This window comes from Lepisma saccharinum, chromosome 4 (assembly GCF_977018435.1).
Source record: "Lepisma saccharinum chromosome 4, izLepSacc3.1, whole genome shotgun sequence".
NCBI lineage: Eukaryota > Metazoa > Arthropoda > Insecta > Zygentoma > Lepismatidae > Lepisma > Lepisma saccharinum.
The window spans coordinates 9,365,329-9,509,507 of record NC_139232.1 but is presented as its reverse complement, the minus strand read 5'-3'; the positions used below and the strand labels follow the sequence as shown (position 1 = coordinate 9,509,507).

Genomic DNA, 144,179 nt, shown 5'->3' with positions numbered 1-144,179 from the left:
AAGCTCTTAGAGAAGACATACAAGTGCCTGTTTTTCCAGTCTAACCAGTTGGGTGCCAATAAAAAATTATCAATTATTAGTGTAGTTTTACCACAAGCTGATGGCCCAACAATAAGACATCTAATATTATCAGGCAGCAACTTGCCATTTCTCTTAATCTGCTGTTCAGGTTCTGGCAGCCTCTTTATAACATCCCAGGTGTTCATATTATCACTTTGTTTGCCTCGATCCAGCTGTGTTCTGGGAGTCCTAGCCATTTGACAAGTAACTTGTTGCCTTTTCTGCGGATGATTTTTTCTATGAGATATGTGTCAGGCTGTTTAGTTTTGCTGAGTTCTTCTTCATAGAACCTGCCTTTGAGAATTTCTCCTCGGTGGTCTTTTATTATATATGTGTTAAGGGTCCCAGGTTTAACTTGAACCACTGTAAATAATTCAGTACTCCAGTTTCTTGTAAAGCCTCTTTTGAATAAGTGCTTATATTTGCTGATTCTTACTTGATCACCCACCTTGTATTTGGCTTTTCTTGTTGTTGGCTGGTATCTAGGATAATAAACAGTGCTGATCAATTTTTGCTCATCAGATGAAGTTACTTCAGAGGGTTTCATGTTGATTGTGGAATGGACCGAGTTGTTATATTTATGTAGAAGTTCTGGAAGAATATTAATCCATTTATAATTACCTTGAAGTGTAAATTGTTTATACATATGATTTTTTAGGGTTTTGTTGAATCTCTCTACAATTGAGGCCTTGAGATCACTGTAACTCGAGTAATGTTGTATTGACTGGCTTTTAATAAATTGTTGGAACACAGAATTATAAAATTCTTTGCCATTATCTGTTTGCAAATGGCGAGGTGATCTTCCACTCTGATTGATGATTGTCCTGAAGGCTTCTGTAACACATTTTCCAGTCTTGGTTTTGAGTGGCACAGCCCAGGCAAATTTTGAAAATGTGTCTATTACAGTGAGTAGATACTTGTAGCCCTTGTTGATTTTGTCTAAGTTTTTCAGCTGTCCACTTGCCATCTCAATCAAGTCGCTCTGCCATAAATCATCTATGCCTTTTGTGACTACTGGAAGTCTCTTAAAATTATGTCTGGCTTGTCTGTGTAATTCATCAACAATAATTTGTCTAGACATAATATGTAAACAAGAATATTGCAACTATAGGGTGTTCAGCAGCTGATACTACAGGATTTTCTAAATACAGTTTGTCTCCTATTTGTATATTAAATTCCAGAGATCCATCATCTTCAGCATAAGCTGTTTCTAATGTATTGGGGTCTGTAAAATCCTCTAACTCTACACTGGTGATTTTTGCTTTGTTGTCAGCATTTGTTATTGATAAGGTAGGGTAGTGGTGTGCCTGTGGTTGTAGCCAATATTTGATCTTGATTGGTCTAAGTGTGCCCCCAACAAAAAAAACTGGTAATAAAATTGTGCAGGGGACAGCATATATATTTTGCCACCTGGTGTAAATGGTGAATCATATTCTTTGTTGGGGATACTGTACAATTCAAGAATTACTGTATGTTTAGGATTCTCGATTATGCCGGTTATTTCTTTTTCTGCTGTAAGCAATCTACTTGTTACAGATTCAAGGTGCTCATTGATAGTCCTAACAACATCATCATGGCCTGGCTTGATCTTTATGTCCACAACAAGTTTCTTCTATTGTTGCACAATCTCTTGTAGCTGGGTGGCAAAAACAGACAAAGCATTTGCTTGATTGGATTCCATGGTCCCTAGCTGTTGCTTGATATTAGCTACAATTTGCTGTAAATTTTCAACAACTGCTCAAAATTCAAAATTACAGACCCCAATACATTAGAAACAGCTTATGCTGAAGATGATGGATCTCTGGAATTTAATATACAAATAGGAGACAAACTGTATTTAGAAAATCCTGTAGTATCAGCTGCTGAACACCCTATAGTTGCAATATTCTTGTTTACATATTATGTCTAGACAAATTATTGTTGATGAATTACACAGACAAGCCAGACATAATTTTAAGAGACTTCCAGTAGTCACAAAAGGCATAGATGATTTATGGCAGAGCGACTTGATTGAGATGGCAAGTGGACAGCTGAAAAACTTAGACAAAATCAACAAGGGCTACAAGTATCTACTCACTGTAATAGACACATTTTCAAAATTTGCCTGGGCTGTGCCACTCAAAACCAAGACTGGAAAATGTGTTACAGAAGCCTTCAGGACAATCATCAATCAGAGTGGAAGATCACCTCGCCATTTGCAAACAGATAATGGCAAAGAATTTTATAATTCTGTGTTCCAACAATTTATTAAAAGCCAGTCAATACAACATTACTCGAGTTACAGTGATCTCAAGGCCTCAATTGTAGAGAGATTCAACAAAACCCTAAAAAATCATATGTATAAACAATTTACACTTCAAGGTAATTATAAATGGATTAATATTCTTCCAGAACTTCTACATAAATATAACAACTCGGTCCATTCCACAATCAACATGAAACCCTCTGAAGTAACTTCATCTGATGAGCAAAAATTGATCAGCACTGTTTATTATCCTAGATACCAGCCAACAACAAGAAAAGCCAAATACAAGGTGGGTGATCAAGTAAGAATCAGCAAATATAAGCACTTATTCAAAAGAGGCTTTACAAGAAACTGGAGTACTGAATTATTTACAGTGGTTCAAGTTAAACCTGGGACCCTTAACACATATATAATAAAAGACCACCGAGGAGAAATTCTCAAAGGCAGGTTCTATGAAGAAGAACTCAGCAAAACTAAACAGCCTGACACATATCTCATAGAAAAAATCATCCGCAGAAAAGGCAACAAGTTACTTGTCAAATGGCTAGGACTCCCAGAACACAGCTGGATCGAGGCAAACAAAGTGATAATATGAACACCTGGGATGTTATAAAGAGGCTGCCAGAACCTGAACAGCAGATTAAGAGAAATGGCAAGTTGCTGCCTGATAATATTAGATGTCTTATTGTTGGGCCATCAGCTTGTGGTAAAACTACACTAATAATTGATAATTTTTTATTGGCACCCAACTGGTTAGACTGGAAAAACAGGCACTTGTATGTCTTCTCTAAGAGCTTGGAACAATTAAAATATCAGCAGCTGATGAAGCTATATGATGGATTGGATATAGCCACTTTTGAATCAGATGTTAAGCCACTCCATGAATGTCTCGATAATTCTGTTGTTGTGTTTGATGACATTATACTGGATAATCAAAACAAGGTTAGAAATTTCTTTACACAGGGGCGACACAAAAACATTGATTGCTTCTACCTGGCACAGACTTTTTCTAAAATACCGAAGCAGCTGATCCGAGACAACAGCAATTTTATATGTGTGTTTCATCAAGATCATACCAACCTCAAACACATACATGATGAATATGTAGGTGGGGACTTGAGCTACAATGATTTTTCCAATTTTTGCAGTAGGTGCTGGAACCAGGACAGTTATGGCTTTGTTACAATTGATATGACAAGAACACCTAATACTGGTAAATATAGAAATAAAATCAACAATTTTCTAGACATTGAAACATATATAAATAACCATGAAAAGGCCAATCATTGATGATCTTAAATTAAGAGATTATCTTGTAAAAAGATTTAAGGGATGGAAATCAGAGAACCGAGGAATCTATGAAAAACACAAGCAAACAGAACAGCCTATTATTGATGCTATTAGTGAATTAGGTAAAAATATCAAAACTGTTACAGAGCAAAATCAAAATTTGATCACAGAGCTTGTACCTGTAGCTGCTAGGAACATATTAGATTATCCAATCACCCCACTTTCTAGTATTCATACACCTAGTCCTGTTGCTCCTCGAAGAATTGAAGCTACTCAGGATCCTATTGAATTGGGTCTTCTTGCTCAAAAATATTTAAGCACACCTAAAGACAACAAAGATGAGGTTTTTGGCTTATATGCTGACACAGAGCGTGATGGTAGCATCATACATAGAATTGGCAATTTCAGAGTAACATTTATGGGAGATGATCTGATTGTATATTCAGAATCTCATCTTGGAGAAAAAGGTGGTTTTGTTAAGTATCTCGGAACACCTGGATTGTGGGAACTGATGACTAGGAAAAGACCTGGCAGCTATACAGATCAAGATTATGAGCATTACAAAGAAATATTAATAAAATCAGATGCTCTATACCAGAACAATGATCCCACACAAAAAAGAGTCAAGTCTAGCAGTGGAGCAAAATACAATAATTTAATCAAGCCCATATGGTCACAGATCAAGACTGGCAGTGGAATCAAACAATACAACACCCTGCCCAAAGAATTTGTGTGGGTTGATGATGTCAGGAAACTTGTAGATAGGTTATTGGTGATAGCTGGGGAGGAAAATGCTGGCAACCACAATTTTTACAATGAAAAGGTTGGAATTATGGACATGATAAGCACCAAATTGTCTAATTTTATAGTGAAAGACACTAAGGGGATTGGATATCTTATAAAAATTATTAATACTCTACCACCTAAATTTTGGAATATCTCTGAGGGTCGGGGGCTGGTTAATGACATTATAAACAAGCTGCCATTTGAATTACATATTCCAGGTTACCAGTATTGTGGTCCCGGTACAAAATTGGACCATAGATTAAACAGAGGTGATCCTGGTGTTAATCCCCTAGATGCTGCTTGTAGAGACCATGACATAGCATACAACACACATTCTGATCTTGACAAGAGACATGTTGCAGACAAGAAATTAGAAGAGGCTGCATTTGGTAGATTTGTAAGCAAAGATGCTTCTTTAAGTGAAAAAATAGCAGCATTGGGGACCACCATAGCTATGAACACCAAACAAAAACTGGGGTGGGGTTGTGAATATATATATAATAAACCTACAATGAAGGCCAAGGGTGTTATGTATCAGATACCTTATGCAGGTCTTAAATCTCTTAAAACTATTGATAGTCTTTTAACCAAAAAGCAGCGCAAGAAAAAAAGCTCTTGTCTTGCCAAGGGCCATGGTATGAAATTGTTACTTAGTACCCCCCAATTAAAAAAATTACAGCAATCAAGAAAAAAATCACATGTGGGGGGATTTATATTTACTATCCCGGCCATCTTAGCTGCTCTCGGGGCTGTTGGGAGCTTGGCCGGGGGATCAGGCGCCATAGCAAAAACAGTAATAGATGCCAAAAAGAATAAGGCAGAATTAGATGAGCAGAGGCGCCATAACCTGGCCATGGAGAAACAAGACAAAGGTGTTAAGAGAGCCATGAATAAGTTTTAAAAAAACAAGAGCCGGTTACAAACCAAGATATTGAAGCTTTAATCAAGCCACTGGACATCAAAAATTTTAGAGGTGTGTACATGTCTGATTCTTTACCAGAACAACCACTCAACAAAGAGTGTGGCATAGTTAATTTGGATAAGTACAAAAATCAGGGCACTCACTGGATCTGTTATCTTAAATATTTAAAAGATGAGGCATTTGTGTTTGATTCATTTGGAGGTGTTCCACCTGAAAATTTAGTAAAATATCTGAAATCAACTAATCTTTATTACAATAATGCCCGTGTTCAAAATTTCAAAGATGTTAATTGTGGATATCTGTGTTTATCTGTTCTTAGATATATGTCTCAAATAAATAAACCATCAATTGAAAATTTTCAAAAGGCCCTGTGGTATCTGAAACATCATGGGGGTATTCCATCTCACCAGCCAAAATTCAATATTGAAACTTAGATTACATGATGATATAGTGTATCCCAAAACAATAGCTCTCAGAGCATTTTATGGCATGTACTTGATCCCTAATATCACACACCACAACAACACAATTGCAGTATGGGATCAAAAAATTGTCATCACTCCAGGGCAATATAATCTATCTACTCTAAATGCTCAGTTACCCAGAGGTATAGTTTTAACTCAAAATTCTGTCACTCACAGAGTAGAGATTGTATCTGCTACAGAAACAGTAGATCTGGGTACTATAGGAGAGCTGTTAGGCTTTGAGAACAACACAAAACTTGAACCAGCCATCAAACACACTGCTATTAATATACCTAAATTCTTAGCCATAGAGACTCTAAATATTCACTGTAATGTGGCCGAGGGTATGATCACTAAATCAAATAGCATAGGCACTCACAAACAAACTGGCATCATTGCAACATTCAAACCTAATTCTGAATTTATGGAGCCCATCATCTATACTCCATCACCAATATTATATTTTCCTGTGTGTCATAACAGAATAGATTACATTGAGTTGATGGTCACTAATGAAAAAGAAGAATTAGTTGATTTTGCTGGAGCCACAACAACTGCAATCATAGAGATTAATATTTAAATAAAAATACATACAAAAAAAATGGAAAATATTGAGAGTTATGAGCTACAATCATTCCCTCCAAACAGGAGGACCTTTGCAAATTTCAATCAACCCAACACAGAGATTGAGGTTGATCTTGATGTAGGGGATGGCTTTATACACCCCCACAGAGCAGATCTATACATCAAATTTGATGTTGTAAAGCTCGATGGTACAGATTATCCGGCAAATTCAAATATAAGATTGGTAGACAATTTTGTGCCACATCTGTTCTCTGAAATTGAGATCAGAAAACATGGTGTTGTTATAAACAGAGTGGATTACCCTGGGATTACCTCCACAGCTTTGGCCACATTAAAATTATCCAAAACCGAGGCTTCTTACTACAAAATAGGTGGATTTGAGGCTGGTGATAAGATATTATCCAAGAGTCACACAGTGCTGTTCCCCATGCGCCTGTTGCCAGGATTCTTCTCAGATTACAAAGATATTATGTGGAAGGGTGGTTTAAGAATCACATTCAGAAGAGCTGCCAATGATAATAATGCTTTGATGAGGTACAGTACATTAAACTCCACTGGGGAAGCTCTGCCTAATACCCTACCTGATGAAGGCAAGTGCCTTATTCAGACTATGGAGCTAAGAATTCCAGTTGTTGAATATGAAGCCAGTTATTCTCTTAAATACAAAGCAGATATAATAAAAAATCCACAGGTACCTTTACAATTTTATACATATCAATGTGTACAGAAGCCTGCCACTGGTACCTATTATGAGTTTGATGCTACAAATTCATTCTCCAGTATACAATATGACATGCCAGATTTTGTGGTGGTACTGTTTCAAACTGGAAGACACAATAATCAGGAAAAAAATTCAAGTAAATTTGATAACTGCAACATCAAGAACATATATCTTAAAAATGGCAGAAATGAGGTATTTCCTAGAGAAAATTATAATTTAGACATGTCCAAGGATGATTTTCTGAAATTATATGAGGCATTTACAGCATACAAAAGGGTTACTGGCAATACGGACATGTATTGCACACCAGATGAATTCAAAGCACAGAGACCCATGTTTGTCATCAACACCTCAAAAAGAAAACAAGTTGTGGTTAATGACAGGACAAACATTAAAATTATCTGTGAATTCCACGAAACACTCCCTGATGACACCATATGTAGTGTTATTCTCATAGGTGAAAAATCATATGTTTATGATGTAAGAAATGAGAGAGTCACAGAGCAATTCTAGAAAATCTCTGCATATTACATTGTTTTAGTACTAGATATATGAGTTGAGGCTGGTGTCCAATTAAAATATTGAGCATATTCCAGGTAATAAGTATTTAAGCATATATTACATTATATTATTGTATAAGCAAAAGCTCTTATGAGCATTTTTGCCCTAGTTTTAAGTATAGTCAAAACAATATCAAGAAGGGCCTATTTTTGACAAGTTTATGGACAACAAACTGAGAGATGTAGCTTTTACACACATGGGCAAATCTGTCTAAGAGGAGTTCTTCATTTCTACACTAGGATTCAAAATTCTTTAGATTTAAATATGTACACACATAGCCGATTGGGCTATATGCCCTTTTTGACATAGTTTTAAGTGTAGGCAAATCTGTCTATTGAGGGTTCTTCTTTTCTACACTAGAATTCAGAATTCTTGGAATTAAGAGCATATCACACTTGAAGAAATAGGGAATAAGAGCATCTTGGCATAGTTTTAAGTGTAGACAAATCGGGCTGTTTAATCATATGAGCTCTTCTTTTGTACAATTTTTGTGCTTATATTATATACTTTTACACTACTGTCCTATGTCCTCCTACAATCCTCTGTAAGGTTCATATTGTCCTGTGATTAATCAATAAACATGCTAAGTGGGCCCCTTTACAACCTAAGCTTTAAGCTTCAATCAGTGGAATTTAGTCCTCAGTGATATATAGTAATGTAGTAAAAATAAACCTCGCATGATATACCAGATACAAATAACCCCTGGTATTAAATCAAACACTCAAAAATTACAGTAGTTCTTGAAAAGTACCCTGAATAAAGGTCTATAAGGGTAAATATTTCTTCTAGCATGGTAAGAAAAGTTTGTCAACTAAACCTAAGGCTCATATAGTAGTCATGTGAAATTCGTCTTGTCCTGTGATTTGTCATTATATTGTTAAATTGTTATATTTAAGGGAAGTAAGGGAAGAAAGAAACAATATTAATAAGGTTCTAGTTAAAGGATTTCAGTCATCATAGACACATAATAATTTTAGTTACAGTAAAAGTTTGGCCTCTTATAAGTGCAAAAGTACAAACATTAAACATTTCGTACAGTATATCTAGTAGGTAAGCAATGGCTAAAAATACAATAACAGCGTAACATCCTTAAAAATTAAGCAAGCAGTGATATTCTAGTGGCACATCATGAGTCTGAAATATACTCGAAAATACTTTGACATAAGGTTGTGGGTTATCTGAGATCGAAATTTTCAAGCTTTCTCTCATGCATAAAGTGGCTCTAGGAATCACTAAGCCTCAATAAAATGGAAACATAGAGTAAAGACACTTGGAGAGTTGTGCTGATCACATCATATGAAAAACATGCAAGAACAAGAATATATGGAACCCTACTCATATATTTAGAAAACTTTACCAACCCTAACAGTAAGAATATACCGATGAAACTCTCAAATAAACAAACTTTCGTACGTAGCATGTGTAACGTGACTTAAATAAATATAGAAATACAAAAGAAAAAATAGTATAGAAGAAGTCAATAAACCCTAACAACAACACATTCAACAACTACATCAAAAAAAAGTTTGTGGCTAAAGCTTTAGTTAAAAGTACTTCTTCCTTAGTGATTAGAGAAATTATTTAAATAAAAAACAAAACTCAAAGTTAAAAATTAGTAAATATAAGATACAAAACACAAGAAATAAATAAAATAATACAAGAAGTAGAAAAAACCTTTTTGCGAGTCTAAACTGCAATAAGAAAATGTAGCCTGAATAGATGAAATTGTGTTATTAGAGTAAAAAAATAAGCCTAAACTTGTAAATAATAAGTTAAAAGTTGAAGAAATCTCTTTGAAAGTGCAAAATGTAATAAAAACTCCTGCCTGAATAGCTTAAATTGTGTTGTTTGAGTAAAAAAAAATGGAAATAAACATATAAAATAATAAGTTAAAAGTTGAAAAAATGTCTTTGTGAGTCCAAAATTTAATAAAAAATGTTGCCTGAGTAGTATAAATAGTGTTATTTTGGTAAAAATAAGCCTGAACTTCAGCTAAAGTTGAAGACACACACTTTGTGTGTCTAAATTGCAATACAAACTCTTGTTTGAATCGTTCAAATAGCGTTTTCTGAGTAAAAATACGCGAAAAATGTGAAATATTTGCCCTAAGAGTCAAAATCTGGTCAATCTTACGTAACAAATACGCCTTAACAACCATCCTGTAGTTTATAAAGCAATAATCAAAGGGCCCGTGTTTCGAAACCTATAAATAATGGCAAATGGTGGATCGAATCACTTTAACCTGTAGTTACTGGGCTTGATTGTTCCTAGTTCAGCCAAACTCCTTACGCTTTAGGTCAAATAGCCTATAACTACATTATGAAGGAGGAAGAAAACCCACCTAAGTTACTTCCACAAAAGAACATTGGAACCTCAAAAAAATCAATACAAACGTGTTAAAATATTGGCGGCGCGCGACATCCATTACGAATTATTATCCTAACAGTTCCGGAAGAAGACCGATGGGGAACCTAACAGTGGACTCTTTTCTCCTTTCGGCCGTCAATGATCCCTCGCGGTACGGGGTGGCGGTGGGGGAAATATTATTCTTTGCTGGTGCGTATTTCGTCCACAACCTTGTAGTCCACAACATTGTCTTGCAGTCAACGTATTCTTGCTCTACTTAAGAGCAATTATTATTAATAACATATCTTCTGTCCGCATACTTCGTTTGCATATAGGCTACGTACATCGTTCAATTTCTTCGCCTTTAAAGCACACATAGGCTAACGCCATATATTGTATTATAATATCTTCTACCCCAGATCCCTTCGGGACCAGTTGAATCCGGATAAATCCAGATCCTTAATTATACCTAATATGATCCAGCACCGATGCCAAAATGGCCGCTCATGACGTCATCGATGCCTGCAAACCTCACCTGACGCCATCAATTGGCTTAGAATAGGCCGGAACCGTCTCCTCGTTAGGGAATAAAACGCATTAACTTCAAGTTCCCCGACTGTATGAATCGTCCATGACTGATATCCAGGCGTAACACGTATAAGAAAGGCATAAACTGCGTTAGAATAAACTGGGTTCCTTAGTTTAGAATAGGCCGGAACCGGGTTCTAGTATCTATTGTGCACTAATGGAAAACCATTGCTCCCACGCCAGCCTGAATCGTCCATGACTCATATCCGGCTGTAACGCGTATATAAAGTACAAGAATTGGGTTAGAATAGGCCGAAAAGGTACTCCATAATAGTATCTTTTGTGCACTAATGGAAAACCATTAATTCCAAGTTCACACGTGCGCATGAGTCATCCATGACTCATCTACCTCCCCCTCCCCTTTCCGCTTGATTAATTAACAATAGGGTCACCCCTCGATAATGAATTAAAAACCCATTAATGTCAATTAAAAGGGGATTTAATAGTTCTTATCTCCTGTCTCTCCTACTAAGGTTGATAAGCGTAAACACAATTTTTGGCTTCTCATGACTTAGCGGTTCGAGAACAGAGAAACATTATCCAGAGGAGGAACAACAGATAATTCAGGAAACTTCAAAGATTTGGTGAAATTTCTTTCGAAATATGACCAATTGCCACAAGAACATTTTAGACGTGTACAAGAAAATGAGATTAACAATTATTATCCACGTTCTGAAATTCAAAATGAACTGATACAGATAATGAGCAACAAAGTCAAAATGGCTATATTAAAAAAAAAGTAAAATTAGCTAAGTCCAAAAATTTACCAAGTTTACATTCGGTTTCAATATTTTACTTTCTATAAGTTCTAAACTACATCCTAGATTATTTCGTAAGAGAACACGCAACAGCACAACAATGTTTAATATTCAACAGTAATTGTTCATTGTTGAATCTCGTTACAGTAGCTACGACATTCAAAAACTGACCGCCTGACACGTATGAGAATTCTATTCTACTTTTAAGCTTCATTCAAAAGTGAAGAGATGCTGGCAGCTGCAGGATAGTATGTAAGTTTTTGAATTTTATTATTTTCAGTCGCTTTTCTGTAATTTCTGGCTAATGGCGACGATGCGGATGAGTGATTAAATTAATGAAAGGCCACTTACAATGACATCCATGTCCAGATCGAGATTTGAACCAGAGAACTTTGGTGGCAAGATCGAAAGCCGGTCACATAAAATGGTCGGCCGCCGACCATTTGTTGATTTGGATTATTTTACGTCGCTTTTCTGCAACTTTTGGCTACTTGCGAAGATAGAGATGATGGGACAGTCACAAAGAACACTCATACCCAGACCCTTATTAATGCTATAAATGTTCAAAGGTAAAATAGATAAACCCTGTAGCGAACACGGCTTAGAGTGTCAAGGCCTGCCAACCAGATTTCAGTTAGATGACGCCTAGTCAACTCATAGCACCCATCGCCACTGCTGTCTAGTTGCTAGATTAGATTTCAGGATGAATGCTAGTTAACATCTTTATATACTATTTTCGTTGTTGACAGTAGCTTACTGTATAGTGTACAAAAGATAACACACAGGATTTGCCTGAAGTAACTTGGATTCTTGCGATAACACGATTAAGCCTTGTTTCCGTATTAAATATAGGGTTACTACAGTTGCTGACCAAGACAGTTTCATTAAGAATTAAAAGCACTTTACACGTTACGTTTCCACCCTATCTCATGGATTCTTTTATTCGGATAGCAAGTAAAACTGTAGGACCCCTCCCGATAATGTTTTCCCTACCTCTTTCGTCGTGGAAGTTTCACCTAGGATAATGATTGAGCCTCTGCGTTGGCTCTGTATACTAGGTGTGATCAGGCACATATCCAGAGGGAGGGCTTAGGGGGCTCGAGCCCCCCCCCGAAAGTTTTAGGTTTACACTAGATAAAATGAGGTTTTTGATTTTTTGTGGTGTGAAATAAAATAATGTGACAATAATTTAAGGAGAGAAATAATTATCGAGGCAAGACGGAGAATGTTCCGTAATCCTGTTATTGATAATAGCACGTATCCAACATGGGACACAGGGGGCACGACCCTCTCCCCAGGAAATGTTTCAGTTTACGTTAGATAAAATTAGGTTTTTGGCTTCTTAAATAATGTGAAAATAATGTAAGGAGAGAAATAATTATCGAGGCAAGACGAAGCATGTTTTATACCCCTGTTATTGTTAATGGCTCGAGCCCCCCCCCCCCTCAGGAAAGTTTTCAATTTACACTAGATAAAATTAGATTTTTGGCGTCTTGAATAATGTGAAGATAATAAATTTATAAAGCTGGGGGAAATAATTATCGAGACAAAACGGAGAGTGTTCTATAACCCTATTATTGTCAATAGCACATATCCAAGGTGGGAATCAGGAGGCTCGAGCCCCCCTTCAGAAATTTTTTCTGCTTACACTAGATAAAATTAGGATTTTGGCTTCTTGAATAATGTGATGATAATTTGGGAGAAATAATTATCGAGGCAAGACGGAGAATGTTCTATAACCCTGTTGTTGATAATATTGCACGTACACTTTTCTTGCGCTTTCGGTGTTGTCGCAGCGCACTTGAGCACTATGTAGAAACTTGTCAGCATTTGAAAGCTGCACAAGAAAGGTAGCGCCACACGTAGGGCGATTCGTTGTAATTTCTAATCTCTGGAAGGCGGGAGAGGGTACGTTCTTGAATGAGAGAAGGAATCAACTACTGGCGATATTAACGAATCGTTTTATCTGCGGAACGTTCTAGAATATAATGAGGATATAAATACGCGGATTCAATTTTTCGGTTGATCTGTACAAAGAATCGGTTAATGAGATTTCAGAGGTAAGTGTGACAATTCATACAGTCCATTGGTGATCAGATCAGTCAGCGTCCTCTGATTGCTTTATAAGATATAGTGATTCGAAAATGACGACAGCAGAACTTCCGGGGCCTCAGTGTAGTGCTAGTTCGGTTCGAGGGCCGAAGAGATCACACCCAAAAAAGCAAAGGTCTCTCTCTAAAGTGAATATTTCAGCAGTACCGGATATTGGAGTGGTTTATTAAAACAGAAATAAACTGCATAGATCAACTGAATAGCAAAGTTTTCAGTGATGATTTAGTTTTGCCAGAACTAAATTTCGTATATGCAGTCCGAGAATTTCATGGTATAAAAAAATACTTTTGTTAAAGCCTACTGGGTTCGAAACACATTCAAACACTTAACTACCATAAAGAGAGAGCCAAAAATTTTATGAATGTCGAGAAGAGAAAGCAAGAAGATGTTGCATATGTAGACATTTTAGGCGAGAATTGCAGGCTCTACCAGGATCCAAATCAGGGCTCTACCAACTGAGCCACCCAGCCATCCTTGACTTCAACTGATTTTTCGTTAAAATGTCTACATAGTACATGTCCTGTGTGTATCAAATCGTAAGGTGTTGCCTGTATATTGAACAAGCACAGAAAATCTAGGAGAGAGAAGAAAACTGAGGAGCATTATCACCGGTTGAGAATATTTTTTTCTGTGGTCAACAAGAGCTACTACTTCGAGGTGACAATGACAGTGGCCTAATAAGGGAGATTTCACACCGTGTCGCCTGAAGATTAGGTTTGTGCGGCCTTTTGTGTCGCTACGGTGTGAAACGTTGCTGTTAATTGGCCCATTCCAATCGACATGTATCGCGTGTACCTTCGGTCTGAAACCTTCCTAAGTCTTGAAAATCCAAGTCACAAGGATGGAAATTTAGGGCCTTGGTAAGGTTAGGTGTGAAGGCAGGCAGACGACAGCACCCTAAAGGTTCATATCCAAACCTGCAGGAAGAATGCATCTTACTTCAATCTCCAATACGATGATAATAACTTCTGGTGAGTTGATTTTAAAAAATGTGTCCGAGATAAAGAGAGGCTTGCCCAGGATTTTCGGAAGGGAGAGGGGTTACGCATGCTATTGTTGGTGGTCAGTCCTGATTTTGCCATTCTTTTCCTGTCTTTGACGTTCCTCCTTTTTTTTTTAAAAAAAAAAAAAAAGGAATACTGAGTCAAATGGGGTGATGACCTCACCAAACCTCCCTTGGGCACGTCACTGGAGATAAATGAGTAAGCATTTCATCATACTGGGAGACGAAACATTAGATGTGTTTGGAACGGATGGGTTGTGAGCACTTGTGAGTGCTAAGGCCTGAATCTGAACAATTTGGTGGGTTTCGGCTTTTATAAGAGCTGAAAAAATGGGAGGACAAGACACGTTAGTGGTGTTCAGGCTCGAATCAGAGAGAAATATTCGAGAGCTGTCTGCGTCCAGTTTGCAGCCCAAAATTTGAATCTCGCGTTGTCAAGTGGATTGTCCATCCCGTGTATGTGTAACGGCTTCGTAAAAACACTCAAAGACACCATAGATGTTTTTATGCCTGATGAGAAGAAATGGACAAACCCACATACTGAGATAGACTGTCCCTCCAATAATGAAGCATGACAAAAGGGAAATATCCGAAATGCGGAAAGACACTTAGGAAACCGGACTGCGATAAATGGATCTTTTGATTTATCTGGGGAAGAAAATACAAATTGTGAGGATGAAATGGATGAATATGAAACTAAAGTAATGCAAGTTTATACAAGAGATGCAGTAAATATTAACCACAATAACAATGGAAATGGAGACGTTGTTTGTTCGATATTTGACCAGCTCATTCAGAATGAAAATGAAGTTTCGAAAAGCGAGGTGCTAAGAATGCCTATTATTTCAGTTGGTATAGGTGGAAGCCATTATCAAGCATTGGCCGACTCAGGGGCTATGGTCACTTGTTTATCAGAAGAAGTGTGGTTAGAAATAGTAAAATGGAAGCCTGATATCCCTCAGTTAAGCGTAGGGAGCATCAAAGTAATATCAGCCTTCGGCAACAAAGCATCAAAGGTGGTGACGCAAGCATACGTTCCGCTGTCATTTGGGGAAGTGACCACTGATGTCGTGTGTCTTGTAATTCGAAATCTAGTGAAACCAATTCTATTAGGATCAGATTTCTTGAAGGCGTGTCGAGCTGTCATTGATTATGATCGAAACATTGTGGCGATGACAATAGAGCAACAAGGTGTTGAAATTAAATTCTTGTCGCAGGAAGAGGTGCAAATAGCCGACGGGGTGCCGACCCTTTTTCTATCTTATGAATGCAAGGAGCCTATATGTTGTTGTGACGAGGCAGAGATCAAATCGTTAAGGAGTTATGTAAATTATAGTTTAACAAAAAACATGAACTCTAAGGAAGCGAAACCTCAAGTGACTGAGGCTGCCGTGTACGTGGGCACAATGGAAGACAATATCACGAAAGCTACAAGACGACAGATTGAGGATCACGTTATGGCTACAGAAGGTCTAACCGGAGATCAACAAGCAGCGCTTCAAGATCTATTAATAGAATTTAGGGATATTTTCGATGAGAAGCCGGGGTTGGTCAAGAATTATGAACACGAGCTTGAAATTACTGATGATAGACCTTGGGGACAGGAGCTTTATCCTATCCCCATGCAACATAGAGAGAAAGCTGACAAGCAAATTCAAGAAATGCTTCTTTGGGGAATAATAGAGCAGAGACCAACTTGCTACCTGAACCCTCTAGTATGCGTGAAGAAACCCGGAACGAATGATGTTAGAATTTGTCTTGACGCAAGGAGAGCGAATGAAGTGCTGAAAGCACAGCATGACGCCCCGCCCACTCCAATGGAGATTTTACAGAAGTTTGAAGGTAAACGCTACATTACTTGCATTGACTTGACCTCGTTTTTCCTTCAAATACCTGTCAAGGAAGATCATCAGAAGTATCTTGGATTCATATATAATAACGTTACATATTGTTACAAGAGGATGTGTTTTGGCCTGAAAACTAGCATGGCGAGTGCAGTTCGATGCTTGAAAGCTGTACTGGGTGAAGATGTTAGAGAATACTGCGACGCATATTGTGACGATATTACTGTTGCTGATGATGACTATGAAGAGCACTTGCGTCATTTGCGGATTGTTTTCAATAAGTTAAGGGATAGTGGACTGACGTTGAAGCTAAGAAAATGTAATTTCGCTCAAGAGGAAATATCGTTGTTGGGAATGAAAGTATCTTCCCAGGGCATAAGAAAAGACCCAGAAAAAATGCAAACGTTGCAAGATTTCCGAAGGCCAAGAAATGTGCGGGAGCTAAAAAGTCTCCTTGGCTTTCTGAACTTCTACAGAGCATTCCAGCACGATCATGCAGAGCTGACTGTACCTTTGGTAGAACTACTGAAGAAAAATAAGAGATTTATTTGGGGATCTCGTCAGGAAGAGGCATTCGTGAGAATAAAGGAGGCATTTTTACGTGATGTGATATTGCACCAGCCGTGGCAAGATAGAGAGTACTATCTAGAATGCGATGCATGTGACAGGTCTATTTCAGCGATTTTATACCAAAGAGACGATAATGGTGAACCTCGTATAATAAGTTGCTGTAGCAGGGTTCTAAATGATTGTGAGGACAATTACACAGAAAGAGTTACTGAGCATTGTTTATGGCATACAAAAGAATGCATTGTACTTAACAGATACGCATTTCATAATAAGAACTGATGACAAAGCTCTGAAATTCTTGTTAAGCTGCAAACTCGCAAATGCAAAGATAACGCGCTGGATTCTTCTCTTGCAAGCTTTGGATTTCGAAATACAGTATATCAAAGGGTCGGAAAATATGGCTGATTACTTGTCAAGGTACCCCAGTGCTGTAAGAAAGGGTCCCTGTAGTGATCTGAAGGCCCCTGGAATAGTCGTGGCGGCCGTGCATTTCAACCCCCCGACAGAGCTTGTGCAATCCATGCATAGGTTGCCTAAGCTGCAGGCGGATGATCCAGTATTAGGTCATATTATAAACGAATATGGTGATAAAGGGTGTCAAGATGTAGTGAAGCAGGGGTTTCGATACACCATCAAGGATGGCATATTGTGTAGAAAGGAAGGATGCTTGCTAAAAATGTGTGTGCCCGGAAGTATTACGCGAGAAGTGATAGACTTTTACCACAAAAGAGGTCATTTTGGGGAGTGGAAAACATTCATGGCCATTGCAGAGCACTTCACATGGCGGAAAATGAGAAAACAAATCAGGCAATTTGTTTCGGAGTGTGATTTGTGCCAACGAACAAAACATCCTAATAAAGAGCTGAAAGGACCCATGCAAGCAGTGTTGGCAGAGGAGCCAGGAGTTCTAATTGCTGCCGACGTCTACGGGGCCCTGCCTAAGGCAAAATACGGCTTGCAATATTGCTTGGTTCTTTGTGATGTTTTCAGTAAATATGTTGCAATCTACGCAATGCGGAAAGTTACCACCAGTGCCATACTTAACAAAGTGTTGAATGAGTTTTTACTGCTGTGCCCAAATGTACAAACAATCATAAGAGACCAGGGAACTCAATTCACGGCGCATAAATGGAAGAGGTCGCTAGCCAAGAGAGGTATAGAAGCTCAGTTTGTTAGCGTCAGAAACCAGAAAGCAAACCCGGTGGAAAGGGTAATGAAGGAGTTAGGGCACCTCTTTAGAGCTTACACGAGCAGCAATCACAAGCAATGGCCTTCGCACGTTCCAGATATTGCCAGATGCATCAACATGGCTACACATTCGAGCACAAAAGCATCTCCGTATGAAATATTTTTCAACCGGAAACCTGATCAGGAACTCATGAAGATGTTTCACTTGCCTCAGCTGAACGCTTCCCCTCCATATGAGTATAAACTTCTGAAAGTAAAAGAGAACATACAACTAGAAGCAGAGAGAAGAAAGAGAATATATGACAAACATCATACAATATCCTACAAACCTGGTGATCTAGTTCTCCGCAAGACCAACGTGTCCTCGGAGGTTGCAAAAGGGGTCTTTGAGAAGTTCGCCCAGCTGTACGAAGGGCCATTTTCGGTCAGAAATGTTGTAAGAGTTAATTCCTATCAGCTGTGGGACGTAAGAAACAACAAAGACGCCGGGGTTTATAACAGCAGCCATTTAAAGCCCTACGTCACGGCCCAGGTAACAGCTGGAGAAAGCCAAGGAGGGTCGAAGTGAGAAGAGCTGGTCATACAAGGGACCGTATTGTGCCGCTGGCATTGAAAAAAAAAAGAAAAAAAATAGGAAACAAAGTAAAGTCACAATTTTAAACAATATTAGTGTTATAATCTTGTTCATGTGTGTAATATAATGTTGTAATATCAATTTGCATATATATTTCTAATTCTTTATTATGGCGTAGTCTTATAGGTAGCAGGGGATAGGTCCCCCTAAAAAAAAATAATAACTTAATCATTTATTAAATTACAAGGAGTACGAAATCATACTGTAGAGGGCTTGCCCTACTGTATGATTACGTAGGGGGGATGTGAGGCAACCACCAGTTTAGTATTTCTTTTTCAATAATAATATACATATCATTTTTTTTGTATGTGTTTCGTGTGTAGTTTACGCTCTTCTCTGGAGTATAAGTGATCCAGTCAAGGAGGACTCTGACGAGAAGGTGCGGGTAGAAATTTCGTATTTTAATTATATATATATATATATATATATTTTTCTTGGGTTTATATTAAATATTAATCTATTCCTATTCTCCTGGGATATTTGGGTTATAGTTAGGGATTAGTTGAGGTCCAGTACTACCAGTGTACCCTCATATACGGTCCATAACAGATTACGGGCAGCTAGATGTGGAATTTTAACATGTAGTGTAACAAAATACGCAAGAGGGCAGCACCTCGTGTGACTGACCAAAAAGGACTCTTGTTGGACACCCCCTCTGCCGGTCAGTCCAAGAACCACCCCAGGAGAGAGAAGGGGGAAGTTTTTTTTTACGTTTTTTTTCCTCTCTTCGAGGAGAGAGGCTACAAAAGGAACAACAAAGATATAATATGGCGGAGTAGAAGGACATAGTAAAACAGCCTGTAGAGAGTGTGCGAGTGTGCATTGTGCAAATAGTGCGGATAAGGACTTTTTTTTTGACATGTGTAATATCGAAGCAAGGATCTTAGGAAAGGATTGGACATAGTGAAAGAAAGAAGCCGCCGAAGGAAAGTGCGTAAAAGAAGAGGATTGGACTAGCTTAGAAGGAATATGCAGGTGAGAGTGCAGTGAATAAGGGCCCCAACGAAAGGCGCCGGGACTTAGTTAGTGTGTGTGCATGGAATAAGTAAAACAAATAGTAGAGGCCTCTAATAACTAAGACGGAACTGTAAATACAACAAGAAGCAAAAGTATATACTTATAATGTTCACAATCATTTAATCATATTTTGTTTAACAACGCAGATATAATAAATTCAATATTTGTATAAATATTATTGTACTAATTGTTTTTTTTATGAACAAATTATAGTGCCCACGGCGGCGAGGTGGGGAAAGGGTTAACACCTACGTAAACTTTCATAAAGAGTCTCATGCCATCCCTTTCGCCTCTCCCCGTTGTGCGTCACACACACCCTCGTTGAATCTCTTTCAGTCAGACCATGAGTCGCTTTGTGCTATTTTCGAAATTCCAGTGAAAGCGCAAAGCTCCCATTCTGCGCCCCCAGGCATAAGACTCCTTTGTGGAAGAAAACGCCATGGGATACCGTCTGTCGAGCCATTGACTTTTTCAATTGGAACCTGCTTTCCGAAGGGACCGTGGCCGAGGCTGTTGAACTGTTTACGGACGTGATTCATGCCCTAATTCAGGACTATGTGCCACATAAAACAATGAAAAGTAAAAAGTTCCCCCCTTGGTTTGATAAACAGTTGCAGCATCTGTTACATAATAAAAAGAGAACATGGCAACTGTGGAAACGTTTCCCCAATCCCCACACACACAACACTTTCAAACCACTTCGAAAGCATAGTAAAAACCTTATGAAACAGAAATACACCGAATATGTCAACACAGTCACAAACAAACTCCTTACTAATTCAAAGAGATTCTGGACATTAATAAATTCACGGAGACAAGCCAAGCGCTTCCCTTTTGAAGTAACACACAATGACATTTCAGCTGTTGGTAATGATAGAGCTGAACTATTCAATCTAACATTTCAAAATAATTTTGTTTCGAATGATGTTTTAGATCATCCGCCTATCAAATCTATCTGCTGTCACTCTCTTTCTACCATCTTTACAGAACCAGGTGAAATCTTGCACTTCCTTACATTCTTTTCGTCTCACCGAGCATCTGGACCACACAATATTCCTACTATTTTCCTTCAAAAAACTGCTCACTCACTAGCTACTTCTCTTGCAATGTTATACAACAGGTGCTTCTCTGAAGGCTGCTTTCCCACTCAATGGAAGAAAGCAAATATCATTTCTATTTTTAAATCTGGAAATGCTAACGATACTACATGTTAGAGGCCCATTTCTCTCCTTTCCACACTTGCTATTGTCTGTGAAAAAATTCTGAAATTCACATCCCCTTACATTAACCCAGCACAACATGGCTTTCTTCCAAATTCTTCATGCCTTACCAATCTGTCTTCTATGCAATCCTGTGCCATAAACGCAATTACTAATCGTAATCAGTTAGATGTTGTTTACTTTGATCTGTCCAAAGCTTTTGATTCAGTGGATCATCATTATTTACTGCATAAATTGTCTAACAGATTTAACATCACTGGAAACACGTTAAAATTAGTGAAAGACTATCTAAGAAATAGACAACAACGTGTTATACTTCCTGGAACTCATTCTAACTGGCTTCCTGTTATACTCTATGTGATCAAAAGTATCCGGACACACCGCGAAACGTGTGTTTATCATAGAGGGCGACACAGTACTGACATCTACCGCGTGGAACACATAGTGAACGAACTCAGTAGTCTGCAGACAGTGTGAGACAGCAGTATGGGATTGTCTGAGGAACTCACAGAATTTCAACGTGGTCAGTTGGTTGGGTGCCACTTGTGTAGGAAGTCTGTGTGTAAGATTTCCACCCTCCTAAACATCTCTCTGTCCACTGTTTCCAATGTTATAGTGAAGGGATGTGTACAACCCAAAAGCTTGCAGGCCAACCTCACATGTGGACCTCCAGAGACCATCGAGTGTTGAAGAGGGTCGTACAGCATTATCGACAATCATCAAATCGCCACCATCACACAGGAATTCCGAACTGCATCAGGATCTACTCCAAGCACCATTACTGTTTGGCGCAAGGTGCGGCAACTTGGTTTCCGTGGCCGAGCAGCTGCCCATAAGTCAAATATCACACAGAGAAATACCAAACGCCGCCTCGTGTGGTGCAAGGAGCGTCGAAACTGGACCATAGAACAGTGGAAAACCGTTGTGTGGAGTGATGAGTCACAGTACACAATGTGGCGATCCGATGGTAGGGTGTGGATGTGGCGAATGCCTGGTGAACGACATCTACCAGCCTGTATAGTGCTGACAGTGAAATTCGGAGGTGCCGGGATTACAATGTGGTCATGTTTCTCCTGGAGGGGGCTTGGCCCCCTTGTTGCTTTACATGGCAATGTCACGGCACAAGCTTACGTTGACATTTTAACAGCTTTAATGTTGCCTACCGTAGAAGACCAGTTCGTGGATGACCGTTGTGTCTTTCAACATGACCATACTGCAGGGCTTGTGGGGGAGTGGTTTGACGACAACAACGTCCCACTAATGGACTGGCCTGCGCAGAGTCTTGATTTGAAACCCATAGAACATCTCTGGGATGTTTTGGAATGCAGACTTCGTGTTAGACCACACCGATCCACATTAATACCTCTTCTCATTTTGGCGCTCTGCGAGGAATGGGCTGCCATTCCTCAGGAAACCTTCCGGCACCTGATTGAAAGTATGCCTGTGAGAGTGAACGCTGTCATAAAGGCTAAGGGTGGGCCAACACTATATTGACTGCCAGTGTTCCCGATGGAGGGTTGCCCAAACTTGTACTTTATTTTCAGGTGGGTGTCCGGATACTTCTGATCACATAGAGTATCTGGTGTGCCGCAAGGAAGCATTCTTGGCCCTCTGTTATTTGTATTATATCTGGATGATCTCACAGACCTCTTTAATTCCCCCATCTCAAGCACAATTCTAATGTTTGCCGATGATTGCAAGATTATGAGAGAAATAAAACAGCCATCAGACATGCAAATTCTCCAAAATGACATTAACAGATTCTCTGAATGGTGTAAGCGATGGAAACTGTCCACAAACCCTTCTAAATGCTCTTACATAACAATTTCATTGAAACAAAACATTCTTGAAGGTAATTATACACTCACCGACCTCCCTCTAGCAAAAGAAGCACAACACCGAGATCTAGGTATCCTCAGATTCAAAACTAAATTTCGATAATCACATATTAACCATCTGAAAAAAGACAATGCGTATGCTAGGCCTACTTTACAGATTCACCGAAATCAATAACCCGAAAGCACTTTCCATTTACTTCAAGACATTTGTGTCCCCCATTCTAGAAAATTGTTCACCAATTTGGAACGTGGCTGCCTATTCTCATGCCTCCAAAATCGACAGTGTTCTCAGCTTTTTCCTCTCCATCGTTCGATATAGAGTGCCTGCCCTGAGACACCTGCATAACAGAGATCGGCATATTAATACTCCAGAAACTCGTAGACACATTGCAGATATGAAATTGCTATATAAGATCATAAATGGAAACTTAAGATGCAGCTTCCCACATCACGAACTCTCACTCAAAGTGCCTAGACATAAAACATGGAGCAAGGAAACTTTCCACACTACAACTCCCAGGTTCTCACTTATACAACGTTCACTATTTCACTATTCCATAGGCTACCGAATCAGTTCAATCTAATCTCAAACCAAATAGATTCACTTCATATTCATTTTTATCAGCAACATAGAAAAAATTGTACATAAGTAATTGTAATATAATTAAGCCTTGTTTCCATATTAAAACCAATAAGTTGCTGACCATGGCAGTTTATTAAGATAAAAACACTTAACACTTAACGTTTCGACCCTGTATCAGGGTCTTCCTCAGACGAAGAACTAAACTAAAATGATGAAATATACTACACACAGAAAGATTACATACACATAGCAGGGTCACTAGCCATACAACAACAAATCAAGTTGACAGTCCTTATCTAGGGAGATTTCTCCAAAGGAATTAAACATATCACCTCCTGACAGTTGTTGACTAATGGGTCTACTACACTGACAGGTGATTGACAGGTCAAGATTAGCAAGAGTCTAGAACCACCTGCTTACCACTCCCCCACCCCTCCTGCCTTTTTGGTTATGGATGAATACCTCCTCCTCTGGTCTTCTTCTTTCTTCCTTGTTCATACTTCTTTTTTCTTCATTCCTTTTCTTCATCCTTTCAACTTTCTCTAACACACTCTTCCATTCCTTGTTTATCTTGAGTCCTCCATTCCAATTCATGATGTCTTCTCCTTCCTTTTCTATTTATTTGGCCTCCTTCCATTTTCTCACTAGTTCTCTCTTCTCTTTTCCTATTCGCCTAGCCGAATCCCATTCAACTTCATGTCCTGTTTCTCTAGTGTGTTTGAATATGCCATTCCTGTCTCTCTTCAATCTCACATCATCCATGTGTTGCTTTAACCTGTCTTTAAGTCTCTTCTTCGTTTCCCCTATATATACACTTTCACATCGTCTGCACTTCAACTCGTAGATAACCCCTTCCTCTTCATCCTCTCTCTTTTCTTCCTTCTTCTTGCTGGCTATACTTAAAATAGTGCGTCCTCCCTTCCTGTAAGTTCTTATACCCACTTTCCTCAGCACTTTGCATATCTTCTCTGTGGCATCGCCCATACTTCTTATACCAAACCATCTCTCTTTTTCTTTTTCTTCCTTCTCTTCCAGTCCTCTCTCTTTTATCTCTTTCCTTCTTCTCTTTCCTTCCTTCAGGAGGTGATATGTTTAATTCCTTTGGAGAAATCTTCCTAGATAAGGACTGTCAACTTGATTTGTTGTTGTATGGCTAGTGACCCTGCTATGTGTATGTAATCTTTCTGTGTGTAGTATATTTCATCATTTTAGTTTAGTTCTTCGTCTGAGGAAGACCCTGATACAGGGTCGAAACGTTAAGTGTTAAGTGTTTTTATCTTAATAAACTGCCATGGTCAGCAACTTATTGGTTTTAATATGGAAACAAGGCTTAATTATATTACAATTACTTATGTACAATTTTTTCTATGTTGCTGATAAAAAATGAATATGAAGTGAATCTATTTGGTTTGAGATTAGATTGAACTGATTCGGTAGCCTATGGAATAGTGAAATAGTGAACGTTGTATAAGTGAGAACCTGGGAGTTGTAGTGTGGAAAGTTTCCTTGCTCCATGTTTTATGTCTAGGCACTTTGAGTGAGAGTTCGTGATGTGGGAAGCTGCATCTTAAGTTTCCATTTATGATCTTATATAGCAATTTCATATCTGCAATGTGTCTACGAGTTTCTGGAGTATTAATATGCCGATCTCTGTTATGCAGGTGTCTCAGGGCAGGCACTCTATATCGAACGATGGAGAGGAAAAAGCTGAGAACACTGTCGATTTTGGAGGCATGAGAATAGGCAGCCACGTTCCAAATTGGTGAACAATTTTCTAGAATGGGGGACACAAATGTCTTGAAGTAAATGGAAAGTGCTTTCGGGTTATTGATTTCGGTGAATCTGTAAAGTAGACCTAGCATACGCATTGTCTTTTTTCAGATGGTTAATATGTGATTATCGAAATTTAGTTTTGAATCTGAGGATACCTAGATCTCGGTGTTGTGCTTCTTTTGCTAGAGGGAGGTCGGTGAGTGTATAATTACCTTCAAGAATGTTTTGTTTCAATGAAATTGTTATGTAAGAGCATTTAGAAGGGTTTGTGGACAGTTTCCATCGCTTACACCATTCAGAGAATCTGTTAATGTCATTTTGGAGAATTTGCATGTCTGATGGCTGTTTTATTTCTCTCATAATCTTGCAATCATCGGCAAACATTAGAATTGTGCTTGAGATGGGGGAATTAAAGAGGTCTGTGAGATCATCCAGATATAATACAAATAACAGAGGGCCAAGAATGCTTCCTTGCGGCACACCAGATACTCTATGTGATCAGAAGTATCCGGACACCCACCTGAAAATAAAGTACAAGTTTGGGCAACCCTCCATCGGGAACACTGGCAGTCAATATAGTGTTGGCCCACCCTTAGCCTTTATGACAGCGTTCACTCTCACAGGCATACTTTCAATCAGGTGCCGGAAGGTTTCCTGAGGAATGGCAGCCCATTCCTCGCAGAGCGCCAAAATGAGAAGAGGTATTAATGTGGATCGGTGTGGTCTAACACGAAGTCGGCATTCCAAAACATCCCAGAGATGTTCTATGGGTTTCAAATCAAGACTCTGCGCAGGCCAGTCCATTAGTGGGACGTTGTTGTCGTCAAACCACTCCCCCACAAGCCCTGCAGTATGGTCATGTTGAAAGACACAACGGTCATCCACGAACTGGTCTTCTACGGTAGGCAACATTAAAGCTGTTAAAATGTCAACGTAAGCTTGTGCCGTGACATTGCCATGTAAAGCAACAAGGGGGCCAAGCCCCCTCCAGGAGAAACATGACCACATTGTAATCCCGGCACCTCCGAATTTCACTGTCAGCACTATACAGGCTGGTAGATGTCGTTCACCAGGCATTCGCCACATCCACACCCTACCATCGGATCGCCACATTGTGTACTGTGACTCATCACTCCACACAACGGTTTTCCACTGTTCTATGGTCCAGTTTCGACGCTCCTTGCACCACACGAGGCGGCGTTTGGTATTTCTCTGTGTGATATTTGACTTATGGGCAGCTGCTCGGCCACGGAAACCAAGTTGCCACACCTTGCGCCAAACAGTAATGGTGCTTGGAGTAGATCCTGATGCAGTTCGGAATTCCTGTGTGATGGTGGCGATTTGATGATTGTCGATAATGCTGTACGACCCTCTTCAACACTCGATGGTCTCTGGAGGTCCACATGTGAGGTTGGCCTGCAAGCTTTTGGGTTGTACACATCCCTTCACTATAACATTGGAAACAGTGGACAGAGAGATGTTTAGGAGGGTGGAAATCTTACACACAGACTTCCTACACAAGTGGCACCCAACCAACTGACCACGTTGAAATTCTGTGAGTTCCTCAGACAATCCCATACTGCTGTCTCACACTGTCTGCAGACTACTGAGTTCGTTCACTATGTGTTCCACGCGGTAGATGTCAGTACTGTGTCGCCCTCTATGATAAACACACGTTTCGCGGTGTGTCCGGATACTTTTGATCACATAGAGTATAACAGGAAGCCAGTTAGAATGAGTTCCAGGAAGTATAACACGTTGTTGTCTATTTCTTAGATAGTCTTTCACTAATTTTAACGTGTTTCCAGTGATGTTAAATCTGTTAGACAATTTATGCAGTAAATAATGATGATCCACTGAATCAAAAGCTTTGGACAGATCAAAGTAAACAACATCTAACTGATTACGATTAGTAATTGCGTTTATGGCACAGGATTGCATAGAAGACAGATTGGTAAGGCATGAAGAATTTGGAAGAAAGCCGTGTTGTGCTGGGTTAATGTAAGGGGATGTGAATTTCAGAATTTTTTCACAGACAATAGCAAGTGTGGAAAGGAGAGAAATGGGCCTCTAACATGTAGTATCGTTAGCATTTCCAGATTTAAAAATAGAAATGATATTTGCTTTCTTCCATTGAGTGGGAAAGCAGCCTTCAGAGAAGCACCTGTTGTATAACATTGCAAGAGAAGTAGCTAGTGAGTGAGCAGTTTTTTGAAGGAAAATAGTAGGAATATTGTGTGGTCCAGATGCTCGGTGAGACGAAAAGAATGTAAGGAAGTGCAAGATTTCACCTGGTTCTGTAAAGATGGTAGAAAGAGAGTGACAGCAGATAGATTTGATAGGCGGATGATCTAAAACATCATTCGAAACAAAATTATTTTGAAATGTTAGATTGAATAGTTCAGCTCTATCATTACCAACAGCTGAAATGTCATTGTGTGTTACTTCAAAAGGGAAGCGCTTGGCTTGTCTCCGTGAATTTATTAATGTCCAGAATCTCTTTGAATTAGTAAGGAGTTTGTTTGTGACTGTGTTGACATATTCGATGTATTTCTGTTTCATAAGGTTTTTACTATGCTTTCGAAGTGGTTTGAAAGTGTTGTGTGTGTGGGGATTGGGGAAACGTTTCCACAGTTGCCATGTTCTCTTTTTATTATGTAACAGATGCTGCAACTGTTTATCAAACCAAGGGGGGAACTTTTTACTTTTCATTGTTTTATGTGGCACATAGTCCTGAATTAGGGCATGAATCACGTCCGTAAACAGTTCAACAGCCTCGGCCACGGTCCCTTCGGAAAGCAGGTTCCAATTGAAAAAGTCAATGGCTCGACAGACGGTATCCCATGGCGTTTTCTTCCACAAAGGAGTCTTATGCCTGGGGGCGCAGAATGGGAGCTTTGCGCTTTCACTGGAATTTCGAAAATAGCACAAAGCGACTCATGGTCTGACTGAAAGAGATTCAACGAGGGTGTGTGTGACGCACAACGGGGAGAGGCGAAAGGGATGGCATGAGACTCTTTATGAAAGTTTACGTAGGTGTTAACCCTTTCCCCACCTCGCCGCCGTGGGCACTATAATTTGTTCATAAAAAAAACAATTAGTACAATAATATTTATACAAATATTGAATTTATTATATCTGCGTTGTTAAACAAAATATGATTAAATGATTGTGAACATTATAAGTATATACTTTTGCTTCTTGTTGTATTTACAGTTCCGTCTTAGTTATTAGAGGCCTCTACTATTTGTTTTACTTATTCCATGCACACACACTAACTAAGTCCCGGCGCCTTTCGTTGGGGCCCTTATTCACTGCACTCTCACCTGCATATTCCTTCTAAGCTAGTCCAATCCTCTTCTTTTACGCACTTTCCTTCGGCGGCTTCTTTCTTTCACTATGTCCAATCCTTTCCTAAGATCCTTGCTTCGATATTACACATGTCAAAAAAAAAGTCCTTATCCGCACTATTTGCACAATGCACACTCGCACACTCTCTACAGGCTGTTTTACTATGTCCTTCTACTCCGCCATATTATATCTTTGTTGTTCCTTTTGTAGCCTCTCTCCTCGAAGAGAGGAAAAAAAACGTAAAAAAAAACTTCCCCCTTCTCTCTCCTGGGGTGGTTCTTGGACTGACCGGCAGAGGGGGTGTCCAACAAGAGTCCTTTTTGGTCAGTCACACGAGGTGCTGCCCTCTTGCGTATTTTGTTACACTACATGTTAAAATTCCACATCTAGCTGCCCGTAATCTGTTATGGACCGTATATGAGGGTACACTGGTAGTACTGGACCTCAACTAATCCCTAACTATAACCCAAATATCCCAGGAGAATAGGAATAGATTAATATTTAATATAAACCCAAGAAAAATATATATATATATATATATATAATTAAAATACGAAATTTCTACCCGCACCTTCTCGTCAGAGTCCTCCTTGACTGGATCACTTATACTCCAGAGAAGAGCGTAAACTACACACGAAACACATACAAAAAAAATGATATGTATATTATTATTGAAAAAGAAATACTAAACTGGTGGTTGCCTCACATCCCCCCTACGTAATCATACAGTAGGGCAAGCCCTCTACAGTATGATTTCGTACTCCTTGTAATTTAATAAATGATTAAGTTATTATTTTTTTTTAGGGGGACCTATCCCCTGCTACCTATAAGACTACGCCATAATAAAGAATTAGAAATATATATGCAAATTGATATTACAACATTATATTACACACATGAACAAGATTATAACACTAATATTGTTTAAAATTGTGACTTTACTTTGTTTCCTATTTTTTTTCTTTTTTTTTTCAATGCCAGCGGCACAATACGGTCCCTTGTATGACCAGCTCTTCTCACTTCGACCCTCCTTGGCTTTCTCCAGCTGTTACCTGGGCCGTGACGTAGGGCTTTAAATGGCTGCTGTTATAAACCCCGGCGTCTTTGTTGTTTCTTACGTCCCACAGCTGATAGGAATTAACTCTTACAACATTTCTGACCGAAAATGGCCCTTCGTACAGCTGGGCGAACTTCTCAAAGACCCCTTTTGCAACCTCCGAGGACACGTTGGTCTTGCGGAGAACTAGATCACCAGGTTTGTAGGATATTGTATGATGTTTGTCATATATTCTCTTTCTTCTCTCTGCTTCTAGTTGTATGTTCTCTTTTACTTTCAGAAGTTTATACTCATATGGAGGGGAAGCGTTCAGCTGAGGCAAGTGAAACATCTTCATGAGTTCCTGATCAGGTTTCCGGTTGAAAAATATTTCATACGGAGATGCTTTTGTGCTCGAATGTGTAGCCATGTTGATGCATCTGGCAATATCTGGAACGTGCGAAGGCCATTGCTTGTGATTGCTGCTCGTGTAAGCTCTAAAGAGGTGCCCTAACTCCTTCATTACCCTTTCCACCGGGTTTGCTTTCTGGTTTCTGACGCTAACAAACTGAGCTTCTATACCTCTCTTGGCTAGCGACCTCTTCCATTTATGCGCCGTGAATTGAGTTCCCTGGTCTCTTATGATTGTTTGTACATTTGGGCACAGCAGTAAAAACTCATTCAACACTTTGTTAAGTATGGCACTGGTGGTAACTTTCCGCATTGCGTAGATTGCAACATATTTACTGAAAACATCACAAAGAACCAAGCAATATTGCAAGCCGTATTTTGCCTTAGGCAGGGCCCCGTAGACGTCGGCAGCAATTAGAACTCCTGGCTCCTCTGCCAACACTGCTTGCATGGGTCCTTTCAGCTCTTTATTAGGATGTTTTGTTCGTTGGCACAAATCACACTCCGAAACAAATTGCCTGATTTGTTTTCTCATTTTCCGCCATGTGAAGTGCTCTGCAATGGCCATGAATGTTTTCCACTCCCCAAAATGACCTCTTTTGTGGTAAAAGTCTATCACTTCTCGCGTAATACTTCCGGGCACACACATTTTTAGCAAGCATCCTTCCTTTCTACACAATATGCCATCCTTGATGGTGTATCGAAACCCCTGCTTCACTACATCTTGACACCCTTTATCACCATATTCGTTTATAATATGACCTAATACTGGATCATCCGCCTGCAGCTTAGGCAACCTATGCATGGATTGCACAAGCTCTGTCGGGGGGTTGAAATGCACGGCCGCCACGACTATTCCAGGGGCCTTCAGATCACTACAGGGACCCTTTCTTACAGCACTGGGGTACCTTGACAAGTAATCAGCCATATTTTCCGACCCTTTGATATACTGTATTTCGAAATCCAAAGCTTGCAAGAGAAGAATCCAGCGCGTTATCTTTGCATTTGCGAGTTTGCAGCTTAACAAGAATTTCAGAGCTTTGTCATCAGTTCTTATTATGAAATGCGTATCTGTTAAGTACAATGCATTCTTTTGTATGCCATAAACAATGCTCAGTAACTCTTTCTGTGTAATTGTCCTCACAATCATTTAGAACCCTGCTACAGCAACTTATTATACGAGGTTCACCATTATCGTCTCTTTGGTATAAAATCGCTGAAATAGACCTGTCACATGCATCGCATTCTAGATAGTACTCTCTATCTTGCCACGGCTGGTGCAATATCACATCACGTAAAAATGCCTCCTTTATTCTCACGAATGCCTCTTCCTGACGAGATCCCCAAATAAATCTCTTATTTTTCTTCAGTAGTTCTACCAAAGGTACAGTCAGCTCTGCATGATCGTGCTGGAATGCTCTGTAGAAGTTCAGAAAGCCAAGGAGACTTTTTAGCTCCCGCACATTTCTTGGCCTTCGGAAATCTTGCAACGTTTGCATTTTTTCTGGGTCTTTTCTTATGCCCTGGGAAGATACTTTCATTCCCAACAACGATATTTCCTCTTGAGCGAAATTACATTTTCTTAGCTTCAACGTCAGTCCACTATCCCTTAACTTATTGAAAACAATCCGCAAATGACGCAAGTGCTCTTCATAGTCATCATCAGCAACAGTAATATCGTCACAATATGCGTCGCAGTATTCTCTAACATCTTCACCCAGTACAGCTTTCAAGCATCGAACTGCACTCGCCATGCTAGTTTTCAGGCCAAAACACATCCTCTTGTAACAATATGTAACGTTATTATATATGAATCCAAGATACTTCTGATGATCTTCCTTGACAGGTATTTGAAGGAAAAACGAGGTCAAGTCAATGCAAGTAATGTAGCGTTTACCTTCAAACTTCTGTAAAATCTCCATTGGAGTGGGCGGGGCGTCATGCTGTGCTTTCAGCACTTCATTCGCTCTCCTTGCGTCAAGACAAATTCTAACATCATTCGTTCCGGGTTTCTTCACGCATACTAGAGGGTTCAGGTAGCAAGTTGGTCTCTGCTCTATTATTCCCCAAAGAAGCATTTCTTGAATTTGCTTGTCAGCTTTCTCTCTATGTTGCATGGGGATAGGATAAAGCTTCTGTCCCCAAGGTCTATCATCAGTAATTTCAAGCTCGTGTTCATAATTCTTGACCAACCCCGGCTTCTCATTGAAAATATCCCTAAATTCTATTAATAGATCTTGAAGCGCTGCTTGTTGATCTCCGGTTAGACCTTCTGTAGCCATAACGTGATCCTCAATCTGTCGTCTTGTAGCTTTCGTGATATTGTCTTCCATTGTGCCCACGTACACGGCAGCCTCAGTCACTTGAGGTTTCGCTTCCTTAGAGTTCATGTTTTTTGTTAAACTATAATTTACATAACTCCTTAACGATTTGATCTCTGCCTCGTCACAACAACATATAGGCTCCTTGCATTCATAAGATAGAAAAAGGGTCGGCACCCCGTCGGCTATTTGCACCTCTTCCTGCGACAAGAATTTAATTTCAACACCTTGTTGCTCTATTGTCATCGCCACAATGTTTCGATCATAATCAATGACAGCTCGACACGCCTTCAAGAAATCTGATCCTAATAGAATTGGTTTCACTAGATTTCGAATTACAAGACACACGACATCAGTGGTCACTTCCCCAAATGACAGCGGAACGTATGCTTGCGTCACCACCTTTGATGCTTTGTTGCCGAAGGCTGATATTACTTTGATGCTCCCTACGCTTAACTGAGGGATATCAGGCTTCCATTTTACTATTTCTAACCACACTTCTTCTGATAAACAAGTGACCATAGCCCCTGAGTCGGCCAATGCTTGATAATGGCTTCCACCTATACCAACTGAAATAATAGGCATTCTTAGCACCTCGCTTTTCGAAACTTCATTTTCATTCTGAATGAGCTGGTCAAATATCGAACAAACAACGTCTCCATTTCCATTGTTATTGTGGTTAATATTTACTGCATCTCTTGTATAAACTTGCATTACTTTAGTTTCATATTCATCCATTTCATCCTCACAATTTGTATTTTCTTCCCCAGATAAATCAAAAGATCCATTTATCGCAGTCCGGTTTCCTAAGTGTCTTTCCGCATTTCGGATATTTCCCTTTTGTCATGCTTCATTATTGGAGGGACAGTCTTCCTCATTTTGCCTTGCCACTGATACACTGTTGGCAGAAAAGAACCGCGAGCTCTGTTGTCCGCGACGCGCCTCTTCCTCCCCCCTAGACCCGTGGTTGCCACCATTACGTCTGCCGTAGCTCCCCCCTCCTTGGCCTTGCTGCGTGAAGGGTCCGGGGCCCTGAGGCGGTTGTCTCTCGAACCAGTTGACATTCCTCTCATTGTCGCGAGAATAACTCTCACTTGGGCTGACGTAATTATTCCGTCTGTCTCTATCAGTTTCTCCGCCACGCACAGAATTTACCTGTCTCATCCTCGCTCTATTGTTTGGTTGAAAAGTTGCAGCATGCGACGTTTCTTGTATTTCCTTAAGAAGGTTAATTAGCTGCTTAGAGGTGTCGACCATTGACCCAATGAGGCACCTCTGAGCGTACGCAGGCAATTGCTTGATAGCCATTTTAGCTAACATCCTGTCATCGAGCGGCGAAGGTAATATTGCGTTCTTCTGGACAAGGGTCATAACATATTCACATAAAGATTTCCCGTCGGCTGGATTGTATCGAGAAGTAAAGAGCTCAGCACGCAGTCTCAGGAGTCTCTCTTCACTCAGGTACTCTTGAGAAAAACAACTTTCAAACCCCTTGTAATCCGTAATATTGCCTTTGTGGATAGTAAACCAATTAGCAGCCGCGTTTCTCAACGACAGCCCAGCGACCTGGGCTTGTTGCTCATATGGTACCTGAGACAACGCTAAATATGTCCTCATTTCTTGCATGTAATTGTGCGTTTTTAATTCATCCTCTGTTCCGTGATAGGTGGGCAATTTCAAATCTCTATGTAGGTATGCATTATTGCCATTGTTAGAGGGCGTAACTGAGTTTGGCCGTGAACTTTGCCTCTCACCTTTATCTGTGAAAGTATCTAACCGCCGAGTGACCGCGGAGATAGCCGATTCTGTATCCTTTGTTACAGATACAATGTCCCTTTTAAGGCCCGACACTTCCTCTCTCAACAAAGCAACCTCTTGATGGAATGCGTCATACTGTTGCTTCAGTGCGTTGTTGAATTCTGCCATCGCTGCTTGCATTACATTTTCTGCAGTTTTCTCGCAGTCACCTCCTGTGTGGATGCGTATATCCTCCGTTCTATTATTGTGGAGAGTGGTGACCCTTTCCTCTAATTTATTTGCCCTATCGCTTACGCAATCTATTCTGGAGCCAGTGATCTGATTAATCTCAATGAATTCGCTCTCAAGCTGACCCATCCTTTCCTCAATACCCCTATTGGATTGGGACAAATCTTTAAAATTTTTCTTCACTTCCCCTTTTAGTTCTTGGTGACCTTTTTCCAAGCGTTTTACATCATCTTTTAAATTGTTATGATTTTTCTGGAGCTCTTCCTGATTTTTTTCTAACCTCTTCCGTGTTTCCTGCTGATCTTTTTTCATTTCTTCCAGGGTACCTTGGACATTTTGGAGTAAGGCAAAAATTTCTTCATTAGTTATCTGGCCTCCCCCCAAGGAATTACCACCGACAGATTTATGAACCGCCCCTGTGCATTTCGCACTACTCTCTGGACCAAGCGTTCCCTCCACAGTGGTGTCTTTAGGAGGACCCTTTGGAGAAGGAATAAAACTAGACGTGACATTATCACGCGTACGCCTCCCCATAATGCTAGTAATGAATCTATTCCTTTTCTCACTTTAAATAAAACACTAACAACAACACAATTTTGAAAGAGCCCACAAAAATATAAAATTGCTTAAGTCCTGAAATAAAGATTTAAAATTATCTATAAAATTTGCTTTCTATTCTACACTACAGCATGCATCCTCACATACGATCCATGGCAAATACAACGGAACTGGCATTTTGATTTTCATCCTTTCAGATTTAAAACTGTGTTACTAATCTATTGTTTCCTTCTTTTGACTTTTTCTACAGTTTACGTGGATTCGCGCCACGCTATTGGGCGCCATGTGACGCACAACGGGGAGAGGCGAAAGGGATGGCATGAGACTCTTTATGAAAGTTTACGTAGGTGTTAACCCTTTCCCCACCTCGCCGCCGTGGGCACTATAATTTGTTCATAAAAAAAACAATTAGTACAATAATATTTATACAAATATTGAATTTATTATTTCTGCGTTGTTAAACAAAATATGATTAAATGATTGTGAACATTATAAGTATATACTTTTGCTTCTTGTTATATTTACAGTTCCGTCTTAGTTATTAGAGGCCTCTACTATTTGTTTTACTTATTCCATGCACACACACTAACTAAGTCCCGGCGCCTTTCGTTGGGGCCCTTATTCACTGCACTCTCACCTGCATATTCCTTCTAAGCTAGTCCAATCTTCTTCTTTTACGCACTTTCCTTCGGCGGCTTCTTTCTTTCACTATGTCCAATCCTTTCCTAAGATCCTTGCTTCGATATTACACATGTCAAAAAAAAGTCCTTATCCGCACTATTTGCACAATGCACACTCGCACACTCTCTACAGGCTGTTTTACTATGTCCTTCTACTCCGCCATATTATATCTTTGTTGTTCCTTTTGTAGCCTCTCTCCTCGAAGAGAGGAAAAAAAACGTAAAAAAAAAACTTCCCCCTTCTCTCTCCTGGGGTGGTTCTTGGACTGACCGGCAGAGGGGGTGTCCAACAAGAGTCCTTTTTGGTCAGTCACACGAGGTGCTGCCCTCTTGCGTATTTTGTTACACTACATGTTAAAATTCCACATCTAGCTGCCCGTAATCTGTTATGGACCGTATATGAGGGTACACTGGTAGTACTGGACCTCAACTAATCCCTAACTATAACCCAAATATCCCAGGAGAATAGGAATAGATTAATATTTAATATAAACCCAAGAAATATATATATATATATATATATATAATTAAAATACGAAATTTCTACCCGCACCTTCTCGTCAGAGTCCTCCTTGACTGGATCACTTATACTCCAGAGAAGAGCGTAAACTACACACGAAACACATACAAAAAAAATGATATGTATATTATTATTGAAAAAGAAATACTAAACTGGTGGTTGCCTCACAGTGTGACCTCACAGTTTTCAAAAGAGAAGAGAATGTAATCAAGGTTTTTGTCCTTCCTGGTGTTGTGCATATTGTGCTGAAGAAGACCCAGTCCATGAATAAAATTGTCTATGAACCAGTCTTCGTCTCCAGTGGTTGGTATGCTATTTAGAGGATTATTCCTCCTTATATGAATATTAAAATCCCCACACAAAATAACTTTGTGGCTGGATAGAGCTGCCAGAGTAGATTCATAGCAACACTTGAAGAGTTCTTTGGGACTCCGTCTATGAGGCCGATAGAAACATCAAGCATTTTTCTATGGTGGTTTGTACTTACTTCTACCCAGAGTAATTCGCAGTCTCGTAAATCCAGTCGTATCTTCCTGGGCCACTTCTTGTTCACACACACCATAACACCACCACCCCCAGGCATTTCACGATCTTTGCAATAAACATTGAACTGCTCATATAGCAGAATTTCAGCACACGAGATATCAGAATTGAGCCATGACTCACTAAAGCACACACAGTCATATTCGGAGAACTCAGCCGTCATTAGTTCACAGTCCAAAAACTTATTTTTTAGGCACTGCACGTTTTGATAGTAAAGGTGAAATGCATAACATGATGTTGTTATCCCTGTAGACGTCCCTGGTCCAGGTTGAAATGCGACGTCTCCATGGAGCAACAGCAGGAGAAAGAGGTGCTGGAGCATGTACTTCCTGGCGGAGGTCCTGGGCGAGGCTTTCCTCGAAGCACCCTTGCATGCGCTCGCCCCTCGAACAGCACAAAGCGTTGGGAAAGCACTCAGAGTTTTCAAATAACTGTCATAGAATTGACCTGCACATATGTTCTCATCGTTAACTGCAATTTCACAAGGCGGAAAACACTTTTTCATTACGCAGATTCATACTAGCACAAGCGCAAAACAGATAAAGAGCGGAGCTACAAATTTCGCATGGCCTGCACTCGGCGCCATCTTGGCCGTAGAATTACAGTAATTGCAGTAATCCATGAGATTTTCCCATGTTACTTCAAGCAAATGTAGGTATGGAATGAAGTAAGTCTTGATAGCCAGTATGCAGACAGTAGGTATGAGGTATGTAATGTATGACCACTAACGGCTCTTCCTTTTGGGTCTGTGAAGTAATTCCTTAAGCTTGTAGATTAGGTTGAGTGATAGGTATTTCCAGTGCTTTATGCAATTTTTATTACCTTAGATTTACATATGTCAGTATTTGCAGAGTCAAAAGGAAGAATTATTTCATGTTATAAGAGATCGACTTTTATATCGAGTGCATTTGTAATCGATTTATCAAGTCGATTGCAGTTGGTTCTCCGGTGCAAGGCTGTAAGGTACAAATGGCCTTGCATCCTTCTTCCAAATTAAAAAAAAAAAAAAGGCTCTCACAGATGGTAGAGACGTTGATGGCGTTGTAGGCTTTAAACAGACATCTACCTGTACCAAGCTGCATCTTTTCAGGACCTTAAGAGACCAGGAACCATCGACAGAATTATGGAGAGCTATTGCACCAAAAGGAAAGCAAATCAGATGTCTTAACTCCACGGCCTCAAAATCAACAACACAAGGATGTTCACCGAGATCCATTCTAGTCCCGAATTGTGGAATCTAAGGAAGTAAACCTGTACAAAATTCATGACATGTTACAGAATATCATAGCAATGGAGGGACTAATCTTCAGTAGCAACGTTCCCCACCATTTGAGGTGTCTAATTCTATTTGATCTAATGATGTAAAAATTCTGTTTTAGTATTTTTATTTTCTCGCAAGGTCTGTTCAAATAAGAGATTGCTTCAGCATCATAAGTGGTAAAAAGATTAATGTCTAGACATGTACAGTCACCCACAATAAATATGGGACACCTAGATCCCGAAATACTCTTTTTTCTGCATGTATTGTGTGTTGCCTAACTCTACGGTGACGAGAGAACTTCAACAGCAAGTCGTCAATAGAAATTTTGGCTATGATTGTAGAGTTATAAAAAAACACAATTCAATTTAGATCAGAATTTTTGAACTCATCTGTTCATCAGTTGTGAAAGTAAAATGATCGCCGACTGACTCTTAACAAAGACTTGAAAAGCTCCTTTTCACCTCTACCAATACTAGAGGAGCTTACTTGAAGTAAACTATGTCAACAGCTTGCCAATCCCTTGGTAGTTCTCCACTACCAAAGATTTTTCAGTGGCTAGAAGAGCTGGCAAAGGCAACAGCTCGTCTCAACATTTGACCTTTTTAAAAGTTCGTTCAACCTTCCTTGCGACAGATTAGAAGATCAGCACAGGAAGTTCCATAGATTTTCCTAGAAACATTGGATAAAACTCCAGCCTCCTGGGAAGTAGATGGCAAGATCAAATGCATGGGTAAGTGAAAGCTGAACCCAAACGTGACTATGAAGGCATGTAACTGCTTAGTTAACGCTATGGGGAATAAACCATTCATTGCCAATTCTTCCATGAAGATCGTGGTGGCAATAAAGGTGGATGTTTTAAACCCCTTGCCGCACTAATGCAGAGTCAGGTAGTTGTGGAGTTCTTGGAAAAGAGGGATGAAGGTCACTGTGAAATTAGCTTTGTTTTATCTACGTTCAAGTGTGAAGGGGAATCAGCAATTTATACTTATCCTCTTCACTTCTGTCCTTCGTGCGACTGCCGGTATCGGCCAATGATGGCTCTCTATTTCCGCCGAAAGCCAGCCCCCGTAGCGGAGTGGTTAGCACATCGCGCTACGACGCCAGAGTTCGAATCCCGGTCTGGGCATGGATGTTTGGAAGTGTCCATTCATAAATTTCATCACACCATCACTCATCCCCATCTTCGCAAATTAGCCAAAAAGTTGCACAAAAAGCTAAGTAAAATAAAGCAAATCAATCGATCAATCAATCTATAATTTCCGCCGAGATTAGATTGGGAACATACAGCTTTGAATGACAGTACTAAGAAAGATAAGCTAATCGGGACTGGACCTACATTTTAAAGTGGGACCGAATCACTGTGTGCCTCCACTGAGTATCGATCCATTGATTACAAGGCGACACCATCGGAGAGGCCCCTCTAAAGATTTATGTACAGTGGTGTACATAAAATATTTATCAGGAACTTTACTTTTCATAAAATGAACTTACCATCACTGTTTTTGTTATTCAACAAATATTAAATTTTAAATTTGACAATATCCATGCCATGACTGTTGTTTTTACACAAATTTTAGCGGTCTTAACTACACGTAAGCTAGATGATGAATACTTGCTGTTTTATCTCTGATTTTATAGTGTCTTTTACTATTTATGTAATAACAATATTTTTTAGTCAAGATAGAAAGAACAAAATAAGTATTAACGTTGTCTTTCTTCCGCTTCTTAGTCTGTGGTTATATACAATACTCCATACACATCGGAGAAATTAAGTACTAATTAATTAATTGTCATATTATTACAAATAATTATATTAACGTATTAAATAGAAACAATTTTATTATTATATATCTGAGACACTTGGCTCGGACTGGCTCCCCAAATTATATATTTCTAAATATGTGCCTAGTGATGTGACGAGTTAGTATGACACTGTAACTACCCTTTGTTATTTTGTACTGGAATTATACAGGTATTGGTATCTGTGGGTATGGGCAAATGGTGGTATCGGGTCAGCTCTAGTCTCTCTGTTCCAGAAGGAAGGGTATACCAGATTTCCTAAAACTAAGATGGTTGTTCTGAAACTTTCATACTGGCAAGAAACAAGTGGGTTCCTTTTTAAGAGTAAAGAAAAGCAGTAAAAAAAAAATGACATTTCCCTCATGAAAACATTAAAAAAAGATCAAAATAATGTTTACAAAGGCACTAAAATGCCATGAAATATCCTGCAACATCCCTATCAAAGATGCTTTGCTTGGCCCTTTTTGTCATGAAGCCCATGAATATCTAATTGAGTAATTTATTGTGCTTCCCAAAAACTGATGTCAATACATCAAAATCATAGCCCTATTAATCAGGGTAAGGAGTAAAATACAGGGTGATCCATAAGTACAGAAACATCTGTTTAAAGCAAATACTGGTGGGGAAACATGAATCCTATAAATGATACAGGGAAGAGTGAATATTTTTAGGATATTACCAACGTATAAGCCATCAATTTCATCATCTTAGAGTTAACTTCTTAAACAGAAAGGAGATTATGTGACATCAAAATAGGTTAGAATTTAATGAGAAGCACATAGATACACAAAATTTCAAAATGGTGTCAACCTTTATGCCACTGGAATCGTGTCAAAACACCTATTTAAAACAAACATGTTTGTTCTCCTTTCCTATATGATGTAGGAAAGGACAAAAAAAAACTTTCTAGGATATGTTACCAACATGGCACCTATTTGGGGCAAACTTCATGATGTTCTTAAATAGAGCATGGCAGTGAGTCAGCATGGTAACATCTAGATCTAAGGTATATGAAGATCAGGGTTGCTATGATTTTTTTATTATGAAATTCCCCGACATTTCCAGTTCAAAAATGAAACTTTTCCGCACTTTGTTTATCATCATGATATTTGCTTTTGAACCTTGTGTTTTTCAAATAAATATAATTATTATGAATATTCACTTTCACAACTTTTTTTTTTTTTTTTTTTTAGCAAATTTCATTCTACACACACAAGAACACGTGAAAATTTGAAGAGTAAAATGTAAAATTACAATCAGCATCAAAAATAAGAATTGTAGCTTTCCTGGCGATGTCATTCGAGCAAGTGTTCTCGGGTTACCAGCCAGATTAAGTTGGTGTTGGCTTCCAACGTTTCGAGCACATACATTGCTGTCACCATCAGGGAATATAGAAATGAAGACCAGTTTAGTGTTAAATATATAACTATGATGGGGCAGAGTTTGGACTCTTGTCTTCCTATTGGCTCGTTCTGAATCCTGGTGTTCTTATTGGCTGGAGCTTTGTTTTTACGGAGGAGTGGGGTCCAGGTGTGACCGAGCTGGAGTCTCACGCCCCTGTTGAGATTGGTGAACTGGCTACAGCTTCCTTTACTTTGTATGGCTAGTCAAACTCAAAACAAGTTGAAATTTCGTGTCTTGGTTGTTAATGAAAAATATGTGAGAAATAGAATGTCAATACAGGAGCCAGGAGGATAAAAAAAAAGCTCTAATTTAGGAGAGTTGGTCACCCTAAGAACGTAGTACATGGAAGAGATAGTTTAACTCTCCTTTCATGCACATATACTGTAGTCTAATCAAGACTGGACTTACAGTTCAAAGTGGGATCTGAACCACCATGTGTCCCCACAACAGAAAAATTGCACTCATGTTCATTTGCACAAAATATAAAATACAATTTAAATTGTAAAGGAAATGTATTATGCTTGTTATTTATCATACAGTTAATATTATATTACATTTACAATAAAAATAATTTCTTATACATGAAATAATATGTTGTACTTCAACTCAAAATTGTGACATTCACGATATACACTATAATTCTGTGTTTCATACCAATAATGGCCTAATCTGTACTACTTTAGGTCATATACAGAAAGAAAACATAAAAACTGCATTGAAAAGTTGGCAAAACCAACACAATTTTTTATTATACCGATTTTTTTTTTTTGTAAAATAACCAACTGTAGAAAGAAATAGCTTCATGTTATTTGAGGTACGTAGAGTTTCCATTGGAATGTGGAATACGAAATATAAGAAAAGTGAAAACAAGAAATTTGTCAGATAATAAGAGCACACAATTTCTATATACACAATTTATACAACTGATAATGGACAGGTGAAAAATAAAACAGATGATTAAATGAGAACTAAATATATTTTCCTTGCTTTCCTTTCTCTGTTATTGTGAGCAGGTGATTAGTTTACATCAACTTGGTTATAATTTTTTGTTATATACAGAGAGAAACTAATTGCTATATTTCCAATATAAATTTAATAGGGATGGGACTGATTAATCGGTACTCTATTGGTATCGGCCGATAAGGCATATTGCTAAAATTACTGATTATTTTACCGATCAGATATATCTATATATATCTTATAATTTAGTGCAAAATTCTGCCATTTTGTTATAATTTTTGTGGATAATCTCCATTCCCTTGTTCCTTACTTTTGAAGAAACTAAATGTCTAAATATGCAACTTCCTTTGCATTGCAGTCACCTGGAAAAACACAATTATTAAGGAAGTCAATGAACAATTCAAATTCTTGAAGGACCATTTTATATCTGATCAGTAAATTTTATGTTGGTACTTTATCGGTATCGGCCAAAATTTCATATTGGGCCATCCCTAAAATTTAATAAAGAAAATCGAAATCTTGAGACCTCTTCCATAGTAAAGTGTCATAGTTAAACTCACATTACATGCTATGCTATAGTGTTTCAAGGAAAACTAATGTAACTGCAATTTATTTTCTAATATGGCTCTATCAGACTGCAAATTTCAGGTGAAAAAATTCAAATTGCAAATCCTGAACAAATAAATGTGATTACAATTCCTTCTGTGGCATTAAGTGAAATCTTTGTAAGAATTACATTCACTTGTAAGCAAATGTCTGCATATTTGCAATAAAAAATATTCCATGTGCCATGAAACTATTACAATTTTTTAAAAAAAATATCAAATTCAAACCAGTTTCTCCCACTTGCCATAATTACTCCATTAAAAATAATTCATTATGTAGTCTATGAAGTATGAGAACCTATTGAAAAATATTGTTCAGAAGTCCTAGAAGGAAAATTACTAAGCTAAAAGTACACTAGTTCTACTTAAAAGTTTTTTAATGTATAAAATCTCAATTAGAAGTCACATTCATGATGCATTCAGTAAACGCAGTTTGAGGATTACTTACAAGAAATTTAATGGTATTATAAAATTAATCGGAAATAACCATTAAATTATGCAACGTGGAAATACGAAATTTTACGTAAGTAATAGAAGTCACATGATGGGTACAATGAACTGCTATTTACTTTTGGGAGGCAGATGAAATGCTGGCAGAAAATTTTTATTTTCTTGTTTGAGGATGACTTCAACATTTCAGCAAACTATTTAAAGCAACACAAATGCTTTTGCTAGAGTACAGTATGATTGGAATGTCTGACGACTGTCAGATAGCTAAAACTTCATGCTGTGCTTACCTGTTGCTAGTCAATAACTTAATCTATCCTTGTTATTTCGCTTAGTATTTATTACAGCAATATTCTCATTTCCATTATATTCCATTTCAGTAAAATTTATTTTCTAGTTTGTTTTATATTAAACACAGCAAAATAGTCAAGTTTTTAGGTTTCTTCAGATTTACAGTTAATTTAGAAAACCTTGACACAGTACATAGGATTGTTATAAATTAAAGAAATAACTCTCACCTAATGGTATTCATGATTTCTATAAGTTTTTTTAGTCTCTCAGGACAAGGAGGTAACTTGATGAAAATGGTGATTAAGATACGTATACTATCAACATAAAGAATGCTCATTATAACAGAATATAGTAGAGGAAAAACTGACCAGCTCTTATAGAAAAATCAGATGACCATTTTTACAGCAAAAGTTCGAAAATAACACTATCAATATAGAGCACTGATGTCTCCTTTCTGGGGGTAGAGGGAGAATTTTTGTCAATTCAGTAAAAAATTACACACACACATACATAATATACACAACAGGAGAAATCTGCTATTTTTTTTAACGAACAAAGAATATTTTTATTTGTAAGCTCTCTAAGTTTGCACCCAAAACTAGAATTCACTGATAGATAAAATACTGACTGGACAAGTGGATCATCAAATTTTAAAAAAAGTTTTCTTTATGTACAAAGACTACTCGTGAGGAAAAAACCTAATCTATGGTGTGTGAAAAATCTAGTTTCTTTTAAAGAAGTTCCTTCTCCTATTTTGAACTATCTAGTAATGAAGTCTAAGGGAGAGTTCACACAGAAGCGACACACAACACGTGTCACTTGAGAATTTCACCAATCGAACGCAGGCATGAGCAGCGTTCGTTGCTGCTACGGTGTGAAGCCTTGCTGTTGATTGGCTCATTCCCAAGGAATGGTAACCTGACGGAATTACGAAAACCCATTTGCCAATTAGCCTATTCCTGTTATATAGATTTATCAGTAAGCTCTATACAAAATTATTTTAATAAATGAAAAACAAAGTTTATTCAAATTAAATGTAAATTTTGAAAATACAGGAAAACAATACATGTAATTTGAAAAATTGTACTTCCAATCTTGCAACTTAGTTGTCTGCCACTAAGTACAAATATTAACTGCTAAATTATGCTTATTAATGATTGCTTCACACCCAATAAAATGGAGGGTTGAAGTGAGTAATTTTTCTGCACACACTGATTTGTTCCTGCCCATAACTGTATTATGCACACACAGTAATTTATTTCCCTACACCTTTTGCCAACAATAGTTTCATTATGCAAAGAATGCTGTTCTAATTACATAATGGCAAACAAATATCAATACACTCTCGTATAATTTGTATATAACCCTAGTAACAAAAACGAACAATACATATTTGTGTGTGCAGGCATACATTAACTATTAATATGACCCTTATGTGAACAATGTGACATGTCCAGATTAAATAAATTTATAGAAGCATTAAAAAAGTAAAGTAACGAACAACTTCACATATGGGAAATAGACACATGGAACACCAAACAAAATACATGGACATTGAGTAAAAATATTAAGACTTATATGAAAGTAATATTAAAAATATATGTACTTGAAAATTATGCACTCTTACAAGAAACCAAGATTTGAACCAAACAAATTTACTTGAGAAGAGGTAAACTTGGTGCCGTATGAACAATATCACGTAATACCGAAAGCTGGCATGATAGAAAAAAAGAATTTAAATAGCAGCTAAGTTTTCTCATCTCAGAGAAAAGTTTACATCTATGGAACTGCAACTAGACAGCAAAAATTATGCTATTTTATAAATCTTTAGGAAAAGAAAAGTTTCTCTTCAAACCAGCCTCATTACTTGATTCATTATGCATTAGATGCAGATTTATACTATGCAAACACAATAAAACAGAAACACACAAAGCAAGTTACAAATTTAAATGGCTGAATATAAAAAAAAAATAGCAAATATTTGTCAAATATACCAAAATATTAAAAAAAAACATTGTTATAAACTGGTTATTATGCCAAAAGAGAAAAGATGAAATGCAACTTTCAAAATCTCAAGCAAGCTTAGAACCTTAAAATTCTTTTAATTCATACTCTCATTCATTAAACTCTCACAACTCACATATTACATCTACATTTCTCGCACACACGTGATTTAACAACTGTGGTTATGTAATTTAGAATTCTCACCACAGTTCACAAGCACACAAGTAACATTACCAACAGAATTTCAATTTTTTTACTCTAGTAAACAATTATTATTCATATCAAATATCAAAATATTATGCTGTCTCCAGCATCACTTCAATAAAACACTGCACCTTTAAACAGAAATCAATTTGCAAAAATCCAATAGTATTGTACAGATGCTTATCAATTATTTTGGTATGGGAGGAGTACCGAAGAATTTCTGACCCTTTGATCTGAAGCTTCTGTAAGAATAAAGAATAAATTATACCTTATTAGTACATAGATGTAAATATAGGTAATTCAAAAATAATTTTATAATATAAATTAATAATATTCATATCCTTGAATTATCCGATATTCATTTTCACACAAATTATATATACACATATTTTTGAAAGTAAGTGAAATAAGAAAATTCTATAGAGCTATAAATAGAATGAGAATAGGATTTGAGCCAAGAATAGAAGTATGTAAGGATAAGAATGGGAAAGTAATTGTAGAAGAGAACCAGATACTCAACAGATGGGCAGAGCACTTTAAAGAGATTTTGAATAAAGCGGAAGACCAAGAAGAGCAGTATAATAGGAATATACAAAATAGGGATGGTCATGAGGTACAAGTACCTAGTATTGAAGAAGTTGAATTTGTAATGAAGAAAATGAGTAATAATAGAGTTCCAGGCGAGGATGAAGTGATAATTGAACTTATCAAACTTGGTGGTAACGCATTGTTGGCAGCAATACATAGATTGATTGTAATGATATGGGAAAATGAAACAATGCCCCATAAATGGAAATCTGGAATAATATGCCCAATTTATAAGAAAGATGATAAATTAATATGCGGAAATTACAGAGGCTTCACACTTCTTAGTGTGGTCTATAAGATCCTGTCAGGATTGATCAGTGAGAGAATAAAATGTTACACAGAAGATATACTGGGAGAGTACCAATGTGGATTTCGCCCTGGCAGAAGCACTACTGATCAGATTTTTATTAATTAGACAGATGATGGAAAAGTTTTATGAACATGATGTAGATTTGCATTTTTTATTTGTTGACTTCAGGCAGGCTTTTGACAGTGTTAATCGAAATGAACTGTTTAAGGTACTTGAAGAGTATAATATTCTCCTCAAAATAATAAGACTAATAAGAATGACTATGAGTGGTACTAAGGCACGAGTAAAAGTTTGTAGTAAACTGAGCGAAGAGTTTAAATTCAGGAGTGAAACAAGGAGATGGCCTTTAGGCAGTATTATTTAATCTACCATTGCACAAAGTAATGAATGTAGTTGACCAAAAGGGAACCATATTTGGAAAGTCCAGTCAAATGTGCGCATATGCAGATGATGTTACAATAATTTCTAGAACAATAAGAACACTTAAACAAATCTATGAGTAAATGGAAAGAGAAGCAATAAAAATAGGGCTTGCTGTAAATGAAAAAAAAAGAGAAAAAATATATATGAGAATGTCTAACTCTGAGATCAGAAGAGCACCTCAAGATCTGACAATTGGAGATAATAAGTTTGAGGGAGTTCCTTGTTTTAAATATCTGGGGACAATGGTATATAGTGATAATGATATGAGTAAAGTAATAAAGGAAAGAATACAGGCAGGCAATCGTGCATATTTTGCAAATATGCAGTTGTTTAGAAATAGACTGATCACAATAAATACAAAGCTTAAAATTTATAAGACACTGGTACGACCAGTTGTCACTTATGGATCAGATAATTGGACTTTGAAACTGTCAGATGAAAATGCCCTCAGAATATTTGAGAGAAGAATATTAAGAAAGATATATGGACCTGTGAAGGAAGATGACGACTGGAGAATAAGATATAATGCAGAGCTAGATGATTTAATAAAATGCCAAGATATAGTGAGATTTGTCAAAGCCCAGAGAATAAAGTGGTTGGGGGCATGTGGAGAGAATGATGGAAGACCGGATGCCAAGAAGAATGTTGAAAGAAAAGCTTCACCATGCAAGAAGAAAGGGCAGGCCCCGACTTCGATGGATAGACGACATCGCTGCAAACTTGCAGACAATGAAAATTAAAGGATGGAGGAGAAGAATTGATGATACGAGGCGCATCCAGAAAGTAAGTTTCCCTATTTTTTCACTGTGAAAGTAAACATAATGAGCCATGTAAATTGCGCATGCGCAGCAGAGCTAAAACGTATCAATCATATGCCAGGCAGACAGATCCCGCCAGGCGCCAGTAGTGAGGCAGCAGTGGTCCGAAGTGGAAGCTCGTATTCCTTCTCCCGCCGCATGCCAGTAGCGAGGCAGCAGTGGTCAGAAATGGAAGCTCGTATTCCTTCTCCCGCCGCATGCGAGGTTCGGTCGGTGATAAAGTTCCTGAATGCACAAAGCATTGCACCAATTAACATTCATCGTCAGCTCTGTGAGGTCTATGGGCCGAACATTATGAGTAAGCAGATGGTGTGTCGCTGGTGTCGGCAGTTTTCGGAAGGTCGTCAAAGTGTCCATGATGAAGAGCGTCCCTCATCACTGATGATCTGGTTGAGCTGGTGCGGAGCGCATCGTAGAGAACCGTCACTTCACAATTACGGAGTTGAGTAGCCTTTTTCCGCAGCTATCGCGATCCGTGTTGCATGAGATTGTCACGCAGCGCCTGCTGTTCAAAAAATTGTGTGCCAGGTGGGTGCCGAAAAACCTGACACCCGAACACAAAATGAAACGTTCAGGAGCAGCACTGACATTCCTGCAACGGTACCATGATGACGGCGATGATTTCCTCGACAGGATCGTCACGGGCGATGAGACGTGGATTTTGCAACTCACCCCGGAAACCAAGCAGCAGTCAATGCATTGGCAGCATAGTGGATCTCCGGTCAAGAAGAAATTCAAACAGACGCTGTCGGTACAGAAAATGATGTGCACCGTGTTTTGGGACAGGAAGGGCATTTTGCTCATTGACTTCCTCCCCAGAGGTGAAACGGTGAACGCTGACCATTACTGTGAGAAACTAATAAAATTGCGACGTGCCATTCAAAACAAGAGGCGTGGCATGCTTACTGCAGGTGTTGTGCTCCTCCATGACAATGCTCGTCCACATACGGCTCGGCGCACAGCAGCTGTTTTGACGGAATTTGGCTGGGAGTTGTCTGATCATCCACCTTACAGTCCTGATCCGACTCCCAGCGATTTTCACGTTTTCTTGCACCTCAAGAAATTCCTGTCCTCTGGTGAGCGTTTTGGCAACGATGAAGAGCTGAAGACGTCTGTCACATGCTGGTTCCATTCACAGGCGGCAGAGTTCTACGACAGTGGGATCCAAAAGTTGATACCACGATACGACAAGTGTCTCAATTCTGGTGGTTGCTATGTTGAAAAATAGCTGAACCTTTGCTGTACCTGTTGCCAATAAATGGTTTCCTGAAACTGTGTTGTTTGTTTTTTTAAAAAAAATAGGGAAACTTACTTTCTGGATGCACCTCGTAGATTGGAATGGAAGCTGATTGTGGAGGAGGCCAAGGCCCACCAAGGGCTGTAGAGCCAGAAAGAGATATTTTTGAAAGTTAAACTGCAACTGATTAAATAATTAGAAATGATCTTCCCTTTCAACAAGGCTGCCCTTAGGTTTATACTCAGGGAGGGAGTGGTTAAAGTGTGGACATTTTCTAATCTGCTGTCTTTCACAGCACCCCTTGTCCATGTTTTCATGCTACAATTTCAAAATTTGAATTATATGAAGTTTTGGATATCGGCAGAGGGGGGGGGGGGAGCAAGTGCCCCCTGCAGGTGCCCTTGCCTTCCTTTCAATCTGATTTTGCTTTTGATTCAGTCCCCACATTATGCCCAATTTTACAGAGACCATACAATATTGGATGATATTTTAAAATTGGTAAAGAGACTATGTTAAATTTTATTTGTATTTCAATTTCGATGAGCTTCAAGATGGTGATGGTACAGAAGGAGCAGGCTCGATACTCCGTGATTTATCGTGTTACTGTGGTTTGTAACTCATGTGCAACTAAATCCAGGCCCAATTCATGGTCATGGAAATAAATGTGAATGTCTAAATATGTACTATCAAAACACAAGAAGCACAAACAACAGGTTCCTTCACGATTTTAATTTGACCTTTCTGGCGACGTGATGTATGACATAATTTGTGTAACTGAGTTGTGGTTAGAAGCATCAGTACGTGACATTAAAATTCTTAGTAAATTGTACTGTGTGTTTAGAAGGATTGAATTGGATTCATTTGGTGTTTTAAGTCCACTTTATGCACAGTAAGGCTAATCGGGACTGGACCTACAGTTGAAAGTGGGATCCGAACCACTATGTGCCTCCACCGGGAATCAAACCCGGGACCCCTTGATTACAAGGTGACGACGGTGTGTTTAGAAGGGATCGACAGGATGTGTACAGTCACTGACACTTCAGGGTTGTAATGATCCCATTTACTTTCAATGGAATCGTTACAATCCAGATGTGTCCGTGACTGTTCCAATTACTGTGGCGGTGAGATGACTGCTGTATCAGCAAGACTGGAAGCAAGATGATTAACCTCGGTCGAAAGAGACAGGGAAATCACGTGGATGAAAATGTAACTTTAGGCAAGTAAGAAACTATTTTTAGGGAATGTGTGTATTCCACCCCCTCCTTCCTTTCAGGATTTGGAGAAGATCCATCGTTCATTGTTTCTTGTGCAATTGTTTGCATGATTTAGACATTTTTTTTCAATTCATATTATGTCATTACTAGAGCCTGGATTTTTATGTAATATCAAAAGTACAAAATATGTAACAATAATTGATAAAATATGTACCTAAATGTGTATTATCAAAATGATATGTAGCTAAATAAGAGGAATATTTTTATAGTAAGTTCCATTTTGCAATTAGGCCGCTGTAGCGTTGCACTTGCTCTTTTGCACATGCATACTGAGGACCTGCATCTATGGGCTTGTCACAGATGGCAGTATGGAACCGTTTGCCCGAGTAGACAGTTGTTCAGGTGTGGTTACAATGCCTCAGACGATTGAAAATCCCGCAGAGTGTGAACTACGTGCTGTCATTCGTTTTCTAAGTGCAAGAGACTTGAAAGCGGCCGAAATCCATCGGCAGATTGCAGAAGTGTATGGACAAACGCTATGAGCGATATCATGGTAAGAAGATGGGTGAACGTTCGTCATGACCTGGTGCAGCAAGTTGATGAAAAAGTGCACGAAACCAGATGCTTTACGATTTCATATTTATCTATCAATTCTTCCAGTGAATATCACTTGTTCCTGCACTTAAAGAAGCGCCTTGCCAGTCAGCGATTTAACGCATATGACTACGTGAAAATTATGTTGAAAAGTATATGTAGGCTCAGGCTTTCATGTAAAAATTAAATTATTACAACATGTGTCCTTGTGTTTATGTAATATCAAAACGGAACTTACTTTAAAAATATGCCTCGTATGCAGTTATCATAGAATATGTAATATTAATAATAATCGAGTATCCAAGAAATTTCAAGAATTCTGCTAGATATTAATTTGATTTGAACATGTTCAACGTAACTTTAAAGACGTAAGTTGTTCAAATTAAAATTTGTATCAAATTTATAAACTCAAAAAAGCACAGCAACGTGCACATATTTAAGAAACCAATTTTATCAACTATAAATTACTTTCACATAGCAAATTATTGTAGAATATGTAAATATGTATGAGAGCTCCTTGTAACTTTCGAAACAAATTGTAAAATCGAAAGAAAATATATAGCTACTTTTGCACTTTTTTGTACAAGGGAACATATTGTGTAACTTTGTACGTACAGGAAAGTAGCTTTCTTATCCATCAATGTCAAGTTTCTAGGTGCTTTGCCTAAACCTAAAAGCGAAACGAAAATATGTAACCAGAAAGGGGAGGGGAGAGAAACTCCAGCATCTTTCGATAAGTAACAGTTCGTTTTTTGTTCTTTTTCAGCCTGTCTTTCGACTTGGCAGTCAATTTTAGGTGACCATAAGCACTATGCATCTGATTGATTAGAAAATATGACATCACATGAGATACAAATTTTCTTCATCATGTTTCAAAGATCAAAAATATAGGAAAAAGGATCAAGATAGGAAAAAAATGCAGAAATATTTGATTTATGTAAAGTAAATTAGCAAATATGTAATATCCTAGCTAAACATGTAAAAATATGTAACATAAAACTTATGCAAAATGATGTCAGTTACGTAAGTCATTGATATTTTCGTGTTCAAGGTATGTATCTAGAAAGGAATAAAATATGTAATTACATACAAATTATAGCTATAGTCATTATATGCAAAATTCTGTAGAACTTTATTTTATTGGGTTTGACTAACATAATTTTGTGTAAATTAGTAACACTATTTTTGTGAATAGTATGTTTAACAAATGGGAGTTCGGTCCTGTGATGCTCAAATAAACAAAATTAAATGAAATGGACATCTTATTGTACCTTGTTAGGTCATTCACAGTGAGGATGAAAGAACATATCAAGGCATTACTCAGAACCACGATGGGAGTCAAAGCTAAAACTCATCCCATCATGAGTCAAGCGCACTATGACTTGGCAATGAGATATCTGAAGTCAATATCACGGCATATAAGTAATGATGATGATGTAAAAGATATGTACTAGTATCAGAGGTACTGATGCTGGATGATACATGTTTGGACCGAGCTACCCATCCCTACTGATAGCTTTCTGGAGTCTGGGTATCATATAAAGTATGTAAGCCATTGTAGACCAGAATTTAGTTGTAAAAAGATGTTCTGTAACACATCGTTGATGGGTTTTTTGCAAACTACTATTTTATGTGAGACTCTTAAGTGATTAGAATTGATTCATACAGATGTTGAAAACATGAATGTGTAATGTAAATTTTTCCAGTTTTTAAAATTTTTGCATCATTTAGTGCGTAATATTTTGCACCGATTCTTACAAGATTCTTGCACTGTAATTCTCAGTTTGTTCCTTCATACTCTTGCAATCTCGGCACATTATTTGGCTCCAGGAATGCAATGCCATGATGTGGTTGTTGAAACCACTTGCCCCCACGGTTTCAATTTCACAGCCACAGAAAAATTTATTTAGATATCGCATTTTACTGTGTCTTTAACCAAATTCCTGTGCTAGCCTCTGTCCACTTAAATTCTACCCTTTCTATTAAATAAAGGGGGGAAGGCTAAATCCTTTATTGCTGACTACATGTGGCAACGTAGGGTGAGCACTTGGTTTCTCTGAGGGACTGCTGGGAACTATTTCCAGCACTTTCCCTGTCCAGCAACGTATAGGGAGGTGTTGAGCCATTGCTTTCTGCACTTACGTCCAAGAGAGGAATTATTTCTTTCTACTGAAGAATGGCATGATAGTGTTGCCAATTATGTTTTGCTTATCCATGGCAGTGGTTCCAACTCATATAGAAATTACCATTTGATGTTCAAAATACAAATATTTGAATGTATTAAAATATATTTAAATGTATTTTCTGGTTGCCAGATATATGTAACTGCACATATATAAACATTTTTTAAACAGTGTTAGTGCATTTGCAAAAAAAAAAAAAAATCAAGGTCCCTGTCAATAACAATCTGTTAAAAGTGAAGAAAACTGGAATCTCACATATTAATCTATCATGCTCTTCATTATATTTTCCTTTCAACTTGTGATTCACACCTATGTATTTCTCATTCACATGCTTCATTCCTTTCCTTGCAAGCATGATGTCTGTACATTACTTTAATCAAGAATCAAGCACGGTTAGGTAGCCACATGCAGTTGATTGATTCTCAGTTGAAACGAATTGTGTTTACATTTGCATTTTTTTCTCAGAGTCATTTAATGTGATCACACAAAAACATGCACAATTCAAGCAGAATCCAGTTTCTACATTAATCCATTTTCAGGGTGGCTACTGTAGGACCATGATAAAATTCAAGGATAATTCCAGGATTTCAAGGTGAACTTTCTACAAATTTAAGGGCACAAGCAGATGTTTTCTCTATTTCAACCTTTTGTATTACTGCCTCTCACCACTCACACACAAACTATATAAAGGTCTGTGTGATTCCACTGTATCAAAAAGTTCTAATCCAATTCAATCAAAAGGTATATGTATTTTTAAATATTTAATTTAAGGTTTGGAGTTTACATTTCGCATTTCACATACTCAAACTCGAAACACATCGACAAACAGAAGTCACAAATGTTACGGGGTATACTAATCTATAAAAAAGTGTTAATTGTATAAGAATTTCCAACTTAAATTTAACTAATGAACTTCAAGATATCTTGCAATAATCTTCAGTCTGTCAAATAGATTGTTCTGCAAAGGACTCTAACAAAGCAAGTAAACAGATTGAGAGAATTCTGTTACATTTTCAACACAGGTTTCTTTTCCTTCCTCGATAGAAATAAAAGCTAAACAGTGAAAAAGTTGCCTCAGGGCACTTATAAATATGTATAAATTCAATAGTTGCATTTTTCACGTCTATGGAGAAAAATTCAAGCAGAATTCACACACAATTCCTGGGGCCAATAATTGATGCAGAATCTAAGGAATTCCCAGTGAGTAGCCACTCTGATTTTCTGGTTGCATAATGTTGTGAATTTCAAGCATCAAATTCACAAGATAAAAGTATTGAACAAAGAAAAGGAATGTCAACTTTATTTTCACCCTTCACATTCCTCTTTTCAAAAGAAAGGCAAGAATGTACAAACCTTCAGTCAAGTTATTTGAATCCCCTGCCTGAAAGTAAAATTATAATATTACCCATTTACCCATTATTATTTTTAACTGGCACTATTTAGATATACTGTCGTAAATTAAATGTCTAAATATCTAAATACACAGTTTCTTTTTTAAAGCAAAAACATTACACAGGTTACATACAATAATTAAGGCAGTTTATGTATCACTCATGTTCAAAGAAAATTTGCAACTTTACATGTGATAGCTAGAAATTTCATAGCAGTCCATCCCTACTTTTATCTCCCCAATATCCTTATGCAACAATTACACTGTTTCATCACGATACAGGACTTGGCTAACCTTTTGTAGACCCATCTTATCATCTTCACTTGATAGCAATTAACATGCCATTTCTTCAAAACTAAACATGATTAATTCCGTTCCATTAATTTTGTTCATTTGTATACATATGAAGGTATGACATAGTCAAATCGCAAAACAATATATCCATTCATGTTCGGGGAATAAAAGATGTGGTTGATAATAATAACATGTAAGCAAGTTAATAATATTTATCAACAAAAACTCACTTATCGAGGCTCTATTAATTTTGGTGGCCTCTCAGTTCTTCAGCAGATGTGAAGAATTAATACAATCTCTATATGAGTTTTCACAGATAAATATTAGTAACTTGCTTACGTCCTATTAATATATCCATTGTTATGATTAGTATTAACAAACGAAGTTTGACAATTTCAATTTTTCCCCCTCTGAGTATTACGGGATATGATTTATAAATGAGATATTACTCTTTGCGGCATTGACTTACCCCCTCAATAGTATCAAAAAAAAAATTCTGTGCAATTTTTCGATTGGATGCATTCTGCATGCGATATTCCATACTATCATTATAAATGGACCACCCGGTATATGTTACTCCTATAAGTAATAAGGAAAACAAAAGAACATGTTCACAACATGTGACACTTAGGTATCCTGTGAGAAATGTCCATTTTTCAAAATTATCTGAAAAATACGATTTTCTAAAATTTTGCATAATTTCAATTTTTTTTAAAACTGGGCATGGGCATAACATGTTCTCAAAGAGTGGGCTTTTGTCATGCTTCCCTCCAAATTTGGTCCATCCAGCATCCATAGGTCTGATATGAGAAGCAAAATTCTGGAAATTATTTCTATAAGCTGGCAACACTGCCACTCTTATACATTGTTGATATTTTTTCTCCAAGAAGTATTGGCCTATTTTCAAGGCAACTTTGCATGGCTGTAAGAATCAACCACTGCTACATACTACATTTTCTTATTCACTTTGTGTTTGTGATTGTCGTAGCTGCTTTACCATAATGATTCTGTATGAATGCAGTAATGCTGGATGCTGTAGTTTTGGTGAAATCCTTACATTTTATGAATAACTATAATATAAATGATTAAAATATACACTAACTAATATAAAATGCATTGTTTTGCACAACGCACACCCGCATCTTACTTGATTGTTTCTCTACACCCAAAGGCGAATGTTTTTAGGCAGTGTTGCCAATTCTACATGCTGCAAGCCCAACAAAAAACATACTGTTAAATGATTGAAACCTGAACACTTTGGTTTAGTTTGTTGGCCTCAACGGTGTGCTGAATAACATTATTTTTTGTAAAATTTCGAATTTCTTCTTCTTCTTCCATTAACTTTCATTATTGGGACGTACAATGTACAAATTTCACCTCTCCTTGCATTCCAAAATAAATAAATGACAAAAAAATTGATTTCATCTCTACGATAATGGACAGGTTAAGCAGTGATGTCACTAGCAGTCAATATCCCAGATGTGTGTTTCTAACAAAATTTTGAACCCATCTGCTCCTGTCCTTTCGCATAGAAAGTACAGGGTAAGTCAAAATGATGGACCCGATTGCAGAAATTTATTCTGTGAAATCTTCAAAGTTTAGTTTCCACGCAGTGTTTCCACTTCTACCGCTAGGAGTCAGCAGCGAGCAGGAAAAATGGCGTTGACTGGAGAACAGAGATCTTTCTGTGTGCTTGATTATCATGTGAACAAGTCTGTGATTAGTGTGCAACGACATTTCCGTACCAAATATTGGAGAGAACCACCTACGGGGAAGGTCGTTCGTAAGTGGTATGAACATTTCAGAGATTCGGGCTGCATCTGTAAACAAAAATCGACTGGCCGTCCGTCGACTGGGAAAGAGACAGCGGAACGAGTGCGCACATGTTTCGTGCAGAGTCCACAGAAGTCCACCTACCGAGCAGCGAGAGAACTTTAACTTCCACAGAAAACTGTCTGGCGGGTTCTGCGGAAACGTTTACAAATGAAACCCTACCGCTTGCAACTAGTTTAAGCCTTAAAAGACACTGATTATGCTTTGTGCGCATCCTTCTGTGCTGATTTCCTCGCCTTAATGGAAACATATAGGTTCTCCGAGAGGTTAATTTACAGTGATGAAGCAACTTTTCACCTTTCAGGGAAAGTGAATAGACACAATGTAAGGATTTGAGGAACTGCTAACCCCCATGAATTTGTAGAACACAGACGCGATTCTCCCAAAGTGAATGCCTTTTGTGCCATTTCCCATGAAAAGATTTATGGACCCTTTTTCTTCCATGAACGTACTGTGGCAGGACTTGTTTTCCTTGATATGCTGCAACTATGGATCTTTCCACAGCTTGCAGAGGATAGCGTAGATTTCATTCTCCAATTGGATGGTGCCCCTGCGCATTACCATGGCGGAACCATCTCAATGGGGCATTGGAACAACGTTGGATAAGCCGTGCATCTCCAGAGGATCGACCTCTCCTTCATTGGCCACCTCGTTCCCCCGACTTGACCCCATGTGATTTCTTCATGTGGGGTTTTGTCAAGGATCATGTTTACGTACCACCACTTCCAACAACATTGGATGACCTGCGTGCCCGCATCACAGCAGCCATTGCTGATATTGACCTCAACATGCTACACAAGGTTTGGCAGGAGGTAGACTATCGGCTTGATGTGTGCCGTGTTACGCGAGGTGCTCACATAGAACACTTGTGATTTGTTTGAAAAAAAACTTTGACAGTTTACCTTTCTTAGCAAATGTCTCACAATAACATTTGTTTATTATATTTCACTGAATAAAGGTCTGAAATCGGGTCCATCATTTTGACTTACCCTGTATAGAGAAAAGGGATAACTTTTTGTTACAGTGACCGCAGTTAGCAAGCGAAATAGTCAGATATATCGCACATCAGTGTAAAGATTAGATTCTGGGGAATATTGATGATATGTTCCCCTGGTTTTACATTTTCCTGCATTATGCATTCAATGTTCATGGTCCCAATAGAGTAAAATTTTATAGAATTTTCCTTGGTTTAAGTTTTTTTCAGCTTGGTCTCCTGAAAAATGCAAAATCGAGGATCCATTGTATATAAATATTGCACTAATTACAGATAAGGGTCTTAAGAAATAGAATAAGGAAATCGGGTATTTTTTTAGGAAACTCATGAAACCTTTGGAACATTGGTGGTTTTAGCCCATATTAAAAAAAATAATATATGAAGATATTTTACGTGGTGAAAACTGATCATAAAAGGTTATCGTTTGTTACTGTGACATCAGTTAGCAAACAAAACACTGATGTCTATCGTGTATTGATGTAAAGATTTAGTAAATTGTTGACATGTTTCTTGAAAAACTACCAGATTTTCTTACATTATTTCTTCACTAACCCCTTATTCATGAGGAATGAGTAAAATATCCAGGTATTCTCCAGAAACCATACTCTATCCTGAGAAGCTGTGGAACAAGGCCGTGCATAAATGCAGAGTAGGGGAGAAAGCGAGTGGGTGGAGCGAAGCAATACACGCTGCTGGAAAGGCTGGTAACCGAAGTCGCTCTTCCTCCTCCATGCAATCCCCTTCCTTTGTAGGCATTCATTAGTCGAGCCCTCTGGAGTCAATACTTGCGCAGGGACTTGCTTTCGATCGCTCACTCAAGATAATCCAGGGACAGTGTATAGTCTTTACACTGATACACATCATCTTTGTTTCCTAACAGTTTGCAATGTCGAAGCATAGGGGCTTTGCCACGTGAAAAAGTTTTTTTCGAAACATACACTGGCTCTGGTGACATCAAGCTTAGCCAGTCCATTAGTTTTCAAGCTTTTCTTTTTTTTGGCATCACAGCAAGTTCGGAAAGCACACACTTGAAAAGTGCTGTCTGGAGAGGTTATACACGTGCACGAGGCTGTGTCCACTAAAGGCTAAAGGATAAGAACCTCAAATAGCACAGCTCATGCATTCTCAACAGTTAAGTGACAGGCATTACAAGATAAGGTTTTGCAATAGTTTAACATAATTTGCATAAAAAATGCTGATGTACTTACCTTGTTCCACCACTGAAGAATTTTCGTGGAGTTTCCGCTGAACAGGCTGCAATAACCTCTGAAGTGGGTGGCATGAGAGAAGCTTCAACATTCAGGAACGTCGACCAGAAGTCACTCGGGATTTTTAACAGCTGCTGCATTACCTATTAAGCACCAAAGATAATAGCATTAGCATAACAATTTCCATGCATAGTGTACTAATCATTAGTAGGGGCATGCATATTTCGTTTTTGACGAAAAAACGAAATGTGAAAAAACACATTGTAGTGTTAATTTTTCATGTTTTTGAAAGGTGCGAGATGCATTTTGTGACCATGTTTTGTCACGAAATAATGCGAAATGAACTGCAAAAAGTGAAATTAACTCTTAAACACGAAATTTACTGTTTATATACCGACACGACACTTTCTGAAGTCTGAAGTATCCTGTGAGTTATGCAATTCGCGGAAAATTGATTAATTCTGCTGTAAATATTTGAGAAGCAAAAATAAACCCCTTTACACAGGAATAAATACTCTGGTAACTACATAAATGTGCTATTAGAAGGGATAAGTTTATTTTGTGTAATAAGTGGAGTTTTTAAATCAAATTTAGGATTATATTCACAATTTTAAAACCAAAATGTCATTTTATATAGCACTTTTCATGTGATTATTCACCGCTATAACACCGAAATTTCATTTTATTTACCGCTTTTGAACCCGAAATCGACTCTGTTTTTGTACCGAAATTTTGCTTTTTTAATTACCAAAAATATGTGCCTCTAATCATTACGTATCAGCAGAGACATATTTTTGGTAAACAAAAAAGCTAAATTTCGGAACAAAACAGTCAATTTTGGGTTTAAAAGTGGTAAATAAAATAAAATTTTGGTTCATAATTGGGAAATGAGAGATGAGGTAGTAGATAAATACACTTTATCTGCGAACCTGTTTTCGCTTCTTTGTTCTATCAATTTTGGTGGCCACTGCCACCATCCTCATTGGAACGTGTTGTACTGTTGCTTGGCATGCTTTTAATAGCAACAGTACAAGATCCAATGAGGATAAAACAAAGAAGAAAAAACAGGTTCGCTGATAAAGTGCATTCCAGTTTCTCTGTATTTAAAATTTCGGTGTTAAAGCTGTGAAATATTGGGTCAAAAGTGGTATATAAAATTATATTTTGGCTTTAAAATTGTGAATATAATCCTAAATTTGATTTGAAAACTGCACTATTTACACAAAATAAACATATTCCTTCTAATAGCACATTTATGTAATTATTAGAGTATAAACTTTATTCTTGTATAAAGGGGTCCATTTTTGCTTCTCAAATATTTACAGCATAATTAATCGATTTTCTGTGATTTGCATAACTCACAGGATAATTCAAACTTTAGAAAGTGTCACGTCGGTAAATAAACTCTAAATTTCGTGTTTAAGAGTCTATTTCGCATTTTGCTGTTCATTTTGCATCATTTTGTGACAAAACAGGGTTGGAAAATGCACCTCACACCTTTCAGAAACATGAAAAATGAACATTATAATGTGTTATTTCACATTTCGTGTTTTCATCAAAAACTAAATATGCATGGTATCAATATATAATTCACTAAATACATTTGTGGTGTTACCATTGTATTTCCTATCTCAAAACCTTGAAGGAAGTTAATCCTACAACATCCAAAGACACTGTATAGGTCTGCACAGAATATAATGCATTTCTGAACAAGTGTGTACACATTTCAATGAATGATTAGCTAAAGGACATATTTAGAGTGGGTGGGGGTATAGAGAGTCCAGATCCCCTCCCCTCCAAAAGACTTACAAAGTACTAAAATTAAATAAATTAAATAATCAAAATATACTTGTTTAGCATTTCTTCTACAATCAAGGGTTATTTATTTCTGGAAAATTTACACAACGGCAAGAATTAGACTGAGATCATACAGCTTTGAATTGACATTATCTATGACGATTTATACATAATATGACTTATAATAATATGCAAAACAAATTGATTGGGAACTTTACTTTTTACCAACTGGACTTATGGTTCCAACAGTACAAAATGTTATGAAATTTTCCTGGATTTTAATTGTATTTGCATTTTTGTTATTTAGTTACTTTTATGCCACTTGTGGCTAATCGTGATGGTGAGGATGAGTGATGGACACTCACAAAGAACACATATGCCCATACTGGAACTTTGATGGAACGATCAAAAGTCTACAGTCTAATTTAAGATGGTTGGCCACAAAGCCAGTTCCTGGATTTTTATTTTACATTTTTTCACCTTGGCTCCCTGAAGAGCATAAAATTGAAGTTCCACAGTATTATGGGGAAAGTCTAAAACTCAGAAACATCATGTGCACCATGAAATTTATACTTACTTGCACCTGATTTACAGTATCAGCCATGAGGACATCTCGTGATGGTTCGCTGCAGGAATATCCCACAATAGTTGGGCCAAAAACTTTAGCTAAATTGGAAGCTGGCATTTTGCAATCAGTGCATGTTGCGACTCTGGAAATAGAAGATAAGTGCAAGGGACTTCTTCGTATAAGTAAATAAAAGTGAAACACAGAAAAAGTGATTACAAATAATCAAGCTGATTTGCAAGAAAATTGTACATCTAACTCAGATGGGAAAGATAAAAGATTCAACTGTGTCCAAAATAGTGTGTGTACTGTTCTTGGCAAATAGACCAGCATCATTTCATTACTTTCAAAATACTGGATTTCATGTGGATTTTACGAGATTTCCACTATCAAATTATGGTTATTTATTTTGTATGGTTATTCACTCTTATTGTAATGAGTATTAGTCAGTAATGGCATATTGGCAAAACTACCAATAATTTCACCAGTTCAATATTTGAAACCAATTAGTGTCATATGGTGACATACATAAATTAAGGAGCTACATGAGCCATGAAATGTTTGCTATTTTGTACCCTTAATGGCAAAAATTTCACATGTAAACATTTTTTTGGAAAGCTGGCAATAAAAAAAATTGTAAAAGAGCTGTAGATACCATACTTTGGTGTGCATATGAGACAGTTTTATTCAGAATAGAAATATTTTGTTGTAATTTCGTTCAATTGCTTGTTCCCTTTTTTTTAAAAAAAAAAGTACACTCTACACTATCAGGGAGGTCATAATTTCATTCACAAATGCCAATTTTAATTGGTTTTCGGAATAAATTTAAAGGGCCACTACCCTCATGAGCAAAGGTTATCTTTTGACTTCGAAGGATAGCAAACACTATGCTAAGCAGCACAACACAGCAGATGGCCAAACCTGTCAACCACAATCATCCAGCACAGACGATAGAAATCAGAACTGTCAATTGAGAGTACAACAGATCAAACATCCATCAGCGCTGCCAGATGGGGAAAATTGGAACTACCAGCATCTGGGAACAAACAAAGCAGTGATGCACTACCATGTCCATCCTAGATGCCATAATCATTGTTAATGAATGCAGTGATCCTTCGAAATAATAAAAAAACAACTAAAATTGACATGTGGGAATGTGGAACTTTACAAAGGGGTTGAAGTTGAGTTGGCTGGTAACTACAGTAGTTAGTGACAAGTACAAAGGATTGTTAGTTGTAATTTTTATGAGATATGTAGCGTTAATAAAAGAGAAGTTGTTTTAAAAACAAATATGATTTTTAGTAATCTTGAATATAAACAGCATCCCATTTTCCTGTCTAATTTGGAGTAAAAGGAAGTGTGATCTACACAAATGCAGTATATGTTGTTACAAACAAAGCAATCAATCAAATGATGAAACTTACTTTTGCAGATGAAGTATGATGAATGCCAGTGTATCTTTGTTAGCCTGAGGCAACTCCGATACTGCTTGGTACAGAGCTGCGGTTCCGTCTTCGCCTGGTAATTCTGCAGCACGCACAAAATCATCACGGCTCTTGGTAATGATCAAAGGTTCACTTAGAGATCGCAGAAAGTCTTTCAGGACACCACAAATGACATGTACTTCGTAATTCCTAAGGTTTGGAGCACCCTTTCCTCTCAGGAACTTCTCCTGCAAAGAAAAGTCAAATAAAAATAGCACAGGGGAACCATTTAAGTACAGCTAAAACAATATTTTCACAGAGAAATCTGAAAATTCTATAGTCTTGTCAATACTGACATGGTGTGCAACAAAAAACTCACTGGGAAATCCTGATGTTACCGTAATAAAATGATCAATTCCTTACAAAAAGTCTGATTTTAGTATACATTTGTGCACCAATATATCGATAAACTAAACACATTCTTCCCTTCATCTCTTTCTTGATAAAAGCAATGATCATGCTGCTTTACAGTTCAATCGTTGATATTAATCTATCTAGGAAAATCATTTCAAAATTTGACAAGCTGTTGGTTAAAATACAGAGAAACTTAAGTACTCATTTTTCAGATATTTTTCCCACTTAATTTAGTTTCAACAAGAATGGTGGCAGTGGCCACCAAAATTAATTGAACAACGAAAAAAAACAGCTTCGTGGAAAAGTGAGTACTAAGTTTCTATGTGTTTACCGTATCTCTCAAGAACTTGGGGTTACTTTTAATAACAAATTTGTTTTACAAAATGCTTTTATAGGACTTGAGAATAAATTTGGGCAAATCTTGTATGCCCGTCAAAATATAATTTTTGTTCATACATCTAATTAGCTGGGTAACTTTATCAGAAGCATTCTGATCGGTGCCAAAATTGTTTCTCACATTAACTCATCCCAGAGCCTCAAGGAAACAAAGTCTAGTCTGCTCATGTCAGCTTGGGAAGATGCTTCCAACCATACTTTTCCACACTGTATATTACTGTGCATGAAACATTCAACTTCACTTTGTCTTGCAAAATGTGGATATGTTATCTGCAGGGAGCAGATTTTTTATGTTCTAAAAACAGCAGAAATATGTGGCTAAAAGTAAAAAAATATTTTCATTAAAATGATCGAGTGACCAACATTTTTCATGTTCCCCCATAGATCTAATTTTTGCACAGTTTCTTCGTAGCACTGTTGAAGGTAGTGGTTACGTTATGTGAATTCATTGAATGGCAGAAATTGTATGTACTGACAGGAAGGTTTTCAGGACAAAATTGTTTATTCTCAAAAAAGGACCTTTCCTGCCGATGTATCTGTATCGACCGATACCAGTAGTATCAGTATTGGTTGAAATTCATCTCCTGACACCAGCCAATACTTTTCCGGCATTTTTGTCTTTCACAGGGTCCGCAAAAATGCCGCGCAACACTTTCGCGGAGTTTAATTATCCTGGCAATTATTCAAAATTTAAACTTCTTTTTTATTTTGCAACAATTTTGCATGAAAAGCTATATTTTGTGATTACATAATATCTATTTTAGTATTCTGATGCAATTCTTGAATATTCTAAAGCAAATTTCTTGGTACATTGATGCACACAATTGGAGAAGAATATTTATACACCAATATTGATCAATATTTTGAACAAATTTTAAATATTGCAATTTTCAAGTATCGGTATCAGTATCGGTGGGAATCGATAAGAGTATCGGCACCAGTATCGGTATCGCTCAGCCATAATAATGACAATATTTATGGTATAATATGATTAGCACTTTCTTTCTTAGAGCCTAGTAAACACCATTAAATGATTACGAAATTAATGTACTTTCACCAATAGTGATTCTCATATCTACAAAATCCTATGTACAATATTCTATAAATTATTTCTTTAAAGTGATTTAAACCAATCTACCTTGCAGACATGTAAAGCTGCACTGCAATGTTTGTTTCCTAACAAATGCTGGGTGACTTGACAATGCTGCTTTTCATGAATTGCTTTGTCACATGGTTGAGAAAGCAACACCTTCCAATCAGTTGTAAACACACACTGAAACTCCCTGGCATATGCCTGAGTACGTGATTTGAACTTCTTTTCATTTTCTGCATCTTACATGAGGAACACACAATCCACTAACCGAACAAAGCTTGCACACTTCAGTAAAGGGCAGTAGTATCAGTATTGGTTGAAATTCATCTCCCGATACCAGCCGATAGGATAGTAATTTACCGCATATTTTGTGCATTAACTCCAAAATATGCATTTACACAAAGAATTTGGAAACTTTATATTCTCTGGAATGTCTAAAATACTGGATGCACATTTTATGCTTCCCCTACAAATGTGTGTTTTATGTGCTAAAGATAAAATTGTGCATTTTTATGTGAAATAAGACTTCGAAGATTACACTGCAACCATGTCATCAGCACTCCTACTGAGTATGACCAATTTCTGAAGCACAAAAAAAATATACGTATATATATATTTACTTAAAAATCCGCTCCCCAGTTATCTGACTAGAAGGAATGTCAACTAGGAAGGCAGTTAGCAGAAAGGATCTGACAAAGTGCACAAAAATCCTTTGAATTAGGATGGCTACAGACAAGCAGAAATGAAATTCTCCGACTTTTCTACCTTTTCCAGGACAAATTTGTGATTTTTTTCTAACAATTATTAACTAAATCCACGTTTTTGCAACTGGACAGATCCAGGTATGGATTGTGTTAAGTACCAATATTATCTTCATAAAAACTGACTTCATTTCTACATGATTTGAATTAAAACTGCAAAATAGTGAATTTGGAAAATTATTACCATTCACAAGTTAGGGAAGAGTAATTACGGGATTTTTTTTCATATGCAGCCAGTTTTCAATAAAATATTTGATTATTTTTAAAGTTGCGACTAAATGAGATTAGTGAAGTGCCATTGATGAAAAAATAAATTTTGTAATTTATCAATCTCCTTAACCTTTCTCTTTATTATATGTTTATATATCCACTGAGGTTTGGAACCTTCTGCTTGCAAGAACTATGACTGCAGACTTATTTTTCGATGCCTTAACACTTGTACATGTATCATACTTCTCTTTCTCTGCAAAGCAAACATATGAGAGAGATTTTAGAGGGGGCAAATTCAGCTTATTCGATGCGCACATGGCAACACATAGTGTCTGCTCAACACCAAAACCCCTAAAATACATTAAATCTGATTCTCAGGAGTAAATGTTCTGAAAGTGGAATTGTACAAAGTGTCATATTTCCTTACATTATCAATGGGTCTTCTTCAGTACAAACATTCACACTATTCACATATTCAAAATTTAAGGCAAGAAATTTATAGAGAGGAATCTACTGCATTGTACAGGTGACTGATTTAGCTACTCAAATATTAAAACAAGAACAAGCTGTTCATAACAGCTTCTGAAAGTTTATATATGAGGGGCATCGAAAAAATAAGTTCTGATGGTGTCCGTTCAAGGTGCTAGTGGTCAGAGCACAATACGCATATGCAGGCAGAAAGAGATGCATGTTGCTGTAATCTGGTGCAGTCTCTGCACAGTCATTTTAGGTCAGTGCTAGGAGAAAGATGGCAGCTCTCATACAGCTCTCCCGCATACTGTGACGTACGTACGGTAATCAGATTTTTGCATGTTCAGAAGCAGACGTCCGCATAGAGCCACCAGCAATCGTGTGAGGTATACAGACCGGATGTCATGAGCGATAGTATGGTCATACGGTGGTGTAGACAATTCATGTAAGGCTGCGACCCCATACAGCTGAGTGCATGTGGGATCTTTGCATCATCCTGAAGAAGTTGCTGGTAGGTCAACATTTTGACAGTTACGCTGCGGTACAGATGGTTCCAGTCGTTGGTGTCAAGACACGCATGCCATGGGCCAAAAATTTAGTGTCATGAATGCTATGACAAATGCCAGAACAACCATGGTAAATATGTCAAAAATTAAGTTAGTAGTCACTGTAACTAATACATAAATGTCAATTACTACTGATGTTTTCGTTTTATTAATGGCTAATTGGTAGCCTTGAATTTTAGTTTTTTTTATTTTCCAAATCGGTGTTATTCTTTTACAATTCAGTGTTGTATTTCTCAAACTTAGCATTTTAGTTTTAGCACATGTTCTGGCAAATATACCTAAAATTATACCTTCATGGTGTTTTGAAATTAGCATTTTAAATTGTAGGTCACATGGCCTACACCTGTTCATGAAATCTTCATGTGTTGGAATCAATAATTGAGAAAAGGTAGCTAATTTCCATTATTTCTCGCTCGACAAATACTGATGTTACGGCTCCTGTCAGAAGCTCACCACTTTGCTCATAAGAAATTGAAAAATTATGCGTAACATGCATTATACGCGTAGTTTTCTCTTGGATAAAATTTTTGAAAATGTGAGCATTCTAAGTGCACAAATATGGCAAATTTTGTTTTTTAAACCTAAAAACACAAGAATGCTTGATTTGACAGTATTTTTAGTTGTTTAAAAAATTTTTGCAAAAAAATAATAAAAAACTCAACAATTCACATTTTATGCGAAATTCACGATATCTTGCTATTTTGGATGGGTGAAAAAGGTGCCCAGATATTACTGTACATTGAAAAACACGTTTGCAGCAATTAACATTTTTCAGTGATAAATCAAGGTTACTACAAAGCGGAACTTACTTTCAATAGAAGAAAAGTGAAAATGTAGTAGGGCTGGCAGAGAAATGTTGGTTGCTGAAGAAAGTGATAAGCTTTTAGGATTGAATGATTTAAGTAATAATTACTACATTAAAATATTTACCTCTTTATTATTACTATTTTATTTCATAACATTAGACGTTAACTTCACTCAGTGGCAGATTAACAATCATCTCTCACGAGTTTAAATGGACAGGGCAGAGGGAAGGGGGTGAATTGCAATGCGAGTGTAGCAGAAAACTGAGGTTGGAAGCATGCACTTGTCAAATTTTTGTAACGTTTATGAATGCAGATACCTGTTCCATTTTGTCGTGCTATTATTAAAGAGATATATCTCGATATGTTGGTTTGTTCTTGATATCGAGTAACAGTTCAATGTCATTGTAAACATACATTAACCTGTGTAAAACCAGTATTATGCCGGGGGGATGAAAGAAAATCTTCGCATGCTTTGCTACATTAAATATGGTTAAGTGAGCCAGAAGAGTAATAAAATTCTGACTTTTTTTGACCTCTCAAATTCCCTGACTTTTCACAGTTTTCCAGGTTTGTCGCCACCCTATTGAATAGTAGTTGAGCCCTGTTGTTAGTTCTTGATCCAAAGTTCTTAGGGTCAGTTTGCTGTCTGCAGTCTGATATAATAATTAGGCTTGGTAAGCAAAATACACAGAATGTAGCAGACTGCAGTATCGGCACATCCCATGATGGTTGGTTTGGCAATAACATGCTCGTTCTCCAATTCCACCTACTGAATTCTTTTTACATTCAGATACGAACAAGTTAGCCAGCAAAAGTATACACAATCATCTGGGCTGAAGTCGGACCCATGGTCAATCACAACTGGAGTGATTTCACACCTTTGTGCATGCCAAAATCATTTCCGTACCTAGACTTATCACACAATTCACAAAGTCCATATAAGGGTTGGGTAGGGAAAGTGAAAGCTTACCTTCAGATCCTTTACTTCCCTATCTGAGCCTGGAATGCGGTATATACCAACTTCTGACAGACCTCTTGCTTCAACTTCATTCACACAATGCACAATAATTGCAGGCACCATAGGTGCAACTGAAGGTACATAATCTGCAATCGAACCCTGAAAGATAATTTTAATATAGTAATTTTAAAGGGCATTTATTTAGCTAATAAACAAAAATCACAAATATAATTTTCATTTACAACTAAGTATATTTTTCATTCAAGAACTGTTATTAAGTTTACCTTCATAAAATGGAACATCTCTCCAGTGGCATGCCCAAGTGGAGGGAGGTCATAAGCCACCTCCTTTGACCCAGTATTCCTGGAAAAAGAATGTCGAAGACAGGAAAACATGGCAAAATGAGGGCTGACCACTAAAAAAAAAGTATATGCAACAACCACTTTTAAAAATCCTGGGCACGCCACTGCATCTCTCACAACCTGAAATGTACTAAACAAGCCCCAAGAAAAACTCTACCATATGTATGGTACCTTATTAAATATTCTCTAATATAATGGCAGCATTGTTGAGTACAAATGGGTAGAATACAAAAATTAGACTAGTTGAAAACGCACACAATTATTAAGGTAAATTGAAGGTAGATGAAGGGCAGCTTAACCAGGATAATGTTCAACTTTCAATTCATTTAAGAATGTCCTCAACTTTAATTTTCTTCATTTCCTGAATAATTCTGAATTGACAGTTACATCCCTCTCAACTCTTGCAAGTAAAGGAACTATTTAGGTGGCCAGGACAAAATTCCAAAGACCAAAAGTATGCAAAACAGGGATTTGAAACAATTACAACAGGGAGACAAATTTCAATTTCAAAATACAATGGTCTGTGCTGTTAGGCAGAATTTGAGAATAACGTAACACGAGTAACAGGTTACTTTTCAGTACTTGCATCAGTAATGTGTTTCATTGTTTTTAACTTGTGCATGTAAAGTTACACTGGGAAACATGCACTGCACAGATATGTTACTTATGTAAATAGTTACATGTCTTTATTGAATGACAAAGTAATGGCAATGTGTTTCTTTTGGAAGCAAAGTAATGGTAACATTTTAATTTGTTGCAGTAAATTACCACAAATTGTTAATTGATTTACTGATTTGCTTTATTTTACTTTGCCTTTTGCGCCACTTTTGGCTAATTTGTGAAGATGGGGATGAGTGATGATATGACGAAATTGATGAATGAACACTCACAAACATCCATGCCCAGGCCAGGATTCAAACCCGGAACCCCTGGCATTGTAGTGTGATGTGCTAATCATGCTGCCACAGTTACCACACTCTGCTAACTGATATGTAAAGTGATGTAGGTCTGTAACTGAAATGAAACAAGCTTTTCATGACACGTAGTCAGGCATTTAGTTCGATTGCTGATATCATCTGGTATCCTAGACTTGTGTCCACTATGGCGGAACCTCAATTTTATGTTTATTTTCAGGAGACTGTAATGGAATAACTTAAAATGCAAGAAAATGTAAAATCCAAGAAAGTTTTATGACATGTTGTTTTATTTCAACCATGGAGTTTGAATGTATAAACACATGTAAATGTTAAATCGAAAAACATAAAATCAGCGTTCCATTGTACTTCTTTCTAAGCAGCTTCCCTGTATCATGTTTGCAGGATAGAAAGATAAGCTATGTTTCTGGCTGTGGGTCAGAGGACATACTGCTCCAGGCAATGGCAGTGTGCATCTTTGATTGCCTAGGTGGCAGCACGTTACACAACACCCTAAGTGTACCCTGAAATTTTGAAACTCTCAGAGGAGGATAGAATCCAAATCTGCTCACAGTAAAGGTGGGAGAGTTAACCATTCAGCTACATGGGAGCTCTTTCATCTCTATAGTAGAATGTAGTAAACTTGTCACGTTACACAGTAGTTAAAAGGAAAAATATACCTACCACAACACCCCTTTTGGTAGGCGTGTTTCCAAATCCAACACAAGGCAATGGGACCTGGTCTTTACATTGCTGATGACTTGTAGCTCGACAATCTCTGCACTTGATTGCTATTTTCCCAAATCCAATTCTGCAAGAAAATAGACAGCAAGAAATTAACTTGTCATTAATATTATATATTTTTATTTCAACACATTTCATATTTCTACCAAATATTGAAATTCTCATAAGATATCCAGTGTCACCTTCTTTAGCTTAAAATTTCCAGCATTTTTTTTTTTTTTTTTTTTTGGTAACAGCCAGTTCAACTTTTTTTTTTCCCCCAACTATGTGTTTGGTGCAATTATAAGTAACATGTCCTAGAGTACCGCAAAATTACTTCTGTAATTGTCCATGTAAAAATCATTCCACAAGGCCACCTCTCATTAGACTCCTTGTGCTTTACGAATGAAACTAACTCTTTCTTTCAATGCATTCTTATGTGTCTCCAAAAAGAAGTTCAAAATTATTAGTCAACATTTGATCTAAAATAGCAGTGGCTACATGGAAAATCTACGAAGATTTACACATAGATTCAGACAAGGGACGGCCAAAAATATACAGAATCCATTCTCTGGGAAAATTAAAATCCAGATTCACAATTTTACTATCCGGATTTCAGGAAAAATCTGAAATCTGGATTTTCCAGTTTACTATCCAGGTTCCGGATAGTAAAAAATTCAGATTTGGCCATCTCTAATTCAGACAGCTATCTGGAAAACCTGTTCAATTTTATTTTTTAAATGAAATAGACAATTTTTCAAGTGCATTCCTTGCCGTACAATTATCCATTCTTGGTCCTATTTATACAAAAAGCTTCATTCTGTTAAAAAGTGTACTTTAAATGGCAGTTTCTTAGCCAATTTTCACCTGCAGTAAGGTGCCTAGATGGACAAGCACAGCAAGTAGTCAAAACTCGTGATCTTGGTACCAAAGGATCTGGGTTTGAGTCTTGATTTGCATATGGACATTCCTTTGATATTCCTTAACCAATTTCATCTTCACAGTTGTAATTAGAAAAAAATTACAAGAAAGCACCATAAAATACGAAAAGTACAATAAAATCTGCATTAAAGGATTTTTTTTAAAACAAATCATCTGTTCACCTACCTTACCCCACAAGGACCACACTTCTCTGGCTTGATGACAGTCTTTGTACAAAATGTATGCGGCCTATTATGCATGACACTATTTACACCACCCGTTAATCCAATTGGGCTTTCATTAATCATATTTCTCTCTTGGGTAGCCCAAAATGACTCATCTGTATCCGAATCTGAAACAGAGAAAAAATAAATAAATAAAGGTCAAATCCACAGATATAATTATTCACATTTTGAAAGGATTCTTAAAATTTTAGCTTGTTTCATGTTGTTGTTTTTTTCAATTAAAGATAAAATCACAAAAGTGAAATATTGCTTCCATGAAAATCAACTTTATGAGCTATGAGTAGAGCCACATATTTACAGTGAATAAAATATCAAACATTTCGGTACAAAAACTAGGCACATTTCAGGATCAAAAAAATAGCATTTTTGTATGAAACTAGTGAATCAGAACCCTAAATCTGATTTAAAAACTACACTTATTACACAAATAATATAATATAATAAATATTTTCCTTCTAATAGCACACTTTACGTAGTTATCAGAGTATTAAGTTTATTCTTATGTAAGGAAGTCCATTTTTACAGCAGAATTGATCAATTTTCCATCAACTCACAGGATAAATTCAGACTTCAGAAAGTGTCATGTCAGTACATAAACTCTAAATGAAATTACAACTTGAAATAAACAAAAGTGTCAAGAAATTCTAGTTCTAAGGTAACTAAGATGACAATGCTACACACTCTGAGTACTATAAATGGTCAAGTGCATACCTGACTTTACAGGAGCTGACGGTCTAGGTCGAGGGGTAGAGGGTATTTTCTTTGGTGTGTATAATGTTTTACACTGGGTTTCGCTTTCCCGGTCCCTCTCACTTTCAATTTTGGAGGAAGCTGTAATAGGCCCATTTCGCTGCACAGTCACAACGGTAGTAGCTATCACACTTTCACCTCCAGTCACTTCAACAACATTTCCCTGAAATAGTGTAAAAACCATTATACATGTTGTTAATAACTATTACAATGGTGCAGGACATAGAACAGAAGATACATCACAACATGCCAACCTAGCCACAAATAATTACATGTATCAGGATGAGCTTATGCAGATGTGTCAATATCGGACAATACCAATGGTATTGACTGGAGTGTATTGGCTACAATTTAATTATCAATACCAGTCGACACTTTCCAGGACCAAAAAATCTTACGAGCCACATGATTGATCTAGTTCATTTTACTTCACATTTCTGCCACTTTTGGCTAATCGCAAAGACAATGAGTGAGGATATGATGAAATCAATGAAGGGGGAAAGACACACACACACACACAGAACACCTATTAGAATCCAAGACCACTGGCACTGTAGCATAGTGTGCTAACTTCTCTTCCACAAAGGTTGGTTAAAATGCCACACAACACTCAGTCTAAAATCCTGGAAATTATGTAAAATTTATAACTTTCATTACTTTTGCAACTTCGTTGTGGTGAAAATGGACTTTGTGATTAAATGACTATCTCACATAAAATTATGACATTTTAAAGCAAAACTGGTCGATTGCTATGGTATAATGAGTTAGGCTGCGTACAAATGGTCATGATAGAGACAGGTTAGGTCTGGGGGAAGCAGGGGACCATATTGATGTGTTCCAAGCAGACACCCACAGTATTGAATGCAACTCATTTTTTTTTAAATGTGAAGGGGGTGATGTGATATATCAAATCAGGCTAGAATATTATGAGAAATGCAATAATGAAGGTTTTATTGATGTATCTTTAGCTGGTAAAAACTTAGGACTGCATGATTGTAGCAAATGGCTAGTTTTCCAAGTGTAAGAAAACAGTGCCAGAATGCTCCAAAAGCGTGAGGAACGCATCGAGATTGTACTGCTGTCTGGGGAGAGAAGTCCACATGCCATTGCAAATTATTTTATTCAACGACACCCCCAACGAGATCCAGTGTCGGATATGACAGTTGCACAATTACTCAAAAGTTCCGGGAGACCGTATCAGTCAACAGGCGATCCTCAGGATGTCTCAGAACTTCCACACACACTCCTAGCATTCTGGCACTGAAGACAATCATGCAGTCACAACTTTTTCCTGATTAAAGATAGTGAAAAAAACTTCACTATTGCATTTCTCGAGAAATTCTAGTCTGATTTGATATTTCACATCACCCCCTTCCCATTTAAAAAATTTGAGTTGAATTCAATATGGTGACCACAAACATGGAAGATGTCCGCTTGGAACACAGCAATATGGTACTCCCTAGGCCTAACCTGTTTCTATTATGACAATTTGTATCCAGCTTAACTCCTTTACATTTTATAGGGGGGGGGGGGGTGTTAAGGGAATTTTGAATCACCCTGTACATGAAATCCTTAAAATGCTTTAAATACCAGCTGATGAGAAGAATAAAATACAACAAAAATTGGAATTGAAATGTATACCCAAATGGAAGTACATTTTCGACTTTATGATTCTCACACGTTTAAAAAAAGAATGGAACAACATTGGAAATACAGAAAGTTTTTCCAAACTCAAATACCACCTTCCAAATTAATAAAGCAATAATCCCCAAAAAACACAAAGTTTTCACGAGCAAAGTATGGATGTTCTAAATTTAGCATGGAATGAAGACTAGCTTATACATAATTACTAGAGACATGCATATTTTGTTTTTGGCGAAAACACGAAATTTGAAATAACACATTGTAATCTTAATTTTTCATGTTTCTGAAAGGTGTGAGGTGCATTTTCATACCCTGTTTTGTCACGAAATAATGCAAAATGAATTGCAAAATGTGAAACAGATTCTTAAACACAAAATTTAGAGTTTATTTACAGACACGACACATTCTGAAGTCACAATTATACTGTGAGTTATGCAATTCAAGGAAAATGGATTAATTGTGCTGTAAATATTTGAGAAGCAAAAATGGACCTCTTTATACAGGAATAAACTTAATGTTCTGGTAACGACATAAATATGCTATCAGAGGGGATATGTTAATTTTGTGTAGTAAGTGCAGTTTTTAAATCAAATGTCATTTTTATATACCGCTTTTTCACCGCTATAACAGCAAAATTTTATTTTATTTGCCACTTTTGAACTCTAAATTGACTCTGTTTTTGTGTTTTTGTACCAAAATTTTACTTTTTGATTTACCTCTAGTACTAGAAATTAGCCTTACATTGCCTTAGGCAATTTCACAAAATCTTTTCATTTTAGCATCTCGAGTTGCAAAATTTAGCTCCTTTCAAAAGTTATAGTTGGCATGCAATACAGTTTCCACGGGAGTCCGAGCCTGAGCGGAATTCCAACCCAGGACCCTTGGTGTCGCAGCACGATGTGCTAACCACTTGGCCACAGGGTCCGGCCTAGTTACTTATAAGTATAACTAGCTATTTCCACACACTGTACTCTCACATTGTTGATTAAATCATTGAGGTTAATTTTTCAGTGTATCTGCAGCAGTCAAATATGCTAAAGCTCTTCCATTACAGTGCCTTTCAACTGTCCCTCTGGAAGGTATACATGAAGTAGACAATGCTTTAACATTTTATTGAAAGCAAATATTTCATTTAAAGCACACTGCATAAGAGAAACTTCAAAACATGCGGCATATTCAAAAGCAACTCCTGGTACTTGAAAAGAGGGCAAACATGTCTGTCACAACATTATTATTGTCAGGTTTCTTACCAATATTTACTTATTTAATAGAAGATTCCAAATACAGCATTTGCCATTTTACATTGGAATGAATTAACAGAACATAGGACAGAAATAATAACATAAAACAACAAAAATAATAACATAGCATAAAATTACATGTGGTTAAGAGACTTGCATACTTTTAGTTAACTTTCTTCTAAAACGGTCCAGATTTTCAAAAATGTCTATTTGTCTTCCTAGATTATTATATTCGCTGGGCAGTCTATGAAACAGAGAACGCTGGATGAGGCACAATCTTGGCTTCTGAGAAGCAAAAAGTTGAGTGCTTCTTGTTGAGCGGAGAGGCACACAAAAGTGAATTTCCTGCAGAAGGTGATCACTCCTGATGTTGCCATTCACTATTTTATGTAGGAATATATGGTCTGCCAGTCTATGTCTCTCTTGAGGAGTTTGGATATTTAACATTTGCAGAAAGATTGACTTTTGCAAGTGTTCAGGAAGAAATTTAGGATGGAATTTAGTCTACCTGAATTTGAGGGGCATGCCATAGACTAGATCGGAGAGCAATATTCAATGTATGCTACTTCCATACAAAATTCACTGTTACCAGGACATAGGCTTTGTAGACCATCCTTCAGCCGCCTGTTTCTTTGCTGTAAGTACATGTTTCCTCAAGTAACTATGCATTATTACACTCTACAAGTAGGACAATTATGTGGTGATGTTTTTACATGTGTGTGTGTCCTAAGATTCAATTTGTTCCACATGATCGAAAGGATTGTAGTGTAAAATTAGTGTTTCTTGAACAGCAGTAATGTGCATGCAACTGAAATTTATGAAGTGTAAAGAGAACATGTGCTGTACATGTATTTATTAACTATATGTTGTATTTCTTTCTCTTTTGGCTAACCATAATGAGCACGAGTTATGATCAGATGAAGACCCAAACCAGGGAACTTCAGTGGCAAAATCAAAAGATGACCTCTTAATGTGCCTAGCTACCAAGCCAGTTAATGGGTTAGGACACATATTAGATGTGACTTGCTTTATGGATGAACTGCAAAACTGTATGGTTTTGAAAGAGAAGGGGGGGGGGGGGTTATTAGTTCTTCTCTAGCTTATCCATGATATTACATTTTCTCAAAGAAGTCTTGAATTATCTTATTCTAATCTATATGGAATCATCCTGCACTATGGCCATGATGTCTAAGGTGACAGGCTTTGGGCTCGGGCTGCGAGATGCACACTGCTTCAGTCTCCCGAGGGAAGCGTAAAAACTTTTCCCCTGAGATTCGGCCTGTGTATTGGACTGGTGGTCATCCACCATGATGATACGGATGAGTAGCATAACCCAATCATAGAAAACCTACGACGACGACTGGGGGTTCATCGTGCTGACCGCACATCACTCCGTAGCTGCTTGGATGATCTCCCATCTCTGGTGAGGCATGTGGGAGTGAGGCTGGCAGTCAAAAGGTAGGCCTTGGCCCACAAGGGCTGTTGCACCATGGGTTATTATTTATACATATTATATGTTTTACAGGACCCCAGGTGAAAACCAGCATTTTAAAATGCAAGAAAGTGTAGTACAATATCTCATCTATATTGGAAAGGATAATGTAAAGTCAAGATTTCACTGTATACACACTTCAACAATGGACATACAATGAAACTTAGACACTGGCACAGCAGCTGAACAAAAAGGGACAATAAGCAAACACACAAATGGTGCAAACATGAGACAAAGTAGCATGCTCTGTCAGACACTTCATGCTGTTACCTTTAAATCCTTCTACAGTTTATCCACCTCATTTCTTAAACCTGTATGCTATCTTGTAACAGTTATTATCATCCTGAAAAAAGATGGACATGCACTTCAACAAATTCTGGAATTAATGACATGCCAATACCACTTAAACTGATATTGATATCAGTGATGATAGTCGTAACACAAGCCAAGGATAATGATACAATTTAAAGTGGGGTCAGAATACAATGGCACCCTGATTTTATATTTTTCCCCCATTATATATATTCAATCTTGACGTGCCAAAATTAAAAAATGTTACAAAATTTTCATAGATTTCAATTTAAAGTTTTTCAGCTTGGTCCCCTGAAAAAAGTAAATCCGAGGTTCCGCTGTATTTATAAAATTTAATGCATAAGTCATCCAAATTTCACATGAGATAAAAAATCACAAAATTTGTTTCCCACACATTCCTGTTCAAAAAGGTAAGGTTTCCCATGCACTTTGCCCCATGCCATGAGACATGTATAGGGGTAGGCGGGGGTAGGTCAACACATATTCTTCGATCTCTGCCTTTCTTTCTTTTTTTGTGATGTAATCAGTACCATGCTCTGGCTGTCTTTATCCCTAGGTACCCATTTATTTGAAACTGGAGCCGCTTTATGCAGGGACAAGGCAAGGAAAATTCCAACCTTAAATCACCCACATCCACATGGCAGTCAGGGGCCCTATTGACTAGATAACCACGGCTCAAATATTGTGAGAAAAATAATACAGGACTGAAAATATTTTTCAGTCCCGTGAATCACTTTCATTCCAGAAAAGAATTAGCCGATATCAGCAATAAAAATGTAATTATTTCCAACACCAAGGCATTGTTTGTTCCAGCCCTATTCACAATATGCACCTTGTTTTGTTAGGATTTGCCAATCTGAAAATTTGGAATTCCAGACACCAGGTACATGCTGTGATACTGTTACATTCCCAATGCATACATGAATTCATACTTCACTTAATTATTAATGCATGTAAAAATTAATGCTTCAGACATCATCCTGGAATGAGGAATGGTCACATTACTTTATTATATATTTTTTACAAAACTTCACGCATCAAGAATGTAATTCTTAAGAAACAAAGTGAACAAATCTTAATGACAACTCAATACAATTTTAGATTTTAAAATATTCAATTTCATGAAATCCCAGTAAAGGTACATAACAATGTATATTCACTATACTGTAAAAAATATTAAAGAATTCTTGACCACAAGCATAACTTCTTGACATTTTCTTGACATTCCTGACTGGTAGACACCCTGTACAATGAAAAACTCACAAAAATTACATCCATGGTACAATAATACCACATTACTGCCACGTAATCAGGAGTTGCCAATGACTACGTGTTGGCGTATAAGGCAGTGGGAGAGAGAACTTATTCCATACACAATAAAGTTAGGGTGGACAGTCGAGGACCACATTAAAATTCAATTCATGATTGGGAAAAGAGAGACGCGGTAGTATATAAATATGGAGAAACTAGTACTCACTTTTATCCGCGAAGCTGTTTTTTCTTCTTTTTCGATTAATTTCAGCGCAGCAAGTTCCAACGAGGATGGTGGCAGTGGCCACTGAAATTAATCGAAAAAGAAGAAAAAACATCTTTGCGGATAAAAGTGAGTACTAGTTTCTCCGTATTTAAAATTCAAGTATAATTCCCAGTTTTCAAGACAAACTTTCCAAAAATTCAAGGGTACAAGCAGATGCTTTCTCTATTTCAACCTTACCTATTACCGCCTCTCACCACAAAGCCACGCACACAAATATATTAACAATATAAAGGGCCTGTCTGTGTGATTCCAATTTATCCAAAAATTCTAATTCAATTCAATTAAATGATATATGTATTTAATTTTAAAATATAGAGTTTAAATTTACCATTTCACATACTCGTCAGACGATTAACTGATTGATTGATTTGGTGTTTTAAGTCCATTTTATGCACAGTAAGGCTAATCGGGACTGGACCTACTTTTTAAAGTGGGATCCGAACCACTGTGTGCCTCCACCGGGAATCAAACCCGGGACCCCTTGATTATAAGGCGACGACGCTGTCACTGCGCCATCGGGGAGGCCCCTACTCGTCAGACGACTTGAAATATATCTACAAACACAGTCACAAATGTTATGGGATGTAGCTACTAAACGACGATAAATAAATTAATTCTTAATTGTACAAGAATTTCAAACTCAAATTTAACTAATCAACTTCAAGATCCCGGGTTCGATCCCAGGCCGGTTCAAATCCGGGAACTTTTCTAACGGTGGAAGCGGCCCCGGCGCCTACCCAGCGTCGAATAACATGGGTACCTGGGGGAAACCCTGGGGGGTAAAGGCGGTCAGGGGCGTGATGCTGATCACATCACCCCCACTCACGACCGGATCAAGAAAGTGTGGGGCGTTACCCCCACACCCCCTATACGCCTTCATGGCGTGGTGCTATGCACAGGGGAACACTTTACCTTTACCTTCACTTTGCCATAATCTTCCGTCTGCCAGATTGATTGTTCCGCAAAGGACACTAACAAAGTAATGGATTGAGAGAATTCTGTGTTATTTTCCACACAGCTTTAATTTCCTATCTCGATAAAAATAAAAAGTAAACTGTGAAAAACGTGTCTCAGGCCATTTATAAATACATGTATAAATTCATTGGGATCTAAATTAATAAAATTTGCGATTTTTCACGTCTACAGAGAAAAATTCACGCATAATTTCCGGAGCGAAAAATTCATGCAGAATTCATTCATTTCTGGTGAGTAGCCACCCTGCAAGTACAGTACTTTTATTACCTGATTTAACGAGGGCCTTTTCTTCTTCATGGCAGCTGCATCTTCTGCAAATAGTGATGGTCTTTTTTGGGATTTAGACTTAGGAACATGAGTCGAAGGTTGATCTAAGTCATCTTCTGACCGTGAGTAGCTGAGTTCTGACAAAATTGAACCTAGAAAATAGGGAAAAACAAAATTAATGGATTTTCTTTTCCATATGTGCACAGAATGGCATAAGAATTTCATGATTGCATAATGAATTTTCTCTGTATCACAGTTAGAAAGTATTACAATTGCTTACAGAAGCAACCTAACACTTACATGGTTTACAATTACAACTTATTGTATCTGCTGCCTACCAAAAACCCACAAAAGGTAGATATATGCTAAAACATTCAGACTTCTAGAAATTCACACCTGGCATCAACTACTCAGTGTTAACAAAGTACTTGGTGATGCCTTACTGACAAACCTGCACGTTTATCTCTTTAAATATTTTATTGTAAAATGTATTTCAAACTTAAAAGCGATGCGTATGTCTGTAGAATCTATTCAGGTAGTACCAAGAAATGAAACGATTCCCTCTGGTGCTTACACCATGTTGGACACTTTACCATGGAGCTGGACTACGGACATAGTAACACTTGTGCAGTTGAAATACTATACAACAATGAAAACACGTTTGCACACACTGATGAATACACAAAAGCCCATGTCTGCATAGGCTAACTGAAATGTACTTGTATCTGTCGCGAGCCGACATGCACCATGCCGCTATGAAAATTGCTCCCAGAATTCCGCATTCTTACAAGAAGTTCCCAGCGGGAGTACATAAAAAGAAAACAAATGAGGAGTGGAAAGCAAAATTACATACAATCTTAAACAGCGTACATACAAGAAAAAATTATAAGTAGCCTAGAAAAGGAATTCTCGGGATTACAATATTTGTAATTTTGTTGTGGAGATGTTCTATAAAATCCCAGTGTGTGAGAGAGTGTGTGTGTGTGTGTGTATACATGAAAAAAGAAAGAAAAGGAGCCACAAGAGCACAAAATGAAAATTTCCATATTTTGCAGCCTGGCTGCATATTCACTGGAGAAGAAAAGTTGTGTCATACTGCACTGAAGCAAGATGATGGACAAAAGCGGTAAATAAAATGAAATTTCGGTGTTACAGCGGTGAATAATCACATCAAAAGTGCTATATAAAATGACATTTTAGTTTTAAAATTGTGAATATAATCCTAAGTTTGATTTAAAAACTGCACTTATTACACAAAATAAACATATCCCTTCTAATAGCACATTTATGAAGTTACCAGAGTATTGAAGTTTATTCCTGTGTAAAGGGGTTTATTTTTGCTTCTCAAATATTTACAGCAGAATTAATCAATTTTCCGTGAATTGCATAACTCACAGGATACTTCAGACTTCAGAAAGTGTCGCGCCGGTATATAAATTTCGTGTTTAAGAGTTAATTTCGCTTTTTGCAGTTCATTTCGCATTATTTCGTGACAAAACATGGTCACAAAATGCATCCATCTCACACCTTTCAAAAACATGAAAAATTAACACTACAATGTGTTTTTTCACATTTCGTTTTTTCGTCAAAATCGAAATATGCATGCCCCTACACATCACTACTTACGCAGAGACTTGTTTTCATTCACCTGCTCCAGAGATAGCTTGGACAGAGTGTAGATAAAAAGGCATTTTCATTAGTGTTTGACTGTTGATGATGGAAAAGTCAGACATATGTGGCTGAGATTGGAGGGGAGGGGAGTATAAGTGGGGATGGTTACTGAATGGGTAGGTAGAGTCCAGGGGCTGTGATTGCTTCATAGATAGGATCTCTCCTAGCATTTCCAAAAGGTGATGGATAATGGCTCTTAGAAATGGTCATTGACATTCATGTTGAAGTTTTGGCTAGATGATGAGCAGCGATAGTTAATTCTGAGGATCGGCAGAGGAGGTTCATCCAGGTAAAAGCCACTGCAGAGAATATGTCAGTTTCTAGAAATGGCGAGTACCTTTGAAATAGAGGGTGAAGTTGCATGCTGCATTGTGATGAGAGTATGAAGAATGGAGAAAAAATGATGAAAATCAGGTTGCACTTATGAGCAGGGTGTCGGTGGGCATATTTCAAACCAACATGTCTCCGAGAATCGGTGGGTGAAGGAAAAACAACTCTAGGCATATCCAGGAAGGCATCCCTAGTATGGATGGCCAAATCTGAATTATTTACTATCCCGAATCCGTATAGTTAAAAGCAGATAATCTGGATTTTGGATAAAATTCAGATTTCGGAGGAATCTGTTTGCAGCCAAGTCCATATCCATACTGGGGAAAAATAGCAGTTAGGTAGCTGAAAAGCAACGAGATTTAGTGTTGTGACAACAGCATTGAGAAGTTACAGTTGATCTTTGCTTGGGCCAAACATGCCCACATTATTTGATGTTGATTTTAGATTCCTTATCAGTGATAGCTGTTGCACAAGAATGGATTTTTCGTTGATTTTACCATTTTGCGCTCAATGCATACACTCATTCTGATGCCAAAACAATATCATCACTCATTGATGCGCACTGAGGAGTAGCTAGTCCAGCAGTGATAGATTAATCAATCTCAAATCTCTTATTATATTTAAATCACAATAATTATCGCCAGTTCGAAACCACTGTTCACATGAACACACCTTTTCATGCGCTTCTCACCCTCGGTATGATCAACATAAGACTGCAAGGTAGCTAGCTCCTACTCTATCAGGTTTTTCGAACGCCTGACCGGTTCCAGGTACAGAGACTGTCATGGAAAGGAAGGCAGGCAATTTCCATTTCTGCTCCCCCTTCCCCTCCAGCCTCCAAAGGTTGAAAGGCCATGTTTTCAGGTATAGAATAACTATGAACGTATGAACCAATAGAGTATAGATTTCCCCCAATTCAATTTCATTTGTCTGAGGAACTTGGGGAAGAAATTACAATATTTACATGGCAAATTTTCCACATATTTATAGCACAATATACTTATATTGCTCCAAGTTGTATTATTTATGAAATGGGAAAGTGCATATTTCATGTAGGGCAAATTACTGGAAATATTTTATTTTTTCAGTAAGGAATGTAATTACATAATAATAAAAAAATCTTCCTTTTTCGTTTTAGTAGCATTATCTTTAAATATACTAGGTACATTGTATTGTGTATAAGTGTATTGTACTTGTTAGACGTGGATACAGATAAATAAAATTCACGTTTTGAGCTAAATTATCACTAATTGAAATAGGTAAATTGTTTTGTCTGCATTTTAACAACACTGCAATCTATGCATTTTTGTGTATGTGTGTGTGGGGGGGGGGGGGGCAGAATGTGCAATCCTTTACCCACAATCTGTGAGCATCAACCTGTATTTGTAATTAAGACAATGCTTATATACTTTTATGTGATGTTAGTTCACTTGTAGTTGCACACAACAGTGTGGCTTCCGTATCGTCCTTATGGGCGGCCGCACCTGATCAACACTGAATTCAATGAACGCTTAGTCTGTTGATAATAATTGTCAACCGTGGATTAATTTAGTAGAGAAGATCGAACACAACAAAATTGAAGTAATAATTATGCATTGTTGACTCAACGGCTGTTTCAAATGGCCTGTTCTGAAAGTCGCACGAGTTTAACACGTTAAACGAGTTATGGTAACTGGCTGTTCCATAAGTGCTTCCGTGCATTTTGTGAGGTTCATTTTGCTGTCTCAAAAGTCACATTCTGTGCATCTCGCGAAAGAACAAGATTCACCAAACGCACGGGCCAGGAGGCTGGTTTGTTCGGTGAGAATCGTCTGCTGCTTGCAGACAACTCACGTGCATGATGGCTTCAAACTGCACTAGTTCGGAAAATGTATTATAATTTTAACAGAGAGTGATATGAAGCAACCTGCGCAAGATGAGTGTGCCTTAACTCCTCTTACAATGTGATTAAAATGAGTAACAGTGCATCTAAAGGTATCAGTTTGAGAGTTACGTGGAGATAGGTAATTAACTCTGATACACTTACTATTCATTTTTCCGCGAAAGTTTTTTCAGCTGAAAAATGAGAGTTAATGGGTAACAGTGTCGCAGCAGAGTTTATTTCTGCCAGAAGGGCATGCCTTCCGCTGGACGCCATGCAGAAAATTTCTATAAACAAAACACTGCGCATGTGCTTTTGTCTAGTGCCCCATAAGTCTGTAAAATAACTGGTTTCACAAGGTTCACGAGCCCAGTTACTTCGTTCGATTTGTTAAGACTTTCGGAATGCACCCTATGTAACTACAGTCAAAATTTATCTCTAAATGCATGGAGCTGTGAGTGTCTGAAATAATTTACATATTTATTTGATTAAAAAGAGAAGGGTTTTAAAAAGATTAACGGGAAACACAGAGTTGAATGTCTGGGAAGCTTCGTTCATTGCAGAAGAACACTGGAATAAATTAAATAATGAAAATGGTAACATAGATCCAGTATGGAGTTTTCTTTTTCACAAATGGAGTAAGCCACCATCTTTAAAATTTAATGTAACAGAAAACATCAAGAGACTTTGTGAAATCAATGATGAATTTGAATTACCTGATGATATTTTGGATTCATAATTTTAAAAAATCTGAAATAAAAATAAAACAGACTGCTTTTTTCACAGTTAAGTTGCTATATTACAACAATGTAACATTGACAACATCCATTATATAACAGATTATTTTTGTTTAAAAAATTACTAACCATTGTTATAACTGTATCTTTAATCAAAATGAAAATAAATGTCTGATGAAAGGAGCGTGTGTTCTCCTGAAACGTCACAAAGAAAAACTGTTTTCTTATGCTTGTAATAACCGTAAACTACAGGAAAATAATTCTATAATGCAAGCAATGCGTACATACAAGAAAAACTATAATTTACATATTCTAATTAAATTACATATTAAATTAGATATTTGACTGTAATCTATGGATACATGTTATCATTATTTATTTTTTATATATTGATTTAGAGATATTTTTCCACTACACACAAAGAAAAACAAGCAGTTATAATGTATGTCACAATGTAGGCTCATAGGTGTGCTCTATCTCAGCTGTACTCCATGCTTACAAATCGTTCTTGTTACATTTTCGATCTGGAATGCAGTATTCGAATTAAAATTGTGCATGATGGGGGGCAAGGGGGTTGGGGAGAGGTGTAAGGAAATTGGCTAGTTTTTTTTTGGAGCAGCAAATGTGCATTATTATTGTTGTAATTATTAATGTTGTATACTATAATTAATATTATTTATTGTTCTGGAGGAAAACTTCAAGATAATAACTGCAAAATATTGTTTTAATTTTTGACACTAATCTGTTTCCCAATCACCACCTCACAGTTGACACTACAGATTCTTTATTCATCCATTTTTGCATTTTGAAAAACTTAGTCTAGAACTTAGTCTGGAACTATGGTTCCAGATTCTGTTTTGAACTTATTAAAACAGTTCATCAATGAAGCGAGAAGCCTTTCATTTTTTACCAAATAGGTTTTAAAAAGTTAAGTATTTTTCTTGATAGCAAGTTGGGAAAGGTACATAATGCCAGTGATTGTAATCATAACATTTTAAAGTACGAAAAGTTGTTTGCTTCGTCAAAAAAAAAAAAAAAAAAATTGGGGAAATGTTTGTTCCTGGTGGCGAATGATTTCTAGCTTGGACACAAACGCACAAAAATGTTTTAACGTTCACAATTACACTTACCAGTTGAATCTAATTCTTTTATTGGTGCTAAATGTCCTTCTTGCCTGCTGTGCATGTCAACACCGCTGTGCCTGAAGCTCGTGTGATTTAAGAATGCCAGCTTTTCTCGAGTTTCATCATTGATAGTATTTTGCTCAAAGAGTAGATGTCTTATTTGACCCAGTTGCCTTTCCTGGAAAGTATTTACAATAAAATCATTGGCAAATATTATACACTGATTTGGTTGCAATGACAATTCTTTTTTTAAAATACAAAACCGATTTTTTTATTTTTTATGACTTTCAAACTGCTACATATATATATATATATATTTCAAACGAAACCACCCAAATTATGTACAGTATTTTGGGCAGTAATTAACATGTCATTTATTGAAAACTATAGATGATAATTTAGTCCTGCCTTTTTTTTTTGTTCATATATGTACACATTATTATTTTTTGTTGTTGTTTACGGTTATTACAAGCATAAGAAAACAGTTTTTCATTGTGACGTTTCAGAACACACACTCCCTTCATCAGACATTTATTTTCATTTTGACTAAAGATACAGTTATAACAATGGTTAGCAATTTTTTAAACAAAAAGAATCTATTATACGAGGTGCACACCAAAAGTACGTGCCGTTTTGTTCTGAAGTCAACATTTCTTCTCTTTTCAGGGAAATAACTATGGCATCGGAGACTTCCATCCTTCGTCTTCAAGCAGTGTCAGTTTTGTGTGCTAGGTGGCAGTAGTTGAGCGACAGTGCCTGAAGGAGTAAGACGTGTTTCTGATACTGCCTGGGGAAATGGAATTTCCACTTGAAGAGAAACGGGTAATTGTGAAATTCCTTACCGCAGCTGGACGTTGTGCAGCCGATATTCATCGCCAACTGGAGGCCGTGTGTGGTGATAGTGCTCTTGCAGAAAACACTGTTAGGAAGTGGGTGCGTGAGTTCAAAGATGGACGAACGAGTGTGAAAGACGAGCAGAGGTCTAGACGTCCGAAAACAGCATCAACTGATGCTAACATTGACCGTGTTGAACATTTTATCATGCAAGATAGGCCTGCCACCATGCAGGAGATTTGTGATACCCTGGGGCTAACAATGGGAACAGTAGAACGAATAATCACCAAAGATTTCTGCCTAAAGAAAGTTTCCTCTCGCTGGGTTCCACGATTGCTTAGTGACGATCAAAAAGATGCTCGCGTTCGATCCAGTGTTGCAAATTTGACACAATTCAGAAGGGAGGGACACCATTTTTTGGACAGTATTGTGACAATGGATGAAACACAAATTCCATTATTCAATCCAGAAACAAAAAGACAGTCGATGCAGTGAAAACACATGGATTCACCACCCCCGAAAAAATTTCGTCAGGTTGCATCAAATGACAAAGTGCTATACGCAATCTTCTGGGATTCCCAGGGAGTGATATTGTCTCATCCAGTTCCCAAAGGTCATACAATTACGGGCGAGTATTTTCGTAAACTTTTGGCTACAGAATTTTTGCCGAAATTGACTATGAAACGACCACAAATGGCTAATGGCAATTTCATTCTTCACATGGACAATGCACCGCCACATCGTGCTAATGTTGTGACCTCATTCTTGGCTGACCACGGTATTGAACTTCTGACACATACACCATACTCACCAGATTTAGCCCCGAGTGACTTCTGGTTGTTCCCAAACCTCAAGAATTCTCTTCGTGGACACCATTTTGCCAATAGATCATCCCTGGGAAGTGCTGTTTTCCAGTATCTAAAACATACCTCCAAATATGACTATGCCACATGCTACACAAAATGGACTGAGCGATGGCAACTATGTATCAATAAAGAGGGAGAGTTTGTTGAAAAATAAACACAGGTTATTTCATTGTATTTCATTTTTCTTGAAAATTAGAACGAAACGGCACGTACTTTTGGTGTACACCTCGTATAATGGAAGTTGTCAATGTTACATTGTTGTAATAAACTTATTATTGTTCTCCTGAAACGTCAAAGAAAAAATGTTTTCTTATCCTTGTAATAACCGTAAACTACAGGAAAATAATTCTACAATGTAAGCAATGCGTACATCCAAGAAAAACTATTGTACACATTATGTTATGACATACAGGAATGACAAAACAATAAATTTAAAGTAACTATTTTTAACAAACAAATTTTTTAATAAAAAAAAATATGCAATGTAACACATGAACTACAGATTCTAGATGTTAATCATTTGGAAATTAACTTTAAAATGTACAAAAGAAATAAACAATACAGTTGCTTTTTAACTAGGAATCAAATCAAATCTGTTGAAACAATTCTCAATTAAAAAGCAAATAAATGGCTGGTTCATTACATATTGTAATTGTGAAAAATTAACAAGCATTATGCACAACATAAAACTGATTTTGCTGAGCAAAGGATTTTTTTAAAAGTACTATTCAGTTATTTTTAATGAAAAAACAACAATTATCCGTCATAGATATTAAACTATCCAACACAAATATTAGACAACTATCTTAGCATTTTTTGTGCATTATGTCTTTACACACAAATACATACAAGTAGAGACCGGATGTTAGGCACTAAAAAAAATTCAAAATAGGCAGGCAGAAAGGCACATAAAATTTGCTACCAAATTAAATACATCTTTAAATCATGCTCCAAGAGCAGATTTATGTTTCACAGTTTGTACATGCTGCAAAACATGATATTTTATTGTCCATTTCACTGATGTTTCACACACTTTGCAAAACAAGATCAATCAGTCAGTTGATAATGCATCCCCAAATTCTTTCACGAAATTACTCAGTTCGGTTTTGAATCCTGCCGGTTCTTTTGGAATGGTGAAACAACTACCCAGTAAATGACAATGAGAAACCACCGAACACTTTCGCACCACTTGCAGAGAACACCACTCTGCAGTAAATGAGGAAAACGAACTGAGAGAAAGGAGGTCAAGGATGTCCCTCTTGTATCTTCGATACTAGCTACAACACAACATTCCCAAGCATTTGCAGTTGAATGAAAGGAAGTGATTGTCAGCTAGAAGGGATGCTGGTATTGATGACGCTGCTTGCTTTGACTTGAGTAGGTGACTTATCATAAACAGAAGCCACAAATTTGGAAAACCACATCGTTCTAGAGAGAATTTTTGGATTGCCGGAAACCTAATGGAAACATGAAGTGGAATTTTGTTATGTGGAATGTGAGATAATACATTCAGAAAATACTGGCTACTGTAAATTTCAACTGTTTAAGGGAATGTAAAGTTAAGTTTGAAAAACAAGCAAATAGGCATTTATAAGCATTACACATGAAAATAGGCAAAATAAATGTTAATGTATGAAACCCTAATACCCAGAGATAAACTTATACAGTGGAACCTCGATTTTACGTTTTCAGGGAACCAACGTGAAAAAACTTAAAATGCTGGAAGATGTAAAATCGGGGAAAATTTATAGCATTTTGCTCTATTGTGACCATGTAGATTAAATGTACGAGGGTCATCCAGAAAATAAGACAGTTTGGTTAAACAAAATGAAAAACACAATATTTATTGGAAAAAAACAATTCTGTTACATACCTGAAGCTTCCTTCACTTCTCTACATAATCACCTCCTACATATAAACATTTGTCGTATCTGGGCACGAGCTTCAGAATTCCCATGTTATACTCTTCTGCCGCCAGTTCATTAAGCCAGGTGGTCACTGCATTCAAACAAAAGACCGCTCGTGCATGGATTTCATGCCAAAAGGCACTACGATCAACACAAATCATTATTGTGAGACTCGAAGAAAACTACGACGAGCCATCCAAAACAGGAGGCAGGGAATGTTTTCTGGAGGAAATGTGCTTCTGCACGACAATGCCCACCCTCACACTGCTGGTGCAACTCAAGAATTGTGGATCAATTTGTATGGGAAATTTTTGATCATCCACCCTATAGTCCAGACCTTGCTCCTAGCGATTTCCACCTTTTCCCTAAGCTGAAATAGTTTCTGGGCGGTAAACGTTTTGGAAGTGATGAAGAGTTGGCTTAATGAACTGGCGGCAGAAGAGTATAACATGGGAATTCTGAAGCTCGTACCCCGATATGACAAATTTTTAAATGTAGGAGGTGATTATGTAGAGAAGTGAAGGAAGCTTCAGGTATGTAACAGAATTGTTTTTTTTTTTTTTAATAAATATTGTGTTTTTCATTTTGTATAACCAAACGGTCTTTATTTTCTGGATGACCCTCATATAATGCTGGAAAATGTAAAACTGGGAATGTAAAATCGGTGTTTCACTGTATTAAATTTTTTTATGATATCTGTAACAATAATGAATAGGCATTTTGACTAACATCCGGTCTCTACATATAAGGCTAAGACCATGGGTGAGCCAAAATATCAGATATCGATATATTATTATTGTTGTTGTGACAGAAAATTCAGAAACTGTATTGATCTGAGCAAGTCAAAATCAAACACTAGTAATGCACACCAGCATTCAACTGCAGTATTTGGGCAGACCACTATCGGAAAACAGACAAATTATTACCACACAACATACGTGAGGAGGATAAACACATTTCTCTACCAACAACTTTTTCATAATTGGGAAGAGACACGCGGTAGTATATTAATACGGAGAAACTAGTACTCACTTTATCCGCGAAACTGTTTTTTCTTTTTTTTTCCATTAATTTCAGTGGCCACTGCCACCATCCTCATTGCAACTTACTGTTTTTTGCTTGGTGTGCATCTTATGTTTGTAGTTCTCCGGCTGCCGCTAGGTGCACTTTTGTTAACTGTACGTCTGCGTCTGTGTCATCTACTATTTCCCGGTGTTAACACATGCCATAATGCACTTCCCGCACGAGCTAAACATCGATAGCGGACAGGCTCACCACACTTGGATTCCCCTACTACAACGGTGAACACCAGGACATAGCAGACAATACTCATGCAGACGTACAGTTAACAACAGCGCAACTATCGGCAGCCGGAGAACTACAAACAAAAGACGCACGCCAAGCAACAGTACAGCAAGTTACAACGAGGATGGTGGCAGTGGCTACTGAAATTAAGAGAACAAAGAAGAAAAAACAGTTTCGCAGATAAAGTGAATACTAGTTCCTCTGTATTTTAACAACTTTCTAATTAAATTTTGCTTGCAAATACTTGCAAATAATACAGCTTGCACTATATCTAGTATCTGATCGCGACTTTTGGCCAACAGTGTACTCAATGTTGCCTTCTAACAGTTCCGTCAGACCAATGGATGATCTTCAGAGAACAATGTATGTATGAATGTTCGAATCGAGAGTACAAACCTAAAGGAAAACAGCATAAATACCACTGAAATTGTGACCTGTGGTCAATCAAATCCATTGCCTTGTGGTAAGGTCAAGAAGATCATTTTTTTTAATGGGGCATTCCTGCGTTACGTGTGCAACATTTTACATATATAATTTAAGGTTCTAGACATGAGATTGGATTATTCATAATGAACTGATTTCATAGAATTACCGTATTTACGCGTGCTTAGTGCGCAAGCGTGTATAATGCGCACTCTGGTTTTGGATGGGTAACAGTGACAAAAAGTTATATCTCGTATATAATGCGCAGTACAATCCAGTTTCAAGAAATGGCTTTCTTAGTTGTAGGTTGTAAATCTGTTGCTATTCTCAAGAGTGAATTACATCATACCTATTCAATTGCTCATTCCTTCTTTTCCAAAATGTATACTTTTTCTTTCCGTGACTAATGCAACATTTATACGAGGCACATTCAGGACCTTCCAAACAGCAGTTAGCAGCACAAGATTTCTTCCATTAAGGAATTTACACACTCCATGCATGTCATATTATTTGGACAGTAATACATTTTAATTTTTATTATCTTTTGCCTTATGTTTTCTTTCATCCAAAGTACCATAAAAATCAGAACGTTTCTTCATTTTTTGATGAACATATTTCAACAGCATTTCACATTAGTGTCGTTATGTTCAATGGGATACTGTTTCCATATTCAGAAACTGCAGGATTCAAGCTTTACAATGATATATAAGATGATAGGGTTCTGTAAACATGAAAAATCAATGTAAGTGTCCCAAAATCATGGAATGACCCTGTACGGTTTCATGTTGGTTATCTGAATTATTCTGTGCATAATACATACCACAGTTTTTGGGGGCAAACATTTTGGAAAAAAAGTGTGCATTATACATCAGTAAATACGGTATTAAGTACTTTGTGGTGTCTCCTTACAAATGAAAAACCTTGAGTATGATGGCATAGGCTGAATGCAGGAAAAGCATTAACAAAAGTGTGTTAAATGTGTGATGCTTTAAAAATATAGCAATTTTTGACAATAATTTCCATATTAATTCATTTTGTTATTAGCATGGAGTAGGACCACTTTTCGTGAAATGCCCCAAATAATCTTTGTACTTCAGTACACTTTGGTTGATTGACTGATTTGTATTCAAGTTTGCTTTTTTGGCTAATTGCAAAGATGAGGATGAGTGATGATATAATGAAATTGAGGAAGGGACACTTACACAAAGAACACCCATGCCCAGGTTGGTGATTCGAACCCAGGACCCCTGGCATCTAAGCATGTTTGATAACCACTTGATAAACAGTAATGATGAGGATGAATGACAACTAAATGAACTTGCTGACAGGACAAACAGAAAGGAACACTCTTGCTGGGCTGCAATTTTAACCCAGAATATTTGCTAGCAAGATCTTAAAGGAGTCTGCATGAAATACTCACCAAATTTAGTCTGTCCTGTTCTGCTCGAATCCTTAGAGCTCTCTCTTTGTCCAACAGTTCTTGAGCTATACTGCGCTTAGCTTTTAACAAGGCAATTTCCTTTTTGTCTTCCACTTGGACAGCCTGTAGCCGTTTAATTTCTTCTGTTGCCTGTTGCCACTTTTTTCGCCATTCATCTTGATGAAGTGCAAACTGAAGAAATTCTATTAAAAATGATACAAAAATGTATTTAGAAAATGTTAAGGATTCATGTGCATGCAAGGTCACGCATACAAGCGTGCAAGTCTAAAATATAACTAATAACACAATGTAATGTCAAAGACTAAAATATTTTGAAAGTTAAAAGCTGAGGCTGTAAAGGGGCACTCAGCACAAACAAGGACAACACACACACACACACACACAATCCTTTGAAGATTATAATGGCCGTAGGTGAAGATGCCAGAGCCTCGTTAGTCTGCAAAATGCAGTCCAGGGTGTACTATGTGGAAGTGAGGTTGACAATTGAGTGTACCGCATATACACTCTGCTTCTTGGTTGAGAGGAAGTTTATACCTTGACGTCAATGTGGCAGGAGCGGACGTCCTTCCAAGTCAGAAGACATTATCCCTGCATTTGAGAAGGCTACACATTTTGAAATGTGACCTCAAAACATTTACTTTTACTAGACTGGATTAAAAGTAATTAATTCTTGCCCTGGAGTGGCCTTCCTAAAGGTTCTACTGCTAACATCTTAAATAACTATGCAATACATTCTAATATATAGCCGAACATGACATATTACTGCAGATTTTAAAATTCGGATTGCAACAGTGGAAAAAATGTATAATGGTACATTTATTTCTCTGATTTAATGATACACATGATACAGAAAGCGCATAAACATGAAAAAACATATAGTGTACTCATCATTTAAAAAGAAAAAGGTAATAATGGAAATTTTCATAATTGAGCTTAAGGTGAGGAGGGACAATTACGCACTAGTTGTGCATTTATTTCAATATCGTCAGATTGGGCAGTGCTATTTAAAAAAGGTATTAGTATGAATTTCTCTCCATGTTGCAAGTGAAAACTGTTTTTCAAGTTGATTAATAACCTAGACACGATGTTTGAAAAATATGATTAATAAGTATTTTCAGAATCCCATGTATTCCTTATGGGAAATCAACTTCAACTTACGGCTAATCAAATGGGAGTTTCGACTTTTCCTACTACTATGACATAGTTCAACGTGTCCTTTTTCTGCCCATGTACTTTTCTACGTCTTTGGATGTTATTCCCGAGAGAATGAATAAAATGATAGTCCCATAAACCTAATGCATTTCTCCTTGCCTCATATGGCCATCCTCGCAGTGTTGCCAAACCTGGTGTGCATAAAAGAGCTACATTTCATCATTAATAGAGATAAAGATGACTCTCAAGGAGCTAGATTAACGAAGGCTGCATAAAGTGCCTCCTAGGATAATTTTAGGTGTCAGAGGGGTGGGTGCGCTGCTATTGCCGTTAGCTTTAAAGTGATGGCAAATTATTCTTAGTTTTCACCGCCTAGACTTGGCGGCATCACCCATCTCAATAATCCAACGATGTTCATATGAAATCGAAAATAAAGAATTCCCGGATAACAATATTGTCATCTTCACCTTAGCAACAGCGTTATATATAATAATACCTGGGTAGTAAAGAGGGGTGGGTGATGCAGCCTATACATATATGAATATCACGTCACATGCAAAATGTACTCATGGCAAAGGTTGGTTTTTATGGACCGGCCGGAGCCAGTGGTGGCAACATGGTGCGACAGAGGGCGGGTGCCACAGTTCACAGTCAAACGAGTGCACGAAACAGCCAGATTTGGATCCAAAAGAGCGAAGTTGGCAACAGTGATCTGTAGTTGTCCCAGCAAGAAAGACTTAGGGGAAATTGTCCCTCCTTGCCTTAAATTATTCAAGAAAATGAAACTGGGTTAGAAAATTCAGGTGCCATGGCAACTGGGCACCCTGTATTTTTCTACCCCTGGTTATATTATTATACACACCGACAGGAATCTGTTAAATGCAAGGGTAGATAGAAAAATGCAGCCCATATGACATCTGTGTATGGTAGGTTGGCAATGCTGACATATTATATTGTAACAATTAATTAGCTTCTCTTAACCTTATCACTCTGTCCTTTCGTAATGTGCCCTTATGATCTGGGGCCAACAAGGACCCCACATTTTAAAACATGCATTTACTGTTGATTACATGACACTTGTGTTAATCTAAGTGTTCTCTTAGTAATGAACACTGATTCAGTTATTTTATTACACACTTTTATATATAACCCCCAAGAATATTATAATTTAACTTTCACAATATCATAATTATTGAACACTGTAATTGGGCATGGGCCTGCAGTGTTTCAATTAAATAAATAAATTACACATACATTCTGACATTTCTAAATGTTCTCTGCACATGTGTCGCTGGTGTTCCGGACAATGTGTGATATGGCAAATTGTGCATTGGGTCTTCACCAGAAAGTTGACGTAGCTGGCAACGTATTTTTTTATGCGGCTCTTGAATACCTGTTCCAGTCGCTGCAGAGTGTGGTTTATGAATATCCACCCTCAATGATCTAAATGAAAGGCGAACTTCAGATTGCAGTGCTTGTGTTTCTGAAGTCCTTTGTAGATCCCAATCTGAGCCCTCAAAAATCCAAATTATTCACCCAGCAATATCTACACAGTCCAGCATGGTCAGATGACATTTGCAATGATGTGTACGTAGAGCACCACCTCTCGAGAAACACACAGTGCCCTCTGTCGGGAATTATAGATGGCCCTCGCAAATTCTTACAGGAACAATTTTCAGTGAGGTGGGAAACTCATGCAATGCAAATTCTACCTCATAACTATGGGGTCCACATGGACCCCAAGTCATGGAAATGTGACATTCATGCACAAAATGTTAAAAATTCTAACCACCCCTGGTATATGTGTAGTGAAATTCTTACCATGTTAACACTTTTTGAGACAAGATGTTATGAGATATGACAACCCAGAGAACGATATATTATTTTTGGCAACTAGCTAAAGGTGCTTGGGGTCTGCACGGACCCCAGGACAGAGTGAGAGTGTTAATAAGGTAACAATCAATTTAAGATTATAAATCATATTCATATAAAAGAGACTTCTCAATATTTTACTTCATTTCAAGAGCACCTTGCAATGATACTGCAATGATCTGAAAACCACAATGTATCTAACATACTCCTACCTTCAGTAACACGATTCTTGAAAATGTCACAAGCCGAACGATAAAAATCATCCAAAGAGGCCACTAGGGAAAGCGGAGGTGCTGTAGTTGCCATTTTTCTTGGATACACCTAAAAAGAAAAAAAAAGAAATTGTCTGAGAGATTGCATTTATTTAAAGTTAATATTGAAAGATCTGGAATAGAAACAGAATACTCATTCTCAATATTTCCAACCAATGGCTATTTTTGTTCAGGCCATGCATTCTTTTGTGGCTAAAATAGTTTATTAGAACAGTATAATTATATGCTTCCTGGACATATGTCTTATAATTAGCAAGTTCCTAGTATTGAGATCCATCACTATTGATTAAATACAAGAAGGATTTACACATAAGCATGTATGTTTATCTTAAGGCTTAGCTGGACCTTTGACTACTGCCAAGGCAGCTGTTTTCAAATTTTCCTCTCTCGAACAACTTATATGATATTCCAAAATCTGAAAAATTACATCAGTTTAGAATTCCTTCGAGCATTGAGGTGAATTTTTATGTGGTTTGCTTTTGCTGTTATCAAGATATTCTCAACAGTTTCGTGATTACGTAAGTCTATTAAACTATTGGAAATATCTACATAACATAGAAAGCAAACCACGCGAAAATTCACATCAATGCTCTAGGAGGAGTCCTAAGTTGTTGTAAATTTTCACATCTTGAAATATCAGTTGTTCGAGAGAAAAAAAATTTGAAAACAGTTGCCCTGGCAGGGGTCCAGCCAAGCCTTAAACTCCTTAGTAGCTGCATTAGAATGTAACATAGTTTTCAATCATTGTTCCAGTCCTAGACCTGTTGTTTTCAATCATGATAGTGCAGTTTGAAAATAAAATTCTTAATAAAATATCTGGACCTAAAAGGGATGAGGAGACAGGTGAGTGGAGAAGGTTACATAATTTAGAACTATTAATTTGTATTTATGTCCAGATATTATTAGAATGATTAAATCAAGAAGTCAAGAATATCATCCAGATATTAAGACGACCAAGAAGTCTTCTTGATTTAATCATTCTAATAATATCTGGTGGGCAGGCCATGTGGCCCGAATGGGAGAGGAAAGAGGAGTTTACAGGATTCTTGTTGGGAAGCCTGATGGAGACAAGTAGGAAGACCAATACAAAAATATAACGTTGAAATGGACCTAAAGGAAATCAGTAGGGATGGAAAAGAGTGGATAGATCTTGATCAGGATAGACACAGATGCAAGGGCTGTGTTGCAGCAGCCATAAACCTTCCGGTTTAAGAAAGCTGTAGAGTTAGTTAGTTATGATAGTGCAGTTTGCTAAATACTTTTTAAAAAGTCGAGACCATCCAAACAATTTTACTCATAAATACTTTCATATTTTTTTTACTTTATACCTTAATTAATATTCACCCTTGAGATTAAATATTAATCAAATAATTATGGCATAAAGAATAAAAGTTCAGTTGTGTCTAGGCTTGTTGACAAATATAAAATTAGCATGCAATATTGGGCATTATCCATTGTCTGGTGCTTTTACCTGAACTTGGTATAACACTGCATTTCAAGAGAGCACCTCTTATCTCATTTTCAGATGAACAAACTTCTTTTTGCCGATGGTATGGTCAAACCTAAGACAGACCTGTGATTTACATCAAATTAAGTGCACTAAACAACTACTCTACCCCAAAATTCCACTTATGCTCCATTTATATTCCACTCATGCTCCACTTATGTTACAATGTACAGTACCTTCCATGTGAGTAGTTGGTTAACGCACAAGGTTTGTAGTGAAATTACAGGTCTATCGTAGATTCGATTCCTACCATCAGAAGAAAAAAGAAAAAAAAAAAAAAGTTAATGTGAAGATGAGAGAAAAGAGGCTTTCTCGAAACGTAATGTTAGAATAAGTGTAGGTACAAGCATTAGACAATGAATAATGTCCAATTAATAGTGCATGCTAATAAAGAAACCTTTTTGGTAACTTTCAGAGAATTATTAAAAATAAACTGTTTTAAATTAGTTGTCAACCACATTCAAAAGTAAAGTAAAAGTAAAGTGCTCCCCTGTGCATAGCACTACGCCATGAAGGCGTATAGGGGGTGTAAAGGTAACGCCTCACACTTTCTTCATCCGGTCGTGAGTGGGGGTGATGTGATCAGCATCACGCCCCTGACCACCTTTACCCCCCAGGGTTTCCCCCAGGTACCCATGTTATTCGATGCTGGGTGGGCGCCGGGGCCGCTTCCAACGTTAGAAAAGTTCCCGGATTTGAACCGGCCGGGGATCGAACCCGGGACCTTTAGCATGGTAGTCAGACGCGTTACCGACTGAGCCACCGCGGCCACATTCAAAAGTACTTCTTGTATTACAGGTATAACTGATATCATGGATTAATACTCAGATGCTTGTTTAAAAGTTTGAATTGTTGTTTTAAGTCCACTTTAGGCACAGATAGCCTAATCAGGACTGGACGTACAGTTTAAAGTGGGATCAGAACCCCTGTTCCATGTGCCTCCACTAGGTATCGAACCCGGGACCTCGTGATTACAAGGTGACAACATTTAGTAATTTAGTATAGTCGACATGCTAGCTACGTTAACGACCGGCTGGCATTGAAGTTAATGGAGCATGCCCACCAGCTGCAACAACTACATTCAATCCACAGTGTTGCCACACATCTACTCTATGCTACCTTGTCCCCCTGCGCACAAACACCTCCACGGTCTCCCCATTGAAGTTGCAAAGTACGGTAACAGCATATCCGCAATTATGTGACAGACTCCATATGGAGTAGACGAGCAGAATGACAGCTGCGCCCATTGGCTGAAGGTTGAGTGTCGTTGGACGAAAACAACTCGCCCGCTGTTTATCCCCACCCACGTTCGTGGCGGCAGCTCTCTTCAGATCTTGGACGTTAACCAAGTAAATGCGTCATCTATACTCAACTGCAGCCGGGAGCTGTCCGATATATCCCTAGAGCATTAGGTGCCATTTGGTACCTAGCATATAACATTTATGCAAAAAAAATCTGGCAACTTAATTACCAAGTGTAATTCAGAAGCAAAAAGTCATAATCCAAAACTAGTGTTAACTACTATTTTATAGTTCTGCACTTTTTATGACCACCTAATGAGAAATAAACTTTACATGTCAATTAACATTAGCAGTGAATGAAACATTACTTGTTGGTGAAACCTTTTTGGTTGGCAAGATGTTTCGAAAACCTGTTGATATGTGACATTTCAATGTTGAACAGTGTTAACAAACAAAATTAATTGTTGTTACAAATCTAGAGGTCTTCCTAAGAAAGCGGTGTGTCTTCCAAATATGACACAGTTATCATTATATTATGTTGATCTTCTGCCTAGTGAGAAATAAAATTTGGATTAACTGGTGTAATTGGTGTTGTCATGAACTAGTAACACTTGGTGAATCATATAGTTCAATTGTTCAATTCAAGCCACATGAACCATGGTTTCATCGTGTTGGTGGTACAAGAAATGTAATTGTGTGGTAAAACTATCAAAGCCGGGAAATGCCTCTAACTCGTTTATTCTGTTATTTTTAACATTCACACTTACCTATTCTGCATTGCAAAAGATTGTTGAGATGGGATTTCGCTTTTTTTAACGAAATTAGTATCTATTGTCAACATATCAAGTAATTATTCGTTATTTTATCGCTTCCTGAACATGCAAAATGGCAGGCAAATCTTGACTAGCGTTGTCGATATGCTGTGTTTGAAACGGCAAAGCAGGGTTTCAACCTTGTTAACAGAAAAATTCCCGCATAGGCCCAAAAACCATTCGGGATCGTATGACCATCCATGAATAGCCCCAAAAACCCATCATGATAGCCCCACGCACCATCACGGTAAGGTTAGGTTAGGTTGAGCAATATAGTGAAAAAAACTACTTCAAAAACCATTCCTGCATAGCCCCAAAAAACATTCTGGATCATATAACTAACCACGAATAGCTACAAAAAACAATTTTGGATAGCCCCACGCACCATCATGATAAGGTGAGGTTAGGTTGCTTTAGGTTGGGCAAAAAAACTGTGTGTTTGGAAACACTTACCGGGGATTACATCATCAGATGCTCGCAACATCCAGTTCAAGTACATGAATGGAAATGCAAGCAACAGCTTTCGTGCATCGGACGGACATTATTATAGAAAAATACATGAATTAGCAGCCAAAGACATTGAAAAATGCAAGAAAACTCTTCTACAACCTTCTGGAATTCCACAGAAACTTAATTCCGTAAGTACTTTCTCCTGTAAGAAATCAGTTTCCCGGCTTTGAAAGTTTTACCAAAATAGGATTTGTGAGAAATGCTTACATATGCATTAACGTAACCTCAATTTAATTTACATAGAATACTGCATGTAAAAGTAAAATACTGGAAAAACAAAAATGGTTTGATTTTAGACTAACCACATGCTCACATTTGCTCTTAGTCACAAACTTGCTTGGGTCATGGTTCCAATATGTAATGATTTTGAAAAGTTTTACTAAAGGATGAGGAATGCATTTAGAATATTGGAAGTGGTCATGGAAGTAATTTTGAAATTTGGAGAACCTGGTGTTTTGTATTTTAGTCACAGAAAGTGTGAATTTGCAAGTAGATTGCGCAAGTGAATCACTCAAAAGTACTAGTTGCCTGAAGTTTCTTTTTGCATAGAAAATGTGCAGATGAAGAAAATTTTAGAAATAATAAGGCAACCAAACCTAACCTACTTAAAAATGTATAAATGGGAACACTGTAATGCCTTACCTTCATATACACTTAGTGGTATTAGTAAGCACTCTTTGGTTGCATTTCATAGTCTATTCAAGGCATTGCATTTATTTAAAACCATCACTTATTATTACATATATTTATTTAATTTTCAGAATAACACAAAAAGAAACTTTCTATTTACAAGAAATAAACAAAAATCTGCTATTTGGTAGTAACAACAGCATTTAAAATTTTTTTTCCAAATACTTAAGCCTGCTATATACTTCTTCGAGAGGTAACAAACTGTAAAACATTGTACTTTACAGACACACAATGATCATGATTCGTCATTCTCAATGATAATGAACATTTTTCGCTTGGGTAGTTTCAATAATTTCCAATTATTGAAGCTAAGCTCTGTTCACAACCTACACACAAATCATTTCCTAACTTTAAGTTGAAGTTCTAAATGGAATAGAATTGTCTTTGGAAGCATAGTTTGCTATTCACCATGACCTGGTACCTGGTAAACAAAAATCTAGGCTAGTACCTAAATTAAAAATACAAGGAAGAAAATCTTGGCTCATGTACAAGTCGAATCTTACTTGAATCAATACAATTTGTTTCTGTGCGCGGGAAGGGGGGGGGGTTGTAAATGCATATTCATACGAAAGATAAATTTCATGATAAACCCTTGGTACTGTGTTCACCTACATTAATTCAATTTCCATACACAAAAAGTAAAGCAACAAGAAGGCATGTACGACTCTTCAACTACCGTATCGATTTGTCCGAAGATTTTAAACACTAGCTATTTCATCGATTGAACAAGAAATACGAAATATTGTTCGCAAATAAAAATGCTATACAAAACAACTTCCTGTACTTACGCACCAACTCGGCGGCGTTCAGCACTTGCACTGAAGAAAGCACTTACAAACCAATAACTTGAACAATTTTAGTTTACTAACAGTTCAATCCTAGTAAAATTACTATTTTAGTAAGTCCAATGCTTTCGCTTTTCTTCCGTTTTCCACATAACTACACAAAGCTTTATCAAATATGTTTTGTGTGAGTCACTTTTGATTTCCAGCGCTCCTCGATTATGGCCGTTTTAAAACTCACCAATCACATCGCGTATTGGTATCCCTTATGGAACAACGTGAGGTAACCTTGCGTTCTGGTTTCATTCTTAGGCTAAATGTCTAAGTTGTTAGGTTAGGTTTCTTAGTTTTAGTTCTATTAGCATAAATAATATACTTACAGTGTATTTATGCTAAGAGAACCAAATATAACAGACAAAACCTATCAACGTATGAATTCGTCGCCTGACGTCATATTGCAATGTTGTCTTTGCGTTGTGCGATAAGGGAGATCCATCGCGCATTGGGACACATCAGGGGTACCATTTTTAGCGACGGAAATTATTCCAATAATTCATTAACCCTCCAGTTCCCGAAGGTACATGTGTGATAGAAAATTTATACTTTTCACATTTTTGGGATGTAATTGATATCTCTCAATGAATTTATTTCTCACTTTATTAACTTTTACAACGATACATACTTTTACAGGGGCGTCCCCTGTAGGGGACACTGGGAAGTAGATGAACATTAATGAAAAAAAGTGTTTCCATTTGAACACTTATGTATTATACAACATATACTGATACAAGAATACAAATCATTGATAAACCTTTTATACACTTTGAAACATAGTTAAATAATTGTAGTTCTGAATTAGCATTCCACTTTTACTATCACTTTTTTGTATGGAACTCATACCAACATTGAAGTTGAAGGCTAACTTTACACTTCGTACACATGACTCTCGTGTGTTTGTGACACTTGGCACATCTCTTTTGTGAACACTCCTGTGGAATGTGTTCACTAATATCTCCGTCGTCTCGTACTTCATCAGGCACTCTACTGTCGGCTGGGGAAGCACATGCATAATGTCTCTGACGGCATGTGCCATGGACTTCACAATGAACACGCACAATGTTTCTGCGAAAATCGCAGTATGTGTAACTCTTGTCTTTACATTTTCTGAACAAATACCAAGCATTTTGGCATGCGGCATCAAGGCCAAATGCAAATAGGGAATACCACCACTTTTTACCTCTAAGGCCAACACGAAGTGAATCTATATTTTCGTCGAACCTATCAACTCCACCCATGTATCTGTTATACATTTGAACGACAGACAAACAGTCAACTTGTATCATCTTCCTCCTTCCGCCAACAACTCCAACTCGGTCAACCTTAGAAATTGGATGAGCAGAATGATAATTTGAAGCAGGTGTTACGATACTATTGTCATGCCACTTCACTACCATCAAATTTTCAGTCGTCTTGAAGGACATTGTACTCCGTGGCTGCTTTCTCAGATCAGATGAATTATCAAGTGGACATTTCTCAAGTCTGTTTTCTCTAATAGTGCCAGTTCCTCCACTTCCGTGTTCACTGAGTGTTGAAAGCAGTCTGAAACTAGTAAAAAGATTATCAAAATAGAAGTTGTAGGGTCCAAATTCCTTGGGCATACGTGTCTCCATTTCAAGTATCACTGCTGCTTCGAAACCAAATTCATCTTGGTATGGGAGTTTTGAAGCTGCAGCACCTTGGTAAGGTTCGAATGAAATGAGATATCCTAGATTAGTGACTGCAGACCACATTTTATATCCAAATTTGAAAGGTTTCCCATGAATATGCTGCTTTGAAGAGTGATGGTCATAGTATGGTACCATAGTCTCATCTATTGACACATGACTGGTGGCGACTTTATTTATTTATTTATTTATTATATTGAACTCAACAGGTTTACACCAATTTACAGAGTATTGTTCAATGAAATTCTTATTTAGCAGGCTGAAATATTGGCGAACGTTTGCAAATTTATCATTGGGAGGTAAATTGAGATTATCACATAAATGTAAATTCTGCTGAATTTCAAAAAATCTGTTTCTACGCATACTGACAGATACCAGTTTGTTGTGAGTGTCATCTTTTGTTTCCCAAAACATTCTCATGTATTTTGGTCGGATATATCCAGTAAGGAACAAAATAGCTAAAAATACTTTCATTGCACTAATTGTTACATTCAAAACACGATTGTTTTGTAAACCATATTGATTACTCATTTCAACCATAAGAATTATAATTTCATCACTGAACATAAGTTCAAAGCACTGAACTGGTTGTTTAGTCTCGATTACCCCTGCCACAAGAAGGTGAAAAACGTTCAATTTTATCTGTCCATACTTTCACAGGAGTTGGTAAAAGCTTTCTCTTCTTTATTTTTGATGTCACCTTGTTATCACCTTTCGCTAGTTCTGAAGCTTCAGAAATATTTTGAGAAGTTAATTTTACCTCCACTCTTGATCTCAGCACACCTGGAAGGTGATTGATGTCTGCTTCCGCTTCATCTCCACTCTCCTCATCTGTAATACTTCCATCATCTGGAGGAAAAAGGACAACTTCCTCCACGTCATTGTCGTTCTGCATTAGAAGCTCAGCAATCTCGTGTAGTTGTAGACTGAAAAGACAAAGAAACTTGTTAGAACGTTACGGTTTCTTACAAATATTCTACATAATAATTATTATAAGAGAATTTTTTTCTTATAAAAAATCAAACATTGGGTGAGTGAGATGTGATTCACATCATGTAATGCCCAGTGTCCCCTCCAGGGGACACCCATTATTTCTCAATAAATAACTCGTATTTATATTTAGTGTTTGATCTTTCTTTTTATTTATTATTTAACGTTAGCCTATTACCTATATTATAAATTAACAAACATACACAGATCTTACCTTTTGTCTGTTGCACGTGTTTTTGAAGAGGAAGACATGGCGATACCGTCCATCAACTCCTCGGCCATTTTGAATTACTAGTTCCTGGAAGCGCCACCAGGTGAGTCAACAGTTATATCTGTATTGGCTGCCTTCAGAAATATACTAAAATTAGAAAGAATCCTAAAAAATAATTAAAAATTAAGTTGAAAATGAAATATTACGTCTCAAAATAGAGTCCCCTGTAGGGGACACTGGGAATTCAAGGGTTAAGGTTTCTGTTATTATATTGAATCCAAAATATGAGACAAGTATTATAATACTTTATTTACTAAATAAAGCAATAAATTCCAAAGAGAGTATGTTACTTGGTTACAGACGATATTTTTAGTCTCGACAAGAAGAGTAAATATTTTGTGAAGATCCCAACCCTGACAAGAACGTTTGTTGGTATTTAGCCAGGTTTCTGTTGTAGGAGGGCACAGGGGCATTGCCCCACCCCAACCTTGGAAATAAATAAATTCAAGGTGGGCAAACAATTACGGCCAAGGGCACCTTCAGGCGGCACAGAGGGAATATTGCCCCCGTCGATTTCAAATTTTATGCCTATAAAAATACAATTCGAGCCGTAGTTAGGGGGACGCCGAACGGTGTAAAAGAGAGAATGCCATGGCGCCCCGTGAAATTATTTGTGGCCAGTGGCGTAACCACAGAACATTGGGCATTGCCCTGCCAACCTTGGACGGAAGCCATTTCTAGGGGGGGCATACAGGGGCGCCGACTTGCCAAAATTATAGGGGGGGTCTCTGATCACTGAAATAAATTAATGAATGACTCACTCTTCCTTTTTTAAGTTTTGGCTTCAGTGTTCGGAATCTCATAAAAGCCCATGAATTCCTAAAAAAATATCAAAATTTTTATTCACAGTTCGAATGCAGAATATTAATTGTCCACGGATGGATATGTCACATGTTTCGTCAACCATAACAGCAAAATATTCCCGACTTTTAATATCTGCTACCACGGAGCGCAAAACAGATCTCCCTAATATATCAATGATCTCGTTCTGAAAGTCATGTGAGCCATTTGTAGCCTGAACGTCCCATCCACTCTCCCAGTTCATGTACATCGTCTTTTGAAACTCTTTTTAGTAAAAAATTTAACAATACTCATAATTATATACTTTGTATATAGTAATAAGTCATGTGTTTTGCTGTCTCTGGTCATAGCCCCCCCCCCCCAAAGTTGATGGTTTAGCGGTCTCAGCTCCCCAAAGTTGATGGTCTAGAATATTCCAAATGTGTATTTAAAGTTAAGTTCATTTGGCACAATTCAGAGTAAACTTTACAAGAGAAGCAAAATAATACATTAGATCCTCTTAAGCAAAATTATTTGGGGGGCTCTGCCCCTTCATCGTTAACATTGGGGGGGCTCTGCCCCCCAAACCCCATGGAGTCGGCGCCTATGGGCATACATTGAAATGAAGAAAACCAAGGCTATCAGAATATACGAGTAGCATGACAAAATTATATTCAAGATGAAATTAGTTTTCATATATTCGTTCAGAGCCATAGCTAGGGGGCACAAATCGGACCTGGGCACCGAACGATCTAAATATAAAAATAGTTGTAAAAGAGAGAAAGCCATGGCGCCCTCTGAAATAATTTGCGCCCTATTAAATCAATATTGTTTTAAGTTTACAAAAATTGGATCTGAAAATTTTCTTGCTTCGCTCCCAGTGTGTTTGTTTATTTTCTATAATGCATTGTAGATTACTTGAGAGAGAAGTAAGACCAAATGTGTACCTCGGACTGTTGTAGCTAAACAGTTTTGTTTTAAATGTATGAACAATCGTTTTGAGGAAAAGGAGCACACACATGTGAGAGACAATTTATATCATTTTTGCTGTTGGTTGTTATGAGGTGGATGAATTGATTATGTATCTAATGTATATAAATAATATATATGTATTAAAGAAACATTGAATACGTGCACAATTTTGTGTTAACATGTTGCATATGTATATTTTTATTTTACGTCGCTCCTTGTTGCATATGTGAAAAACATATTTTCTACATGAAAGTTACACATGTCATATGTACAAAAGGAATTATATTCGTCATTTTGTCTTTCAAAAATACAGTTTGTGTGCTTGTTTTCCATTATTAGCGAATGTGAAATTGAACGTGTTGAAAAAATACCAGAAAAAATGCCAATAATAATAATGCCATTATTATTATTATTATTATTATTATTATTATTATTATTATAGGCACGTTTATACTCCTGGTACTTGCCCCCCCCCCAGACAAAAAATCATAACATGAAGAATTGTGTTTTATACCTTTCTGCCTGCAACTTACTAAAATTTGATCACGATCGGAACACCCGTTTTTTATTTATAGAATTTCAATGAGAGCGATCGTTTGCAAAACTCAAAAAACGGGAACTTTTTTATTGTCACAACAATAAAAAAAGATGGCATACTCGAAAAAATAATTGGTTAGCATGGATTGACGCAGAATTGAATAAGCTAAATTTTGAAGTAACTCATTTTTGAGTATGTATACTGGTGAATTCTTAATTGGAGTCCAAACTCGAATATCTATAATTTTTAATCCTACAGTAGAAATATATTTCTGGGGGAACCGAACCATGTATCTCTGAAATGATAATAATAGTAATAATAATAATAATAATAATAATAATAATAACAACAACAACAACATAAATATTTAAATTAACACATCAATCTAATACGCCTATTCACAATAATATGTAAATTTATATTGCATGAATAGGTAAAAAGACGGTTTATAAAAATACAGATATAAAATTTTCGATTGGCGGAATGTATGAAAACAAATGTCCTGGCAGGGAAATTAATGTAAAAAAAATTAAGGAATTTATAACAAGAGAGGAGCCTCCCAGATGGCACAGTGGTAGCGTCATCGTCATCAAGGGGTCCCGGGTTCGAAAACCGGTGGAGGCACATAGTGGTTCGGATCCCACTTTAACTTAATGTCCAGTTCCAATTAGTCTTACTGTGCATAAAGTGGACTTTAAACACCAACTCAATCAATAACAAGAGGGATGTTAGTTTCAATTGACGAAAAGTGAAGTTCCTGATTAATTAATTAATTAATATTTTATGCAAATTATTGCGAGTAGTAGTGTGCATGAATCTTGTTTAATAATGGCATTCAAAGCCGTATGATATAAATCTAAGCTTTTCTTTCTAGTTAGTTCGGAAGAAATAGAATAATCCACGATTATACAACAAATTCTAAACAAGCATATTTTTATTATTTAATTTTAGTGCTTGGGTAGTGTTTAGGGGGATCCTGGCTCCTGGCCCCTTGACCGAGCCCCCTTGCTCAATGGGTCGGTAGTACTTCTTGCAACGATATATTTATGTGGAAAATCATTTATCAATTTCTTCTATCGTAAATATAACTAAAGAAGCAGTTTGGTAGAACTCAGAAAATAAAGCGCTTGCTACTATGCCAGATGTAACAAGACTAGTAAGTCAAATGTAGCACCATTAATTTGAATTTTTTTTAAAGTCCACTTGATGTACAGATACGCTAATCGGGACCGGACCTACAGTCTAAAGTGGTACCATTGTTTCTCCACCGGGTATCGAACCTGGGACCCCTCAATTGCAAGCAGTGACGAATCTAGAAGTTACAGTTTGGAAGGGCGAATTTTAACAGGGTACCTCACCTCGCGGAGATTCAATTCTAACCTACATTTGATGTTTTATGTAAACAATATATGGTAGACTGTGAAGAAGAGCCATGTTCTAGAGATAAGAGTATAGTTTTGCAAGGTTCCGGGGTAATGGTTATTATTTTATATCCTTATCGTAATTCCTCCGATTCCCACGGTAAACTAAAGATCAGATAAAAGGAGTAAAGTGAATAAACAAAGAAAACAAATAAACTATTATCAAGGCTCTCGGTTCAATCCCCTTTGGAGGGACATTGCACGCTACAGCCGGATTGCACACACTTTTCCGGTTTTATCCGTGGTATCTGATAAGCCGTTGACAAGCTGTCACAATGTACAGGATTAGGCACAAAACAATGAGGCGATGTTGTCAGATGTAAAATGTTCTCAAGCCGTTTTCACTTCTGTTGTGTTTGTTTGTGTGTGTGTTTTTTTGCAGTCATTAACCTAACCTAACCTAACTTTTGAGTTTGAGTAAATTGGTATGATTTACTATTTTATTGCTAATTTCTCTCTCTCTCTTCTTGTCTAATGAAAAAAAAACAGTTTTGCGCACAGACTTTAAAGCTATCAAAGTGGCAACGTTCGATCAGAATCTGTGCGCAAAACAGGTCAGTGAGATTTGTGAGCAATCCTGGATCTAAAGTGTGCGCAATTCGGTTGCGGCGACATTGCATGGTGGTTAGGTTACAAATTTAATCTGTAGATCCAGTTCCTATTAGCCTATCATGAAAATCATAAAGTTAGATCAAACTTTTAAAAAAAAATCTCGAGCCTGTTGTAAAAAGGACAGAACATTTCAGTCTTCAGAAATAGGCTATATCCAAAAATGTAGCAGCTGGGAGGGGCGATAAGCCCCCATCGTTCTCCCCGTGGATCCGCTCCTGATTACGAGGCAATTAAAGTCATGTTCGCTGTATTCGGTATATTCATTAATAAATTGTATTGAAATAAGCCATGTAATAATAGGGTGACCATAACATTTTGAACCACAAACGGGACATCCCAAGGAGGTCAGTTTATTCCCCTCCTGAAAAATCGGTTAAGCCTAATTATAAAATTACTGTTTTAATTGACGTATTACTATTATTGTTTATTAAATGATGTATCACATAAATGACACACTATAAACGATAAGTGAAATATGATCTCCCGTTGTCAAAAGGTAGTCTATTAATTATTATAATCTCGGTGTGACTTGCACAGTGCTTCTCAGGGGTGCCCATCCCCCCAAGGCCAATGGTGCATCCCTCCCAAAATCATGTCATGCGTCCCACCCAAAATTCACGTATCCCCCCCCAAAAAAAAATCATATCATTCGCGCCCTCAAACCATATCGTAATCCACACAATGTATTTAATTATAACAGTGTGTCTACAGACAGTAACTTTTTCTTAGCTTTACTGAACACTATACTTGATCTGACTCTCCTCCCTAAACAGGGCGCCCATCACTCAAGACTACCCCATAAATCGTTGATCATAATCCAGAATATCGCTTGTCCTGTAATGCACCTTATTAAAGCTCCAGACACGCATCCCACCAAAACACTGCGAGCGAAACGAGCAAGAAAATTTTTACATCCATTTCTTTGCGGGTTTTCAAGAATATTAATATATTAGGATGTCAATACTTTCTTAGTCTTTTCCAGCTTCTCCTTTGACATGTTCGGGGTCGAAAACGTGTGGATACCATATCGTTAAATACAGTCTCTGAGATTTAATGTTCGAACTCTCTCTCCACTACAGAAATCACTTGACAATCTAAGATTTAACACTTTATCAATAGCTTTCTATCTCCCCCTTTAAATTTAATACTCAATTAATTTACTCCTACTGTTGATATTGAAGAGTGGATATTGCCTCCTCCAAAAAAAATAATTCTTAGTCTCCACACCGGAATTTCCGCAACAGTCTAAGACAATACTAATACACATGAATTGGATATTCCCTCAATTTAATGCTCAATCCCCTTCTAACTAAAATACCTGCCATAATCTAAGACCTAGAGTTGGATACTGTCCCCCCAAAATTTAATTCAGAACCCCCCCCCCCCCTCAGAACCCACATGTCAATTAAGGCCTAATATGTAAGAGTTGGATATTCCCCCCTCTCATCTTCGATAATACCCTTAAACATTTTCTTTTCTTCATCTAATGGATTAAATATGGTGCATTTAAGGTGTAAAATGTTTACACATATTTTGGAAAAAAGATATAAATGTTGAATTTTATATTATATGAATGGAAAAAATCCCCCCAAAAAATCTCGATGGCGCAACCTGCATCATAAAACCCCCTGTAGGCACCCCTGGTGCTTATGGTCCCTTCTGATCAACCTTTGAGTTTAGTCCTACGCTGAAATTGAGGAGTGCCAGAAGAATTTATCAGAAGAACCAGTCTCCTTGAGAGCAGCTTTATTCTTCACCAATCGCTTATATAAATCTTCCCGAAAACCTTACCCCACATATCAGACACACAACGCAAGACTTGTTTTTTTGAGTTTGTGTAAAGACGCAGGAACTTTAAATTCTTGTTGCAATTCCGTATTGAAACTGCATGTACGTCATGCTTATTCAATGCTCTACAAATAACGGAACACACACAAAACAATATATGTTCTTTTAACATAAAAAGTCTCTCAAATTTGAACTTGGTTTTTAAGATAACGTCTAGACTTTTATCGAAAATAGGTTCTAAAAATCCTAAAATAGGTTCTAAAAATCCTAAAATAGGTTCTAGAAACCTTAAATTATGTTCTAAAAATCTTAAATTAGGCTCGAAAAATCCTGAAATAGGTTGCAAAAAGACATAATTTGGTAAAAAATTCCTGAAAAATACTGATTAGATACAATCATTAAAAACAAAATTTCACAAGAACTGTAATAACCAAATATTAATTTTCTAAACAAATTTTCATTTCTTTATATCATTTTAAATTATCTACAAATTATTATAATACTGCACTTGTGCTGTTAGAAAAAGTTACTTGTTGATATGAAAAATGAATTACGTATGTATAATTTGCTGCACAATATCAGGGTGGCTACTCACTACTTGGAATTCCTTAAATTCCGGGAATTACACGTGCATTATTGTCTCTGGAAATTATTTATGAATTTTGGCAGAACATGAAGAAAGGTACAAGCGGATGTTTCCTCTATTCCATTTTTTCGCCGTTGATGTGGAAAATTGCAACTTTTATTAATCCATGTCCCATTAAATTTATACATGTTTATAAATGCCCTGAGGGAAGTTTCTCTCAGTTTAGCTTTTATTTCATTCATTTTTTTTGAGGATGAAAAAGAAAGCTACATGGAAAATGAAACTAAATTTTCTGAATCCGTTTACTTTGTTACTGTTTTTTACAGAACAATCTATCTGACAAACGGAAGATTATTACAAAATAATATATCTTGAAGTTGATTAGGTACATTTTTTGTTACATTGGAATCATACAAACCCTTTATATTGTCAATATTTTTGTGTATGGAAGGGAGGGTGAGAGTCGGTAATACGTAAGGTTGGAATAGAGAAAACATCGGCTTGTATCCTTGAATTTTTGGAAAGTTCACCCCTTGAAAACCAGGAATTATACTTGAATTTTATCATGATCCTAGTGACCACCATGAATCTTTTTGCGTTATCCACACTCAGACTCCACCTCTTGTCTGTGAGGATCGTTTAATGTGCTGAAAATTATCCTTCAACACAAACATAGTCAGTAGTGCTAATTTGAATGCTGAAATATTACTTCGCAAGTCGTGAATGCCAGAAAGGACCAAACTGACGCGAGAGTGAGCAAGGCTGCGCAGATCAAAAGTTTGCACTTGGGACTGTGCAGGCAGTAGAGACGATTGGGTGCCAAAACTCAGAATGTAGAGGAGGGGGGGGGGGCAAGGACAGTTTAATTTATCTTAGTAGGCAAGGTTTAGCATTAAGAGTCTACAGTGCAGGGGTAAAACGTAGGGTCTGCAGGTAACAGTGACTTCAGACATTTTTGTTTTGTTTAAAACTTTGATAAACATGATATACTTGGAGAGATGGAAATCGACAGAAACCATGTTTCAAACACGCCACTCATTGAATTATTTCGCCATCAAACCTAGTAAATACCTCTGTGAGATATAAAAATCCTGTAAAACCTAAAAAAAAATTAAAAACCTAAAAAAAGTTTTAATTTAGGCACATAAAGATAATATAGGTTCTAACAAGCAAAATAGGTTATTTTAGGCACGATAAAACTTAGTCAGTTGTTTCGTTCCTTAATGAAACGCTGATATAACTTGTTATTTCTTATTTACCTGCAAAAAAAAAAAAGGTTAAAAACCTAAAATCCGAGATCTAGTAATAAGAAACTTTAAAAAGCAACAAAGGATATTTAATAGGGGGTCGTGATGAATGAAAAGTTACCGTTGTTTTAGTGTATTAACGGTTTGAAATCTAGAAGAAAGTTAGATTGATTGAATTGTTGTTTTATGTCTAATTTATGCACAGAAAGGCTAATCGGGATTGGACCTAGAGTTTAAGGTGCGATCCGAACCACTGTGACACGTGCCTCCACAGGGTATCGCACCCGGGACCCATTGATTACAAGGCAACGACGTTACCGCTACACCATTGGAGAGACCCTGAAGAAAGTTAGAGAAAATCAACTGATATTCATCAGGTGTTTCAAGTAAAAGAACGTCCCTAATAAATAAATAACAATAAATCGTTAGTTTTTTTATTATATTTTTATAGAAATAATTTGGATTATTAACCACAGGTGTGGGTCCGCCAAAAGCAGGTTGCCCACAATCTCAAGATATAATTGACAAATTTCGTGGTAAAAATAAAACGAAAGTGTAGAGATAATGCGATTAACTGATAGTGACATATTAATGTTATTACGAGATTCTGTTCCATTATCTCTTGTCTCTGGGCACACTGACCCTTCGATCGTGGAGCCCTCAACACTAAATTTAACACATTTTCAATGTAAGGGAGAATCCACACCGAAGAGACACTTGCTTGCAAGCGAACACTCAGTAATCTATCTAACCAACCGGAGGCCTTGCACCATGTTTGAATCTCTAATTTGTTGATATAATAAAGTATGTTTTAAGATTTGAACACAACGTTATTTTCCCTTTATCAAGTTAGACCTATTTGATGCAGTTATTGGCTGTAATTTGCCTTCAACATCGTGTAAAGAGGCCGTGTTTGGGCCATTTAGGACCTGACTGCTTTCATTTTAAAGAGCCAACACATGAAGCACTTTAGTCCCAAATAGATCAGTTAACGTGGTAAAGTACTCTAGTACATTGTTTCTCAACCTCGGCACCTCGTATCAACTATACTGAGCTGCGAAAGGTTCTGATGAAATCGGTTGACAAATAACACAATCCCAATATCATATTTAAGTTGTGTGTTTTCATTTTTAAGTCCATTTTATGCAGAAATAGACTAATCAGGACTGGACCTACAGTTTAAAGTGGGACCCGCGCTACTATGTGCCTCGATCGAACCCGGGATCTCTGAATTACAAGGAGACGACGTTACTGCTTCGTCATTTATATATTTATATTTGTCAACAATCCTACACGTAATCCAACTACGTATTATTACTCTTTGATTATGTTAGAATTTATTGATCAATATTTAAATTCATGGGTACATGTTAATTCATGCATAAAATCTTAAATACTGGAAAGGTATTTACGAGGAAAATTCTTGGGCTAAGAGAATTGACTAAAAAAAAAATCCCGGGACATGGTCTCACGAAGGTTGAGAACCATCTCTATTGTGTTTTGGTCGTTGCTTTATCCGTGCTGGAAAGTATATCGTATACAGTTTGAGGTCAGTGCATATTATTTTTCCGTTTCTCAAGCACAACATGCCTTTCCTGAGTTTCAATAACTTGCACAAATTTTACAACACGATTTACAATGTCTCTTGTTACGTTTTTTCCGGGTGACTAATAAACTGATTAATATCGGTATCGTGTTTCGAACTGAGCAATGAAACTAGTGTCGCTTGTCGCGTACACCTTGTCTCTTCGGTGTGAAACTCTCGTGTCGCGTGTCGAATGTCGCGTATTGCATGTCGCGTGTCACTTGTCTCTTCGGTGTGAATTCTCCCTAACATTTGGATTTGCTTGATTTTTGATTCCACTATTTATATTTGGTCTTATTCTTATAAAATAGATTCTTGTTTGGATCCTTGAAAGTCATCCAGTGCACCACACCACAAAGTGCACCGCTGATTAATCACATGATTATTATTTGGTAATCAATTTTATGTCAATGGCTTAATACTCTGCAGAATATCTGCTTGTGCTAATTCTGACTATAGTTTCATAGCCTACATTCATTTGAGAACTGTTCTATGTAGTTCATTGCTCTCAGGAATTTAGGCAAAATTTAAAAATTGAACGTTTTCCTTGAAAGCATTTTCAGGACAGCTTTTACTTTCGTCTTGCTAATGAAGAGAGCAATAGAACGTTGAGTGGAAAGCAATGGTTTATGAGAAAGTTCGAGAGCTAGAGCAAGAAGTTCAATGTTTAACACTAGATGGCACGAAAGTAGCCGCGTTATCTTGAGCCATCTGCCGTTCGGTTCGTGAACTTCGTAGTCGTACGTACAAGAATACGTGCAGTCCAAAAATTCATTCATTCAATGGTCAAGTTTTGTTTTCCCTTCAAATTTCGGCCTTTCTAAAACCAAATGGATGGGCGTGGGCAGTGCTGTACCCAAGGAGGGGGAGTAGGTGGAGGTTGTGAGGCCATAATACCATCGTTTGGCCCAGTATTCCCCCAAAAGAACGTCAAATTCGGGAAAAGATGGCAAAATGAGTGCTGACTTCTAAAAAAACCTATACATAACTCCCCCACCAGCCTTTTCGAAAATCCTGGACAGCCCACTGGGCGTGGGGTCCCCAGACATTGACAGTCTCCATGTTCCCCCCTAGTTTCAGAAACAAAATAATTTTCCCATTAATGTGTAAGATCATTTGAAAATCAAATGGAGCTAATTTTCCATATGCACATTCAGAATTAACTTTTGAACTGTTAACATTTTGCAAGAACACTGACAAAATGAAGTTTCTGAAGGAGGAAAGCGTGTTTTTTAATTTTGGTTTGTTGGATATAAGTGCTAATGAAGCTTATTTTCTTGCGTGTTTCTGATAATTTCTTCTAGTAAGGTATGAAAACAGGGAAATACAATGAAAGGAAACCTTTCTTGATGCAAACTTTTAGGACCAACACCCACTGACTTTTCTGCAATTTGAGTATTATTGTTATGTGTGTGGTTTTGTTTCATGTGTTTTTCTTTTATTTTTTGTTTTAATGGTTTTAAGTTTTATATATTTCGCAAACTATTAGTTATTATAATCAATTTGTAAAATGTAAAGTAGAGATGGAAGAAAAGGCTTGTGCCTTAACTTTGCCATGCAAAACAATAAATAAATAAATATTTTGTACGTAATGTTATTGGAAGCGGGTGCAAACTAGAGTTAATTTACTTGTCTTGCACTTTTTCACCAACTCTTTGTAGTATAGTTATATTTTTCACTTTTTCTGTCAATTTCATGCACTTCCTTCTTTGACACATTTTTAAAGCTTCTAGCCCGTTTAATCACATCCTCATAACCAGTGACGGCGATTGGGTTCCAAAACTGAAGGGGGAGGGGGCAAGGATAGTTTTGTTTCCCTTGATACATAAGATTAGCATAGTGCTGGAGCAAAAGTTGCAAAAGTGTGTGTGGGGGGGTGGCAACAGCCCTCCCCCCACAGCCTCCCCTAATCGCCGCCACTGCACATAACATACGGGTTCTGCCACATTTAACTGTTCTCAGAACTTTACATAAATAAACTATTATTATTATTATTAGCTCCTTCGGCTTTTATTTCGTTTTTTATTCTTCATTCGTATTCTACACTCGTCACATTAGGTTTCATCAGTGTCAGTTATTTGTTTAAAGGCACGATGCTCCGACCGTCTTTAAATCCTCCATGAATTACAGGTTGGGTGAACCCAAGAGTAACTCCATGGAGGAACATTGCTGGGAAAATTCCAACCTTTAATCACCCATACCATAAATCGAACCCTGGTCACCCGTGTAACATTCAGCCGCCCTACCGACTGGAGCGCCTTGTTCTCGTAAGAAATGTGAAGCTGAGAGAAAATAATGATACGTATATATTTTATTTTTGTAATTTAGCGTCTCTTTTCTGGCACCTTTGACTAATCGCGAAGATGAGGATGAATTGTGATAAGACGAGATGGACGAAGGGACAATCACAAACATAGTACGGGGACGATACAAAACGAGGAGTCCAGACGCCAGAGCCTCGCTAGTCTGCAATGCAGTTCAGGGTTTACTAGGTGGAAGGGAGAATGACATTTGAGTGCTGATAGGAAGGTTACCCTTACACCCCATTATGAAATTGATGAAGAGACACTCACAAAGAATACCCATTCCGAGGCATTGATTCGAACCCGGGACCCTTGCTGTCACAGCAAGCTGTGATAACCACTCCGTCACAGAGGTCGGCAAAATAATGATAAAACATTGCAACAGGCAGAAATGAAAGAAAACAAGATAGGCGAATACGAATGAAGAATATAAAACGAAATAAAAGCCGAAGGAGCTAATAATAATAATAATAATAATAATTTTTATTATTATTATAGTTTATTTATTTAAAGTACTGAGAACAGTTAAAGAGAAACCTTATACAGCACTATGTTAAAAAGAACAAAGGATTAACTCATAATGGTGTTTACAGCAAATCACATTCTATACCTAAATATAATATTTTAAGGGAAGTCATAATTAAAATCATCGATTAATATTATTCACCACCATTTTTCAATTTTAAAGACAATAATGAATTCTATCTTGTTTTATATTTTGGAACATTATATACTATTGTCTTTATAAAGTATTCACTATCAATCCTATTTGACAAAATGTTTTGTAGCAATACATTAATTTTATCTTTCCTTCTTGAGCTCAAGCTTGTTAAATTAAGTATCTCCAACCACTCCATATAATTTAATGATGTAACTTTTCTTTATTTTCATACAAAGTAACCTAATAATAAAGTAATAATAATAATAATTATTATTATTATTATAATAGAAGAATCAAAATAAGAAAAATATGATAAATATTAACAATATAAATTAAAAGAGACAATAGAGTAACAGGAAGCAAACATAATGAAGATCAGAGTTACAGAAAAAAAAAAAAACATGTTTCCGCAGTTGAAGACATTTCAAGAACAGAAACTTTTATGTACAAAACTGCAGAGTGCAAGTGAAGTGAAAGTTGCTGCATTCCAAATTCAAAAAAGTGCACTAAATCACTGACGATAGACAAACCTGAAAAAAAATGAAGTTGATCTTCTCCTTGACATTTCAGGAGCTATCTATGAATGCACCAGATAGCTTTGCAATCGCACCTGAGTTTCACAGCTGCAAATAGATTTGCTCCATTTCGCAAGAAAAGAAGCAGGAAAAATGAGAAAGTGTTGTACAGATCTCCAGTACTTGAAAGGGAAAGTTCATTTTTTGTCCTTTCAAGATTCTTCTCTGTGACCTCATGCCGGAATCGATACTATCCCATCGACAAGACAAACTAAGTTACAGGCTGCTGCCTTGCTCCTTCGGGATGCTGCTTCCCCATCTGACAAAGTTTTACTTTGGGTTCCACGTTACCATGGACACGATGGATCCAATTTTCCGTACCCGATAGGTTTGCAGAACCGTTGGCTAAAAGATGTCACGGAATGCTAGCAGACGGAGGGAACTCGCGGGGAAAAATGGAAACAGAAATATTAGACAGATAAAAGTTTTTTCCCCCTCTCCAGATTCCTTGAGAATAATGAAGATCCATGTGGCCAGATATTCTGCTGTTCTTCAACACATATGTTTTGGAGACGGATCGTATTAGTTTCATTCTGCTTTCGGTGTTCTGTTTCTCATTTTCCCGCTTTTTATTTTACGATGGAATTTGTGTTTTTTTTCTTTTCAGCTTTTCAGTTATTGAAAAAGAGAGAGATTGAAGCAGATGGCTTAGGAAACAGGTCTCAGATGAGAAAAAGATAAACCAAAGGATGTATACTCTGTGAACGTTATTTATTTATTTATTGAACTCAACAGGTATTTACTGACGTCCATGCCGGAGTGCAGAGCGCGCTACGACGCCAGTGGTCCCGGGTTCGAACCACTGGTTGGGCATGGGTGTTCTTTGTGAGTGATCCTTCATAAATTTCATCATATCATCACTCGTCCTCATCTTCACTATTAGCCAAAGGTAGCAGAAAAGCGAAGTAAAAATAAATAAATCAATCAATGTAGGGTAAAGAGGGGTAAGTTGGCGAAGCGGGTAAGATGACGAAGTCGCGAATTTGGGCCAAAAAATCATAAATGGCAGAAGCTGAGAGTCTCGTGTGGTGACGTGTGCAAGCATGATATACTGGAAACGGAACCATCCCTGTGTCAGTTACTGAGGCGGAGTAACAAGAGAAAGTTGCTTGTGTTAGGTGCTGGTGTTAAGTTGATATGATATGATATTTATTGATATACTGATGCGAGCCCTTCGGCTGTGCGTATCCTACATTCTTGTTATATAAACACCCCGCCTTAAACATACACCCCATTGATCATACATTTAGAAACATTTTTAAACAGAAACATTTGGAAAAGAATTACATACCATTATATAAATGGCATTGTGGTCCTCTTCTTACATTTGAGATTGTTTCCTGCGCTCCCTCCAAACTGCATGTAAATAGGAGCCCAGGGATTTGATGTTCTCATCCGTTATATCACTCCTCTCCTCCCTACATACAGCCTGGATCGTCTGCTCAATGCTGTCCCTTGCAATGTTCCCCCATTTGCGTTGTCTGAGGGGCAGCGACCAAACACACTCACGGAAGATGTGAGTCCTCGTCTCCTCTTCGCCGCATAACGTGCAGATGGCACGACCGTCCGGCCCCTTGAGTTTGTGTTGCCGCCACTCCCTAGCAGGAACCAGGCGAATCCACTTCTTTGCTGGTACGTACAGGTATCAATGTATCGTTTTCTCAAGTAGGTTCTGCGGTCATCCCGTGGAGCGTTCACTTTGCTGCTTGTACTGCTCACTACCTTGGTGATTGTATCGTTCGACGTACGTATTGCATTGTTGTTGTCATTATGCCTTTTCACGGTGTTAAGGGGGAAAACGAGTGTGGGGTAAGATGACGAGTGAAGACAACGCAATATCGGAATTCGTCATCTTACCCCCTTGTTAAGCGAAGAAATGACGACAACGAAAGCTAAACAATGAAAGTTCCTAATGATTAAAATCGGATAGAAAGTCATAAGAAAAAGGTAATGGCGTGTCTAGTACGTAAAGTAGAATAAATTGAAACCATTATTTAAATGCCTCGTCATCTTACCCAGCAGGTGGGGTAAGTTGACGAAAACGTAACCTTTGCTTACATTTATTGTAGTCCGGACACTTTATGAATTTCAGTAGGTGGAATGGTAGGTTCTGGCTGGGTCCTTTGACCTACTTTTTATTTTACGACGTTTTACGCACTAAACTAACCTACAATGAAAGAAAAAATGGACAGAAAAAGCTCTGGCATCACTTTTTAAGCTATTTTTTATGCCAACTCGTTTTTTTGACCTATATTTGAAATGACTTACGACATTTTCCTATAAGGCTGCCTCTCTCTTACTGTAAGCCCCCCCCCCCCTCAGTGTAATCTACTACAACCTGCTAATAGGTTTTTGCTCTCAGCGTAATCCGTTTTACGGGCTAAACTAACCTACAATAAGAGAAAATTAGACAGAAGAAAAGCTCTGGCATCAGTTTTTAAGCTATTTTTTACTTTCTGCAAATCTTGCTCTTATGTTACCTCGTCTTTTGACCTACATTTGAAATGACTTACGACATTTTCCTATAAGGCTGCCCTTTTTTTATTGTAAGCCCCCCCCCCTCCCCCTCAGTGTAATCTACTACAACCTGCTAATAGGCTTCTGCTCTCAGCGTAATTTGTTTTACGGGCTAAACTAACCTACAATAAGAGAAAATTAGACAGAAGAAAAGCTCTGGCATCAGTTTTTAAGCTATTTTTTTACCTCCTACTCTTATGCTAACATCGTCTTTTGACCTACATTTGAAATGACTTACGATATTTTCCTATAAGGCTGCCTCCCTCTTACTGTAAGGCCCCCCTCAGTGTAATCTACTACAACCTGCTAATAGGCTTCTGCTCTCAGCGTAATCCGTTTTACGGGCTAAACTAACCTACAATGAGAGAAAATTAGACAGAAGAAAAACTTTGGCATTAGTTTTTAAGCTACCTCGCTTTTTGACCTATATTTGAAATGACTTATGATATTTTCCTATAAGGCTGCCTCCTCTTACTGTAAGGTCCCTCAGTGTAATCTACCACGACCTTACTCTCAGCATAATCTGCCACGATGTTTTTTGTTTTTAAAACTCTCAGGTGTGATCTTCTACAATGTGTGTGTGTGTGATAATCAAAATTTATTTTTTGTTAAGAAAATCCCTGGCCCCCAAAAAAAGAAAATATCCCGCCAGGGGTGCGTGGTGCCCAACACAGTTCTAATGGCCACGGCTAACAAAGCCATGCCTCTGTAGAGTTTCATGGTTTTTTTTTTTTTAAACCCCTCATGACTCCCTACAGAGGACCTCCGTGTGTAATGTGTGTGTTTTATGATTGAAGAGAAGAAAATTTTTTGGTTAAGAATGGAATGTGTAAGAACTAAAAAAGTTTCCGTAGGGTGCAGCATCTGAAAGAAAAAAAAATATCCTCAAAATAGTGTACATAATATGATAGAAAAATATATAAAAAAAAAGTGTGAATGCAAAAATTAGTGTGAATGATTGTTTTTTTTTAAAAAAAATAATAGAAAAATATAAAAAAAAGTGTGAATGCAAAAATTAGTGTGAATGATTGTTTTTTTAAAAAAAAAAGTGGTGCAAGAAATAATACGTACTTTTTTGATGCAGAAGTCTAATGGTGTGAGCAGATTTCTTCCTCGTCATGGTATCCCCATTCTCGGGTGTGGATGTTGCAGTCTAGCAGCCTCAATTTGGTGTCGTGGGGATCAAGCGCCACTTTGTTTATCGTGGATGTATGCAACTGATCGATGGTGCTCGTGATCCGATGTTCGGTCACGCGTTTGATTTTTTTGTCGAACAAGCACGACTTGTAATCTTCTACGGTTAGTTTGTTTGTGTTCGAACGCCCCACCCCCTTTGCCTTTTTTATTTCGGTCTCATCCTGAATTTTGATGGCGTACATTTTCGCTCGAAGGCCAGCAAACTCTGTGATAATGCGGCCGTTGACTTCATCCTTCATCTTCCCGATCGTCATTTTCTGGCTGTCGTCGAAGAGAGGGTGATCTTTCGGATAATTGGAGAAATCGAAATGCTGGCTCATGCTTTTGAGATCTTCGTATAGATCATCGGTGCGGATGTTGTACACGAAGCTGTCTGTGTCTGTGTATGCCACCTCGATCGCCTCTCCATAGCGTGGTTTCATGACGTCGTAGTGAAACTTGTACATGGCCAGCTTCGACAACTCGAGGATCGCGACTCCCACGGCGATTGGTTTGTCGAATGTTATGTGGCGGAGAGCACGTTCGATCAATACCAACGTGTCGCTCAGTATCGTGAAGTTCTTGTACGTGGGCTGAGCGACGAGCTTGTTTATTTTCTTGGGGTCGGAGACCAAGTTGATATTTCTTCTTTTCCTGGCATCTTCCATGCTCTTGCCGTAGATGCTGTTGTTCATCAATTTGTATAAGTCTTTGTCTGCGGAAGAAGAAGCTGATGCTCGACGTTGAGTGTTGCCGTCGATATAGGGTGCTAGCCACCTGGTCTGTTTAAACTTCAATCCCGAGTGCACGTGCTTCAAAACCAATCCATGCTGGAGGTAGAATTGTAGGAGACGATAATGCACCACGTAATTCTCTTTGCTTTTGAAGGTGAGCATCAGCTTCTTCTCCGGAGCCGATTCCATCACAGGTGCCATCGCAAATCCATGGTGTTCTCGATGAAGCGATGCAGGATATTCCAAATCTACTTTCAGAAAACATCCATTTTCATGATCTTCGCTCCATTCCAAACAATCTTGAAGTTCCTGCTTCTTCATCCATTTGTATTCTCCGATGGGCAGAGACTCGGACATGGCATAACCATACAGGTTGTTCATGTCCCAGTATGCCAAGAAGTTTGTCGGTTTTCCTGCATCGAAATCGGCAACATATGGATTGTTGGCTTTGACGTATCGAAGGGGACACTGGACGATTCCACCGCGTTTTGCCTCTTCGACAAACAAAAGTTGATTGACGTCCTTGATGAGTTCTATCTTCACCTTCGTGGATTTTAACATCGCCTGCCAAGAATAACCCGGTGTGGTGTAGCTGAAAGCGGGGTCCAAACCATATGCTGCCATTCCTCTCGAGCGATGGAGATGAAAACGGTCGCTCAATAGCGTAACATCCAGTTTCAGATACAGATCGTGATAGTCGGCCATGGTTTGACAAGAGAATGTAGACCAGACGAGCTGAGCATGATGGTAGTCCTCTTCGGTACAACAGGTGTCGCTAAGACGACTGTAGAATGCTTCTCTCGGTGGTAACGATGTTTCTGAGAATTTTGAAGCATCCGTCATGTATTCGTAGGGGTAAACACCCTTGCGTCTCAACAGTGCTAAATGTTGGTCGCCAAAACATTTCCTGGTGGCGACCAAATCATCATCGGTGAGTTGAGACGCAAGTGTCGCCAAACTCGAAGACAGAAAGTTGTAGGAGTCCAAGAAGCGAATTTGTACGTCATTGTCATTTCCAACGTCCACCGTCTTGCTGAATGAAATGAATTTCTCGTTGGTGCGAGCTATGACGCTAATGGGTTGAGCGTCGCATCCCATCTCCTTTATGAAGATTTTGGCGTCGTAGCCCTCCAAATTGTGAATGAATACAGTAAAATTTGGTTTTTTGATTTGTATATTACAGTTGTTACACAGGGGGGCCACATATTTCCCCGTGTGATGATTGTGGTGGCGAACTTTGAAATTTTTGAGGGTGAAGTTACATTCGCATGCATCACACTGAGAGGCAAGGTCGTATGCTTCCTTCTCTTCCTGGGTAAGAGGCTCCATTGGTTTGTCTTTTTTTAGTAGAGGAGCGAATTTTATGGCCATCTGTTTCAAGGTTTGAACGAATTTTTGTGGAGCATCATTGCCACGATATAAAATAACATTACCTGTGTTGTTGACCATCAATCCAAAAGCGCAGGCTTCGTGATGTAGAATTTCGGTGGTGCTCGATACGCTGGGATTCGGTTCGCAGATGGCGAGTGGAAGTTGGAAACTTTCAAAGTCGGCGCATATCACCACGGGGTGCCAAAGTAGCGCCTTGTAATTGGAAAATTTCATGTCATGAGAAGGCATTTCGATAGCCGTGGCCGGATGTTTACTACACATTTCATGATGATCTTGGAGTTCTTCATCAGCATTCTTTTTTCCTCGACCGTAGAATATACTCAGGCATCTGTCGCATACTCGAATTTTACGTTGATGTGTGGTAATTTGACTTCTTGTTAATTTTGAAAGATTCTGAATTAGACAATAATGATAATTATCATCATCTTCGATCAGAAGTAATCTGATGACACGATTACTTTTAATGTTGCTATGTCTAAGAACGTAGATGGTGTTGTTTTTGTCTAATCCGAAGATGTGTACTGCTATACTTTCGTTTTTATCTGTCTTGTACTGTGCCTCAAATTTACTAATGTCTCGTAGATTTACAGGGTAATTAATACCAGCCATAGGTTTTTCAAATTCTGAGAGATATTCTGGCTTGTTGTAGTGGTATAAACATTGTTTGTTATTATTGGCTGGGTGATGATCGGCAATGATGCACCACAAAAAGCAACTGTTATCCTCATTTTGAATGTTGATGATTGCTTTCCTACTGGCTATTTTCTCGGGCAAATCGATGAAGCTGGATCCTCCCATCGGGTTGTATCGTGCCACCTTCAAAGTTAAAGTGTGAGGCGAACCGCAAAGTGTCCAACCCGATCCACGTTGTTCGAAAGTCTCGTGCTTGTTCAACAAAGCGTCAAACATCTGATTGCAAATGGCATCCACCTCATCGACGTTGGCGACGTGGAGACTCTTTACACTAGTGTAATGATGGAAAGTTTCTCGCTCTTTTTTCACGTTTTCGTAAATGACGGAAACGATGAGGTGGATTTTCAACGAGCATTGCAACAAAGCTTCGGTGATAGACGAAATTAACTTGCTTTTGACCGAGCGAAAAAAGTTGTATAGATCAGATGTTTCTTCAGATTGGAAAGTCTTCTTGGTTAAAATATTTCGAATACTTTCACCGGCACTCTTCTGCTTTTTTCGTGGCGCTTGATCGTCATCATCGAGCCCTCTCTTACTTGATCCTTCCCCATGCACATTTTTCCGATGTCTACGCAAGTTTGAAATGGATATATATTTCCCACAGTCGTCACATGCACGTTTCGCTTCCTTCTTCTCCATTTTTTTGCTAAGAAAAAAAAATGAAGTTACTAAATTGCACACATTTTTTTGTGGTGTTATTTATATTAGACCCCAAAACCATAAAATGATCTACCATAGATAAAGTTACTATTTGTAGTATTATTTATATTAGACCCCCAAGCATAAATGATCTACCATAGATGAAGTTACTATTTGTGGTGTTATTTATATTAGACCCCCCCCCAAGCATAAATGATCTACCATAGATGAAGTTACTATTTGTGGTGATGTTTATATTAGATATGTTCTCAATTTTTTCTTAAATAACCGGCATGAATCTTTTTGGTTTCCGAAAGCAAACAAACATGGAGACTGTACACCGCACGACGACAGATCTACCTTCCATGTTAACTAAACTCAACGGTCTACTAATTGTTCACCTCAATAGTATCTGGACGAAACTGAATGATGATGTGGGAAAGATGTTTTACGTCTTCAATAACAATTTACATTTCTACGAAATTCCGATCGGTGGGAAACTTCAAATCACCGTGAATCCTGAAAACGTAGGCGAAATCAAAATTTCTACCGGCAAGAACATTTTTCGAATCAAGCACGACAAGATGCTTTCTAACATTACGTACGATGTTTCTGCAGGAGATTATCTTTACGTTCAACTCCTAGGAGATTACGATAAACTCATTCCTCTCTTCGTAGAATTACGAATCGTGTATCCTATTATAAATAACCGTTAACCAAAAATGCCTAACGATATTTTCGGCAACACCAAGCGTGTAGACCACGCAGAAGAAATTCTCATGCTCGACGTCCGAATTAAAAAGTTGAGGAGCGATTTGATCGCTTTGCAGGAGACCTTAAACAAAAGTTTAGAGTCGGAAATCGCTACGCTCCAAACGCAATGTCTCGACCCTATTCTGAAAATCGATTCCGAACTGAAAACGCTCATAAAAAATTATGTCGACGTACCTTCTTACGACAGCGTTCAAAATATACAGTTGAGCGTGGATTCGCTTCAAAATGATTTGGCCAAATTACAACAATTTCAATCGAAAAATGAAGATTTGGAAAAATTAAAACTCGAAATCGAAGAACGAACTTCCGCAATCGAAAAGAATTTCTCTGAACTTCAAACCGTCGTGAAGGATATTGATGTAGAACGCTTGCACGTCGTCGTTTCCAAATTACAAGAAGAATTCGCCACCACGTTGGAAGAAATTAAATCCAAGTTACAGACTTTGGAAGATACAATGACGAACCTACCATCGTCAGACGAACTGCAGGTCATCGGCAAAAGCGTTGCGAACATAAAAATTCAATTGGAGGCTTATCAAGATTTCGAACACATTCAAACCACCATCGCTACGCTTCAGGCGTCTCTGGAGTTGATCAACGATGAAATTAAAAATATTCACGCTGAAGCGAGCGCGTTGACGAGCATTCAGGACACGTTAATCACGGTTCAGCAGAAGATCGAATATTTAGAAAATTTGAACGTCGAAAGGAATCTTGCTCATTTTCATCACGTACTCGACAACATACAGGGTGATTTGGAATCGTTACGGACGAGCGTACCTTCGAGCGAAGATTTGGAAAAATTAAAAACGGCCGTGACGGCACTATCCGAATCGAGCGACATCAAAAGTTCGTTGAGCGATCTCGAGAGTAGGGTGGCCAATCTCCCCACCTCCAAAGAATTACATGCTTTGAAAAGGAACATATCACGTATGCTGAAACGACTGGAAACGGAAACGGCGAACGTGGAACAGATTCGAGACGAACTTGCTTCGCTGGTGTCGACGCTGCCCACTTCGCAGAGCGTCGCCGATCTTCACACGCAGTTTACCGAGATGCGAAGCATCGTGAACGATCTTACCGAGAAAAGTTCCAAATTGAATCAAGTCGAGAACCTTCAGAGTATTGTCGTTAACATCAAAAATCAAGTTGGAGTGCTGGAATCCACGCAGGAATCGACGCTGGCCTCTTTCGGTGCCAAGTTGCAAGAACTCAACGAAAACTACAAGCAGTTGAACGTGGAAGTGAAAATCAAACCCTCATTTTCTACAGTAACGGATACTATAGTCGAGCATTTGTTGCCCGTACAAAATACACTGGGGCAGCTTCACAGCAACCTCGTTAGCGTCGATACTAAATTCGCCAAACTGCATTCTCTGCAAGCCATCGAAATCAACAGCGTACCCAATCAACAGAGAATCTCCACGTTCGTCGAAGGTAACAAACTGTACATGTTGCATCCTTATCATCCGTACTACAAGTTTCTCCTCGATGGCACGATTCAGATAAACGAATTTTCGTACTGGTCTCACGGCAGAAAAGCTAGCGCTCCCACCATGACCTTGATATCGAATCGTGGTGTCCAGAAAGCAGGAAACATTCCTCTGGCACGTTGGAACGAAACGCGCAGCGTATATGAAATACACGAAGACGAAGATCTTACCGTTTTCGACGTGAGTGCGGGCGATAAGCTGATCGTTCAAAACACAGGTGAGGTGCCACCCTCTTTGAATCCCATCACGCTCGTACTTCTCTTCAAACGTAATCTCTAAAAAATGTCTAGGCAAGCCATCGTCCAAGAATTGCATAAACCTGCACGCCGCAACTACGAACGTTTGGCGGTGGTGACCAAGGGCATCGACGACCTCTGGCAAAGTGACCTCGTGGAGATGAGCAGCGGTAATCTAAAAAACGTTCATAAATTGAACAAGGGCAACAAGTACCTCCTCACAGTCATAGACACATTTTCGAAATTCGCGTGGGCTCTACCTTTGAAGGCGAAAACGGGAACATGCGTCACGGAAGCATTCAAGACGATTTTTCGCGAAAGCAACAGACGACCTCGGTTTTTGCAAACGGACAACGGTAAAGAATTTTACAACGCCGTATTCCAAAAGTTTATTCAAAAACATGGCATTCGACATTATTCGACTTTCAGTCACATCAAAGCCAGTATCGTGGAAAGATTTAATCGAACCTTGAAAACACACATGTGGAAACGATTCACGCTTCGGGGAAATTACAAATGGGTCGACATCCTGCCGGAACTCGTCGATACCTATAATGATACGGTACACAGAACGATAGGCATGAAGCCAGCTGACGTTACGAAATCTGACGAGCAGCGTTTAATTTCTACAGTTTACTGTCCAAAGTACACTCCCACGACTACCAAGAAATCAAAATTCAAAATTGGAGACCAGGTGAGGATCAGCAAATTTAAACGCACCTTCGAGAAGGGGTTCACAAAAAATTGGAGCACGGAACTTTTTACGGTGGTTCGAGTTTTACCCGGAAACCGACACACGTATATAATAAAAGATAGTAGCGGCGGGATTTTGAAAGGAAGATTTTACGAAGAGGAACTCTCTAAAACGAAATATCCTGACACGTACCTCATCGAGAAAGTATTGCGTAGAAAAGGTGACAAACTGTTTGTCAAATGGCTGGGACTTCCGGAAAAAAGTTGGATCGACGCAAACGAAGTGATCTTGTGAGTACGTGGAATGTGGTGAAGCGTCTACCGGATTCGGAAAGTCAAACAAAAAAAAAGAACGGTGAGTTGCTCCCCGACAGCATCCGCTGTCTAATCGTAGGTCCTTCAGGGTGTGGGAAAACGACACTGCTCGTGGACAATTTTCTCCTCGCACCTAATTGGTTAGATTGGAAGAACAGGCACCTCTACGTGTTCTCGAAAAGTTTGGAGCAATCTAAATACCAGCAACTGATGAAACTGTACGATGGTCTGGACATTGCAACGTTCGCTTCGGAAATAAAACCACTCGACGATTGTCGTGAAAATTCAGTTGTTGTGTTCGACGACGCCATCCTGGAAAATCAAAATGAAATTCGCAACTTTTTCACCCAAGGTCGTCACAAAGGAATAGATTGCTTTTACCTAGCTCAAACGTTTTCCAAAATTCCAAAACAGTTAGTACGCGACAACGCTAATTTCATATGTTTGTTTCGCCAAGATCACACCAACCTCAAGCACGCGTACGATGACTACGTAGGTGGAGACATGAACTACAATCAATTTTCGGAATGCTGCTCCCACTGTTGGAACAGTGACGATTTCGGATTCGCGACGATCGACATGACGAGGAAACCCAACGACGGAAAATACAGAAACAAAATCAACGACTTTCTAAACGTTGCAACGTTGTGAGAAACGACGTGTATAAATAACGTTATGACGAAACGAAAAATCGAAGACGAAAATCTCAAGCTTCGCGATTACCTCGCGAAACGCTTCAAAGGTTGGAAATCCGAGAATCGCGGATTCTACGAAGAGAAGAAACGTCAAGATCAACCTGTGATCGACGCCATCGGCGATCTAGGTAAAGAAATTAAAGGCGTCACGGAACAAAATAAAAATTTGATCAACGAACTCGTACCACTTGCAGCTAAAAGTTACACCGTACCCACGCCTATTTCGAGCATTCCTTCGACGCCGTTCGAACTGAAGGACGTACCGGCACGACGTCAAGCCATAAGCAGCACGTCTTCGGATAAAATCGAGTTGGGACCTTTGGCACGAGACTACCTGAGCACAGGGAAGTTCGACAAGGATGAAGTGTTCGGATTGTATCCGAGCATGGAAACCAACGAGGGTGTGGTTTGGAAGATTGGGAAATCGAAAGTCACCTTCGAAGGCAACGACATTAAAGTTAATTTAGGCGATAAGGATAGTTGGAACAGGTATCCGGGTACGGTGGGACTGTGGGAACTCGTTGCCAAAAAGCAGCCGAAAGATTACACCGACGAAGATTACCAAAGTTACAAGGAAATTTTGATCATGACGGATGCCTTGTACCAGAACAACGACGCCTCGCAGAATAGGGTGAAATCGAGCAGCGGTGAGAAGTACAGAAATCTCATCAAACCGATTTGGAACCAGGTCAAAACAGGCAGCGGCATCAAACTCTACAACACGTTACCCAAAGAATTCGTTTGGGTGGACGACGTGCGCAAGCTCATAGACCGATTGTTGGTTATTGCAGGAGAGGAGAATGCAGGCAATCGTAATTTCTACAACGAGAAGGTTGGCATCGTGGACATGATCAGTGCCAAACTTTCCAACTTCATCGTGAACGACGACAAGGGCATATGTTACCTCATCAAAATTATCAACACGCTGCCTCCGAGATTCTGGAACGTTGCCGAAGGAAAGGGACTCGTGAACGACATCATCAACAAGTTACCTTTCGAGATGCATTTACCCGGCTACCAGTACTGCGGACCGGGTACCAAACTCGAGAAAAGATTGGAGAGAGGAGACAAGGGTGTGAACCCATTGGACGCCGCATGCAAAGATCACGACATCGCCTACAACACCACTCGCACCGATCTGGATGCACGTCACGAAGCAGACAGAAAATTAGAGCATGCCGCTTTCGAAAGATTCGTCAGCAGAGACGCATCGTTGGGAGAAAGAGTTGCAGCACTGGGCACCACCATCGCCATGAACACGAAACAAAAATTTGGGTGGGGTGTATAAATAAATAACATACAGTAAAAAAGAAATAATAACAACATGTCTTGCATAACCGATTTGCCGCACGAACTGCTATGTAAAATATTCAAACACGCTTGCGAGGATGTAGGGAAACTTTTACACGTAGCAAGAACAACTCCGAAATTTCGTATCCCTTGTGAAATGCTTATCAAGGGCCATCTTCGGGAGATCAGTGGAATGAGGTGCGGTGATCTTGACACTCTTCTTTCGGTTGCGGGGGAAAAATTAAACAAGAGAATAGACGAACTGCACGAGGCGAGGCAGGGGAGAAGACGATATACTGATGATTGGTGTAAGTCCAAACAGGAAACTGAAGAAATCATCACGCACATCATTGCGTTTTCCGAAGCACGAACTTTCTTCCTCTAACGCACACACACAAAAAAATCTTCGATACAAATCGTGAAAAAAAAAATATATATAAATAACACACATCGTGAAAAAAAAATAATCTTCGGTATATATAAATAACACACATCGTGAAAAAAAAACTAAATTTCTCTAACACACACACTGAAAATTTCTCTTCGATATGACGACTGAAAAAATGAGTGACCTCCAAGCATTAAAACAAATGCTAAATTTGTCAGTAGAGTATCTAAAAATTCAGGAATTGGAAGTCGGCAAACCTTACACGATAACTTCCGGTTCAATTGTTTCTACCCAGTATGGTCCCAAGGCGCGTCTGTTGCTCAACGCACAATACAGTTTATTTTTACCAGATCGATACGCTAACATGTTATCCGACGAGAAGCTAGCTATTTTAATCGAGAACAAAACTCAAATCGTGTACAAGGGTACAAAGGAACTTCTTGGTAAGAAAACAAAGCACGTAATAGAATTTGTGTAACGGCTCTGCACAGAGTATATTCTTGAAAAAAATATTACACGGAACAAAAAAAATCTCAGAACATTTATATATAAATAACATACCGAAAAAAATTACACAAAACAAAAAAAATCTCAGAACATATATATAAATAACATACCGTGAAGATAACATATAGAGCATCAACATGAAGCCCAAAGGTGTCGTGTACCAGATACCATACTCCAATCTGAAAAATCTAGGTGCCCTCGATGGGTTACTCACCAAGAAACAACGCGAGAAGAAACGTTCTTGCTTGACGAAAGGACACGGAATGAAATTACTTCTCAGCACACCTCAATTGAGACGCTTGCAGCGTTCGCGGAAACAGCAAAAGATCGGAGGTTTCATATTTAGCATCCCGGCCATCCTTGCGGCATTGGGGGCCGTTGGAAGTTTGGCCGGCGGAAGCGCCGCCATCGCAAAAACCGTCATCGACTCGAAGAAGAACAAAGCGGAATTGGAAGAACAGAAACGTCATAATCTGGCCATGGAGAAAAAGGGGAAGGGGGTGATGAAAAAACAAAAAAGCAACCTCGATGCTTTGAAGAAATATAAAAAAAAGAAGAAGCCCTGTCCAACTTCGATATTGAATCTCTGATCGAACTGTTGGGAATAAGAAACTTCAGGGGTGTTTTCATGTCCGATTCTCTACCCACTGGTGTGAAGAAAAAAGAGTATGGCGTGGTCAACCTGGACAGTTACAAAAATCCTGGTACACATTGGATATGCTACCTCAAAATTGACGATAACAATGCATTTGTTTTCGATTCGTTCGGTGGCACACCGCCTGCCAGGTTGGTGAAGTATCTCAGTGTTGCCAACCTCTACTACAATGACAAACGCATCCAGGGTTTCACCGATGTTAACTGCGGCCACCTATGCCTTTCCGTTCTCGCATACATGTCTAAAATAAATAACCCGTCGGTGGAACATTTTCAGAAAGCATTGTGGAATCTTAAATACGATGGGCGTGTTCCATCTCACGAGCGAATCTTCGATCTTGAAACTCACGCTGCACGACGACATCGTCTATCCTAAATCTGTGGCTCTGCGTGCATTCTACAGCATGTACCTCATACCTAACGTCACGCAGCACAACAACAAAATTAGCGTCGGAAGCGAACACATCGTCGACACGCCAGGCCAATACAATCTTTCCACTTTGCAAGCTCAATTACCCAAAGGCACGTACCTTTCTCAAAATTCGGTCACGCACAGAGTGGAAATCGTATCGGCGACGGAGACCGTGGACCTGGGCACCATAGGAGAACTTCTAGGTTTCGAGAACGACACCAAACTCGAAGCTGGCATCAAACACACGGCAACCAACATTCCTAAATTTCTAGCCATAGAAACTCTAAACGTTCACTGCAACGTGGCGGAAGGCATGATCACGAAATCTTCGGACGGGGGGTTGCTGGGAAGTCACAAGCAGACGGGAATCATCGCCACGTTCAAACCAAGTTCCGAATTCATGGAACCGATCATCTACACACCTTCTTCGCCAATCTATTTTCCAGTATGTCGCAACCGCATAGACGACATAGAGTTGGTAGTGACGAATGAGAAAGGAGAGGTGGTGGATTTCGCAGGTGCCACTACGACGGCCATCGTGGAGATCAACGTATAATAAATAACACACATAGTGAAAAAAAAAATGGAGCAAATCGAAAGTTACGAATTGCAATCTTTCCCTCCCAACCGTCGCACGTTCGCCAATCTCAACGAAGCGAACAGGGAGATCGAATACGACGTGGACGTAGGGGATGGGTTTGTTCATCCTCACAGAGCGGACCTCTACCTTCAATTCGACGTGGTGAAGAAAGAAAGCGGAGAAGCGTTTCCGCCCAATGCCAATTTAAAACTCGTGGACAACTTCGTGCCTCACTTGTTCTCGCAGGTGGAGGTGAGGAAACACGGTACCGTCATCGACAGAATAGATTATCCAGGCATCACGTCGACGGCAGTGGGAACATTGAAATTATCCAAAACGAACGCGGCATACTACCAGGCCGGGGGGTTCGAAGCGGGGACCAAAATATCGACAAGAAGTCACACGGCGCTTTTTCCCATGCGTCTGCTGCCGGGATTCTTCTCGGACTACAAGGAGATTATGTGGAAGGGAGGACTGCGCGTTACTTTTCGAAGGGCGACCAACGACAACGACGCACTGATGCGATACACCAACTTGAACGCCGACGGTACGCCGATAGCCAACACATTACCCGAAGCAGCCAAGTGCGTCATCCGGAGCATGGAATTGAGAATGCCGATCGTGGAATACGAAACGAACTACGCCCTCAAGTACAAAGCGGAGATCTTGAAAAGTCCGCAGGTGTCGATTCACTTTCACGGTTACCAGTGCGTGCAGAAGATGGCGTCGGGAAGTCACATGGAATTCGACGTAACAACGCAGTTCAACAACATACAGTTCGACATGCCAGATTTCGTCGTGGTGCTCTTTCAGACCGGGCGCGATAACAATCAGGAAAAAGATTCCAGTAAATTCGACGACTGCAAGATCAAGAACGTTTATCTGAAGAATGGCAGGAACGAAGTGTTCCCGCGCGAAAATTACAACCTGGACATGACCAAAGACGATTACCTCAAACTTTACGAAGCTTACACGGCTTACAAACGCGTGACCGAGGGAAGCGTGGACATGTACTACACCCCCAGCGAATTCAAAATCCGCAGGCCGATGTTCGTCATCAACGCCACAAAAAGAAAACAGGTGGTGGTCAACGATCGAACCAACATCAAGGTCGTCTGCGAGTTCCACGACGCGCTGCCTGCCGATACTCTGTGCAGCGTCATCCTGGTCGCAGAGAAGTCCTTTGCGTACGACGTGAAAAACGAGAGGGTCACAGAGCAGTTTTAAAAAATATCGCCAACAAGCAAAAATAGCTTTTCTACATTCCCAATTACAAAATTTTTAATCTAAAACACATCCAAAGCACTCCAATAGGATGCAGAGTGTTTTTTTAGGATCAAATCGAATTTCTTAAACAAATTGAGGGGGGGGGAAAGGGGGGGGGGTTTGTTTGTAGTTGAGTAGTTATCATCAAAACCTATCCAACAAACCCACAATCATCATCCTAGCTCAATTAGGAGCCGAGAAAATCAATGTCTTAGAAAACGTCTTAAGATAATTGTCTTAAGAAAATTTTCTTGACAGACCGGAAGTAACATCTTGACAGACCGGAAGTCGACTTTCTTAAAGATTAAGATATTTGTCTTAAGACGTTTTCCAAGACGTTGATTTTCTCGGCTCCTATGGGGCCTAGAACCATGTAACTTTGATCTATGTATATACCAGTACTTGCCCAACCCTGTGGCCGAGTGGTTAGCACATCATGCTGCGACGCCAAGAGCCCCGGGTTCGAATCCCGGTCGAGCATGGTTGTTTGTGAATATCTATTCATCCATTTCATCACTCATCCCCCAATCTTCGCAAATTAGCCAAAAAGTACAAAAACGCGAAGTAAAATAAACTAAATCAATGAATCAATTAATATACCAGTACTTTTCCTACATGCTCACTCACCTTACAACCCACCCCGATCAAAAAATAAAATTTACCCCCTGCGCGCATGCGCACATGTATAAATTTAAATATAAGCTCGATATTGAAACAAAATATTATTTTTTCTTCTCCTCCTCTCTCTCTGGCCAAGATTGCAAATAATTGCAGGAATAATAATACCATGATATTTTAGACTGTAGGTCTAGGTCACCCGAACCGGACAACATTTGAGTTGGTGTTTTTTTTAAGTCCACTTTATGTGCAGTAAGGCTAATCGGGGCTAGACCTACAGAGTTTTAAAGTATTATCCGAACCACTTGTGCCTCCAGCGAGTATCGAACCCTTGAATACAAACCTACCTACCACTGCACCATGGAGGAGGCCCCAGACGACATATTTGCACTACAACAAGCAAAAATAAATTCATATCTGTGCATATGGGAAATCCAATACATAGTTGGTAATATGTGATGTGATCAGCACCAAACATTTAATTTTTATGTATGTCCGTGTTTGCCCGACCCTGTGGCCGAGTGGTTAGCACATCACACTACGACGCCAAGAGTCCCGGGTTCAAATCCCGGTCGGGCTTGGTTGTTTGTGAATGTCTATTCATCCATTTCATCACTCACCCCCAATCTTCGTAAATTAGCCAAAAGATACAAAATGCGAAGTAAAATAAACTAAATCAATAAATCAATCATTAAGTTCCGTGTGTTACAATCATGAAATTAAATTTTAATTAACTTTTTTTTCCTATCCATCTCTCTCTCAAATCTATATAACCTGTTCATATTCGGCATGTCGGCCATTTTGTTTACGTGATAAAAAAAAATCTCAAGCCACTTTTTTGCGAATACTCGTTCTGTAGCCATAAGTATAATTGGATATAGTTGTCAGATTTTATTTAATTTGAGGTTTAATATCAATAAGCGTACATAAAAACTAAATATTTTAAATAAATAAGATTCGAATAACTATGTACTTCCACTAACCTTTGCGATGGCGTAGCGGTAGCGTCGTTGCCTTGTAATCAAGGGTTCGATACCCGCACAAGTAGTTCTTAAAACTGTAGGTCCAGTCGCGATTAGTCTTACTGTACATAAAATGGACTTAAAACATCAAATCAATCAGTACTTCCACTAGATATCAAAAACACGCAACTCTCCTCTATTTTTTTCTTGCTTTCCTCTAACAATTTAACACATTTTTTTTTTTAAATATGCCCCCCACACATATTTCCTACCTACCAACAACAGCACACGGAAGAAAAAAAATATTCCAGCTACCAAGATGCATGCTTCAAATATATAAAAGCAGAGAGAGACATGAAACATCTTCTATATTCTCTTTTTTTTTGCATGTTTTGTGAGTATATTTTCTTCCACAATACATAAGAGCTATTTGGTTTTCAAGAAGTTATACCTTCCTTCCACAATCTCTTATATCTGTTTGGCTAGTTTCAAAAATCAACTCACAAAAGCAAAGCCATACTTATAAATCAAAGCCAACTCATGCAAGCTAAGAAACAAAGTTACTTACTTTTGGAAAATACTGCAGAAATGCTCTTCACTAACGTTCAAAATAAAAACAGAACTTTCTACACCAGTGCTTTAAGTTTTATACGGTTTTCTAATAAGGTCAAAAGTGAAATGTTAGCCAACGCAACGTGGACCAATAGAAATCCGAGACAATCCGTTCTAGAAGATTCTTCCCCTACATTTCAGCCACATCATTTTGAATAATATATCGTATTGTATCACTGGTATTTATGCTGCTAACTGACGTCACTATATATACTTCCGTCATCCCAAGGCCTACATATTGTTGAATTTTGTGTTATTGCGTCAATGTTGATAGCACGCGAAATCCCTTTGCCATTACAGGTATTTCAATGTAATAAAAAAGCTTTAGAATTTCATTAGAGATAAGAAGACTTGCATCACTGGTATCTATGCTGCTAACTGACATTACTATATATATTTCCGTCATCCCAAGGTCTACATATTGTTGAATTTGTGTTATTGCGTCAATGTTGATAGCACGGGGAAATTCCTTTCGCATTACAGATATTTCAATGTAATAAAAAGGCTTTAGAATTTCATTAGAGATAAGAGAACAGTATTTCGAAACCAACACAATGTAATTTCCTGTTCATTCTCGTAACCTACTCCATATTCGAGTGAACATATTTTTGTTTAATGTCATAAGTCATTTCAAATGTAGGTCAAAAAGCGAGGTAGCATAAAAGCAAAATTTGCAGAAGGTAAAAAAATAGCTTAAAAACTGATGCCAGAGCTTTTCTTCTGTCTAATTTTCTCTCATTGTAGGTTAATTTAGCCCGTAAAACGGATTACGCTGAGAGCAGAAGCCTATTAGCAGGTTGTAGTAGATTACACTGAGGGGGGCCTTACAGTAAGAGGGAGGCAGCCTTATAGGAAAATATCGTAAGTCATTTCAAATGTAGGTCAAAAGACGATGTTGGCATAAGAGTAGGAGGTAAAAAATAGCTTAAAAACTGATGCCAGAGCTTTTCTTCTGTCTAATTTTCTCTTATTGTAGGTTAGTTTAGCCCGTAAAACAAATTACGCTGAGAGCAGAAGCCTATTAGCAGGTTGTAGTAGATTACACTGAGGGGGAGGGGGGGGGGCCTTACAATAAAAAAAGGGCAGCCTTATAGGAAAATGTCGTAAGTCATTTCAAATGTAGGTCAAAAGACGAGGTAACATAAGAGCAAGATTTGCAGAAAGTAAAAAATAGCTTAAAAACTGATGCCAGAGCTTTTCTTCTGTCTAATTTTCTCTTATTGTAGGTTAGTTTAGCCCGTAAAACGGATTACGCTGAGAGCAAAAACCTATTAGCAGGTTGTAGTAGATTACACTGAGGGGGGGGGGGCCTTACAGTAAGAGAGAGGCAGCCTTATAGGAAAATGTCGTAAGTCATTTCAAATATAGGTCAAAAAAACGAGTTGGCATAAAAAATAGCTTAAAAAGTGATGCCAGAGCTTTTTCTGTCCATTTTTTCTTTCATTGTAGGTTAGTTTAGTGCGTAAAACGTCGTAAAATAAAAAGTAGGTCAAAGGACCCAGCCAGAACCTACCATTCCACCTACTAATTTCCACATCGAAACTTGGTCATCTTTATGACAAGATACCATATTATGTCACTGCCAAAAATTATGCGTTTTGGTGAAATAAAAGTGCTTAAAAATCAACCTTTTCCTTAACGTCGCCAACTTACCCCTCTTTCCTTTACATGTACTCTCTTATTACAGAGTCCATTAGTATAGTGAATATGGTTACGTAGCTATATCATTCTAGAATGTGTTTGTGCTTGCACATTCAGCTCATTTTTAGCACACCATTGCATTAAGAAATTATGCATGTTCAAGGTCAAGTATGATAAAAATGGCTTTAATGAGTTCCCTTAAGTTTATAGATAGATGTCATTTTATATTAACATTTTTTTTTGCAACCCCTGCACATTCATCAAAAGGGTGATTTATTTGGAAAATCCGATGATCTTTCATCTGGTTCTCGTTGACAGAATTGCCTCCCCGATGGCGCAGTGGTAACGTCATCGTCTCTAATCAAGAGGTCCCGGAATCTGTACTCAATGGAGGCACGTAGTGGTAGGGATCATTGGCGCCCGCAGGGGACACTTGCCCCCCCGAGACTTCTGCAAAGAGTTAATGTAATTGGAGTGGTGAAATTGTAGAGATATTGTAAAACAAAGGTATTGTTTTCTGTGACTTACAGTTACAGCAACTATTATTGTTATTTGAAATAGGGTTACATTTGTATAAATTGTATATAGATATACAGAACATGGAAATTACAAATGTATATAATTTAAAGAAAAAACATTAGTAGAAGTAGTAGTAGTAGTAGCTGTAGTAGTAGTAGTAGTAATAGTAATGTAATAACAACAACAAAAATAAAACAATAATAATAGCAGTTATAATAATACTACTAATAATAATAATTATAATAATAATAATAATAATAATAATAATAAAACTGTAGATCCAGTCCCAATTAGCCTGCCTGTGCATACAGGGGACTCAAAGTTTGAAATAAAATGGGATACATTTATTTCTAGACTTGAGACAGACAGAAAAGAGAGACAGAGAGAAGGAAAATGGAGTTTTGATTATGAGACGATTCTTTAAAACCAAAATGTTGTTATTGGATTTTGGTACACATATCGAAAAAGTACAAGCGGTAATAGCTAAATTCCATTTCATGCACACCGTATTAAAAGATATATGATTTGTGAAAACTAAAATTCTTAAATTAAGTGTTTTTAGACATGAAAACGATGACTGGCGCAGGGGTGGCGCCAGGGGGTTGCGAAGAGGTGCTTGCGCACCCCCTAAATTTCTTTCGCACCCCTATTGAAAACCTATGTTGAAAACATTAGCTCCTATAGTGTAATATGTCGTAGTCACATTGAGCGCCAGAATGTTAGGTATTGTAGTGAGACTGCTGTTATTGTATACACAACAGTCAAGCATTGAAAGAGAAACCGCATATGTTTTCCTGTACTGTCGGCAGTCTCCATAAAGATCAGAGGCCGTTGTCTTTTTCTTCGTCAGTAGTGTTTCATCTTTAATTTTAAGTGGCCTGTTTGTGTTTTTCGATATTTGACTACACCTCAGTGAGTTCTTTTCTTGGCATGGCTGTTAAACGGTTTAATTGTTCGCCTACTTGTTGTTCCTTGTTTTCCTAACTGAAACAAAAATTTCAGGTGCTTTCAAGATGATATCAGGTCTTGTTCGGGAAATTATTTAACGGGAGTTGTACCGTGACGGGTAGTTTACCTGTTATTACGTTCTATTATGTTCCACGTAACATGTTTAGTAAAGTATCATTTCAGACTTGTCGAGGAGCCTAAAGTTCGCGAAGAAATGTTCAATTCGTTGATGGGGGAAGTGCCGCAGAAGGGGAGTTGCCGTCCACTTCGCGTTTTGTCCTGACACCACAGCATCTGGGGGCACACGAAAGATAGCCAATGGCGCAACCACAGGAAGCATCATTACCCGTCCAACCTTGGTCAGAAATAAATTCTATTGGGGGCAAGGAGGCAAACATTGAAGTAAAAACAATGCAAGGCTAGCAGAATCTGAGTAGCAGGACAAAATAATACTGAAGATGGAATTAGTTTTCATGCATTTCTTTATTATTTTTTTCAGACGGCCAATGGCACCTGCAGTTGGAACCAGGGAAGCAATTGCCATCCTCGATTTAAAATTTTATGTAAATAAAAATACATTTCGTATTTTCTTTCCGTAAATACTTAACAGTTCAGAGCCGTAGCTATTAAATTAATATTGTTTTCAGCTTGCAATAATTTGGATATAAGAATTTTCTTGTGAGCGAAGCGAGCAATATCATTCTTTTCTGTGATGAATTGTAAATTACGAGAGTCTACGTCAGAGTTCAGACTGTCACTGCTAAGCAATTTTGTCTTAAATGCATGGACAATTGTTTGGATGAAAAGGAGCGCGTTCATTTGAGAGATTTATTTAATTTTTGCTGTTGGTTTATTATGAGGAGGATGAATTGATTATGTAATGCATTTAAATAATTTGTTACATATATGTATTAAAGAAACGTTGAATACGTACACAGTTAGTGTCAACATGTTGCATATGTATTTTCTAATTATTTACGTCGCTCCATGTTGCATATGTGTAAAACATATGCTTTACATGAAAGTATGAAAGTTATGCATGTCATATGTACAAAAAAATTATATTCATCATGCATTTTCTGCCTTTCAAAAATTCAGTTTGTGTGCTTGTTTTCAATTATTAGCTAATGTAAAATTGAACGCGTTGAAAAAATTTTCAAATTGTTTGTCCAACACAAATGCTTTAGCACAGGCTTCTCCCCTTTTTGCGTGATTTACGAGGATATCGTCTTTGACACTAATACTGCAATTACTACTACTACTACTAACTTACTACTAATAATAATATTAATGCCATTATTATTATAATTGGCACGTCTATCCGGGTTCATGCATATTTCATGATTTCTTTATTTTCAATATCGCACCCCCAAAATTTTATTCCGCACCCCCAGATGATTAATCCTGGAGCTGCCACTGCTGGCGTATCCAGGATTTTTTTTTTTACGTAGGGGGCTGGAATTTTAAAGGTGGATAGTTGCGTTCTAAGCGGGGAGTTAAAAAAAATTATAAAATATTTCGTAATTATCATTTTTGACATTCGTTTTAAAAGTTGTCTACAGACAAAATGGTAATCGGGCGACATTTTGAGAGGTGTTTGCACATACAACTTTGTTCCTTGAGAGTTCGTTACTGTTTTCATGTGCAAATATCAATTCTCAAAATTTCTGGAGGGGCTGTAGACTCATCAGTCTCCCTCCAGCTGGTTGTGCCAGTGAGAGCGATCATATATTTTTTCACGTGCACGCAGAAATATATAATTTGGACTTGGAGTCTGTTATACACATTTTAATAAACAAAATTTCTCCCAAGGTAATAATTTTGTAGTAAATTTTCGAAAACAGATGGCAGCAGAGCTATTATTTTTCAAACCAAAGTCTAGTACTATTTTCCGAATATAGAACACTATTGAATTTTAAAAAATAAGATACAATAAACGTGGCATGCTTTCTGATTCACTACTTGTGACCAAAGCTCTGTCAATTTTCGTATCAGTCCTATTCAATACCACCTCTTGTCACAACGATGTTAATTATTTGGTTTACTCTTGCGATCCTTCAGGAAAAAAAATACAAAAAACTTGCAATCGATGTGTATACGCTATATGTTTGAAACTTGAGCTTTGAAGTGAGCACAAACATAAAATCTAAAGTGCGGTGATTTGTCTGGTTTTACTTCTCTTTTCTGTCATTTTTGGCTAATCGCGAATATGAGATAACCACTCTGCCACGGAGCAGTAATGAAGGTAACCACATAAAGATTTTACTTTATGGCAATATTGAAACGTAAAACCTTGAAAACGTCAGTGTGACTGACCATATACCCCTTTCGTTGCTGAGGTTTGGTGAGAAACGTGAGGTTAATTCTGAGAGGTGTAATAAAATGTTTTAAAAATATTTTAAATGTTGCAATTTTACATCCCTAATTATAAATCAAAGTATAATAGCCTGGATCGAGAATTGATCATGTCCTTTCACGAACAACCAGCCCAACATTCAGCGAATCTTCAATGCTTAAATATTCAGTGAATATTTTTTAAATGAAACCGAGAAACTGCTGGAAAGAAAGGGATGGATGATAAGATGCTGTGTGTTGTGTGTTTTTCTATTAACAGATCTTTATGGTGACTGACACAGTTTTTTTTGTTGTGTAATGTTTTCTTGTTTATACATTCAAGTTAAATAAGTTTTGTGAACTTCGGGAAGACCTGTCGTGTATCTCAACAACAAAGGTTGCTGAATGAGTAGTCAGGTTTTTTTTTCTGGAGCGATATGGAAGGATCTATATTTTTTCTATGTGTGAGTGAAAGTAACATGGAGGGTGGACATCAGTGGCGGCCCAAGATAAAATTTTCACCCGGGCGAGGTGGATTTTTGGCGCATCCCCTACATTCCATACTGCAATCCCTAACTTTCCACCCTTTATCCCCTACTTTCCAATCCCAATAAAAACTTTTACCATGTTACATATTTACGGTTTTAAAGGAGGAAAATACGAGCCTTATTTTTAAATACTTTGAAGTATTCCTGTTAAAGAATACGTTTATTGGAGTATGATTGATTGATTTGATTTATTTTACTTAGCTTTTTGTTCCACATTTGGTTAATTTGAGAAGATGAGGATGAATGACGATATGATGAAATTGATGAGTGGACACTTGCAAACACCCCATGCCCAGCCCGGTATTCGAACCCAGGACTTCTGGCTTCGTAGCGCGATGTAGTATGCATTTATTTAATACCTTCATAATGATATCAAAATGACAGTAATCTCTTGCCTTATATTGATGCATAATTTTGCAATGTATGTACAGTTCAGCTTCCTTAGTCGAAACCATGGATAGAAATCCGCATGCGCCAACTGGAGTTGTTCAATGTCAAAATTTCAAGGCGTTTTAGTAACAATAAATGCAGAATGCAGAACCCAAGGTTCATAAACACACATACACATAATGTTTTTACTTTGTTTATGCGTACCTAACAATTGACTGTAGACTTGATTTTTAAAATCAATAAAACCACTTCTATTTTCCTTTTCATCTACTTTCTACGTCTTGTACATTACCTTCATCTTTTCTCCATCTTTTCATTATATTTTTTACTTTAAAAAAAATTATATTTATCCTCCATCAATTTATATATATTCTTTTACCTTGTGCTGCCATCTGTGTTTCATTTCTGAAACTCCATTCGTTCCATCTCGTTATTGTTTCCAATATGAAATATCTGGTGTAATCAAATTTATAATAAAAAGAAATATATCCACTTCCCCTGAAGGGCTCGGATTTCCCGGCCCTTAAGCTGTCCCTGGGGGGTATAAAGTTTGAGACCAACGGAAGAACTGATGATTCAGTCTTTCCTTCGGTTCTCTTCTAATTGTGAGAATTCAGAACAACCGTTGCAGCAGTTATCCTTTTTCTGACTTTCACAGCATAGCATTTCAGAGTTCAAAATTCCCCATACGACAAAGTCCATAGGATTGAGAACAGGTGACCATGGTGCCCATTCCACAAGGCCACTTCTTCCACCTGTAATCAGAAACAATACCGCCATTGGTTCCAGACTTTATGGACACCCTGTATAATTATTCACATTGAAGTTTTTATGTACTTTCGATACACAAACTAATTATTGCAACCAATTACCAACGACCGGTTGCAATATGCACGGTTTCATTCGAACAAGATTGCATTATAAACTTATCTGATGGTCATAGCGATGCAACCACTCTACCCCTGTAGGAATACTTTCACATCGCACTATTCCTCATCTGTGCCGTGAGATTCTAATTGTCATTAATTAGCTGTCACGCCATGCGTTAATTGCGGAAGGCTTATTCTGGATCTCTCCATCAGAGGTCGACACTGCATGTCGTCGATGCATTGTTATTCGTGGCCTGGGGGCTGAAAGGGAGCCCGCATGCTTCGTCATGATGAAAGGCAGCCTGGTAATTGTTCAGCACAGCTGGCAGTGGCGTATCTAGGTGGGAGGTTACATCTAGCTTAGGTTCATATTTTGCCTTATTATTTTGTAGAGCATACCTTTACACATTGTTGTATTCTGTTTGAGTACAATTTCCTTTTCAGGTGGCAACACTTTCCCGTCCCATAAGAAAAGGTAGCTCACTTTAGCACGCGTATATTTATTTAACTTATATTTTAGTAATACATGCTATTTATTAATTAACCAAACATAAAATGAATTACTCGAAGGTGAAATGTTATTAAATTTACATGTATAATTTATAAAAATATTTTGAAAGAAAATTAGAACGCTGTGACCGTTTACTATTAATCTAATGTCTGAGATTAACAACTAAGCAATTCTATACATAAATTCTTTCATTACCTTAGGACATTGATATAATCAGCAAATCGTGTTGGAGGAGTACACAAACAAAAACATTACGAATTACATAATGAAAGCTAATGTAGGCTAACGGGGCTCTGACGACTTACTACAGACTTGAAATACTATCTGTGGTCTCCTATATTGCACAGTACTTCTTACTAACGCCGCCCCCCGTGGCGGAGTGGTTAGCACATGGCGCTACGACGTCAGGGGTCCCGCGTTCGAATCCAGGCCTGGGCATGGCTGTTTGTGAGTGTCCATTCATCAATTTCATCATATCATCACTCATCCCCATTAGCCGAAAGTGGCACAAAAAGCGAAGTAAAATAAAGCAAATCAATCAATCAATCAATCAAATCTTCTTACTAACTCACTCAGCTTTTATTTTACTCCTGGCCTTAAATTTCTTAACTGTCTTCAGCCGACCTCTGTGGCGAAGTGGTTATCACAGGCGCTACGACACCAGGAGTTCCAGATCCGATTACGACTAGGCATAGGCAGTGGCGATTTGGTTCGAAATATATGGGGGGGAAGGTGCCAAAACTCCGGGGGGGGGACAACACTTTACTTTCTCTTGATAAATAAGGTTTAGCATAGTGCGGGGGCAGCAGCCCCCCCCCCCGCCCCCGTAATCGCTGCCACTGGGCATGGGAGCTCTTTGTGAGTGTCCCTGCAGCAGTTTCATCATATCGCCAATATTAACCAAAAGTACAAGAAAAGCTACGTTAAGTAACAAATATCAAAATATTAGAAAAATAACTGCTT

At 37.9% G+C, this 144,179-nt stretch overlaps 1 protein-coding gene across 3 annotated transcripts; it reads right to left on the bottom strand.

Moving 5' to 3' along the window:
• Positions 1–41,504: 41,504 nt before the first annotated feature.
• Positions 41,505–118,120, bottom strand: LOC145986369 (rac GTPase-activating protein 1-like). Of its 3 annotated transcripts, none has more exons than XM_083120279.1 (13): positions 118,102–118,120; positions 95,156–95,264; positions 91,899–92,101; positions 85,150–85,321; positions 79,421–79,572; positions 71,914–72,115; positions 71,144–71,309; positions 69,998–70,124; positions 68,050–68,196; positions 62,363–62,610; positions 60,951–61,083; positions 58,577–58,719; positions 41,505–45,732 (listed from the first exon to the last, which is right to left on the bottom strand). In XM_083120279.1, exons 1-13 carry the CDS (start codon positions 118,102–118,104, stop codon positions 45,678–45,680), a joined length of 1,860 nt encoding a protein of 619 aa, XP_082976405.1. In that variant the 5' UTR covers positions 118,105–118,120; the 3' UTR covers positions 41,505–45,677. The 3 variants fall into 3 exon arrangements, with proteins under 3 accessions (XP_082976405.1, XP_082976406.1, XP_082976407.1); XM_083120280.1 differs by lacking the exon at positions 118,102–118,120 and adding an exon at positions 100,764–100,972; XM_083120281.1 differs by lacking the exon at positions 118,102–118,120 and adding an exon at positions 100,768–100,972.
• Positions 118,121–144,179: the final 26,059 nt, after the last annotated feature.

Excerpts from the sequence above, each read along its gene's own strand:
- LOC145986369 (XM_083120279.1), bottom strand. Across the intron at positions 79,573-85,149 it reads AAAAGAATTAGATTCAACTG|GTTCAATTTTGTCAGAACTC; the intron begins GTAAGTGTAATT and ends CCTATTTTCTAG. Across the intron at positions 61,084-62,362 it reads ATCATACTTCATCTGCAAAA|AGTCGCAACATGCACTGATT; the intron begins GTAAGTTTCATC and ends TTCTATTTCCAG.